At 38.4% G+C, this 103,030-nt stretch overlaps 2 protein-coding genes across 2 annotated transcripts; one reads left to right on the top strand and one right to left on the bottom strand.

Annotated features, from left to right (window-relative positions):
• Positions 1 to 448: 448 nt before the first annotated feature.
• On the top strand, positions 449 to 102,750 carry COL9A1 (collagen type IX alpha 1 chain). The gene is made up of 38 exons (XM_004605885.2): positions 449 to 565; positions 1,140 to 1,213; positions 1,994 to 2,071; positions 2,195 to 2,327; positions 11,692 to 12,088; positions 26,772 to 26,855; positions 27,588 to 27,608; positions 29,783 to 29,857; positions 30,160 to 30,195; positions 30,302 to 30,364; positions 38,743 to 38,796; positions 39,055 to 39,090; positions 41,990 to 42,013; positions 42,473 to 42,526; positions 44,234 to 44,287; positions 44,909 to 44,941; positions 45,881 to 45,937; positions 47,590 to 47,643; positions 49,471 to 49,524; positions 54,346 to 54,399; positions 58,982 to 59,035; positions 61,037 to 61,090; positions 61,228 to 61,281; positions 61,400 to 61,453; positions 61,857 to 61,910; positions 63,032 to 63,076; positions 64,441 to 64,494; positions 64,596 to 64,649; positions 74,827 to 74,880; positions 75,470 to 75,541; positions 76,114 to 76,149; positions 77,700 to 77,744; positions 79,808 to 79,840; positions 83,184 to 83,330; positions 83,562 to 83,616; positions 86,126 to 86,314; positions 95,749 to 95,826; positions 102,014 to 102,750. The coding sequence occupies exons 1-38, from the start codon at positions 552 to 554 to the stop codon at positions 102,196 to 102,198; spliced, it is 2,766 nt and encodes a 921-aa protein (XP_004605942.2). The 5' UTR covers positions 449 to 551; the 3' UTR covers positions 102,199 to 102,750.
• On the bottom strand, positions 94,671 to 95,612 carry LOC105942845 (ATP synthase membrane subunit f). The gene is made up of 3 exons (XM_055134939.1): positions 95,607 to 95,612; positions 95,175 to 95,253; positions 94,671 to 95,060 (listed from the first exon to the last, which is right to left on the bottom strand). Exons 1-3 carry the CDS (start codon positions 95,610 to 95,612, stop codon positions 94,753 to 94,755), a joined length of 393 nt encoding a protein of 130 aa, XP_054990914.1. The 3' UTR covers positions 94,671 to 94,752.
• Positions 102,751 to 103,030: the final 280 nt, after the last annotated feature.

Here is a 103,030-nt window from a genome sequence, read left to right as displayed (position 1 = left end):
TGGTTGGCAGGGCACCAAAGCTTCTGAGGTTCCCACATCTGTGCTTTCCAGTGAACCCCTATTAACTGGAACCTGGGTCCTCTAAAAGCTTCCACTGTATTCCTATAGCTGTTCTAAAAGCTTCCACTGTTTCCTATAGCAGCTTGCCTGTTCTTTTTTGTTGTTGTTTTAAATTTCTGGTGAATTTCTCTATTTCTGATTTTTTTCTTTCAGGCAAACTTTTCCCTGCTAAACCCTCCTTCAGTATAACTTATTAGCTTTGGGGACACACCCCTGGCTAAGCCTGGGCTAACAGGACTGCCTCTTTCCACCCCTTCCCACCACGTTGGTTTAAAGTCTCCCCAATGTCTCTATTTACTCCCTTTGCTTTTAGCCCTCACAGGGGCAGGAGGGACCAAGATTAGGCCTGGAACTCATCAGTCCTGCTGTGACATAGAGAAATCTTTGCGGGAGCACACTTCCCTACAATTCTTTGCTCATCGGGTCTGTTGGCAGCCACAGCAGCAGCAGCAGCAACAAAAACAAAAATAGCAATAATACGGAATGGGAAAATGAAGAACTCTTGGTAAGATCTTGCCGTCGAAAGAGTGGTGAGGAGTGTGGGCTGGGGGAGGAGGGGGGAGCGTCCTTGGAGTTGAGGGTCTTTAGAACTGAGGGTCCTTAGAACTGAGGGACTGTGTTGGCAGCAGAAATGGTTGGAATAAAGAAAGTGAGGGGAGAGGAAAAAGTGGAGACAGAGAGAGATTGGGAGAGGAGCAATGAGCAGAAAAGAGCAGATGCAAGTGATGAAAAGGAGAGAGAGAAAGAAGGAAAGAGACAACCCTCAACACAGAGAAGCAGAAAAATAGAGATAAAAGAAAACAGAAACAAGGAAATAGAAGTAGGAACAGTGGGACAGATAGAAAATGGAAAAGCGAGATAGAAAATAAGCAACATCATGATTGTTTAGAGTAGGAAGGGTTGAAAACCTGAAAATGTATTACACGTTTCAATAAGATTTCAAGGTCAAAATGAAAAAAAAAAACTATGTTGAGATCTAATCATCTACATTAACTAGGTCTAACAGACTGAAACTTATTGACATTGTCCCAATCTGAAGAAACTATTGTGATCATCGTTTTACCTTTTTTCTTTTTCAGGAAAATTCCAGTTTTCTTCTTTGTATTCAGTTTCCTGGGATCATGGGCCTCTGCAACAGTTAAGCGTCGACCAAGTAAGAACCACAGTTGCTAGATTTTAAAATACGCTTGTTCACAGAAATGATCAGACAGCGCTGCAGCTAAGTGATGACTTAAAGGCCCCTTTCCATTGAATAAGAAGCATCTAATTGCATCCTAAAAATTTTCATCAAGTTGAAGGACTCATTCTTCTAAAGAAATTTTTTTCTTCTGATTACTCTTCCTTAAACTAGGATGCTAGATGCTAGCAATGTTCTAGTCAGGGATGTATTATGTATTTATTCAGTGATATTAATTTCTGTATTTTATTTATGATTAGTGATTCCCAACATTCTTCTAACTCCCTCCTTTGTTTGACAAAGATTCCCAAGCATTGCACTCCTGAGCGGTGTCACTGAACTGGCTCAAGCTGGCTGTGGAATGTCTTAAGAATTCTAAACTGTGTGGTGCTTAAAGAATATTTTCTAGCACAAACCACCAGAAGTTCTCCAAGCAGTCTTCTCACTTGGCGCCACTCAGAATATTGTGCAGCTCTGTTTCTAAAAGGAAAGAAAGTTCCTAACTTTCCCCAAAGAAAAATTTTTCTATCACAAATTACAAAAGCAACTTGATGCAATGCCTCTCTTGCCCTCAGAAGGAGAATAATATATAATCATGGTGTCATAGAGTTAATGCTAAATGCATTACTTATCCACAAGCTCTTTTGTATACTTTTTCACCTTAAAGTATTGCTCAGGTCTTTTTATTATTTTTATATCTATATTCTTACAGTCCAATAGTGGATGAGGTTGGATGACACAATATTTCTTTTTCAGGGTTCCCTGTCAATTCAAATTCTAATGGCAGAAATGAACTTTGTCCAAAGATCAGGATAGGCCAAGATGACTTACCAGGTAAGTAGAAGTTTACTACTTTGAATTTTTTAAAAAATTATGTATATATTATTTTAGAAGGTTATGTAAAGGAATAAATCAAATCTCATGTTCATGTTTTTCCATTGTGTATCCTTTTTATAGGGTTTGATCTGATTTCTCAGTTCCAAGTAGATAAGGCAGCATCCAGAAGGGCAATCCAGAGGGTAGTTGGATCAACTGCATTACAAGTGGCTTATAAATTGGGAAACAATGTGGATTTCAGGATTCCAACCAGGTACTATAAAAAATGTTCTCTCTAATTATCTGCCTCAAGTGCATTGTAATATAGAAAAAAGTTTATAATATTAGAAAAAAATTTGCATGCTTGATGTTTCTTGGATCCATATTATATTTAAAAATGAAAAGGTTTATTTACTTATCTGTCTTCGTTGCCCGAATATGTAAATACTATTTTCCACTATGTAATTTATTGTCCATTTCAATTCAATATTAAAATAATTATACATTAATATTTGACATAGTCTAATTACTTACTCTCTGTTTTTCTATAACTTGCCTGGTTTTGAGTGAAAGACCTTTTTTGAGAAGTGCCAGAGGTTAAGAATGAATGTCACTAGGAACCTGGAAAACTTAGAAGACTTTCAATGGTGCTGTTTAAGTGTCTCGGTGCTGAAAAAGAGGCCCACATTTAGTATTGGCTAATGGAGGGAACAAAACAAAGGGAAAACTAAAATGGTACTGACAGGAACAATGGTAGTGATATACAAAATAATAAAATTCATTTCTCTTTTTATCTCAGATAAGCCATTTGCTCTTTAATTTATTTGCAACTAAGTCACTTTAGTGCACAAATGTGCTATCCTATGCCACTGTTCTGACTGAGTTACTGGGCTTAGTTTTCACATCAACTTTTACGCAGCTGTTATGATTATTGTGTACTTTAATTCACTTTAAAAGTAGAATTTTTTGTGGCTGAAAAGGAATAGAACTTAGATATACAAGTAAATCACGATTGATTAGAGCAGTAAAACTATACTAGGAAAAAAGATTAGAACAAATGAAATTTTTAAAAAAATATTTAAAAATTACATATGACAATGAAAAATTTGTCCAGGCTGAAATATTCTGGTAAAATACTAACTTGCAGATATAAAACTTATATTTTAACATGTTATGGTTTTTATAAATCAGTAGCACTGTAGCACTGTCATCTCGTTGTTCATTTATTTGCTTGAGCAGGCACCAGTAACGTCTTGGTGAGACTTGCTGTTGTTACTGTTTTTGGTGTATCAAATATGTCACAGGTAGCTTGCCAGGCTCTCTGAGATAAATCAATAATGCAACATAATATAAATTCTCTTCTATATTTATTAACATTATATCTCATCATCATCACAACACCATGGTGAGGACATCATTATCTGTATTTTATAGAGGAAGAAATGGAGGTCATAAAATTTTAGTTCATTACATAAAGTCACAGCTTTGAGAGGAAGTTGAAGGATTGAAAGCCAGACTTAATTGTTCCACAGACTGTTACCCTAACCTATGTCCCATAATATGACTCAGGAAACTCAGTCATATTTGAAACTTTCTTATGTTTTCTTTTCACCGTACATAGGTACTTATTGCATTAAAAAGATTATTTTCATTTCTTTAATAAAATAAATTAACATTACATGAAATAGCTCCATCAGCCTATAGTGGTGTAATTTTTGTCTTCTATAATTGGAAGTTTCAGTTATAAACTCTCATTTATTCTTAAATTCAGAATTGTCCACTTTCCTCCGGCTCATCCTTGTTTTTCTCTGTTTTGGAGTTCTCACAAATCCCCCAGTCTATATAGTCAAATGGTCCATATCCTCTAGCTCTTTGACTCCTTGTCCCTCAAAAGACTAAACGCTATTGTTTTGCTAGTAAGTTTTATTAAGAGATGGGAAAAGTAAGAAGGAATTGAGAGTAACTAATTGGAGAAAGATATAGAAAGAGAAGAGAAAAGCCAGAGAGCAGAGAGAGTCTTCAATTGGTAGTAAAGTATATTCTGGGGCATGTTACTTAAACTTTGCCAGCACCCTCCACTGAAAATTAGTAATAAGACCAAAAGATAGGCATGTATCTTTTGCAGTAGCAGTAGGTTGCTTGCCTTACATGAAGTTGACCTAAGTTTTATCCCAGACATCACATGTGTTTCCCTGAGCCTCATCAAGAGTGATTGCTGAAGGTAGAGCCAGGAGTATGTCTGAAGCACAATTGAGTCTGGCCCAAAGACCCAAAATAAAATAACTGTAGCACTGTTGTACCATTGTTCATTGATTTGCTGGAGTGGGCACCAGTAATGATGTCTCCATTGTGAGACTTGTTGTTACTGTTTTTGGCGTATCGAATATGCTACGGGTAGCTTGCCAGGCTCTGCCGTGCAGGCGGGATATTTTCGATAGCTTGCCGGGCTCTCTGAGAGGGATGGAGGAATCGAACCTGGGTAGGCCGCATGCAAGACAAACACCTTACCTGCTGTACTATTGCTTCAATTTGTAAAATATAATGAACCTGAAGTGCCAGAAGGTAAAAACTATAGTAATAGTAATAATTATTTCATAGAGTTATCATGAAGAGTCAGTGTTAAACAGTAGAGAAGTTTTGACTAAAGCCTGGGAAAGAGTGGTGTTCTCTACTGTAAGCAGTGGAGAACCAGAAGACTCTATACCCAAAGTCACCTTTTCTTCTGAGTGGATTCTTTCCTTTAAGTTGTTTTCCAGATCATACAATTCAAAAGACAGATGGCAAGAAAGTCAGGGACTGGAATTGCTCCCAGACTATTCTGAGAGTACGAGTCTTAGAATAAAGGGAATTTCTTTTGTTTATGTATTTATTTCATTGAATCACCATAAGATACACAGTTCCAAAGTGGTTCGTGATTGGATTTCAGTCATACAATGTTCCAATACCTGTGCCTCCACCAGTGTACATTTTCCACCACCAATGTCCCTTTTCTCTTGCTCTCTCTCTCTCTCCCTCTCTTTCTCTCTCTCCCCCGCCCTCTCTCTCTCTCTCTCTCTCTCTCTCTCTCTCTCTTTCTCTCTCTTTCTCTCTCTCTCTTTCTCTACCTCTATTTTAAAGAATTATTCTCTCTGGAGAAAAAAAGGCTTTGGGTTTCCATATTGTTAATTTCTGCTCTAAATTTTATTATTTCTTTCCTTCGTTCTGGCTTGGGTTCTTCTTGCTGGTCCTTTTCTAAGATCTTGAGCTGTGAAGTCAAGCTCTCTATGTAGGCCCTTTCTTCCCTCCTTAGGAATGAAAAAAAGGCTTTGAGAGAGAAAAGAAACTGTCAGTAGGTTCTCCTTCGGAGAAAAAGGTGATTATGGCATATAGAGCTAATGTGTTAGTCATAATTTTTTGTTATTTATGTATATATTTTAGAAAGATTGTGACACATTTTTGCTGGTTATTATTTATTTTATACAAAATATTTTCAACACAGACTTACAAACATGTGTATATGGCTATAACATATACGTTCTTAACTTTTCTTTGGGCTAAGGTCATGAAAACAAATGTTTCAAGGTCCAAAGACTTCTTATCTTTTATTCAAACCCTTATGGGTCTTTTTTAAAGGTACTTTGTGCAGATTGTAACATAATGAAATAAATCATTTATAGATCCAGCTTCTTTTAAATTATGTATGCTGTCAAGTTTACTTATCGCTATGCATACCGTATTTGCAAGAACAGAATCCTAGGTGTGCAGAAAAGAAAATGAGACTGACTATTATATAAATTAGACCTTTGAGGACTTTTAAATGATCTTAGATTTATATAAATACATAGCTATTTTCTTAATTTAAGTACATAAGTTAATTTTCTCCTTTTACCATATTGGTTTACTCTATTACCCAAGTTTTAAGACTGGTAGCATGATAACATTGATTTTATTTCAATATAAGCATATAATCTTTAAATATATATGGATAAATAGAGAGATATGAAAACCCTTGGTTTAACAGTGTTAAATTATGAATTGCTTTTTTAACACCCATGGCTTTCATCCTATACTTAAAGTTTCTGTCACTATATAGCCAAGTCAGAGGTGAATGGAACTTTATGTACTATTCTGTCTTTGACATAATGTATTCAGTAATTTACTTTGTGGTAAAGATAGGATGAAGCACAAATAAAAAATAGGGGTTTTTCCCTAAGGACTGATGATGAAATCCTTTAGCCTTGCTCAGTATAGCTATAAACCAATATACTAATAACTACAAGAGCTTATTTAAGTATCAGAAATACTGCATTAAGGAAGAGAAAAAGATAGGATTTAAGATTTATCTTCCTTCTATAATGTTCTCATATCTCAGTAATACTTATTTTGGACAGAAAGGAAAAAAAACCCTTTAAGCAGCTACATAAACCCAGATCATTAATCTAAAAGTGTTCCAGAGAACTTATTTTATTTATTTTTTAGCCACACCTGCAGTGCTAGGGCTTACACCTGGCTCAGAACTCAGGCATCACTCCTGCTGGAGCTCAGGGTGGTGCCAGGGATCAAACCCAAGTTCACCACATGCAAGGCAAGCACCTACCTGCTGTCTCTCTGGTCCCCAGTGTAAATATATATATTTTTTTCTTTTTGGGTCACACCCAGCGATGCTCAGGGGTTGCTCCTGGCTTTGCACTCAGGAATTACTCCTGGCGGTGCTTGGGAGACCATATGGGATGCCGGGGATCGAACCCGGGTTGGCAGCGTGCAAGGCAAACGCCCTACCCGCTGTGCTATCGCTCCGGCCCCTAGATATTTTTAATTGACATAAATACTTGTCAAGTTTCAACATTGAGTATAACATTTAAAAAATTTTTTGCCACATCTAGCAATGCTCAGGGATCACTCTTTTTTTAAAAAGAATATTTATTTATTTATTATTTTTTAATTAATTTTTTTCAATGAATCACCGTGGGATACAGTTACAGACTTACAAACTTTCGTGCTTATATTTCTGTCATACAATGATCAAGTACCCATCCCTTCACCAGTGCCCATTCTCCACCACCAATGATCTAGGTATCTCTCCCACCACTCCCACTCTTTACCCCCCTCACCCCACCCTGCCTCTGTGGCAGGGCATTCCCTTTTGCTGTTTCTTTCTCCTTTTAGGTGTTGCAGTTTGCAATAGAAGTATTGAATTGCCATCATTTGGTCTGTAGTTTACTTTCAGCAGGCATCACCCATCCTGAGCGGGCCCTACAAGCACTTGGTGTTACTTGGTGGTCCCTTCTTTTATCTGAGCTGCCTTTTCCTCCTGCATGTGAGTCTGGCTTCCAAGCCATGGAGCAATCTTCCTGATATTCATCTCTACTTTTCTTGGGTGTAAGTCTCCCATTCTGTTACTTTATATCCCACAAATGAGTGCAATATTTCTATGTCTGTCCCTCTCTTTCTGACTCATTTCATTTAACATGATACTCTCCATGTAGATCCACTTATGAGCAAATTTCATGACCGTCCTTTCTAACAGCTGCATAGTATTCCATTATGTAGATGTACCAAAGTTTCTTTAACCAGTCATCTGTTCTCAGGCATTTGGGTTTTTCCCAAATTCTGGCTATTGTAAACAGTGCTGCAATGAACATACAAGTGCAGATGCCATTTCGACTGTATATTTTTGCATCTCTGGGATGGCATTGCTGGGTTAAATGGGAGCTCAATTTCTAATTTTTTTTGGGTTGCCCATACTGTTTTCCAAAAGGGTTGGACCAGTTGGCATTCCCACCAGCAGCAGTGAAGGAGAGTCCCTTTTTCGCCACATCCACGCCAACACTGGTTGCTTTTGTTCTTTCGGATGTGGGCTAGTCTCAGTGGTGTGCGATGATATCTCATTATTGTTTTGATCTGCATCTGCATGATGATTAATGATGAAGAGCAGTTTTTCATGTGCCTTTTGGCCATTCGGATTCTTCTTTGAGAAAATTTCTGTTCATTTCATTGCCCCATTTTCTTATGGGTTGGGTGTTTTCTTCTTGTTGAGCTCAACCAATACCTTGTATATCCTTGATATCAATCCCTTATCAGATGGGTATTGGGTGAATATCCTTTTCCACTCTGTAGATTGTCTTTGTATTCTGGTCACTGTATCTTTTGAGGTGCAGAAGTCTTTTAGTTTAAGATAGTCCCATTTGTTTATTTCTGTTTCCACTTGCTTGGTCAGTAGGGTGTCATCATTGAAGATACTTTTAGCTTCAATGTCATGGAGGGTTTTGCCAACCTTGTCTTCAATGTACCTTAATGGATTCTGGTCTGATGTTAAGATCTTTAATCCATTTTGATCTGATTTTTGTGTATGGTGTTAGGTAGAGGTCTGAGCCCATTTTTTTTTTTTTTGCATGTAGCTGTCCAGTTTTACCAGCACCATTTGTTAAAGAGGCTTTCCTTGCTCCACTTCACATTTCTTGCTCCCTTATCAAAGATAGGATGACTGTATATTTGAGAGTGTGCGTAAGGATATTCCACCCTGTTCCATTGGTCTGTGGCTCTGCCAGTTTTCCAATACCATGCAGTTTTGATTATAACTGCTTCGTAGTAGAGTTTGAGGTTGGGGAAGGTGATGCCTCCCATCTTCTTTTTCCCAAGAATTGCTTTAGATATTCATGGGGGTTTGTTGTTCCATATGAATTTCAGGCGTGTGTGATCCATTTCTTTGAAGAATTTCATGGGTATTCTCATAGAGATCACATTGAATGTGTACAATGCATTTTGTATTGTACATTTTGTATTGCCAATTTGACAATGTTAATTCTCCCAATCCATGAGCAGGGGATATGTTTCCATTTCCTTGTGTACTCTTTTAGTACACAAGGGGAGCTGGATTGATACTCCTTTAGTACTCTTTAAGTACACGAGGGGGGCTGGAGCGATAGCACAGTGGGTATGGCATTTGTCTTGCATGCGGCTGACCTGAGTTCTATTCCTCCGCCCCTCTCGGAGAGCCTGGCAAGCTACCAAGAGCATCTTGCCTGCACAGCATAGCCTGGCAAGCCACCTGTGGCATATTTGATATGCCAAAAACAGTAACAACAAGTCTGACAATGGAGATGTTACTGGTGCCTGCTCGAGCAAATTGATGAGCAACAGGATGACAGTGATACAGTGATACTCTTTTATTTTGTGAAGTAGCGTTTTGTAATTTTCTTTGTACAGGTCCTTTACCTCCTTAGTTAAGCTGATTTAGAGGTACTTGATTTTCTGAGGCATGATTGTGAACGATTGCTTTTTTGCATGTCACTTTCCTCTTTCTCATTGTTTGCATATGAGGAACAATGAAAAGGAAAGAAAGGGAAGCTATGGACTTTTGGGTATTGATTTTATAGCCTGGGACTTTACTATACAAGTCTATAGTTTCTAGGAGTTTCTTGGTAGAGGCTTCAGGGCTCTCTAGATATAGTGTCATATTATCTACAAACAGTGATGAGAGCTTGATTTCTTCCTTTCCTATCTGGATGCCCTGAATATCTTTTTTTTTTTTGCCTAACTGCTATTGCAAGTACTTCCAGTACTATATTGAACAGAAGTGGTGAGTGTGGGCATCCTTGGCTAGTCCCTGGTCTTAGGGGGAAGGCTCTTAGTTTTTCCCTGTTGAGGATAATGCTTGCCATAGGCTTGTGGTAGATGGCTTTAACTATATTGAGGAAAGTTCCTTCAAACCCATTTTGGTGAGAGTTTTCAATTTTAAATTAATTGATTTCAGTTAAATGAGATACATAAACTTCCATAAAACTTTATAACTATAAAGTAGGCAATACACTATATTGCCACTGATGAACCTTAGTTTGATACATTCTGGAAAATCTAAAGTCAAAGGAAAGATGATAAAAAAGAATATTAAAAACAAATATTGAAATATGTGTTGTTCTCAACTCCATTATGAGAAAGTAATTCTTGTTCTTGTGTACATTTTTTCCTCTTTCATTCCAAATTTAATTCTTTAAATTTACAAGTTAAAACTGCCTAGATATTTGGGAGATAGAAAAGATATCTTAGTGAATTGAAAACTTTTCTGAAAGAATAGTTCATATCACCAGTATTCACAGGAGAGAGGAATTCACCCACTTATTTTAAATAAAATACAAAGTTATATTAGAAAATAAGTAATAATAAAAGCGTATACAGGAAAAGTTTTACATACATCCTTGTTATAAGGAATGATAGGACTTATGGTTCAGGTCAGAATATAGAAAATATTAGCAATTTAAGTAGTTTTGCTTATTGAAAAATGTTATAGGAGTTGAGAAAATTTTAGTTTAGAGATTTACATTTTCGTCTCAATGTATTTTAATGTAATTGACAATGTCAATGGAATAAATTTATGCTATTCAGTTTTGTTCATAGCCAATTCATTCAGCATCCATTTAGATATTTTTTCTTGCTTTTCTTTTCTTCTTCACATGAACAGAGATAAATAATAGAAATTTGACTTGGAGTAATCTTATTTGGCATATGGGGGCTGATCTACAATAGTTCACAGAAACATAAAGTGTTATTTAGCAAACAAAATTCATTGTCATCTAGTTTTGTTTTTCTATTTTATTCATCTTTAAAAATTTTTATTAAGATACCATGATTTACTAAGTGTTTCTAACAGAGTTATTTCAGGCATGCAATGTTCTAACACCAATTCTGCGACAAATGTCCCATTCTTACTTGATTAGGATTTTCACTGCAATTAGGCAAAGAAGTAAGATAATCCTTGAACTCCTGCAAGATGATTTTGCTAAATATGTCCTGATTTCCTTAGAGTTCAGTCTTCTGCTAAAAGCACCATGGATTCAGTGGACGTGGACTCAAGTAGTTGACACAATTCCGGATCATAGGCTCCACATACGCTGGAGATGACAGGAAAACTGGTCTCATGCTGTCATTTTTAGCAACAAAGGAAGTAGCAATGACACAGTTAGTAGGCTGCTAGAAAAACAAACTGGGTTGAAGAAGAAAGTAAGAAGTAGTTACCTCTCCCTTGTCAGACATCTAGTGAGGAGCAACCAGCTGCTTCTTTACCCGGTGTGATCATGATGCTTTCAAAGAGATAAACATCTGTGAAAGCTTCCACAACTTTGTAACTACTGATTCTGAAAATGTTTCTGTGGATTGGGTATAATTGTGAAGGTCAGAAACCAAGCAAATACAGAAACAACAGACCTAACAACATGTTATGTTTAAATCAAAAATTTTAAAGCAGTTTTAATTAAATAGTTAAGCTAGCAGAACTGATTTGGATTCCAAATCATCTTCTCTTTCATTTGTGGAGGAAATGTTGCCAAGAACTTTGCAAGAATGTGTTTTTTGGCTGGGATAAAATTACTGAACAGTAGCCTTTTGGGTAGCATGAATAGTAATACTGTTGGATTTAGGATTGCAAACCTTAACTGTCAACTATGGAAAGAGGTTTTTAAATTAGTGTGTATTAAGATGGATCATTAATGTACATGAATGATTAAACTGTGAAGGTCTTTACTAACAGTCATGAAAGGACAAATAGCACATAGTGTTCACACTGTAGCTTTTCTGTAGGTCTGAAACCAAAAACAACTTAATATGGGAACATGATAATAAACAAGGACACAGATTTATATTCACTTTTTAAATTTTTTACTTAGGCATTTATATCCCAGTGGACTTCCTGAAGAATACTCCTTTTTAACCACTTTTCGGATGACAGGAAGCACACTTGAAAAGAACTGGAACATTTGGCAGATTCAGGATTCCTTAGGGAAAGAGCAAGTTGGCGTGAAGATTAATGGCCAAACAAAATCTGTTGCATTTTCATACAAGGGATTGGATGGAAGTCTTCAAACTGCAGCCTTTTCAAATTTCCCGTCCTTGTTTGATTCTCAGTGGCATAAGATCATGATTGGTGTGGAAAGAAGTAGTGCTACTCTATTTATTGACTGCAAGAGAATTGAATCCTTACCTATAAAGCCAAGAGGCAAAATAGATATTGATGGCTTTGCTGTGCTTGGAAAACTTGTGGAAAATCCTCAAGTTTCTGTTCCGGTAAGTATAAAAGCATATCATGATCACGAAATCCCGTTAATCATTGATTTCTTGAGCAGGCTCAGTAACCTCTCCATTCATCCTTTCCCTGAGATCTTCGAAGTCTCTCTCGACTCGGCCCTCCCAATGATGTCCCATGGGAGGCTCTTTCAGGGTCAGGGGAATGGGATCCAGCTTGTTACTGGATTTAGCATGTGAATACACCATGGGAAGATTGCAAGGCTGTCCCATGTGGGCAGGAAACTCTCAGAAGCTTGCAAATTTCTTCCAGAGGCAGAAGTAGGCTACAAGATATCACGAGGCTGCGTGCTTCTGGGAGCTCGCTTTTAAGTCTCTGGGTGTTGGCCATTGATGGGATTACACACACCTGGGTTCCTCTGCTGCTACCTTCATGCGTGAGGCCTGTCCAAATATGTGGAGAGGGGCCTCGAGCATGGCTGTAGCTAGGTTCCGGTGGTCTTCGGCCGCCCGGAGCTCTGCTCGGGGTGGGGAGGGAAGCTGGAGCCCATCCCCTCCGAGGGGCCCCGGGGAAGAAAGCCAGGCATTAGGCAAGAGACTCTCTGCATGAAAGCATATATCATGGTTAATTAAGACAAAAATCAGATTACTAAAAATTAACACCTTAAATATCTTTCATTATCAGATAAATATCTTAAGCAATGAGAATAGTCATTCCTTTTTAGAAAATTATTCAACATTTTAATACATTAAAAAAATTCTTTTAGGGGGGCCAGATATTACAGGGCTTACGGCATTTGTCTTTAAACAATTGATCCCAATTTGATCCTCAGCTTCATACTTGGCCTCCCTAAGCAACACCAGGAGTGATATCTGAGTAAAAAGTCAGGACTAAGCCCTGGACATCACTGGGTATGACCCAAACAATAGCGATAATTATAGTTAATTTCAAAGCCTTGAGTGTCTAGTTTGGTCACTAGACCATTTACCAGATGAATGGGGAGTCAGAGGAGTTAAATAAATGACTTCTGACCTTGAAGAATGTACAAGCATGCTTGGGAGTTGCTCATGCCCACCTGGAGTACTTATAATTCTTTTGAGGCAACTTATAAAACTCTATACTGTGGTGTTGATATCGAGTATAAATAACTAATGAGAATATTTCAGAAGTTAGATTAAAGATTCAGTTAAGAATAGCATGTTAAGGGGGACTGGAGCAATAGCACAATGGGAAGGGCGTTTACCTTGCACGTGGTCGACGCGGATTCGATTCCCAGTATCCCATATGGTCCCCTGAGCACCGCCAGAAGTAATTCATGAGTGCATGAGCCAGGAATAACCCCTGTACTTTGCCGGATGTGACCCAAAAGAAAAAAAAATAGCATGTTATAGAATAGCATGTTAAGAATTCCATACTTCTTAGAAACAATGAACCTTGAAAAGGTAGGACTTAAATTGGCAAAAAAAGTGAGAATGTGTTAGTGTGCATGTGTGTGTGTGTGTGTGTGTGTGTGTGTGTGTGTCTTGAGGAACTTTTAAGCGGTGATGGTGGAGCTTGGAAGTCACTCCTACTGAAAATTGACCTATTTTATCAGAAGTTTCAGTGCTCAGATGGCTATGTGAGTGGGGAAGGGAGGGGTGCTATGGACCATTAAGGGCAACTTCAATGGTACTCATGGGCCTAGGGCCACACCCAACAGTGCCTAATGGGCCAATGGTGATGAACTTGGGTCATTAGGCACACAAGGCATGTGTTCCTGACCGTTGCATTGTCTTTCCAGTGAGACTAATTGATTTCTATCTGATTAAAAAACATTAAGGGAAAAACAAGTAGAAAATAAATGGGCTACATTCAAAAGCCTGGAGCCTGGTTGGTTAGGATGAAATGTGCATGTGACAATGTGTGTGTATGTGTATGTGTCTTGCATGTAAAAGATAAAGGATATTAGAGGTCTGTTCACAAATTTAAAAATAGCTGGGCACAGAGGTAGGACATTATATAATGACAATAATTGAATTAACCAATGTCATATAGTTCTCCTATTTTAAGGAGTTAAACCCTTATTGAACAATCCTTTAAAATACATTTTAAGTGCTATGACAGGAATTTTAAATATGTACCTTAGAAAGAATGTTCTTTGGTGGTGGTGGGGAAGCAAAAGAATTTAGAGCTCAATAAAAAAACTATTGATACAAATATATCTTCCTCTCCTGTATGGAGCTCTTAAATTCTAGTCACATACTCACATCATGGAGTGTAGCAGGGGGATACAATGATTTTGAATTGTTTCTATGCACTTTTCCAAAGGAAAAGAAAAGGTTATCCAACATTTCAGTAATGGAATTGTTCAAATAACTTGTTTTCAAGGGAAGAATTGTGATTAGTGTGAAGGGTAGTGTGAAATTTCTATATTCTGTGATGGACAGGAAGCAATTTGTAACTGCCACATTGCTTCTCTGGCTTGTAGACACTTGAGAAAGTATTTCTTCAACTAATGAGTTATCACACCTCAAGGGGCTGGGTTAGAAAGCCAATGGGACCACTGCTGTGCCATCTTAAAATTTTTTACAGCAATGGCACTGGGATGGTTTTCAGACAACATTGAGCATCAACAATATGATTGATATCATTTCTGGGCTATGGTTAAAGGGGAGAAAACCTTAATGGACTTTCTGCAATGTGATGAATATCAATCAAGTACTTGATTGAATTGAATATCAACTGAATATTAATCAATTACAAAATTATTTATTGATTAACCAGTTTTGTAAAATACTCCAAGTAATTATAATTCTAAATTCTAGGTACTAGGATGCTCTTAACTAGGTTACCAGAGTGTTCAACTCTTACCAACATTACTTTATTGTATTTTATATAATTCCATATTATACCAGATAATGCCATATTATGTCAGTAATGTAACTGACTGTAGATTAACTGTGAAGTGTAGTATTACCTCACCACAGAGACCAATTTGGACCAGTTATCTTCTACCCTCATTCAGAAATAAAGGACTCGCAGATGGTGCTACATTTTACCTCTAATTCCCCAAGGAACTTGGTAGCCATTACATCAATGTTTAAAGTTTTAAAATCAGGAATGAATATTTTTAAAAACAGGCATGAATATATATATATTTTTAAATTTTATTTTATTGAATCACCGTGATAAAAGTTACAAAGCTTTAAGGTTTGTCTCAGTCATATAATGATCAAACCCCCATCCCTTCACTAGTGCCCCTGTTCCCCCCACCAAGAACCCTAATATACCCCTCTTCCCCCCACAACTTAGTGGCCAATAATCTTGACTTTATTCTCTCTATGCTTTGGATACATTCAATATTTCAACAGAGAACTGACTATTATTATTTGGAATTTCCCCCCAACAATCAAACCTGCTGAAAAGGGATCATTTGATAGTTTGTTTTCCATGGCTGAGAATGAAGATTATAGGAGCTTGAGCGGCCGCTACAGTTGACAGTCTAGATGCAAGTCTCTGGGTGCCAAAATGGGTTAGTAGACCTCCTGGATCATAGTCTTTAAGGAGCTGAGGGGCCATGTCGTGCGTGGCTGCTCTGGATCTCATCTGGGCCAAGGGCGTGCCGGTAACACCCCCATCCCATGATCACTTGAGCGCCACATCACTACAAAGCAAGTACCTCTGGGTTGTGAGTTTTAGAAAATGGTGGACACCACATGGGCACTGGTGCTGCTGCTGCTGCCGCTGCTATCTTCCCTGTAGAAAGAAAGCGCTGGGAGAGAAAATCCTTCCACTTCGCTGGGCGGCATGGGGTCCTAGCTCAGCTCACAGTCTAGATGCATTTCTATAAGTCTCTGGGGGCCAAAATGGGTTAGTAGATCTCCTGGATCATAGTCGTTAAAGAGCAGAGGGGCCGTGTCGTGCGCGGCTGCTCCAGATCTCCCAAGCATGAATATTTTTATTCTTTGTGTAGAATTCTGACTTCCCCATGAAGAAATTTAAAAGAGAGATAAGCTTAAATTTTTATTAAGGCTCTACATTCGATAATATGTTGGTGGTGACATAACTAAATTGGATCAAATTCATAGATCCTGCTCTCCACCCAAATGCCACTTGCATTGAAAAATGACAGTGATAATGTCAAATTAAAACTTGTTATCAAAACGTAGTTCTCAATTTTCACGCTGTGTAAATAAAATAAAACCAACTTAAGTTTTTGTTTCAGCATCTACATATGCTTAATATGCCAACTTAAAGTTTCCAAGATGCTTTTATTCTCATTAACTTATTTGATCCTTGCAAGAATTTTCAAAGATAGTAGGATTCTCCAAAATGACCTCAAGGAAGTTTTTTGACTTGTAGAAAACTGTTAGGAATGCAATTTCTCAATTACCTTATTTTTCTTTCCCTCTGTGATGCTATTTATCTTTCCTTTGAGGACACACACAAAAGTTGTACTCACATAGCTTTCTTTAGAAGGCATTCCATCATTCAAATTCTGGAATACAGTTTTAGAACTTACTTTGTAGTACAGCAAAAAATTATTTTTAAGGATGGAAGGGGTATTGTATAGAACATGTCCCACTCCCAAACATTAATTCAAGATGTTTATTAATTTATTACTTTTCATTTTGTACCTGGATTTTAGATATGAAGAGTGAAATCACAAAGCTTATCTTCTTGAGTCTCTTGTGGGTCAAGAGTTTCAGTAAAGACACTAGACCATGACAAGGACCATGGCAGTGGCTGGAAACACATGGAGAAATCTCCTCCTCAGATCAGAGCAGTGAGATTTGAGAGCGGAGTTCAGGGGTGTTTCTAAAGGATATTATGTCTGTGAGGAATGTGTAAGGAGAATTAAGGACAAGTGTTCTAGACATAGGGGCCCCAATTTGGGCATTCTCATCTTTATCAACTATTTCCGTTTCAAGTTTTACTAGATATATATATGTATATATGTATTTATATATATGTATATATACAAAAGAATAGTCAAATTCTCATACAAGTATCCAGATAAAGCCCTAATAACCACAGTTGTCCCAATGTCCGTGTTTTCGTTTTATTGTCTGTCATCTCATCCATCTGGTTGAGATGTGAATTTGTGGGCAATGACTGAAGGTCTACAGTACCTGCCTATCTCTTAGAAATCCATGAGTTGTGGTCTTCAGTTAGGCTGGAAGGTAGAAGATACTTATAGAGCACCCTTCTATCAATTTGGAGACAGGAAATATTCACTATCACTGTATGAGAAATTTTAAATTAAAATAAAAGATGTCAATAATGTGAAAATAATCAAAACAATGTATCATTCTGTTTTTTAAAAATTAGATTAATTCTAATCTGAGGCATTTATATTAGTTAAATACTCATTCTTTGAGATCAACACTTGTTTATCGTGAGTAAATAAATAAAGTGCACATCCCGCTTAAGTTATAAAATGGTGGCCTGAGGAACTGTATGATTAAAAAAATGCATCTGCACACAGCATTTGATGGAACACTAATGTTGAAAGACTTATTTATATTGTACTTGTTTGTGCTTTTCCCCAATCTAGTCTATCTTTTTGTCTCCTTCCTTTTTCTAAATTGGAAAAGGAAAGCAATTTCAAGAGGTTTTCATAAGGCTTTCAATATAGCTTCTCACATGGTTTAGATTCAAACACCTTCTCATCATTCATGGTTATTTAGTGCGCAGAGTATTTTATATTTTTTCCCAATGTACTGCTATAATACATTGTTAGTTTGATTTTAAAGCAATAAATTCCATATTTTCTATTCTCCTTTGTGCCCATATTTTAGGATGGTGCCATTTATCCCCTGCAAAGCTTGGTTTCCTGGCAGCCTACCATAAAAACATGTTATTTTATGACAGGTTCTTTATTGTTTGTTGTCAGCATGATTGCCTAGGAGAGTTATTTGGTACAGCTCTATTAGAAAACAAAGTTACCCTTTCTCCCTTTTTAGATATACTCTGGGGGTTTGGGTTTGTTTGAGGGAGGATAAAAGTTTATATAGCTTTACAAACACATGATTTAAACCCTTTTTCTTTTCACAAATATATATTTCAAACAAACCAATGTGGAACATGATTATTCAGACAGCTATGATGCTTTAAGAAGTCTGCTTAAAGTGTCTGCTCTAAGATACGGAGACGGGAAAACCAGCACTGTAGCACTGTCGTCCTGTTTATTGATTTGCTCGAGCGGGCACTGGTAACGTTTCCATTGTGAGACTTGTTGCTACTGTTTTTGGCATATCAAATACGCCATGGGTATTGAGCTTGCCAGACTCTGCCGTGCAGACGGTATACTCTTTCCTGGGCTCTCAGAGAGGGATGGAGGAATTGAACTCTGGTTGGCCCTGTGCAAGGCAAACTCCCTACCTGCTGTGCTATTGCTCCAGTTAAGAAAAACTAAGTGAGTGCAAATCGAAAGAATGTCAGAACTATTGATGAGGAAACTCTCTGTCCCTTTCTCCACTCTATATTATTAAATCACACCAACTTTTAAATGTAAAATTTATGAAAGTTTCTTAAATGATATGGTGGAAAAATCGATGATGAGGCTGTGATTTATATTATATCATCTGGTTGAGAGATATTATAGGAATGTTATGGTTGTAGAGTTTAAGAAATACATACCATCTATTATGCATAATAAATCAACCTGGGTTTGGTCCCTAGGACCAAATGTGGTCTTCTGAGCCCTCCAGGAGTGATTCCTGAGTGCAGAGACAGGAGTAAACCCTGAGAACTGCCACATGTTACCCAAAAACCAAAACTTTTTTTTGCTTGATTATGAAACAATGAGAGAAAGATAACACCAGTAGTTTGGGCATATGCCGTTGAAAGTATGTATTGTTTACTGAAAAAAAGGACTAAGAAGAGCAGGTCTCAGTAAGAATATTATGAAGATGTTAAGCAAAGTCAAGAATATTCTGGAGACAAGCCAGCTGGGAATAGAAAATTCAGTGAGTTAACAACTCTATATCATAGGATTTTTATATCACTGCATCACTGTGTCACTGTCATCCCGTTGTTTGTCAATATACTCAAGCAGACACCTGTAATGTCTCTATTCTTCTCAGCCCTGAGATTTTAGCAGCCTCTCCATACTTGTCTTTCCCAATGATTGGAGTCTCTCTTAAGGTCAGGGGAATGATACCTATTGTTACTATTTTTGGAATATTGAATAAGCCACAGGCAGCTTGTCCGGCTCTGCTGGTGCAGGTGGAATACTCTTGGTAGCTTGCCAGGCTCTCCGAGAGTTTAATATATATGTATCACTGTATCACTGTCATCCCGTTGCTCATGGATTTGCTTGAGCGGGCACCAGTAACGTCTCCATTGTGAGACTTGTTGTTACTGTTTTTGGCATATCGAATACAGCACGGGTAGCTTGCCAGGCTCTGCCATGCAGACGGGATACTCTCGGTAGCTTACTGGGCTCTCCAAGAGGGGCGGTGGAATCGAACCCAGGTCAGCCACATGCAAGGCAAATGCCCTATCTGCTGTACTATCGCTACAGCCACATATACATATATCTACATATATGCAAATATATGTATATATTACTCTCTATGAATTTGAGTTAGTGATACAATATATACAATATAATACTACATATGATATTAAAGTGAAATAAGGTGAAACCACTGAGAAGTAAATATAATAGAAATAACTTAGAACTGAATCCTGAAACAACCACTATTTGAAGTTGTTGAGATGAGGACTTTTCAGATAAAGAGAATTAAAATACTTGGGATATAAGAGAAAAGTGGGGATTTATAGTCCCCTAAAAGTGAAGGGAAACAGTCTTTGAAGAAGACGGACTAGACATCTTACTTGAATGCTATAGATAGATCAGCAAGATGGGACTTAGATCTGATTATTGTAGTTATAAGAAATTGAGAGTTATCTTGAGAAGAGACTCATTGGAGTATTTGGAGTGAGAGCCAAGTTGGAAAGGGTTTGAGAGAAAAACAGATGACAACTTCTTGGAATTCTGTAGAGAGCAGAGAACAGATTGGTAGTGGAAGAGGGATGAAACAAAAGGCTAGAATTTTTTAAAGTTGGCATGTAGAGACTGAAGATATAGTTCAGAGGGCAACTGTTTGCTTTGGGGTTCAATCCCTGACACTCTTTAAGCACTACTAGAAGTGATCCCTGAGCCTGTCAGAGCTAGGAGTAAGCCTAGAGCACTGATGGGTGTGTCCCCCCATCAAGAAATTGTTCAGCATGTCTCATCACAGTTTAACATTTCTTGAAGCCCTACAACAGGGATTCCTAAAGGGATTCCTTCAAGGGATTCCTAAAATACCTTTTTACTTTATGCCCCCTTTCCTCATCTCTATCCCTATTGCATAAAAAGCTTTGATGATAATCCAATGATTAATATTTTAATATTAAAATCTCTTAGCTTGGAATTTATTTATTTATTTTTTGTTTTTTTGGGGTCACACCCGGCAATGCTCAGGGCTGACTCCTGGCTCTGCACTCAGGAATCACTCCTGGCGGTGCTTGGGGGACCATATAGGATGCTGGGAATAGAACCCGCTTCTGTCATGTGCAAGGCAAACGTCCTACCCGCTGTACTATTGCTCTAGCCCCTTAGCTTGGAATTATTTTACCACTGTGAATATGGTCTCTTCTTATAGCTCACTTCCCTCCCTCTTGTTCTATTTATTATTGTCACCTCCTCCCTTCAGAAGTCTAAACTTTACCTTCTTATCTCTACTAATACAAATTCTATTTGTTCTTGGGGTCTCACCTCATGTTACATGTTATATGACCTCCTGTTTGTGAGAAGGAATCCCTTTAGGAATCCCTGTTTGTGATCTTAAAACATCTCATCTCTACCGAGATAGAATTTCCTATATAATAAGCATTTTTGTACTCCCATAATATCTCATAATATCCATCTCAAAACACTTGAATGTGTTAAGTGTAGAAATGTTGAACCAAAAAAACATTTTAAAGTGAGAACATTCTAAATTTGCTAATTCCTGGTCTATTCTATTCCCCCTCTCTGTTCTGCTTCCACCTGGTTGATATGAATGAGTATCACCTATTCAAATGTAATTGTATTCTTTGTAGTGTGTATTCTACCCTCCCATGGAGCTGGGGAATTTCTGACTCTAAGGTAGTGTGGATCTTTTTCTCAATCTTTCTTCCAGTGGTAGAAACCAACATTTTATTATTGTTATTTTGTGTTTTAGCCATACTTGATGGTGCTCTCTTAGCTCCCTACTCATGCTTAGCTTCTGATGGCACTTGGGGGACCATAGAGTGCAGGGGATTGAATTCAGGCTTCCCACGTGCAAAGAATGTTTAACCTGTTGAGCTATCTCTTCAGTTTTTAGGAAACAATATTTTATCTTAGGTTAAAAAGAAAGATAATGTGTCAATTCAAGTATTTCTTTAAGCTTTTGTTGCCACTAAGTAGACAAAAAAAAATAAAGAAATATCTCTTGTTAAAAAGGTTTATTTTTGAAGAATTTGGTTTTTGGCATTTTATACTTATAGAAATTAATCACAGTTCAGCTTGCAAAAGGCCAACCTTGTGCCATTCTCATTTATACTAGATGAATTCCATAGTTTGTAATTAGAATTCTACCTCAGGAAGGAAGTAGTTGTCTGCTGCTAGTTCTATTTAGTTCTTATGAAAGACCTTGTTGATCTTTTTTCAATAACATAGCAAAATAAGTTAAAAATCACTAGCCTGAATTGAAGTAAAATTTCCATTTTAATTTGCTGTCAACTAGATACTCCTTTAATGTAGGTAATGGAATTATACCTTGATGCCCTAAAGAAAAGGATGGTATAATTCCAAATCTAGAAAGATGCACATTCACACAATGAGTTTTCCTTGACACAATGGAGAAGTAGTTATGCTGAGAAAAATGAATTGTGCTAAAGTTTCTTGTGTTCAGTTTAATAGGTTGACTTAAAAATAACTTTTTTTGGGGCTGGAGTGAAAGCACAGCGGGTAGGGATTTGCCTTGCACGCGGCCGACCCGGGTTCAAATCCCAGCATCCCATATGGTCCCCTCAGCACCGCCAGGGGTGATTCCTGAGTGCATGAGCCAGGAGTGACCCCTGTGCATTGCTGGGTGTGACCCAAAAAGCAAAAAATAAAAAACAACAAAAAAAAACACCTTTTTTTTTCTGGGTTGGGGGCCATACTTGATGATGCTCAGGGGCTACTCCTGACACTGCGCTGGGGTTATTGCTGGAAGTGTTTGGAGTGCATGGCTTGCACTCAGCCCGTTGAGTTATCCCACAGGCTTCCAAACTTATACTCTTAGTTAATCGACTGTATTTTTCTCAGTCTTATAAACTGTAAATTCATTGTGGGGAAGAGAATATCTTTGTTTTTCTTTAGAACGTTTCCTTAGTGCTTGCCCATATTGGAACAGTCAGAAATGTTCACTGAAGGACTAAATTAAAATACTTATCACATACATTTTGTCAGTAGATAGTCAAAGAGAAAGATGATTCCAGGTATGAAAATGAGAAACGTGTGAAAATCAGAATTTTAGATGTATAATGAAAGTGACTTTTACCAAGGAATTTTGCCAGTATTCCATCAAAATAATTAACATGCAAATTGAAATTCACATTGCACACCTAAAAACAGTTGTTGTATAGATAATTATTAGTGCATATGTGGTGTTTATGTGGATGCACAGATGTGTTCAGAAGCCTATGATCTATGTGGCACTCTGAACAACCCAGCCTGTATTCACAGATGAATTACATTTCACTCTCTCATTATCCTGTGCCACAATTGCATCTTGCATATTTAAACAGGTGTACCAATTTACCCAGAGAGAATTACATTTTTGAGAAAACAGCTTAATGAATTACTTCACATTTGCAATAAGTAACTTTAATGAATTATCACAACAAAGGATATAGGTTTCCTGGTTAGCCATATAATTAAAGTTTCTCAAGGTGATTAGATACCCATTATTTTTGAGAACTGAAATATCGCACACATATAATGCATACATAGTTTGAGTTACTAATTCACAAAGGAATTAGTGAATAAAATTAAATGAGTGGTTTCTTTTATATTAAGCATATGTAAGGGGAGTGATCTATTATTTTATTTTGGTAAATTTTCAATCTAGTCATTGAAGACACGAATTGTAATTTTATTTTCTACGTAATATTTTATTATATGCAAGAATACACAATGGAATATGAGTTATCATTCTGGAGAGGAAGATTAGAAATTTTGCTTCTGGATATATTTCCAAAAAAAGAAGAAAATAGGGTGAAGTTTGGATTATAATACTTTCTTAGTCTAGTTATGAAGTTTTCTAGTAGATATTGAAAACAAAGTTATACAATTTTCACTTTAGATTGCTCCAAAATTCTACTAATCTCAAATATAATGATCAATCACTAAATGCCTTGGATGTCTGCTTAGAAAATCATGATTTATTTTGCAAGATAAGGTGTATTATTTGGGGAGGCTGTGTGTAGTAATTCAGAAAGCCTTTATCTTAGAGTCAGGTGCATTTAGAGTGCCAGCTTTGTCATTTACTAGCCGTGTGATCTATGGGAAATGATTTAACCTCTCTGCTCTAATTTGTTTATGTGTGAACTTCAAAGAGTTGTTTGAAGCACTGGCATTTGATAGAAATTAAAGAAAGTGTTGTTCTATTTTCCTTTATCTTCTTTTAAAAATTGCCACTGCAGTTTGGAGAAAAACTAAAATAAAATCCCTCTCAAGCTAAGAAAGTTTACTCTGATAAAAATAAAATGTTTGATTAAAGTCTTCTCCTTGGGGCTGGAGCAATAGTACAGCGGGTAGGGTGTTTGTCTTGCACTCGGCCAATCTCGGTTCAATTCCCAGCATCCCATATGGTCCTCTGAGCACTGCCAGGGGTAATTCCTGAGTGCAGAGTCAGGAGTAACCCCTGTGCATCGTTGGGTCTGACCCAAAAAACAAAACAAAAAAAAGTCTTCTCCTTAACTGAAATATACTGGGTCATTTGTAAGTAGGATTTTTTTTTAATAGGAAGTAAGAGTACCAGAGTTAACTTATTTACATCATGAGTCTGTCACTGTCACTGTCATTCTGTTGCTCATTGATTTGCTCCAGTGGGCACCAGTAACATCTCCATTGTGAGACTTGTTGTTACTGTTTTTGGCATATCAAATACACCATGGGTAGCTTGCCAGGCTCTGCTGTGTGGGCGAGATACTCTCGGTAGCTTGCTGGGCTCTCTAAGAGGGGCAGAGGAATCGAACCTGTGTTGGCTGAGTGCAGGGAGGACGCCCTACCGACTGCACTATAGGTCCAGAATACACAGATAATTTATATTTTTAAATAATTTATAAGACTTCCATTCTAAAATATGTGTTGATTTAGCTGCTCACTTTATTTTTCTATCTTTATTTCATTTATTTAGATGTGGATATTTTGGGGAAAGGTTATGGTAGCATTGAGAAAAGCAAGAATAATAGCATTGGCCTGACCAATAGTACCACAAGAAGGGCATTTGCCTTGCACATAGCTGACCCGGTTTCTATCCTTGGTTTCCCATACGGTCCCCCGAGCACCACCAGGTGTAATTCCTCAGTGCAGAGCGAGGAGTAACCCCGAAGCACCACAGGATTTGGCTCCCAAACAAACAACAAAACAAAAATGAACAATAAGAGCTCCAGGACAGTTAGAATGTTGTGTGAAGGGACACTGATGTAGTAACATGAAAGCCTAATGTCTTATTTTCACCCCTTTATAATATGGACAACTTCTTTTTGCTTAAATTCCCTTCCTTAGTGGAAAGAAGGGAAAGACTTCATTTTCTCCAATTTTGATTTTCTCTCTGTTCATGACAATAATGAAGTTTAACTATGAGGAAAAAAGTTTTACAACTGAATTCTAGATTCAGCAGAAATAGAGAGACTACTTGGCAGATGGGATGCGTGCCAATGTTGGATAAAAGCGAAAGAGGTAATATTTAATTTTAGGACTTGGACACTTAACATTCCCATAATGCTAGGAAAATTAGTTGACTAGGAAATATATTTCTAATTTGAAATGTCTACCAAGGAAATTTCTCATTTTAAGAGGTAACAGCTTGGCATATGGTGGGGCACATAATATATTTTCTTCATACCTGTTGTCAAAAGTATTAAGATTTAGACTAAATAATTCTTTGACCTTATTGTTTTGGGGTACACTGGTGGTTCTTGGGGGCTACTCCCAGCTCAGGGGCTATTCCATGAGTGGTACTCAAGACATGTTGTCCTGGAGATTGAAACTGGGTTTCCCACAAGCAAAGCACATGATCCAACCTATCAAATCACCTCTTTGGTCCAACAGCTCTTCGTTTATTACATTTTTTCCCTGTTTCTCTCTTAATACCTAATAAGTTGTAGAAAGCGGTCAGTAAACATTTGGATATAAAGTTATTAGAAATTGTATATCTTTTCAACCAATGAGTAAAATCATATAAAATGTAAGTATTAATCAGCTGGTTAAGCCCCTATGAAAAACAATATGTTCACTCCTCAAAATACTAAGCATTGAGCTTTTATGCAATACAGCAATGCCACATTTTGGCATCTATCCCAAGGACCCCAAAACACTATTTTAAAAATTTGCTTTCTTTTGTTAATTGCAACCTTATTCCCCAAACCCAAGAACGGGAAACAAACCAAGTGTCTAAGAACAGATGAGTGGATAAGGAAAGTATGGATTACATACTGGAGTACTATTCAGCTGTAAGAAAAGATGAATTCATGCAATTGCCACTTGTGGATGGAACTAGAGTATCATGCTGCAAGAAGCCAGTCCTGAGGAGAGTAACAAATATAGTGTTACCTCTAATATATGCAGTATAAAGAAACATAGTATGAGAATAAACAATGATCAAAGGCAGCAAGACCTAAGAATTGGTTTATAGAACTGAACTTACTATAGCATGGTAGAGGTAAGGGGGTTAAATTGGGCCTTGGGACACTAGGGGAGGGAAGCAGACATTCTGGTGGAGAATGCATTAACCCTGACATTTCCAGTAATCTAAATCCCAGTGCCTCAGTGAAAATTAGGGGAGAAGTTCTTTTATTTTAATTTTCCTCGAGTCCTAGATTTTCCTTCTATTTCTCCTCTCCCACTTCCAGCTCTAAGTGCCTTATTAAGCGATGGCCAACCCCCAACATGTCTTCTCTAGCATGCACATTTGTTCCAGGTCCAGATTTTCTTTCTTACCTGCTGCCTCTTTGGCTGCCTCTGATTCTAATCTTCTCCCAGGTAAGCTAGCTTTCAGGACACGCGTTCTCTGTGGAGTTCAATAGGCCTAGTTCCAATCGAGACTGATATTATTAGCGGGTGTCTAGGATAGCTCTCTCTGAACCTTGTTTTAATAGATACTACCTCATGTGGTTGTGATAAGGACAGAAATAGAAATTCAGTGCTGTGAAGAGAAGGCCAGCAGTCAATTCAAGACATGTTTTAGAATCTTTTTCAATTGCATGACCATTATACAGCTTCTCAGGCTATGCTAAAGTAATGCGGAACAAGAAACACATCCAAGGAGCCACCCACTTCCCATGGGAAATCTGTTTCAAGTAACAGGAAATTTACTTCACTGAGACCAACCAGTTTGAGTTGGTCTCCAGTCACTTAGCTAATGGACCACACTTAAACAGTATCATCTCTCTCTCTCTTGAATGACCGGTTTCAGTCCTCTGAAAGAACAGAAACTGTCTGCTCTCTTTTTCTAGTTTGAACTTCAATGGATGCTGATTCATTGTGACCCACTGCGACCCAGGAGAGAAACTTGCCATGAACTGCCAATCAGGATAACAGTGAGTTTCCGGGATGACCTGTAACGGCCGCTTCCAGCCCTCTTAGTTCTGTGCATCTCTGCACACCCTGGGCTTCATGGGGTCTCTAGACAGCGCAGGTGCTACGCTATTCAGGATATTCAGGAAGCTCGGGTGCCACTAGTGCCCGGAGGTAGGAACCACTTCAGGTGTCTAGTTCAAAATTTGGTGGCTGAAGACCCTCCCTATTCCCCTTACAAATATCACCGAGGACGCTGGGTGTCCACCCGGAGCTCAGGGACACACAGGTATCCTGGGGAGGCGCCTGGAAAAGCGAGAGGCCACCTTTGCGGTGTGTGGCCAGGGAAAGGGTTAAGGGGGACTTGTCATTCTATCCGTCCTCCCAGCCCGCAGGTTCTCCTCCAATCCCCAGGACCCTCTCCAGGACCATTCATAAAGGGCCGCAGGGGAGGAAGCCTTGCAGTCAGGCACATTTTACCCAACGCACTGCCCCCAGGGCTCTGTATGCAGGGGAGAGGAGCCCCTTTATGCGTGGGGGAGGCAAGTGGGGGCGGCTGAGGCAGGGGCTAGGCGGGGCATTACTAGCCCGGGGTGGCCGGCATGGTCTGGTTGGCGCGGGCTGTCGGGGCGCTGGGGCTGCGGTTGCTGCTGTCGGGGCTCTGCGTGTGCGCGGCTCAAGTAAGTGGTGCGGGCGTTTGGGGGGCAGGGGAGGAGGTTTCTTCTCACTTTTCCTCCCCATCTGTTCTTCTCCAGCCCAGCCAGACCACAGACCAGGTAAGCGGAGGTGCAGAAATGTTTGCATTCCTCCCGCCTTCTCCCTGAAGCTCGCAGGAGAAAGGCGAGGGCGCAGCCGTCGGGGGTGGGGACCCCGGGGAAGGCGCGCGGCATCTTCAGGCCCGTGGGACCGTTTCCTCCAGGCCCGGGGCACCTGCCACGAGGACCTGGGCTGGGAGCACCTGCAGCGTGTGTCGGTGGGGGAAAGGGCGCCTGCTCTTTCCCAGGAGCACTCGCACCCTGCAGGCTCGGGCGCTGAGACTGGGATTCCAGGCTGGTTTCATTGTGAGCCCGGTTGCTTTGGACCTGCCTTCCCTGTCCCTGGGGCCTTCTGGAGCAGGCCTGGCCCGAGAGGGCGGTATCCGACCACAGCCCGCAGCCTTAACCGCGAGGCCGCCCGAGGTGCAAGACTCAGGGCTGGTACCCGCAAAACTGCACAAATGGCCTGATGCCTCCGTTGGGCCCCTTCTCCCCCAGACACGCCGTGCAGGGCTCGGAGACCAGCCAAGGTTTCAGGGTTTGAGGTTTCACTTACAAAGACCCCATTGTAACTTGTCTGGTCATTGGAGTTTAGAAAAACAGTTTTTTCTGGTGAAAGAGCACCCCCCCTCCCCATCTCTCTTTTCTTTCTCCTCCCTCCCTCCTTCCCTCCCTTCCCCCTCCTGTCTCTCCCTCCCTCCCCCTTCCTTTCCTCCCTTCCTCCCTTCCTTCCTCCCTCCCTCCCTCCCTCTCTCCCTCCCTTCCTTCCTCCCTCCCTCCCTCCCTCTCTCCCTCCCTCCCTTCTTTCTTTCTTTCTTTCTTTCTTTCTTTCTTTCTTTCTTTCTTTCTTTCTTTCTTTCTTTCTTTCTTTCTTTCTTTCTTTCTTTCTTTCTTTCTTCCTTCCTTCCTTCCTTCCTTCCTTCCTTCCTTCCTTCCTTCCTTCCTTCCTTCCTTCTTTCTTTCTTTCTTTCTTTCTTTCTTTCTTTCTTTCTTTCTTTCTTTCTTTCTTTCTTTCTTTCTTTCTTTCTTTTCTTCCTGTCTTTCTTCTTTTCTTCTCTTCCTTTCTTTCCTAAACAAGAAATGTATAGTCTTTCAGAGGCCAGCTTGCTTACAAGATTAAAGGGGCACACCATAGGATAAATTTGAAATGGGGTGTCATTTAGGTTTTTTTGTTTGTTTGTTTGTTCTTGTTTTGTTGGAGGCCACACCTGATGGTGCTCAGGGCTTACCCTGGCTCTGAATTACCCTGGCAAGGTTCACTCTTGCCAAGCTCAGGGTATCATATGGTGTGCACATGAAATTGAACCCAGGTCAGCTCCATGCAAGGCAAACGCTTAACCTGCTGTCCTATCTTTCTTTTGGAAGAGAGGTCCAAAGAGTCCAAGCGAGGGAGTGGGCTGCAGATAGAGCTGAAATGAGGCGAGACTACCCCCTTTTCTCAATCTTTATTTCTAGAGTGTTGCTCCCAGATTTGGGCTAGGCTTAGAATTATAAAGCACAAGCGGGTAGGGCATTTGCCTTGCACGTGGCCCACCCGGATTTAATTCCTCTGCCCCTCTCGGAGAGCCCAGCAAGCTACCGAGAGTATCCTGCCCGCACAGCAGAGCCTGGCAAGCTCCCCTGGGGTATTAGATATGCCAAAAACAGTAACAAGTCTCACAAAGGAGATGTTCCTGGTGCCTGCTTGAGCAAATTGATGAGCAAAGGGATGACAGTGATACAGTGATACAGTGATACAGTGATACTGTGACCAATCTGCTGTGGGGGCTCAGTGCCTAGCAGTTCCATTTTGAGACAAATAGTAGCCGCAGTTACTGATTAAATAGGGCATGTACCAAACATCATTTCCCTTTCTGAATCCCTTTCAAAGAGGCCTCAGCACCTCCCTTCTACTTCCCTTCTTCACAACTCTTCTTGGCTTTCCTGCAGGCTTTAGTGTTGGGCTCCTAGGAGCCCTCTTCCCACTAAGTAAGTTTGTATCGCCTCTCTGACCTGTTTTTAGCATCATTTAGAAGATGGCCCTGCTTAAGGAGCCCTCTTCACTTGAAAGTTTGAGCGACATTCATTATTCCCCAAACCTGGCGTTCATATGGAAATATCTGGGATACCTAGGAGTTGTGGTCCTCTGGTCTTCTGGCGTGGTTCTCAATGTAGCCCGACTTGCTCCACCTAACCTTATCTGCTGTTTTTGCCAGAGAGGTCCTCCAGGTGCACAAGGTCCTCCGGGGCCTCCAGGGCCCCCTGGAGTTCCAGGCATCGATGGCATAGACGTAAGTTTTTCTGTGCTACTTCCCTCCTGCAGCTCTGCCTTTTTCTTATTTTATTTTAATTTTTTTTTAAATCTAGCAGCTCTAATGGTTTCTTGGAACTGTGGGGCGACTCCTAGCAGGCTGGGGTTGGTTTGGGAGGAGGGAAGTAAACCGTCTTACTGTCCCTTTTGGTTAAGAACCTCTACCATTCAGCCCTCACCCTGCCCAGGCCCCCCATCTGTGTGACACACTTGGGATTCTTTGGGGAGGTCCCCAAATTGGCTACTCATGGACTATTTCTGCATTTTCTCCAACTCCTCCAGGGTGACCGAGGTCCAAAGGGTCCCCCAGGCGGCCTGGTAAGCGGATCAGCCCTCTTACTCTCCACTTGCTTTATTTCCTCTGGTTTGATTGAGTGTTATTTTGCACACTTTTCTTTGCCGGTGTCTCCTTCTCCCTCTTCAGGGTCCTGCTGGGGAACCAGGCAAGCCAGGAGCTCCGGGCAAGCCGGGTACACCTGGATCAGATGTGAGTTAATCCTGATATCGGGCATAAGGGGCATAAGGGGAAATGGGGGAGGGAGTAGGGGGGAGAGGGGAGGGCATTGGGGCATGGGTGAGGGGATGGAGCAGTATGAGAGGAGAGAGGCTGTTCGGGTTGGATGGGCTGGGTTGGGGGAAGATGAGTAGGAGAGGCAGAGAGATGTTTGATTCGAAGATTGCGCTACTGTCCAGTTGAAATACATCCGAGAGCTGGAATTCAGGCTCGTGCTCCAGCTTCTGGGTGGAGACACCTGCTGCTCCCTCTGGAGAGCGCGATAACTGGTGGTTCTGTCTCAGAAATCAGCAGGAGGTACCTGCTCCAGTCTGTGGCCTGTTCCTTGCCCACCGTGAGTGCTTTGAGAGGAAGAATCCTACTGTCTAGCTCGTCCTATTCATCCCTGTCCATTCATGGGCACTCGGGAGGATCATTTAGAAAAATAACCTTGGGAGGGCAGAAGAAGGTCCAGAGTACTCCTAACCACCAAGGAAGAGAGCAAACAAAGATGCTTTTGAGGGAGACAGCTGAAGTAAGTGGAGTGGGTGGGGCGGAACAGAAGAGAGATCCTACAGGAAATGTAAAACTAGCTTCCCCATATCAACCTTAGCCCTTTTTGTTTTGTCTTGTTTGTTGTTTTGTTTTCCTTCACTGAGCAATGTCTAAAGTTTCTTGATGATGGAGAACCGACTCTCCCCATGTCCACATGCCCCTCTGATAATATGAGGGATGCTCAGACATTGATTTGAATGGTAAATTTAGCACTAAGTAATTTTTTTTTCAGAGGGAAATAGCTTTAGGACCCTTAGCTTTTCTTCACTCCATGATTTCTCTGTTCCTGGTAGAGATCCCACCTCAGGCCAGCTTAACTTTGTCCCTGGTAAAGGCTGGGACAGACATGATACAAAGGCAAGTCAGGTATGATCCTTGACTTCTTCAACTTGCCCTTTGAGTTATGACTTTCTGTGGTTTTCAAAACACAATTCTAAATAAAAGAAAGCATGTGAAGGCTGGTGATTATAATTTCTAAGAACTTTTGACTAGAGTTTAAGGAGAAAATAAGAAACACACCCATGTCCTCAATTTAGGTCTTTCATAGAACTAAGCAAAAAAAAAAAAAACTGCTGATTTGCATTTGTATAGAACACTTTTTCTGGCTACAGATCCTTCATTTTGTGAGGGGAAAAAAAACAGCTGAATTTCAGTAGTTACTAAGACATAGTTGTGGTGTGTGTGTGTGTGTGTGTGTGTGTGTGTGTGTGTGTGTTTTAGAAACATGACCATAATGAGGGTTTTTGTGTCATCTAATGTATTAGGAAATAGACTTGCTTTGTTTGGGCTTTCTATGGATTCAAACGGACAGTGCCTGAGGCCCCTAAGAACTAATTTTTGGATGTTTCAAACTGATGCCAAGCACGGAAGAATAGGCTTTTATTTTACAAAACTTTGATCCTGAAAGGTCCTAAGGAAAAATGTGTAAGGACATTCAATCACTCTCTTGAGATTAAAAAAAGAAAATAAGGAGAGAAAAGGAAAAAAAAAAAACCCTCAACTCTTAGGCTTGTGCCTTGTTTTAGTTATTGCCTATAACCAAGCAATGATAATAATAATAACAACAACTTTACTAATTTGTATCTGTGTAGCACATTTTTCTCAAGCCAGGTTGTTATCAACATTATTTTCTTTAACCTCAAGCAACAGCCTGGAAGACAGGCTCGGCTCACTGTATTCTGCACAGATAAGGGAACTGAAAAATTAGGAGGAAAAGTGTTCTCCTCAGGGACCCAGAGGTATTTAGTAGATAAAATAGCAAATGAAGTCAGATTTCTTGATTTTTCAGATTGAGCATTTTTCAGATAATTTTGTCTCATAATGTGTATAAATGAATTTTTTGGGGGAGGGTCTCCCAAGCAGTACTCAGGAATCAGGATGGGGACCTCTAGGCAGACGACTGTTTAGTGCCTGGCTTCCCCTAGAGATTGGAGGCTCTCCTCCTCATCCTCCCCCACTTGCCCCAGGGCTGACTCCAGGACCTTACCCAACAATGCTCAGGACTGCTCTGTTGATGACTGGGCAAAGGGTCAGCAGTCCTAAATCCCTGAACTATGTCTCCTGAATTTTCTTTTCTTTTTGGGTCATACCCAGCAATGCACAGGGATTTCTCCTGGCTCATGCACTCAGGAATTACTCCTGGTGGTACTCGCAGGACCATATGGGATGCTGGGAATCGAACTCGGGTTGGCCGCATGCAAGGCAAATGCCCTACCCGCTGTGCTATCTATCGCTCCGTCCCTATCTCCTGAATTTTAAAAAAAGTTTCTTGGGAGGAGTGGGGGAGACATCTCCTGTGGTGCTCAGGGATTAATCCTGGCTCTGTGCTCAGGGTTTATTCTTGGAAGACATGGGGGTTCGTATGGGATGAGTGGGATTACATTTGGGTCAGCCATGCGCAGCAAAAGCACCCTGACTTACTGTAGTATTGCTCTGGCCCTTGAATTTCTTAAATAGATGTATAGGAAAAATTGGTGATAGTGAATTTTTATTGTTGGATAGTATAGTAAGAAAAATCATTGTATCAGTGTCATCCTGGTGCTCATCGATTTGCTTGAGTGGGCACCAGTAACGTCTCAATTGTGAGACTTGTTACTGTTTTTGGCATATTGAGTACAACTTGGGTAGCTTGCCAGGCTCTGCTGTGCAGGCAGGATACTCTTGGTAGCTTGCCAGGCTCTCTGAGAGGGGCAGAGGAATCGCACCCGGGTTGGCCATGTGCAAGGCAAACGCCTTACCCTCTGTGTTATCACTCTAGCCCGGTAAGAAAAATAATATGGACAATTCAATGGGGCAAAAATATATAGTTCATAATTGTAAATATTAAGTAAATATTAATATAGTTCATGGTCACCAAATTTTGTATTGGAGCCACATGGGATTTATGATCCTGAGCTGAAAATTTTTCTTATATCCCTTGGTTCACTTGATGTTTTGAACAAACTTCTTACACTGAATTGAGAATAGACATTGGAACATGAAACAGTAATGACTAGATCAGAGTTTACTGTTATTTGTTCCTGAACATAGGGAGTTAAGTAGGTAGGAAAGCTCCAATAATCTTTTTCTGACAGATGCTGCCGAATGGGGTAGTGGGACGTTAATCCCCTACCCTCTTGGTCTTCTGCTCCTAGGTTCATTGCAAAGCTGCATATTTTGGTAGTGAGTGGGGGAATTAATGTTAAGAAATGGTGCAGTAGATGATGTATGAAAGTATCTGAAAGGAAAGGTTTAGAAGAAATTATGCTAAATTGGTGGATTTTTGACAGAAATGATTTTAAAATTATGGCAACTATGCTTGTAGAAATATGACTTGAGTGGCGTGGTCTGTGCCCTTGACTGCTGAGAGGAAATGACAATTGAGGGCAGATATTGTCTGGCAAGCAGCAATGTGAGAAAGTTTCCAACACAGTCATCTTCAATAACCATCCATGTTGAATTTTATTTTTATAAGCATTTGTATGAATACTGTAATTTTTGTTACCGGCAATATTTTCCTCTGTCTTATTTTGGGGGGGTGCAGGAGGATTTTTCCAAGTTGTACTCAGGGGGACCCAGCAATACTTGGCCCATTGTCTCTCAGTTCAGCAGTGAAGAGCCTCCTAGTACGACTCTGGCATATTCTGGGGATCATGTGGTGCTTGAGATCAAACCTCGGATCAAACCCGGGGCCTCAGACCCTGGAACCAAAGGTCAGGAGTACATTCCTTTGAATTATCTCCCTGCTTCTATTTTTTTTCATTTTTTACATATAAGAACTATTGCAAATTGAAACTAAAACTAAAACTACTAAAACTTTTGGTAAAATAGACTTTCACTTTACAGGTGTAAAATTAAGACAGTCAATTTGGTTATAGCCTTATATCTAGAGAACAACTATTATCATGAATGGTATCGGTGAGATGGTCTTTATCTTCTTTTATAGGGTCTACCAGGTAGTATCTGGGGTCTGGAGGCAGGTTATTAGAGCTATACCAGGCATATGGTGTATGGACCAAACTAGACATATGCTCTACCATTTGAGTCATATCTTCGACCGTCAATAGATTTTGTTGTTGTTGTTGTTTGATCTTTGGACCACACACTATTGTGCTGGGGGTTACTCCTGGCTCTGCACCCAGGACTCACTCCTGGCAGGCTTAAGGGAGCATATGGGGTGCTGGGGATCCAACCTGGATTGGCTACATTCAAGGCAGGCTCCCTACCTGCTTTACTATCTCCCTGGTCCCTGATCATCAATAGAGATTTAAAAAAAATTACCTTTATTGGTTTGGAGAGAGAGTACAGGGGTTAAGATACTTGCCTTGTATTCCACTGACCCAGGTTGGATTCCTGGCACCTGCGTATGGTTCCCCAGGCATTCCTAGGGATGACTCCTGAGCACAGAGTCAGGAGTAAGCCAGAAAAAAGCACAGCCAGGTGTGACCCAACAAAAACACTTTTTTGGAAGTGGGACACTGCTTGTGGTCCTCAGAAGTTATTGCTGGCTCTCTGCTCAGCTGTGGACTGGCAAGGTGCTCAGGGTTCCACCTGAGCATTTTCAGGGGTCAAACCAGGGTTGGCCACTGTCGAGGCAAGCACCTTAGACTCTGCACTATGTCTCCTGCCTCCAAGTTGATATAATCTTAGGATTATTTTTTGTAGCATGGTCAGAAAGCTCTGTAAAATAGTATTTACTAATTTTTATAGTATTCATCTGAAATAGGCAGAGACGAATTAGCAGCAAATACAGCAATTACTGTTAGAACATACAATTTTCCCTGGCAGATGTTATGTGATTAGGATGGAGCATTAGAGAGACATTATTTTGAAAGGTCATGTAAATGAAAATAGTTAAGCATTGAGTAAGTGTAATAAAGTACAGACATCATGGTTAAGAACTAGATTTTTTTGTTTTCTCATTTCCAGAAACTTTTTCTAATGAGGTTTTAAATTCCTGGAGGAAACGAAACATATTTCATGGTTTATATGAACTCTTCACAGTATTTAGAATAATGCTGGCCATACAGTAATGATGATAAAGAGAACAATAAACATTTTATTTGGTACCCACACTGCTAGCCAGCTTGAAGTATTGTATATATTAGCCCATATAATCTACAAAATTACTACAGGGTGTAGATATTGATATTATACTAATTTAAATCAGCAAAGTAAGGCACTGTAGAGTTAAGCAACTTGTCTCTGACTATAAAGCTAATTAGTAGCATAATTGAGATTTAAACCAATTTTAAAGATGATATGGAAAAACAAGTGTAATATTGCACTCAGCTAAACTACCTAACCTGATCAATTTTATTTAGTGCCTATGTATTAAATGTGTTACATATAGGGGCAATAAACTACAATTATAATATAATCTAATCCTTATCTTTATGGACTTTATACTTGCTATATAGTTAGTACATAGAGTTGACTGTAACATCTGAAACTAGAATGTAATTTCAATTTGAAGAAGTTCCAGTGATATAATGTAATCCTTATCTTCATGGACTTTTTATACTTGTCTGTATAGTTCATTCATAAAGTTGACTGTGACATCTGAAATTGGAATGCAATTTCAATTTAAATGATAGACATAATTCATCACATCTAATGGAAGATACTTTAAGACATGACTGAGACCAGAGAAATACAGCCAGTAGGTGCAGGCCTTGCATGTGGCTGACCTGGGTTTGATCACCGACATCACTTATGTCCCCAGGGCACCGCCTTGAGTGATCCCTGAGCCCAGAGAAACAAGTAAACCTGAAGCACAGCTGGGTGAGCCCCTACAAACAAAATAAAGCAAAACAAAACAATAGAGAAATGTCCTGAAAGCAGCCTCCAGACCACCAGTTGTTTTGGGTTCCCTAGCTGAAATGTTGTCTAAATATAGAAGCAACTACCTCTAATCTTGTTATTCCAATCAAGATATGTAATGGGCTTTGTGTGCGGAATTTCCCAGGAATAATATTGGAGTGTATATGCATAAAGTGAGAGTTAGAAGCTCTATTAGTCAAATATGCCCTAAATGATGTAAAATCTGTGTACCTTTCAGTAACTCCCTGCATGTCTGGTTCGTTGAAGTACAAAGACCAATGTTCTCTTTCAATAGGTGCTCATGCCTGTAAAAAACTAAGGCACGCTGAGGGGCGTGCGCACTCGCGGGCTCTCCGGGCGGCTCTGTCTCACCGCCCGCGTTCGGTGCTCTGGAACCGGTGTGTGTGGGCTGGATCGGGACTGCCGTTGGCCAAGGACAGGCGAAGGAAGAACGAGGACCAAGCTGGTTGCTGATTAGTTACCATTTATTCAATCTTTCATCTTCCCCATCTCCCGAACTCCTAGCTCCGTCCTCTCTCTGGATCTGCTCCAGCCTCTCTGGCTTCTCTCATCTCTCCCCCTACTTGTCTCTCCCACCCTGCCCTCTACTAGGCTACACCCAGCCAGGTAGCAAAATCAACATAAGAAAGCCCTTCCTGAGGGCAGGGCATTCCAAAGCCCTTCCTGACTCTTAAGGTTTTTTTCCTTTCCTTAGTCCAAACACTTACTAACATCTTAATATTAGTTATTTTTGTATGGACATAGCAAGAGATACATTGAGGCTTGCAAGGCAGCTCTCCTGGCAACATCTTGCCACAGACTCAGACCACAGCACTCAGGCCAGATTAATCATTCCTCACCCTAGCAGGGTCCAAATCTAGTTATCACTGTTTGGATCATGACAACATTTGTCCATGACCAAGCTCTTAACTTATAGTTAAGCATTAGGCACTTTGGCCAGGCCCATCTCGATGCCAGGGTAGCACACAACTCACCGCTTGCTCTGGGTCTATCTCGTCCCTCGTTGGGACCCTGCTTTTGGGGGCGCTAGGAAGTAAGGGCAGCTGAGGCTTAGGTGGAGAGAACAGATGCCAAGGAGGAAAATATCATGTAGAGTCAAATGACTCCCAGGTTACAAAAGCATAACATTTGTTAAGTCTTCCTGTGTCCATACAAAAAGGACATGACTCTGAATAAACTATGCAAAGGACTCAAGGAGAAGAGAAAAACAATATTTACAAGTCAACAGAACACTAAGAAAGAAGTTACAAATAAACACAGAGGAATGGGAGCACTGTGACGGGAGTAACCCAATAAACCTAAACTACCTGAGGCTATGTTATAATGCGACTGGCGATACTGAAAATCAAAGTCTCACAAATCCTTGTGTGTGTGTTTAATAGTTTTCATCTAGAGTAAATTTCTAGCACTTAACATTTTTAACTCATGTTTTGTATTTCCTTTGACTCACTCTTAGGCATAATTAGGGAAATCAAGAACTGTGAATATGTACTAATAAGGAAAGTGAGAATGTTTAGAAAATATGTTTTCATAGTGCTTTCGCATCAAAATATATTTATAACTATGCTTACAGTAAAAGGTTTAAATCATGCACATTAAACGTTACACGTGAAAATATACACTTAATTTTAACTGCTTTTACTAAAGGCGATATGGAAATATGCACGTTTTCCAGCATTTAAACTCTGGAAGTTATTTTTTTCTGGCAGTGAAATAGCTCAGTGGTAAGAGCACATGCCTTGCAGTGCTTGGCTTTGATTCTTGGTATCACAAAAAATGTTAATACACACTGGTCAGCAATTGTCCTTGCTTGATGATGGTTAGAGGGCTCTAGGTATGTATAATGCAAAAAAATATTTCTACTGAACACATTTTATTACTCTCAAAACATTATAGCGACATGTAGTTTTTTTAAAATTAATGAAGTGAAGGAGATGCCTAATTATAGGTATATGAAAGACTCAAGAAATTTTGTTCCATCCCATCTTAGCTATTAGAACACTGTAATTATTGTAGCACTGTAGCACTGTCGTTCTATTGTTCATTGATTTGCTTGAAAGGGCACCAGTAACATCTCCATTGTGAGGCTTGTTGTTACTGTTTTTGGCATATCAAATACTCCACGGGTAGCTTGTCAGGCTCTGCCGTAAGGGCGGGATACTCTCGGTAGCTTGCTGGGCTCTCTGAGAGGGACAGAGAAATCAAACCTGGGTCGGCTGCGTGCAAGGCAAACGCCCTACCCACAGAGACAAATGTATTTAATTGCTGAATCTTGTGATAAACCAATAGATGTAGCAGGGACATAGGCATGATAAAATTTATCGACAGAAAGTAAGAAACAGGACTCATGTTAAATGTTATCTTCAAGAAAAATATATGCGAAGGCATTAATTTACAGATTTTGTGTAACTTTGTAATCAGTCTATTGATAATTAAGAAGATTAAATTATCCAGTTAGTGGTTCATCTAATGATGCTGTTATCTTGCTTTGTTAGGGACTAACAGGACCTGATGGAGCCCCTGGCTCAGTTGGACCAAGAGGACAGAAAGTAAGTTATTCTCCTGCTACTAATTGCTGGTAATTAAATGCTGAAGTCTAATTTTGTCATAGTGTTTGCAAATCTACTAATAGATTAAATTGAGAAGCAGCTGAAATATACTTGCTCACCTAAAATCATGCTTTAATCAAATTGAGTTAAATTAAAAATTAAAATGGAGTTTAAGTGATTTCAATGTTGATGCAGTTTGCATATTTACATATTCATTCTACTAAAAGCTAAGTACAATGAAGCTATTTTTATTTTCAGGGAGAACCTGGTGTACCTGGATCTCGTGGATTTCCAGTAAGTAAATGTCAAATGATGGAATTGAAAATCTCTCGTCTTTCAATAAAATTCTGTTGCTGGAATTTTTTTTTTTTTTTGATTTTTGGGTCATACCCGGCGATGCTCAGGGATTACTCCTGGCTCTGCACTCAGGAATTACTCCTGGCAGTGCTCGGGGGACCATATGGGATGCTGGGAATCGAACCCGGGTCAGCCGCGTGCAAGGCAAATGCCCTACCCGCTGTGCTATTGCTCCAGCCCCTGTTGCTGGTATTTTTTTAAACACAGATTCTGACACAATTCTTAGCACAAACTTTTAAATACATTTTAAAAATCACACAAGACTTTGTGAGTTACTTAGATAAGTCTTTTGACTATGAATAGAAAAATTTTAGAGAAATTTGAGGGTACATCATGAAATACAGATACCCATTTGCTGGCTGTGTTTCCCGAGACAACCCTCTTTCACCCTCTTTTTACTCCATGTTGTTGTTGTTGTTTGTTTTACTTTTGGGCCACATGTAGCTGTGCTCAGAGATTACTCCTGACTCTGTGCTCATTCTGTGCTCAAGGGTGACTCCTATTGGTGGTCTGGAGTGTGCATGTAAGGCAAATAAATGTGTCTTATCCTCTGTACTATCTCTCGGCCCTTCCTCTGTCTGCTCTTATTGATGGAAAATATTTCTGTGTAATAAGAGCAAATCTAAGCATTAAATAGCAATAGAGTCCTACCACTTAATTGCACAACTGGTGTTTAATCTCTAATAAAATAATAACCATCTAATATTATTACTTAGCTGCTCTGTTCCTACATGGCATAGGAAGGCAGGTTTGTGTTTTTTCTCCTCAGATTCTTGGCTGCTTTTTTCTTTGTGTATTGATTTTTAATCTTTTGTTCTTGTCATTAATCTATATATTTCCCCCCATGTTCTCTATTTATACTGTTTTTCTTGCCATGTTTCAGCATCTGTCAACTTTTCATTATAATCCTATTTTCAGGAGTGAATAGCTAGCTGGCCTTTCTACCATATTTTTCAACTCAGCTCAATAGTTTATAGATATGCCTCTTTAAAAATTTAGTGAAATTTATCAAACATCTAGGTCCCCGATAACAAAATAACTTATTGATTACATCACTTTTTTCAAATATATCCCTTCTTTCCTGAATCGATCTATATATTAAAATGTTAAAATTAAAGTAATTTTTCAAGGAATGTCTTGACAAAGCTCCAGTTATTATTGAGATATACTGCTCATGTAAAATTCTTGCTTGCTTTAACTGCCTAAAGATTAGAAATTATACTATAATTATCAGGAGTTATACAGTGACTCTCCTGGATGCTTCAGATAGGATACTTTAAGAAGTCTGCGCTAAAAAGCTAGTATGAATAGAGCATCACAGATAACTGTGAAAAAAAGCTATTTAAGCCTGCGTGGGAGAGAAAACAAAAAGAGAAATCCTGAGGGGGAGGTAAGTGAACCGAGAAAGCAAAGTGAGAAAAAGGGATTCTAAGCAGCTGATGTTCAGCTTCATGATGTTCAACAAGCATATTGTTAGGGTTAATTATACTCTGGATTCTGTGCTAGTTGAGGTAAGGCGTAAAATGCGGTCACAATTTTTTAATTATATATAGCTTATAATTTGTTACTAAAATAAACATAAAATTTAAATGAGATGGAGACAGAATGAAAAACTATAATACCACATTCAGCATAGTGAATTAAGATCCCTTTGTTTAGGGGCTGGAGTGATAGCAGAGTGTGGAGGGGTTTTGTCTTGCACGTGGCTGACCTGGGTTGGATTCCCAGCATTCCCTATGGTCCCCTGAGCACCGTCAGGAGTAATTCTTGAGTGCAGAGCCAGGAGTAATCCCTGAGCATCGCCAGGTGTGATGCAAAAAGCAAGAAGAAAAAAAAAAAGATCCCTTTGTTTAATTTTTTTTTCTTTTTGGGTCACACTTGGTAATGTACAGGGGTTATTCCTGGCTCTGCACTCAGAAATTACTCCTAGCGGTGCTCAGGGGACCATAGGGGATGCTGGGAATTGAACCCGGGTCAGCCGAGTGCAATGCAAACGCCCTACCCACTGTGCTATCGCTCCAGCCCCAAGATCCCTTTGTTTAGGGTATTTCAGGAGAATACCATTTTGTTTCCAGTATTTGTTAGATTTAACTTCAGAACATGACCTGTCCAAGGGGATGTGTTGCTGACCCTTTTACTCTCCTGTCTCTATGTCTGGAACATTTATTCTGAGAACTTGCAAACATCACATTTTGAACTGTAAAGCAGTGTGTTTTTACTGCTTGTAATGCAGGTATCTCTAAAAGATAGAAAACTGAAAAAAAAAATCAAACTACCAGTTGTTTGTGTGGCTCTTTGTTAGGAACGTTAAGTTCTCCTGAAGGTGAAAAAAACGAATGATATTATTTTAATTTTCATAAAACAAAAAGTTTGAGGATTGGGGAGATAGCACGAAAGCTGCAGAATGTGTCTGGCGTGAGCTAGGTCCTGAACATTTCCAGCACCACTTGCTCCCTACCTCCCATTGCTGCCTTTTTGGCTCTAGCACTGCACCCTCTGCTGCACTGCCAGACCTAGTACCAGAGCAGCCCTGTGTCCCCTGAACACCGCCTAGGAGCACATGCTTCCCTCCAAAAAGTTGGAAAAACCATTTCTGGTGGGTTTAGACTATAAGGAACTTTTATGAGAGGGAAATTTGCAAAACTGGAATCAGTTTCTGGTTCTTTCAGGATAAGAGACATCTTTGTCCATCTTCCTTCAGTGCTTTCTTTAATCTGAACATTGCTATATGATTTTCTAATGAAGTTCAGTTTATTTTTAAGCTGAGTTTTTTTTCTGTGTCTTAATTTATACTCTATGGTAATGATATATCATAATAATTCTTTTCCTATTTAAGGGACGTGGTTTACCTGGGCCTCCTGTAAGTATCATCTCAGTTTATTTTCACAAAACCTATAAACATGATCTATTTTTTTTCAATCCTACCCTTACTCCCCAACAACCCTCTATGCTAGTTATGATATAAATACAGTGGTGTTTATGGTATCCTACCTACATGGTTTAGGGAGCTACTATGACAGAATCCTTATATCCTAAATAATTAATTTAAGAAATTTCCATTCCATTTAAAGTAACTGCAATGTAGTCAAATAGTGTTATAGTCTATAATATAAACTACAGTATAGTACACAATATGTATGGTATAGTGTAGTAACACAGTATAGTATGGACTATAGTATAAAGTGCTATAGTCTCTTTAAAAACCAACACTACCCAAATGATAATTCTAAGTTGGTTACTCATTTTATTTGATAGAATTTGTGACCGATTTTAAAACCATCTGTAAATCTGTCATGTCTTTTTGTCTTGTTTCCTTCAGGGTCCTCCTGGGGCAGCAGGACTCCCTGGAGAGTTGGGTCGTGTAGGACCAATTGTAAGTACTATAGATCATTTTTATAGTCATTTGATGATTTAACAGAAGATGTTATAGGTAGAACAAATTATACTATCTTATCTCCCTTCAAACAAAGAAAAGGCAGATGACTAGAATGAACTGAGGTTCGTTATATTGGTGGGGACTAGGGATAGTAATACTACTCCCTTTTTTTAGGGGGTTAACACTCAGCAATGCTTAGGGATTACTACTGGCTTTGCAGTCAGGAATTACTCCTAGTGGTGCTTGGGGGACCATATGGGATGCCTCGGATTGAACCTGGGTTGGCTGCATGCAAGACAAATGCCCTACCTGCTGTATTATCACTCCGGCCCCACTACCCTCATTTTTTAAAAAAGAAAATTATGAACTAAAAACTATAAGAAGTTTTTAGCTAAACTTTTCTTCCTAACTTCCAGAGTAGGTGATGAGCGGGAATCTCGCCTTCATGTTACAGATTCTCATCCAGGACTAGGATTCAATATCTTTTGCATCAGACTACCTGAAATGAAAAAGAAACAGCTTAGAATTATAGTCATGTATATTTATAATTAAACCTATAAAATGTAACATTTGGCAACAGAGAGCTGAACTTTATAGAAGAAATGCCTGGTAAATGTTTGATGTTAATATTTAGCTATTTAAAAATGTTAAGGTGGTCTCATCATGTAAAGATAAATAACTGTAAAGTTATTGAGAGGAGTTATGTATTATAGACTATTCTTCTTTATATGTGCTTTCTATTTGGTAAATATATTGGACACATAATGTGAAATAATTATAAAGTTAAATTAATCACAAGATGCTTAAATATTAGGAATATGCCAAAATATTAAGAAGAAAAACATGAATCAGAAGTAATTTTTTTTTGTTTTTTACAGTTACAAAGCTTTCATGTTTCAGTTTCAGCCATACAATGATCAAAAACTCATCCCACCACCAGTGCACATTCTCCACCACCAGTGTCCCTAGTATACCTTATCTCCCTTTCCAACCCTCCCCCTGCCTCCATGGCACACAATTTCCCCCATACTCTCTCTACTTCTGGACATTATGGTTTGAAATATAGATACTGAGAGGTTATCACTTTTGGTCCTTTATTGATACTTTCAGCACACATCTCCCATCTTGAACAATTAAGACTAATTGGAATCCATTTCTATCTGAATGGCTTATTTGAATTTAGTCATTTTTTGATTTTCTCTATTTGCAAGAGTGCTGTGGCAGACCAAATGTTATACCTTGTGGGTTCAACAACAGTATGTAGAGTCAGGTTCTATAGGGACTAATTGGATTTAGTAGCTTCAGAATGGGTACAAGCTTTCTTTTGCTATGATTAGCTGGATGGCACTAACTGTGTTGGTTCTCCAAGTTTCTGTGTAAATCAGCTAGAAAAAATATGTAATATTTCTATCATGTTTTTAGGATGGAGAACATGATTATTTTACAGAGAAAAATTGACTTTGTGGTTGTTCTTTTCATTGTTCCATCTCTCTCTCTGCCTTCTTTTCTTATCTCGGTGAGAGTAAAAGTTCTTTTTTCTGGGTTTGTGCAGAACTAGTTATGGGCTTTTCATTGATATCAGTAGCAGGATTGTTCATAGTTGATATCTGTAGAAATTTCTAATATTATTCTCTTCTGCTTCATCAGCTTTGGGGCTGTGTTCTGGAAAGTGTATAATCATTTTGTTACAATTTAAAATATTAGGGTGACCCTGGAAGAAGAGGACAACCTGGCCCCCCTGGCCCTCCAGGACCCAGTGTAAGTGTTTTGCATTTCTCTTCATCTAAGAGTGGAAATTAAAGAAACCTAAGAACCAAAAGTGGAAGTACCTATTAATTTATTGTTCTTAAATTAAAAAAAATAGCTAACATGTTTTTCATCTAGTCATAGCAAGGGTCCTTCCTCATGGGAAAAAATACAGAAAACACAATAATTTATAAAGTTATTTTAATAAGCAAGGATTATTTATTATCTTTTAAGGACCTTTTTATGCTAGCAGTTTTACAAATTCTCAGAATTTGGACATTATAAAGAAATATTCTCATATGAACTAGTTTTCACAAAGAATTTATAGAGCAAGAGGTTTAAAAATAGGATCTTAAGTAGGAGGTAATCCATATTTTTAATTAATGGTTCACAGTTCCCTATATTTCTATTCTATCATTTTTTTTCAATCTCCTGAAAGATTTAGTCAATTGCAATTTAGGGTTCTCCTAAAAAAACATGCCCGTGTGTCACATTTTTAGAATATTAGCATATTATGTGATGTCTGCTCTTTATTGAATTTTTATTTATTGCATTTTTTTGTCCAATAAACCGTGGCTAGTAGTTCTGAATGGAATATTCAAATCTTAACTTTTAATCTTCTCTTTACTTTAGGGGACTATTGGATTTCATGATGGAGATCCACTGGTAAGTTGGTGTCCTTTCAAAATATGCTGGTTTAAGCCAAAAACCATAATCTTAATACAAATTCCTTAAAAAAATCTTGTTTAAATAAATACTGGAATCCCATATTTACTGCACTTTTACTCAGCAGAGCAGTCATTAGCCTAAGTAGACTGTGGCATATATTCACTCTAACTGTTAACATTTTTTTGGTCTATCTTCAAAGAAACATTATAAAAGAGTCTGCTTTTTTTCATACTCTTCATTGCTTATTACCAAGGAATGAAGTTTTTTACCAAGTTTTTTACCCATTTTAGAAGCTACAATTCAAATTATTCCCTCTGAGATTTGTTTTACTTATGGACCAATATTATAGAACAAAATGATGATAAGTACAGTTTGCTTATTTTGATTAGAGGTTGTGAACCTTAAAAGAGAGCTAACAGATCAGACATGGAATGCCTAGAAACATTTTATTTCTTTAGTAGTTTAAATCTGAAATAAATATTGCAGAATATTAAGATCTATTACATTTGTATGGTGGATATATAGAAGGTTTTTTAAAAAATTATTTGTACTTTTCTGTAAGCTATGAATATTTCATTAAAAATAAATTTAAAAAAGAAAAGGAGAATCTAGAGTTATTTAATAAATATAATCAAAATTAATTCTTTTGTAGCTGTCTTACCTAAGAAAGAAAGAAAGAAAGAAAAAAAACCCAAAATATTACTTTGATAAAAGTTTGAGGCTCCAGTTTATGTGGTCCCTTTTTTTTTGGGGGGGGGTCACACCTGGCAATGCACAGGAGTTACTCCTGGCTCTGCATTCAGGAATTACTTCTGGCATTGCTCAGGGGACCATATGGGATGCTGGGAATCGAGCCTGGGTCGGCCGCGTGCAAGGCAAATGCCCTACCCACAGTGCTATTGCTACAGCCTGTCCCTCTTTCTTTCTTCTTGGCAGTGTCCCAATTCCTGTCCACCAGGTCGCTCTGGATATCCAGGCCTACCAGGCATGCGGGTAAGAGAATCATTTCAGTTTATTATTTCCAATAGTATTAGCAATAGTCCAAATCAAGTCTTTATGTATTGACCTTCTTAGTGAGGAGATGCCAAATGTAGAGTTGGTTCTTGGATGAATTAGGCAAGTCTGTGTTTGCTAATTCTATTGCTTCGTCTGAGCTTCCTATTCAATTTTAGAAATTTCACTGGCAGGCCGATCAGTGTTTGTTGGATTACATAGTTTATCTGTTAGTCAGGGAAATTATAGCAATAAAATGCATTAAATGTAGAGACTCAAAATATCAAATCAAAGTTTAGAAAATTGTCTCCCATTTAGGAAAATGGGAAGATAGGGCAGATTGTACACCTAATAGCTTTGAAACACTTAAAAAAATAAAAATATGGAAAAGCAACAAAATAGGCAAGAAAAGGCACTTTGCAAAGTGTTTTTCTCTACTTCTGCCATCATAATCGCTGCAATATTCCACTTAAAAAATGAATGCCAATACTCTGGATAGAATGATTCTTTTTCTAGTCTATGAGTCTAAAGTCTTATTTATTTATTTATTGTCTAAAGTCTTTTTGAATAAAATAATATAGAGGGATAAAATTCTGCTATGAACTGGAAGGTCTCAAAACACTGATTTTCAGTGATGACTTTCTCTTAGATAATTTTTTTTTTGGTTTTTTGGGTCACACCCTCCGATGGTAAGGGGTTACTCCTGGTCTGCACTCAGGAATTACTCTTGAGTGTGCTTGGGGGCCATATGAGATGCCAGGAATCGAACCTGCATATCGACTGCATGCAAGGCAAATGCCCTACTCGCTGTGCTATCGCTCCAACCTCAGATAAGTTTTTTTAATGTAGGAGCACTGCTGTTTATTCAGCTGAATGATCAAGCTGATTGAATTGGGCATGAACTCCACCCACATTAGATAAGTTTTGATAGGTATCCACAGCTTTAAAAGATTTGATCCTGGATCTGTGTCTTATTTTTGGAAGTCTTGCACTAATTGACAAGAGAGGCACTGAGAGTAAAATTTTTGATAGATTTAATTTTGGAATATTCATTTCACATTTGCCTCATATTATTGCACAAGTCTCACATATATCAAGGGCAGAAAATGTCAACCTAACAAAAGAGATAAGGATTTTCTTTTCCTGCCTTCAGTTATTATCCTTTGTATCTTTTAAAGTTACTACATATCTAGAGAGGATAATTGTCTAGAGAGGAGCCTGTAAGGAGCAACAGGTAAGCCATTGAGCTAGTTCTTGGTATCTCTGGAAAGTAAGGTACTGATTTTAGAGAAGACTTAATCCTCTTCACTCAACTGGAGGGAAAATTAGAGAAAGAAGATATCCGGAATCAGCAGGCAAATGCCAATGAGTTGTGTGACTGAATTAGATGTTATTTTAGAACAGTTTTCTTCTATTAGCTAAACCTGACATCTATTAATATAGATACATATAGAATAATACATGTAGTATTATGAAAATTGATTAAAGTAGTAATTTTCTTTGTGACATTACCTTTTTCTTAGCGTATTGACACAGCTTTAAAGAAGCATGCTCACTTTATGAGCTTTGTGATGACTTTATGTGTCTTTGGCCACTTTCTTGTATAGCCAAATGCAATTATTAATTGAATTTATTTATGTTTGCACTCTTAGGGCCATAAAGGGGCTAAAGGAGAAATTGGTGAACCTGGAAGACAAGGTCATAAGGTAAGGGGAAATTAATGTTTAGTGGGTAAGATGTAGTTAGTCAATAGTGATCAGGTTTATTAAAAGGAATTTTAAGGCATCAGAAAGAATACTTAGGCTTTTCCTTTCAAATGATTATTGACAATTTTCATCTGTAGATGTATCAACATTCTGACTAAGCAGAATACTTACAAGAAACCATTCAATTACAAAAATGCAGAGTACTGTACAATTTCATTTTTTACTGTATTGCTACCCTTGCATTCCTTTTCAAATCAATCACACTCAGCATTTTTTTTCTTGATGCTTTTGATAGTCAAATGTTTTTGATAGTCAAATTCATCTGGTTTGTTCTACTCCACTAAACAAAATTTTATGACAAGTGTAAAATTTTATGACAAGTGTTGCTGAGACTAGCAAACAGAAAAGTTGGTAGTTGGATTATAGCTTCTCAAGTTCTGAACTAATTTATCTGTTTGCTTCTGGCCTTATTTCAATATAGTTTTTGAGTAATCTAGAAACTAGCAAGAGGACTTAGAATATTATGTATACAAAAAAAATGGAGTGCTCAGCAGAACTTGCAATAGGGCTGGCATGTCTTGTAACACCAAGTCTGAAATATAAAGTAAGATGATCTTTGCCCTTTTTCCATCCGCAGTGTTAAATAATTTTTCATCTCTTAATTTTATAATATTTTACAAAGTCAAAATATTCTTTTATATTAAAAAAGAACCCTATTGGGTTCTCTATACTTTGTTTATTATGTCTTACATTTTCATTGTGTAGTGAGAAAAGATTAGTCTTTTTCCTTTGGAAGTCAAGTATTAGATGATTTGCAAAAGTGTTTTCATTTCTGAAAGTATGAAAGTTAATTGGAAAGCAGAAGAAAAAGGAAAAGGAAATGCCCATTTGGGGAAAACATAGTGGAAGATTGCATCATCAATAGCAACAAAATAGTCAAAATGCCTTAGAACAAGCAAGTAATTAAAATCCTATATGAAGAAATGAGCATATAATTGATGAAAAGTATTCGACTACATAGGGATATACATTAAATATAATTAATTAATATTGTAAATATTCTATTTTTCATATTGATTTTAATACAAATATAAAACAACTAGTATTTTTGTGAAGACTTAGTCAAAAATTTTGAAGTTCATCTAGAAGTGTAACCATTTAGGAAAAATTTTAAAAAATTAATAAAGGATGAGTAACTATCAATAAAAAATGATGTTAAAGGAATTAACTAAAACTTTGGGAGAAATATAGATAAATATTGATTAACTTGGGGGTTGGAGAGCATTTTCTATGAGTGAAATCTAAATATAAGACAGAAAAGACATAAAAAGGCTAGCTATATTTTTAAATCTCATAAATGCAAAAATAATTATATAAGTTAAAAAATAAAAGTCACAATTGTAGTTACTGGACAAATAGTCATAATTTGATCACATTTTCTTATTAATGCACTCTTCCCACTGCAGACACATATGTGATACATGAAGTATCTCTCTCTCTCCTCCTCCTCCTCTTCCTCCATTCTCTCTCCTCTTCCTCCGTCCCTCTCTTTGCCTTACCCTGTTCTCTATAATAACTTGTATAAGATGGTATTTAACTTATTTATAATATAATGGTTAGATTTGAGTGACATTATTGGTAAACTTTTTTCTACTTTCTAAGAGTTCTATAATTAATATGGATTACTCAACTCATTTAAAACAGTGTTTTAAAGTGCACCACAATATTTTTGAGAATGCAAATGAGTTCACTGATTTATTCTGAATTTATTCCTATGTTTATTTTATTAGAATAACATTTGGAGTGCTTTTCTCTGTTGCTTTCTAGGGTGAAGAAGGTGACCAGGGAGAACCAGGAGAAGTTGGAGCTCAAGGACCTCCAGTAAAGTATTTTTAAAAAAATATTTAATCAGGATATACAGATTTTTTCCCATTTCTTTTGAAATATATTCTATTTAGCATTTAGATAAATAGTATTAATCTGTTTTTCTACCAAGTCATATTGGGAGATTGTTATCTTTTTTTTTTCTTTTCACAGTAAGAATAGGTCCACATCATGTCCACATTAAAGCATTATTTTTTTCCTCTTAGGGTCACACCCGGTGATACATAGGGTTTACTCCTTGCTCTGCACTCAGGAATTACTCCTGTGGTGCTCAGGGAGCTATATGGGATGCTTGGCATCGAACCCAGGTTGGCTGTGTGCAAAGCAAACACCCTACCTGCTGTGCTATATCGCTCCATCCCCCAAGCATTTTATTTTTCTAAACAAACAAGTTCTATCTAATTAACTATACCGGTTTACTAGATTTCAGGATCAGACACCCAGGAAGCAAAAATTTGGCATGAGAGGGTGATACATATATTTTAAGTTTTTTTCTTTGATAAATTTTCTCTTTATTTTTGTAATTTTTTTGGCAACATTGGTTTGCAAGAATATAATATTATCATACTAATCTCACCACCAAAGTACCAGTATCTGTCCACCACACTCCACTGAGTTTCAGCAGATCATACCTCTCCTTTCCTTTCTATGGTTGGAGTCCTGTGGGTTTGTTTTCACCACATGTTGTCTATACTCTCCATTGTTTCTTTACATAGCACAAATGAGTGAGATCATCTATTATTTGTCTTTCTCCTTTGGATTTATTTTACTTAGTTTGACAACTTGTAGTCTCATTTATGATGTTGAAAAAGAAGGATTTTATCTCTTCTTGGAATTTCATAGTATTTTATTGTGAATATATACTGAAACTGCAACTTCTTTTCACCTGTTCATCTGTTGTTGGCATTTGGATTGCTTCCAGATCATGGCTATTGTAGATAGACTGTACTGAACATAGGTGTATATGAATCTTTCTCTCAGGGTGTTTATGTCTTCCTGGAATAGAAACCTAGGACTGGAATTTCCAGTTTACATTTTTATTTTTAACATTTTGAAAAATCTCCATGCTATTTTTCACAGAATCTGAACCAGTTTAAATTTCCACCAAGAGTGAATAAGATTTCCGTTTTCCCCACATCCCTGCCAGAACATGTTTCTTTTGATTTTGGTCATTCTCACTGGGATGAGGTGAAATTTTGTTCTTCTGATTTGCATTTTCCTGATAATCTATTCTGATCATTCTGTCATATATACCTGTTGGCCATCTCTTTGTACTTTTGAAAAGAGTCTGCTCAGCTCTTAACCCTGTTTTTTATAGGGTTGTTCGCTTTTCTTTGGTTGAGTGTTTTTTGAGGAATGGCCTTTCAAGTAGTGCTCAGAGGACCAGGGGCCCCAGTAGTCATCGTTTCAGTAGTAGTACCCAAGGATGTGGCGCTTCAGTGGTACCTTGTGGGTCCTCCATAGCAACACCTGACTAAGCTTGGGATCTTGTGGTTGAACTTTGAGTTATTTATGTATATTTTATATTATTTTCTCTTTAGAAGATGTATGGCATGGATATATTTCCTCTCATTCTCTCTATTTTTTTTTCAGTGATAGTTTCTGTTTTCTCTTGACATGTAGAAGCGTTTAGTTTGATAATCTCATTTCTTTTTTGCTTTTAATATGCCAGTTGAGTTAAACTACCAAAACATCACTGAAGACAGTATCTTGTGTTTTTTTTCTTTGATGTATTTATGAAAGTTTGGGGTCTTACACCTAAGTCATTAACCCACGGTGAGTTAACTTTTGGACATGGTGTGAAATAGTGAATCAATCTAATTGTTTTTTATGAAGAATGGACTTAGCTATTAAGTCACACGGGAATTGTGAGGGAATCTGGAGTCCAGGGTATTTGTTTAAGAATCCTGACTTCCCTGAGCCTTTCATATGAGATATTAAGAAGCTAGACATTTCTCAGGTAGAGAATAGAGATAAGTTGTGTGAGAGATATATACTATTATAGCTTAGTAATGTAGCTTTAATGTAGCTTAAAGTTATTTTTTTTTTAAATCCCCAAAGTTCCTTGGATAGGATTTTGCAAGCATTATTTGAAAAAAGGTTTTTGACCTGGAGAAATAAAACAGAAATTAGGGAAAATGCCTATAGTAGCCAACTCAGGTTGGATCTCTAGCATGGCATCTGCCCCATGATCCAAGTGATCAATTGGTGGAATAATGTTAGTGCTTGTTGAACTTCGGGGCAGTAATGAATATGCCCCAAAAGTTTCTTTTTAAATACAAATGCGTCTGTAAAACTGGCAGGGCTAGAGAGTTAGTACTTTGGTTGGGTGCTTGCCTTGCATGTAGCAGATCTGTGTTTGATTCTCTGTACCCCATATGGCCCCAAAATCTATGAGGAGTGTTCCCTCAATGCAGAGCCAGGTGTAAGCCCTAGAACGACTGGGTATGGTCCAAAAATATTAAGCAAAAATTAATTATTGAAAAGTTTGGGGTTGGGGCTTAAACCAAGTATCCCATATTTCAGAGTTTGAACTCGGGCTTTTCCTTGGTCTATTTTCAAAACATTGATAAGTTCCTTTTGGTCAAACAAAGCTATATTGTATAAGCTTGCTAGTTAATTATTTTGTGAAGACTTTCATGATTCTTATACTCTGTCTGTGTTAAATATTTAATCTAGGCCAGTCAATAAAAAGGTTGAAAGCATAAGGAAAGAGTCATATAGTTCACTGTGATTTTATGGGTGAACAGAGCTTGCTAATTGTTAATAATACCAGATATTAGATTTTTTGATATTTTTACCTTAATTATTCTAATTTTACCAGCCCTATAAAAAGTATTTTAATGCTCTGCAGGCTTATTTCTGAATAATAAAATATATAATATTTACTCTAAAATTACAAAAGCTTTTTATAACTATATAATATATTTCCAGTAGGCATACAGTATAAAGAATGACTTTCTTTCTTTACCCTTTCCTTTCCTCTTTATTAAACTCCCAAATAGTAAGAGAATATAAAAGTGACCAAAATTCTTCCAAAAGTTTAAAATTTCTTACCATGTAATTATAATATATTTTTTAAAAGTAGAACATATTTGGGGGCTGGAGCAATAGCACAGCGGGTAGGGCGTTTGCCTTGCACGAAGCCGACCCGGGTTCGATTCCCAGCATCCCATATGGTCCCCTGAGCACTGCCAGGGGTAACTCCTGAGTGCAGAGCCAGGAGTAACCCCTGTGCATTGCCGGATATGACCCAAAAACCAAAAAAAAAAAGTAGAACATATTTTAGAATTATAATAGCAGAAATAAAACCTTGAACTTTATGCACAAGTTCTGTCCTTCAAAGTATTTTTCTTAAGAAAAAAATTTGGAATTCTCATGTCATTCATATATTTATTGAGTCAAAATACATATATTTGTATTTTAAGAATTATTTTTGTGGAATTATCTTCAGAAAGGGCAGCTTTTATTCTTTTCTTTTTTCTGAGAGATGTATTTTATTTATTTCTTAAAATTTTTTATTAGTGAATCACCGTGAGATAAAGTTACAGACTTACAAACTTTCATGCTTGTGTTTCAGTTATACAATGATCGAGTACCCATCCCTCCACAAGTGCCCGTTTTCCACCACCAATGGTCCCAGCATCCCTCCCACCACTCCCACCCTGTCCCCTCCACTCCACCTCACTCCTGTGACAGGGCATTCCCTTTTGCACTCTCTCTCTCTCCTTTTGGGTGTTGTAGTTTGCTATAGAGGTATTAAGTAGGCATCATGTTCAGTCTATAGTCTATTTTCAACCTGTATCTCCCATCCCTAGTGGGCCCACCTTGCACCCTTGAGCAGCTTTATTCTTAAGTGACTTCTCACATCACATATCCTAGGTAGCTATCCTCAACTGAATCATCCCATCCATTTGAACTTCATGTGATTCCTCACTTACCTAGACAGAACTTGACACAGATTGGGATGCAGGATTAGCCTTGGAATAGCCCCATTTTCTCCAAGGGAGGACAAAAAAGGAAAAACATGGCTAAATGTTCTATCTTTAGTTATTCTGAGAGTTACTTTGAAATTCTGTCAGAAGAAGCTATCCCTCTTTCCTGATGAGTCATCCACCCACTGCTGAACCCCAGGGAACCCCCAGGCTGGTGCTCAGCTCTCCATGAATGCTGTCCGTTTCTGGATTTCTACTGCTGTGGGACTAGAGAGACAGATTGGCAACTCTTGATGTGAAAGGATCCTAGAAACTTTACTCCACAACTTTATTGTGTAGAATTACCCACGTGCCTTTGAATTGTGAATTATGGTACAGGGTAGATAATCCTAAATCATGTTACCACTGCCCCGGATTGGAATTCAGAATGACCTTTATGAGATAAATAGTGCAATGAATAATTACTACAAGTGGTTTTGGAGATTTTATGTCTAGTTATGTTTCTGTGGGCGGGTCAAAAATTTTCACAGTTTTGAAAGGGTTTTTGACATTAGAAGAATTATCCTTGCATTTTTCTTTCTAAACTATAAAATTTTATTTATATACTATAACTATTTCTTTTTTAATTTCTGATTTCTCAGAATAGTGCAATATTATTATGTCCATCTCAAGAGGGCCAAGATCATGTGCCAGAATCATAGTTATGTTAACATTTATGGTTTTGAGTCACACAATTATTTGACCACCATCACCAAAGTTTAATGTTTTAATATTTAGTATTCTTTGGTTATAATAGCATCCTTCTTAATGATTAGCTTATGTGAAGCAATGAAAGAATGTACACTCCAACTAAGACCATTCACTTTTCCCTTTCTATTTCTAGGGATCTCAAGGATTGAGAGGCATCACTGGCATAGCTGGGGACAAAGGGGAAAAGGTAAGAGGATAATAGTGATAATGATAAATCAGAATTCAAATTTTAACCATTGTCTTATTTTCAGCAGACTGCTTTTATATTAGGGGGAGGTAATTTGTAGCTATTTGGTTAATTTCTCACATTCATGTTATAAATATAGATGATAGAAAAAAGTTACATATGTGATATGTAGGTTATATTTTAAATTATAATGAGTAAATAAGAGGAAATGGCTGTTTTATTTTCTTTTTATTGTTATTGACAGTTTAATAGCATGGTCACAGCACTCAGTTTGCAAGGCAAGGACAGGGTAGGATGGTGAGGAAGAAGTAAAGTGAGAAAAGAGGACAAAACCCAAGAAACCAGAGCCATTCTGGCTCTCTTGCCAAATCCTCATAAGAGTCAGACAGTTGGGACTAGAGTTCACCAACTATCCTGTCTTTAGCCTGGCCTCAGATGCCAGATTCTACTAGAATTTGCATGTCAAGCACTCTGGAAGATGCTTGGGGAATATCATAGAGAACTCCACTCTTCACTGAGTTTACTCTTTACTGGAAGAAACTAGCAGACATTATAATACAAACAAGAGGGACATAAATTTGAAGACAAGTGAGGGGAAGAAAGAAATACAAAACAATGTCTAATCTGTAGGGCACTTGAAAAGACACAGGAAAGAGATGGTGCTAGAAGGATGCAGAGCTTTAATGCTTTAATGAGCGGAGGGGAGAAGGCAGATGGAATAGAGGAGGGATCACTAAGAAAATTATGACTGTAGGAACCAGTTGGGATGGGAGATGCATGCCGAAAGTAGATAATGAACCAAACATGATGACCTCTCAGTGTCTGTGTTGCAAGCTATAATGCCCAAAAGTAGAGAATATGGGGAATATTGTCTGTCATAGAGGCAGGGGGAGGGTGGGAAAGGCGGCTATACCTGGGATTTTGGTGGTGGGGAATGTGCACTGGTGGAGGGATGAGTGTTTGATCATTTTGAGATTGTAACCCAAACATGAAAGCTTGTAACTGTCTCACGGTGATTCAGTAAAATAAAAAAAAAAAAAACCCTAATAAATATAAAAAAAAAGAAGGATGCAGGGCTTAGCAAGGCAGATGATCTAGAAGCATGAGGTGTTGCCATTGTTTTAGTGGAGCATGGAGGATGGACAATGCTTAACTGAAGAATATCACTGTCACTGTCATCCCGTTGCTCATTGATTTGTTCAAGCGGGCACCAGTAACATCATTTATATCATTTATTGTGAGACTTGTTACTATTTTTGGCATACCCAATATGCTACGGTTAGCTTGCCAGGCTCTGCTGTGTGGGCTCGATACTCTCAGTAGCTTGCCGGGCTCTCCAAGAGGGGCGGAGGAATCGAACACGGGTTGGCCACGTGAAAGGCGAACGCCCTCCCGCTGTGCTCTCGCTCCAGTCCAACGGGAGAATATATCAAAAGCAAAGCAAATCTGATTGGTCACTATGCATAACAGGAATATTTTTCTGTCTCTATATATTTGTATAGGGATGGATATAGCTTCTCTATTAGATTTTAAGAAAATGGCTACCAAGTACTAAAAAGTATGTGGAGCAAGTCAATTTGTAGGTTTTAGAAATTATTTTTTTAAGTATCTTTGCTCGCTAAAATGTTAAACTCTCACAGTATATACTCACAATAAAATACCATGCAATTCTAAGAAGAGATAAAATCTTTCTTTTTCAACATCATGAATGAAATTACAAGTTGTCGAACTAACTAAAATAAATCCAGAGGAGAAAGACAAATAATAGATGATCTCACTCATCTGTGCAATGTAAAGAAACAATGGAGAGAATAGACAACATCTGGTGAAAACAAACCCATAGGACTCTGACCATAGAAAGGAAAGGAGAGGTATGATCTGTTGAAACTCAATGGAGTGTGGTGAGAGTTTAAATGTTAAACTCATCTTTAGCACCTCTTTGACTAATTGGGCTAATACAGAAGGATGGAGTCATTTATTAACAACTAAATAAGAATAAATTGCATGTTGTATGTGTTCAGTAAATTAAATTAAAAAAATTGTAAAGTGCACTATTTTGTGAGTGAGAAATTCTTTTATAAATAATGCTTTTGTTTATTATTAATTTTTTTAGCAGTAAAGTAGTTTTGAGGGGAATACTAATTCTAAGGAGAATGTAGAGAGAGAGAGAAAGAGAGAGAGAGACAGACAGAGACAGAGTAAGAGAGGAGGAGGAAAGCCCCCTAACTATAGGAAATTTATGCCTAAAGAAGGTAATGGCAACCGTGGTTTGGAATGCTGTAAAGTAAAAGAGAGATTATGCATGGAGAATTGGGATGCGGGTGATCTAGTGGAGTTTGACCTGAAGGAAAGTTAGGCATCCCAAACTGAAGGAAGTGCTTTTATTTCAATTTTAAGCCACTTTATTTCTTCTATATAAAGGCTCTTTATTTTCATTCTGTTGCCTTTGCTCTTCCATTTCCTTTAAGAATATTTCTTTTTAAAAGCATGGTTTAAAAATTTTTATTTTTCTTAAACCACCATAATTTACAAAGTTCTTTATAGATGGATTTTAGACATATATATATTTTAAAACTTTTTATTGAAGCACTTTGAAATAGACCCTTACAAAGTTGTTCGTGATTGGATTTCAGTCCTACAGTATTCCATATATGTTTTAGCACCAATCCCACCACCAATGTCTTCTTTCCTCTACCAGGATTCTCAGGCTTCCATGCCCCCCACCCTGCCCTCCCAACCTGCAGGGCTGATAGGCACCTCTTAAAGCTTGGTTGTTGAAGTTTGAATCTCTTGTTTTCAGTGCTGTTGACTCTGTGGTTTGGGTATTAATGGTACCACTTCTTTACACCACTGATGTACTCAGATCTCCTTGACATCTGCCCTGGTTGCTTCCTGTCCAACTTTTCTTCCTCCCTCAATTTCTTTCCTATTTTGTCCTTCTCCCTATATAGTGGGGACAAGGGTGGTCTAGGCATTCCCCCTTTCAAACATTGTCGTTTCTTATCAAGCACCATATTTTTAAAAACACATTGCATTCTTTTGTATGTCTATATACTGGTTAAATGAAATAGTAATCTCTGTTATATCTTCTGCTATTAAAGAATAAAATCCATTAATTTTGTAGTTGCTGATACATAAGCCTGTGCATCTTCTGGATTTAAATAATCCCCCCAACTACGTGACTCTTTGGAACCAATTACTATTCTTGATATGTTCTTTATTTGAGGTATTTTTCTACTTGGTATTTTTCAAAATTTCTCATTTCCTCTTATTTCTGTCAAATTGCTTTCAATAGGAAGAAATGGCTTTTCTCATGAACTCAGACCCATGGAGTGGTTACCTAGTAACAGCAGTTTCGGTCTGAGCTCATGCTGAACTGCAGTCAGAGAGAAAGCATCAAAGCCACTTCTATAATGCAAAGGCCGCTCCCTGGCACAATGCAAGGTGAATGATGAATTCAAGGTCTTTTAAGGGTCTTCTAAACCGCTTCTTCCCTGTGAATGCCTTGCACCTTGTTCTGGTTTTAGAGATGAAAGAATTTCTAGGCTGTGTGGTACCTTTGCTTCAATTGTGTTCTTTCTTTGACTCTTCCTGTCTGAATCTTCTGTAAAAATTTTAAATAGTTTTTAATTCTTACTACAGACACAGTTAAGTGGGTTTTCTTGGCATGACAAATTACCCAATATTCTTTTGACTGTTTCCCTTTAATTTTATCATCTCTCCACTGCAGCCCTGTTCATTAGGACACAGCCTGTCCAGTTCTGTTTCTCTCTTCTGTCTTCTCATTTATTTAGTAGGTGAAAAAATAGTGTAAAGAGGGAAGTTGTACTTTTTCTATGTAGAATGCGCTAATAGAAATTGTCTTCATTGAAAAACACATTTTTATTCTAACAGTAAAACTTGGGAGGTAAAATGTGTAGAATATAACCAAGTCAGAGATAATTCCAAGATAATTCATTCTAAAAATTCTGCCATTCTTATGCAGCCATCACTTTGCAGGGTGGCTCTATTGATGAGCAAATAAATTGACTGCTTTACACAAAAGAGATTTAACATCTCCCCGGTACCAAGGAGAGGATGCTCACATCCTAATTACAGTTTTGAAGCACACAGTTGGACTTCTGATTCTAGATTGTGGTGGAAATCTAGAATTTCAGAAATCCTTCCTGTAGCAGCAGAGTTTGGCTGATGTTTGGGAAACTCCTAGGTCTTTACCAGTATTAAATTTCATGGGAACTGTGGAGTGGTTACCAAACTGCTTCCTGTAGGTTTGTCACATTCTTTCATAGGTACCAATGATTTTTATAGCAATTGAGAAAGGATACTGGGTTAACTTAAAATGTTCAAAATGGTGTTAAAGATTGAGTTTAGGTACCTGTGGTGTAGTAAAAAGACATCAACTAGTATTTTTCAGAACTGAGGCATCTGGTGACATATTCCTTGGGCTCATTGGTGAAGACTATGTAGTAAAAACACAAAATTATCATTTTATCTCATTACTAAACTTTTCTGGAAAGACTAATGCAGCCCATAGCACATGTGGTGTCTCACTTTTATTTTATGTCTTTTTCATTTTCTTCAGGGTGCTCGGGGCTTCGATGGGGAACCTGGGCCCCGAGGTCTTCCTGGTGCACCTGTGAGTAGTTTTCCTTCTAGAAGACTCAGTAACAGACTTTTTAAAAAGGAAATGGATTCTTTTACTACTATATGTAGTGTGCTATTTACATATGATAATAAAAGTGGAAAATTAATTATGTTTATTAAATAAGTTTAAATTCAGATGAACAATTCTTTCTTGAGTACAGAAAATGTTTTGTGATTTGCTATTATTATTTATTATTTATTTATTTATTATTATTTATTATTTCTCTCATAAGTGAAGCCAGATTATAGTTGTATGTTTCTTCTACTTTATTTGACAGGATGTGAAGTTACAATACCTGTCTCATTTCAAAGTGTTTAATATGTCTATCTGTTTCCTATATATGATTTCTGATTATTTTTTCCATATTTTAATTTTGTGTTAACCATGTTAATATTATAGACTGTCTCAAGCCTTTTTAGAAAACATTACAATGTGAAGTGCTAGATTGATCGCTTGTTGAGAGAGTTTGTGCAAAAGGATCTTAGAGAGGTTGGTCAGGAAAGTTGTTTTCGGTTGGGAAGGCTAGGCTGGTCACTGTTGGGGTGCTTGGGATGCTGTCTTAGGGGCTGTTACTACATGGAATTTGTATTGAGAAGATTTGAAATTGAGTAGGTTAGATTGAGCCACATTATAAACTGTTTAATGTCAATCTATATCATTTGAGCTGATTCAGTTGCAGCAGGAGTCATGTGAGGTTTTAGAGTAATTGAACAGTCCAACAAAAACTATCTTTTATGAAGACACATTCTCTCATCTGTTATTACCTGTACCATAGATCAACATTAGCTGGATAATTTGGGTAAAAACCATTAATTGGCTGAGGAATTAAGTCAGAAAATGAGAAGGTTGGCATAATTCAGACCTCAACTCACCATAATAGTGAATGAAGCTAGTTGATCTGTAGACATAATTATTTATTCATAGACAAAGCTACCTACTGTGGGAATCTTAATTTTATTACATGTACGTACCCAAAGAACATTAAAGGACCATGCATTTAAAATTAAAAGACACCTATGCCTCAAATATTTTTTTGGCAATGTCAATTTTGAAGCCAATGCATTTTTTAATTGAAAAAAGACAATTTTTATTGAATAAAATTTATGAGAAAGACATGAGGGATGAGAAAGAGGAATACATGTTCAAGAGAGAACATGGTCCTGGGCTAGAGAGGTAGTACAGTGGGTAGGGTGCTGGCCTTGCATATGGCCCACCAAGGGTTTGAACCATAGCATCCCATATGGTCCCCCAAACACCACCAGGAATATCACCAGGTATGGCCCCCAGACTAGAAAACAACCTCCCTCCAAAGAAACAATCTCACCAAATCCAAATAAAAGAGAGAAGGAAAGAGGGAGAGAGGGGCGTAAGGAGGGAGAGAGAGGGGGGGAGGAGAGAGAAAAACATGGGCTTAAAAAATTTAAAAAGTAATCAAGGAGCTATAGCTGTAGCACAGCGGGTAGGACATTTGCCTTGCACACAGCCAATCTGGGTTCGATTCCCAGAATTCCCCTAGCACTGCCAGGAGTAATTCCTGAATGCAGAGTCAGGAGTAACCCCTGTACATCGCTGAATGTGACCCAAAAAGTGGGGTGGGGGGTGGGGGGAGAGCAATCAAGCCAGAGCAAGAACTTGAAAGAGTAAGCTGAAGCCAATACAATTTTATACCAAGTTTTCTTGAGCTTGTGTGCACATGATAAAGTCAGTGGGACAAAGGAACATATGTGACATGAATTATTAGGTAACATAAGTGGGTATTTTATGAAATATTTTGTTTTGCTTTTGAGCCCCACACAGGGATGCTCAGGGACTACTCCTGGTTCTGTACTTAGAAACCTCTCCTGGCAGACCTTAACGGATGCCTGGGATTGAATTCAGGATAGCCATGTGCAAGGCAAACACTCTACTTTTTGGCCTAGGTATCTTATGATTTTAAAAAGGTTATAAATAAGTAAATTTTGCTTACATTAACAAAATTTCAATTTAATACAGGGTGATCAAGGTCAACGAGGACCTCCTGGAGAAGCAGGTCCGAAGGGAGATAAAGTGAGTTCACATTACCTTTCATCTACCCAAGTACCATTTTTTTTTTAATGGCATCTCTTGATTCTGCTAATCTCTTGGCAACGTCCTAAGTTTTGTGTTCATCTGAACCTGTCTTATCATTTCTGCTTGTCCTACAGGGACCCCAAGGTTCCAGAGGAATTCCAGGCCTTCCTGGGTCTAAAGGAGATACGGTGTGTCCTGAGTTGTAGTTACCTAACTCATTTTTCAAAATGAGTATTCATTTGTAAAAAAAAAAAAAAGAGCAGAATGTGATGGTGCTTGACAGTGTATTTCTTTGTGTGTCTTTAGGGCTTGCCAGGTGTGGACGGTCGTGATGGAATACCTGGAATGCCTGGAACAAAGGTAACTGTACAGTTTCATCTAAGAGTGAATGGGGCCTTCTTTGCCCTGGCCAACCAGTCACAGTATTTCCATTACTAAAGCCTTGCTGGTAGATTTATATAGCTGGTTGTGGGTTTTTTCCCCTTCTTAATTTTTCAAGTCAATGTCACTTCAAAATGCCTATTAGACGGCTTATATTTGCTTGGTTTCAGGACTTTAGGAAAATTGCCCCATTGGAGAATCTAAGCTGAAGGCAATTGCATACTTTGGATGAATGTATGACTTAAATCTTATCCCACCCTGCCTTGAAATGAGTCACATTATAAAAGTGCACCTGGGTGATTTTGAAGGCCTGTGTCTTTTTCTTCAAGGAACTGTAACCCTTTATGCTGGTTCAATGATACAATAAAACCTTGTTTTTCAGGGTGAGCCAGGGAAACCTGGGCTTCCTGGTGATGCAGGATCACAGGGGTTACCTGTAAGTATCTCATTTTTTAAATGTTTATTGGTTTGCATATGAATTTTGAAGATGGGGATTTTGTGGGACAAACGTTTAAGTGATTTAATAAATACTGGGGAAGATAAGATATTTAATTTCACCTTTTATGCAGTTTTTACATTGAGAGTTTTGAACTTCCCCCAAATAATTACTGAATTATTTCTGTAATAGCTATATAAACTATTTTCCGCCTTTCTTCACACTTTAGTTCACTCAATGTTCCTTCTCTCCCTCTCCCTCTCCTCTCTCTCATCCACTCTGTCGTCTCCCTCACTCTTTCTCTCTCTCACTCTTTCCCGACCGTTCCCCCACCCCCCACTGCCCCCTTGTAAATTTAACACTTCTGAGCTTTGAGCTAGAGAGTTCTTGTTAGCAGGGCTGAGCCATAAGAGTATGGAGAATATGCTTTAAAACAGTGCTAGATATAGCATGCTATTAAAAAAATAATATGGTGCTTTGAATTACCCAAGTTGCTGTTTTCTTGCATTCATGTCTCTGGAAGTTCATGTTGATTATACCTTGTGTATCCTTGGCTTTTTTGAGGCAAATGTTTCAAGTTAATAAGCATTCTTGATGGTAGGGGGACTGTCCTCCAATTGGTTATGCTATCTGATACTGAAAATAGTCGGGTAGGGAATACTAGGACTTTAATAGAACCAATTCTTAATTAGGCTCAGTTTGGGCCTACCATTCTGTTTTTTTCTTTTTTACTTAGAATTTAATATGTTTTCTAGGCTCTCATTTTGCTTTTCTGTGTACGACATCATGCTGGTAAATACACCAGTTGAGCTGAAAATGGGAGTAGATTCCACTTTGGAATTTCACCCTTGAAAAATTATTTTAGTTTGCAGATAATTTTGCTTTAAGAGTATTCAGACTTACAAGCCAACTGTAGAAAAGAAATGCCTTCTAAACTGTGTTTACTTCTATAACTGACAGTCCAGATGTACGGAAATGGGAAACTTGGAAGAATCATCCTTCCACTAAACGTCCTTCCTTTGAGGCTGTTGAGATCTGCTCAGACTCTCACCATGTGCAATAGAGTTGACTGGGATTCTCAGATGGGGTAACCTAAACCCACATTCTCTGCATTCTTTCAGGGGGTCCCTGGAATTCCTGGTGCGAAAGGTGTTGCTGGTGAAAAGGTACACAATGAGAACTTTTAAGTTGGCATTTTAATTATTTTATTGACATTTATTTATAATTTTTAATATTTCCAATGTGTTTTTATTTTATTTTCAACCTTATGGAGAAACTGAAAAGGACTTAAGGCCTCAAATATGATTCCCTTTCTAGGCAGCAGAAAGAACACTTTAGCACAGTGTTGCTTCTTTTTGAAAATCCGATCCTCTCATTATGTGCATGAGAAACCATTGTTCACAGTATTGTAAACCACAGAAGCTCAACCAATAAAATATTTTTTTAAAAAAAAGGATCTTATGCCAGCATAAAATGAAGAAAGCTTTGTTATTTGATTTCTTGACATAAGGAACATATTACTAAGCCACTGAAATTATTTCAATGCCTATTAAGATGATTTAGCTTAAACTAAAAAAATAATAGGCAAAGACAGTAATTTGCATAGTGATCAACGTATCCTTACAGTCTAGCAAGTTAAAGTGTATAAGTTAAAGAAATGAAAGATTTACAGTAAGTAAGTAATTCAAATAAAATGACTACAATGTGGATCTTGTGGAAAATGGTCCCTATCAGATTAACTGGCAACAGTCTTGAAATCCATGGTCCACAGTGCATTGGGCAGAGTTGGTCCCTAACAAGTCGGCTCTGAGAGATTGATGGTGCAGAGCGTCCCCTGGCTTGTGCTTTTCCTGGAGTCTTCTGACGGAAGTTTCTCAACAGCACATCCTCTGATAATTTCCTCAGGTTGACATGGTTCTTTATAATTTTAATAGTATCAGTGTCAGGTAAAATGTCTCAGAGAAGTGTTATTGGCAGTGAAAATGGTAAAGGAAAGACATATGCAATTAATATTGTTGAAGATAGAAAAACTCTTCTCATATTGTTGTCTAGCGAAAGCCCTTCATTTTTGACACGATGACACCTTTACTAGACATCTGTGTCTCCCAAAGCAGATTCCTGAATCTAAAGTTTTTTGATGTATACACCACAGGAGAAATTCTATATCTTTCCAGATTCTTGGTGTGAAATTGGAAGATTAATGCTATTTAAGTGTAAAAACTACTTGTCTAGGTGAGACAGGCTGATGAAAAGAAGCAATCCCAGCAACTCTACCTGCAGAGCTGTGGTTTCAGAAGGAACAAAGCTGAGCGTGTTATGGATGGTAGTGGAGGGATATTGATGTTTTGGTAGTGTTTGTAGTAGATTATACCTTGAAGGAGTGTGAAATCCACCCCTAAATACATATAATTGTGTGAACAATTGTTTTAATAAAAGAGAAAAAATGAATTAAATAAAAATGTGCATAAAAAAGAAAACTTGCTGATTATTGCCCTCTGACTTACTTTGAGTGTTGCTTTTTTATATTTAGGGTAACACAGGTGCTCCTGGGAAGCCTGGCCAGTTGGGGAATTCAGGCAAACCGGTAAGATGCTGTTTACCTTTAGGACATTATATACTGTTGTAATTGCTCATCAAGGAATTAAGAAGTGTTAACGTTTTCTCTCCTTGCTGTTCTCTTAATAGGGCCAACAGGGACCTCCTGGAGAGGTGGGCCCCCGAGGACCTCGGGGTCTTCCTGTGAGTACTCCTTTTCTCCAGAACCTTTCTCCAATGCCTTTTTCAGGGCTTTGCTGGGTGATCCTTCACTCCTTCTTCATCCTTGAATGTTTACTCACCTTTGTCCATGTGCCAATCTAGACAGATCATAAAATGGGAACTATATAGTTTCTCTTATTTTGCTTAATATTTCAAGGTTTCTATATGTTGTACCATATATAAGTACTTTATTTATTTTCTATTGCTAAATAATATACCATCGTATTGATCTATCACATTTTATTAATGCATTCATCAATTGACATATATTTTGGTTAATTTTACCTTTAGGTTATTATGTGCAATGCAATTATCATTTTTTCTATACAATTTTATGTGGACATATGTTTTAATTTCCCCTGTGTATTACCTGTGAGTGGAATTCCTGGATCATACAATAACTATGAAAAACTGCAAGATCTCTTTTAGAGTGAATTTGTAAGCATGTCTACTTTATAGCAAACAAAGCAATATATATTTCCACTAGACATGGGTTAACCCTTCAAGAGAAACAAGTAAGGAAATTAACCATTATGAAATTAAATTAAATTATAAAAGTCCCTCTGGCTCCAAGTTTAAGTTTTTGTTTCAAAAGCATCCTGGGTAAAAGAACTCCAAGTGATAACCAAACATTTTCAAATACTATTGAAATACAAAGAACTGTGGAATATTTTTTAAATATGTTGAATGAGGGTTTTCATGCATGAGCAAAACGTTTCCTGGTGTCTTATAGCAGGACAGTGGAGTTTTTCCCCACAGGTATTTTCCTGGTGTTTCTCTGCAGTTAAAGGAACTAGCTCCTATTCCTTATTATGCTACTTGATACTCCTCACTCTTCTTTCTTGTTTGAAGCATGTGAATTTTTAATCAAATCGATACAGCAATGAAAGGAGCTAGATCAATTTGTGTGTTTGTTTGTTTGTTCTTGGACCATACCAGGAGGTGCTCTGGGATTACTCTTGGTAGATTCTGGTAAACACATAGGGTGTGGAGATCGAATTTGGGTCTGCCACATGCAAGACAAGTGCCCTATTAAACTACTGTACTGTGTCTCTGAGAGCTTGTTTGGAGGTTCTAGCAGGGGAGCACAGCTACTCGTATACTCTCCGCCGAAGACCGGTCCGTCTCTACTGGGGGAAGGCCGTCCTCTTCGACCAGTGTGCAGCTTCGGGAGGGATGCACCTGGAGCGGTGAGGGAGGAAGGGGACACACGCCTAGCCAGTCAGATCAGCCGAATCAACACTGGCGCTCAGTGGGGTGACACATGTCTCACAGCAAAATTGGCTCGAGTGATAGCACAATGGGTAGGGCATTTGCCTTGCACGTGGCCCACCGGGGTTCGATTCCTCGGTCTGAAATGCCCGGCAAGCTACTGAGAGTATCCTCCCGCCCCCAGGGGCAGAGTCTGGCAAGCTACCCGTGGCTATCGTATTCGATATGCCAAAAACAATAACAACAAGTCTCACAATGATCACACCATATAACTGATCGAGAAGGATTTTATGGTATCAGGAAAGTGGGACTAGAACTTGGGTGAAGCAGGACTATTTTGCCAAGTATTTGTTTTTCCGATTGGAAGACTGAGTAGAATTGAAGGAGCATTGATTTAATAACTGATGTATACTAGATTCATGTACTCGACATGAAAATTGATACAGGTAGAGAGCTTGGCATATCCGCAGATATATGTCATCATGGAATATCTAAAGTAATGAACTTAGAGGGAACAATTGTGTGTGTATGCGTGTGTGTGTGTGTGTGTGTGTGTGAGATATATATTTAATTGCTTCAGGAGGAGAAGCACATCAGAAGAAGTAATGTCTGCAACATTTCATGTCTGGTTTAGATTTTTTTTTTTTTGTCAGAGTTCTAATTCTTTTTTCAACTGTAAGAGTTCAAATTCTTTCTGTTGTTCCTCTCAGTAATGTTGAACCCCTTGGTGTTGTTCCATCATCTTCAGTACAATCACTTGGTTCTGCTGCTTCCTTTTCTAGGTCTGATGTGTTGCTTTCTTTCTTTTCTCAGCCCTGCACCCAACACAATGGCTTAGATCATCCTTAACCACAGCTTGGATGAATACAATCATTTCGAATTTGATTTCCCAGTTCCAGTTCTTCCTTCTTCAGTGTCTCCCAACAGGGTGCTGCTGCTTTTTGGACTTGGAGAATTCGGCAAAATGTCAAATATAGTCCCCAGGGCCTGTAGACTGCACTGCCACTCTGCACCTTCTGTAGTATTGTTCTTTCCAAAGGATTGCTTCTCTCATCTCGTCTTAAAAATCTTCAGAGAAACTCCACTGACAATAAAAAAAGTTTGACATTTCAAACTGCTTATCCCCTTGATTTATTTTCCATTCCTATCTTGCTCAGAATCTGTCTTCAAGCCCAGCTGGGCTCCATGTAGTTTCCCAGATCCTCTCTTCTCCTCACACTTTTTACCCTTTCCTCTCCTCCCCTCCCCTCCTCTCTCCTCCTGTCTTCTCCTTTCCTCATTTACCTTTGGGCAGCATCCTGACCCATTTCCCTGGCCCAGCATTTTACATGGCCTCTTAGATGTAATTGAAATGTGAACTCTGCAATGAAGCCCTACGCCCTGATAGGAATGATCTTTTTGTAGTCTTATCTCGCCGGGTCTCTTTTTGTCCCATGTCATGAAACTGCAGGAGGCAGGGATACCTTTGATCTACTGCTGTGTCTCTGCATCCCTTTACATTGGACTTGCCATTAGATAGTGCTGAATAATTATTTGTTGAAAGGAATGGAATTGATGCTATAATATGCCTTGCTATGTTCTTAAGTGGGTAATACTTGACTTCTCACCTGCTCTACATTTTTTCAGAAAAATGTCACGAGCTGTTGTAAATATTATAGTTGTGGAGGAGAGTTTTAACAGTGAATCTGCTTATTGAAAGATATATTTGTTCTTTCATGTTATGCCATTAAATTCAGTTTTGCACAGAGGTTCACACATTTTCAACTATTCTTCATAATTTTCTGAAAATATCAAATAAAAAAGCTGAGTGAAAGGGATGAAAATGTATTTCTAATATGTCCTACTACCAGATAGGGCAAATTGTTATAATACTGAGTGTTATTTCCCTTTTCCTACCATTGATTCATCAACTTTTGTCTCTATCAGAAAAAAAAAAACCCAAAAAACCCTGCTATTTTTTATTATTTCCAGTACTATATAGAAACCTATATCTTGTCCATTTGGATTGTGCTTTTGGTTTTCTTTAAAAATTTTCTGTTAAAGCATTATAATTTACAAAGTTATTCATAGTTGAGCTTTAGATATACAACATTTCGAGAGCAATCTCACAACCAATGTCAACTTCCCTCCACCAGGGTCCCCAGGTTCCCACCCAGTCCTGTCTGGCTCTTCAGCAAGCACATATTTTAAGTTTGATTGTTGTAGTTTGCTAGCTTTCTTTATCTTATCCCATTTGCCTCATTCTTTGTTCTGGGTGGCCCTAGGCTTAGAGCACTCAAGTGACTGGGCCCTGTGATTTGGTCCGAGCAGGCATGGCTCTTGGCTCATTCCTCCCTTTCAGGTCTCAGAACTTCCCAGTGTTTCTTTGTTCTGTCTCTTGGTTTGCTTGCTCTCAGATTGCCAGGGCTCCACCCCTCGGTGCTGAGGAGTGAGAGTGGGGAATCAGTACCGAGGTTTGAACTCAGGGCCTTGTACATGCAAACCTGGCACTCTAGCATTTGCATTGTCTCCCTCATTTCTTTCCAGGGATTTTGCTTAGTGGGTTGTTTCTTCTATTCTTAGGCTTCTGGCTGTCAGTAGTTCCATACAGATCCCCCTCTGGTTTTCAGAATAAATATTCTCTGAGTACAGAAATATGTCTCATTTATCTTAAGATCCTTAGCTCATCACCAAAAATTTCAGGCTCAAAGATTGCCAAACTCTACTTTGTTGAATGATGTAAGCTACCTTCCCACCCCATCCAGGCCCTGGTATGCTTTCCTTCCCCATACTTTGTATAGCAGTAGTGATGATTATAGTTTGTTTCCCAAAATTGGTGATAACTGTATCTAGATGTGTTGGAAAGATGTAGGAAGGTTGTTGTAGACTTGGGTGCAGTTGGAAGTGCCATTAAAAAAAAATTTTTTTTTGAAAAAAAAAAAGTGGTATTTTTGTTTTCTGAAAAAGGTAGCCCAAGTATGTCTGGGAGCCTGTTTAGACAGATTTTGATACTGTTTAGACAGATTTTGATCTGCTTCTTTGTTATGTATCAGAGACCATTTGAGCCTATACTAGAGAGAAATAGCAAACTATATAATGCCACAAAATTAAATAGCTTTTAACAATGCCTGTGTGAAAAGTCTAAAAGTTATTATTGTAGCAGGATTAATATGATATTCCACTGTTAGTATGAAAAAAAGATTTGTGAAAGCAACAATCTGAGAAATCATGATTGATTTTCTGAGCTAATCAGCATCTCTTTTACCAGATTGTTATTCAGTTTATAATACGGACTAAGTATAATCATTTAAAATTTTCCACTTCTAAAATTGATAAGATACGAAGGATAATGTTCATTCTTCAGCTAGCTAGCATTTTGGATAATCAGGCAACTGCAACTATGATTATAATATATGTCAGTGTATCTCAACCCTTTTCTGGCCATGACCCTTTTCCTGCCACGTTTCCTTACTGTGGACCCCTTCTCCTATTATTTGGCCCTTTGGCCCTGTGCTGCAGCGTCCCACTTAGGGGAGAAATGCAGATCTAGTGTACAAGGAAATAAAACCCATTCAAGTGGAAAAAATAATCATGTTTTCCACAAACATAGTGAAATTGATGTTTTGTCATTAAAAAAAAAAGATTGGGGCTGGAGTGATACCACAGCAGGTTGGGCATTTGCCTTGCATGCGGTCAACCCGGGTTCGATTCCCAGCAAACCCTATGGTCCCCTGAACACCGCCAAGGGTAATTCCTGAGTGCAGAGCCAGGAGTAACCTCTGTGCATCACTGGGTGTGACCTAAAAAAAAAAGACTAATAGTTATAATTTAAAAGAGAAATTTCCAAAATTTCCGATTATCTGACAAGGGTTTTACAAAGTAGTTCCTGGGACTTCTTTGGGATGGTGGTACCTTCTTGGTGCTCAAGGTTGTAGATTCTTCAACTTGAGAAATGAATATAATGTTTGCTAAATACAAATCTTATGCTCTTGTGCTTTTATTGTATTTATTTATTTATTTTTATTTATTTAGCTTTTGTGCTTTTAAAGACTAGAGTGATTGAGGTGCTAGAGTGATAGATAGTTGGTAGGATGCATGCGGCAGACCCAGGTTCTATCTCAGGCACCACATATGGTCACTCTCAGCTCTGATCCCTGAGTAAAGAGCCAGAGGTAAGATCTGAGCACTGCTGGTTGTGGCTCCAGACCAAAAAGAAACAAAAGAATTGAGAGGTTGAAAGTTAAGAACAAAAACAAACACAAAAAACATTCAATTAAATGCTTGTTTTAAATTTTGATCTGTATCTTTTATCCTTAGACAAAGCCTTGGATAAAAAATATATCATGGGATCAGAGAGACAGCACAGCGGTTAGGATAAGTGCCTTAAATGCTACTGATATGGGTTCGATCCCTGGTACCTCATGTGTTTCCCTGAGCACCTCGAGGAGATATCCCTTGGTGCAGAAACAGGAGTAAGCCTGAGCACAGCAGGATGTGGACCTCAAACCAAAGCAACAACAACCAAACCCTCCCCAAATTATAATGTCTGTAGACTCCTTATATGCAAACTCTATTCTAGGAGCTTTGTTTCTTATTCATCACTTGTTAAAAAACTTATGAGATTATTTTTTTTTTTTGGTGGTGATTGGGATTTAACTTAGGTCCTCACACATACAGAGTAGGTGTCTGAGACTGAGCCAGACCCCTTGCTCTGAGTTAGTTACTGCTTTTAATATCCATTTTGGAGATAAGGAAGCTGAAGCAAAGGCATTAAGTTGCATTCCAGGAGTTACCAGCTGATTTTTTTTTAATTGCTATATGATTTTAATCTCTGTAAATAAGGAAAACAAAACATTTAATACAATATAACAAAATGCTTATTCTCATTTACATAAGTACTTAAAACTCTGGAATCTAAAATATAAGGTATATTGTACTAAATTTTGTTTTATATCATATAGCATATGATACCATATATGGTATAAGGGAGTATACCATATCCCTTTTCTTAGCAAAGTTCTTTTTTTTTTAAATTTTTTATTAATGAATCACTATGAGGTACAATTACAAACTTATGAACTTTCATGTTTGCATTTCATTTATATTCCTCCATCACTGCCCATTTTCCTCAATCAATGTTCCCAGTATCCCTCCCACCACCCCCACCCCAACCCCCACCAGTACACCCTGCCTCTGTGGCAGGGCATTCCCTTTTGTTCTCTCTCCTGTTGGATGTTGTAGTTTGCAATAGAGGTATTTATTGAGTGGCCATCATGTTCGGTCTATAGTCTACTTTAGGCACGCAGCTTTCAACCTGAGTGGGTCCTCCCAATAGTCTCTACTAGGTGTTCCCTTCTGATTACGCAGGTGCTGGCTCTCTGAGGTTTCTCTGACATTGTGCTGGTGCTGGCTCTCTGAGGTTACACAGGGCTGGCTCTCTGAGGTTACTCAGGTGCTGGCTCTCTGAGGTTACTCAGGTGAACCAGCTGATTTTTAAGAGCTATATGGCAGGACCAGATTTCAGACCTGGCAATGAAATTCAGGATATATATATTTTTTAAATTAACATCTCCACTCTGGCAGCTCAAGTCAATCTCTGTAGCATATTTTTCTATTTAAAGTTAACTCGCCAAATTCTAATGGCAACAACAAACAGTAGTTAGTTAAAAAAATTGTATTTGTGACTCCTTATAGCAACCATTTGGCAGAAGTCTAAAGAAAGTGATCCCAGTAAATCCTTAGTATTACCTTAGTTCAAAAGAAAAAAAATCTGAGTGAGAGGAGTAGAATAAGAATAGGATTGGGGATATGAATTGGGTTTTTTTTTTCTTTGCTTTTTGGGTCACACCTGGCAATGCACAGGGGTCACTCCTGGCTTTGCACTCAGGAATCACCCCTAGCGGTGCTCAGGGGACCATATGGGATACTGGGAATCGAACCTGGGTTGGCGGCATGCAAGGCAAACACACTACTCTCTGTGCTGTCGCTCCAGCCCCCCTGGGGATATGAATTGGTGAGAGACTGTGAAATATGTTTTTAAGAACTTGTAAAGGGCAGACCAGAGTGATGGTATGATGGATAAGGCACATGCTTGCACATGGCTGACTTGAGTCTGATACTGGGTATTTCATATTGTCCCTAAGCCCACCAAGAGTGATCTCTGAGTGCAGAGCCAGGAGTAAGTCCTGAACACTGCTGGGTGCAACCCCCAAACCAAAAAACAAAACGAATAAGCAAAAATTATTACTATCTGAAACACCATGAATCCTCACATTTTTTAAATGATAGGATTTTGGCATTTTCCTGACTCAGATTTTCCTGTTAAAAAACCATAACTTTTATCATGGTATTTGTAAATATTAGCTATTGGATTAAATATTCATTTCTCTATCAACATTCTTTGCCCATGTTTGAGAATATGGTTATCAGCATAGCTATTGAAGCATAAGATATTTATCATTTACCGGCATACTTGTGATTACCAAGCCACAATTATGACTTCCAGACAATTTGGAGATTACTATTTGTATATTGATTACTCATGTTCATCTTTGATAAAAATAAAGTACAGAACTTAGAGCAATAATATGCCTGCTTTAAAATTACATAGAAACCACAAGAAAGGCCACCAGAAAATCTTGTCCTAATTTTAGCTATTTGATCACAGTTGTAAATAGATGTGTTAGTTTTCTCTATAATGAGGTGATTTCTATAGAGACACCTTAAAGTGGCCAGTGAGAACCAGGATTGACATGAAATAAAAATGAGAAACCACATGCTATTTATTTGTAACCATAAATGCCCATAATTTTACAGTCCTTTCCCCAGACCTCTGTGTGAGATATTCCTGGGTTCACAAGCTCAGCTAGACAGACTTTCTTTTCTGAGACTCATACCCATAAATATATATTATGGACTTCCAGAGGTTGGAAGTACTGAAGAAATAAATAAATGCTCACAAAAGACAGAGAAAGTAATATTTCAGATAGGAAAATTTTGTTTTTGACTGAACATAATCTCCCCAGGGAGAAATGACAAGTTATACAATATTTTATTTGAAGTTAACCATTTGCTTTGTGAAAGAGAAAAAAAATGTAATAATCATTGTTAGTTTTGATAAGGTGATGAAGGGTTCACCTACTTAGAAATGAAAACTGAAGATTTTGTCAAGAACTATTTCCTTTTGATGTTTGTTATTTCCCCACAGAAACTATTAATTGTAAAGGAATTAGTCATTTTAACTCAATGACATTTAGCATTACAATCATGATGCAGTATTGATGTTATTGTCAACAGAGAAGATATAGTGAAGAACTTGTCCCTTGAACTTTGACGTGCTAGACAAAATTAGTGGTGTGGTACCCAATATATATACTCATAGATGAATACAGGAATCTATCACAGGGGCTTGTTTTCATGGAAATTTTTACCCTACTAGCATTTGTTTTTGAAGGTTACTGCCTCTGAGTTCTAAGGTGCTCACAGGGCTAAAGACCGATGTATTAGTCTCAAATTATATTCTAGAAAGATGATTTTCATTAAAAAATTATAAAATATTTAAGAACACTTTTTTAAAAAACAACTAAGCCAGATAAGATGACTGGTAAAAAATGTAGATCATAGTTAAATACTTATAATTTTGCAAATATTTCTTAATATTTTCTTAATTCTTTATATATGCTTTTAAATATATTTCTTAATCCTTTAGTGAAATTTAAAATTCAGGAGGTTCATGGATCTTTATATCTTATTCATCTTATCGAGGAATAAATAGCATAGGCATCAGAATAGAATAATTATATTAGGAGCATTTATAACTAATACGTATTAATGTAAGTTATTATGTCATTTTAAGAAAGACTAAGTCTCAGGACCAGGGAGATAGCTCAAGCAACAGAGCAATTGTACAGTATGTGTGAGTTCCTGTTTTTGATGCTCAGCACGAATACTCCTTGAAGCAATGCTGAGTATGGCCCTGGCCTTCCCAAAGCAGTGAAGGAATAATTCTGGGAGTGGCAGTCAAAGATTAGTTAGACCTGGAACCTGGTCCTCTTTGAGCATCACTGGGTGTCTCCATTAGAAGCAGGCAAGGAAGGAAAGACTCAGAAAACCCTTTTATACTTGTACAGATTGTTCAGAAGATGTGATTATTTATACAATAATCTCAGTCTTCAGTTTAATTGAGCATGAGTTAGACATAAAACAAGCTTTTGTTAGATTGCATGAAACTGAAGTTCTTGGGAAAAGAAGTTGAAGAGTTCATGCGTCTCATTTTCTCAAAAGGTTTAGAGTTTCAAAATGAAAAATTGAAATTGGCTCACAAAATGAAATTAGAGTGTTGCATTTGGTGTATTTTCATTATAATTTGTATTTCTGAAATCATGGTATCTTTAGACATATTGGTTTGAAAATTATAAAGACTTTATTTCAGAAACTTTTGCAGTTTTATTATCTGTATCTTTATGAAAGTGCAATAACAATTTAAAGGTAAACATTTCTATCCTGTGTCTCTTTTTTCATTCTTTTGAAATTCAAGATAATTTACCAGATAGCATAGTAAGAAATTAGTCTGTGTTTTCAGGCATTGTGTAGAATTTAAAATTAATATTCAACATCTCAAGGACACATAGTCTAAGAAAGAGGGGGGTAGAAGAAATAATCAGAATAAAATTAAATTGTGATTCAGACGTCAAAAGTTACACTTCACATAGAGATTTCAGATATGATTTCTATCTAATGATCTGTTATCCCAACAAAGAGTATTAAAACAGTAACTAAAGGATAAACCCTGAGGAAGCTTTAGGCATTTTATATTAAGGTCTTTACATTCTATTAAAGATGGGGAGAATCCTTTGATGAATTAACAGTTAAGCAAAGAGATTGGGTAGGTCATTTTACTGACATATTAATTAAGCCTTTGAATGTTGGCAGAAAATCCAGTTGATCATCATGCTTGTGTCTCTTCCAGGGCCACAGAGGAGAAACAGGACCAGTAGGACCTCCAGGCTTGCCAGGTAAACTGGTGAGTACCATGTCTGTTCTCCAGAAGTGGGCTATTTGCTTCACACCAAACACAACAAAACTTAAAAATAAGCATGGAAAGAAAAACCACATACAAAGAGTGATTTAATGATTCTTGATTTCAACTGTTTGGTGAGTACATGCAAGTGAAAGCATGACACTTCAAATTTTAATCAGTGTGGCACAGAGGGTTGCATTTGAAAGCTGACAGAGACATTAGAGTAGACTTAAAGTGCTACACGAGGTCTTGGTTTTTCTTGGAATCCTAGAGAGTTGGCCATGAATGCTGCCTTTTACTTTGGGAGCAAAGCTTGTTTACAGAGCAAGAGACGTTGGTGGGCTGCTGAAAAAGAGCTCATGGTGAGAAAAAAGTGCAAACCTCCATCCAGAGGCCCTCAGAGAGAGGGAGGGAAAGACTGGCCCCTTTTCTCCTCAGTGGTGGGAGAAAGGCAAGTTTTAAGGAGTAGAGTTCGATCATTGAGAGCACATTTGTCTAGACAGCATCCAACACACCCAAAGTTGAGAGTGGCCATGTGTGTGGTTCAGAATTGTGGTTATGCAGATTTCAAAGACCAGTGTTTGTTTTTCAGGGTGCTGTTGGGAGTCCTGGCCTCCCTGGCTTACCTGGTCCACCGGGACTTCCTGGAATGAAAGGTGACAGGGTAAGGTGATGCGCAGTGCTTCAGAATGGTCTTTATTTGGAAGGATGATTTCTACTGTGTAGAAAAATCAGGCATGTTTTCAGTCCAGTGGGGAATGCTCCTAGAATTTATTATAGACTATCATCAAGAAAAACATTTTAAAGTACTGAGAATTGAGTCTAAGAGCCAAAAAAGACAAGAAATCAATATTATAATTTATCAGACAAAAAAGCTGAGAAAAGTAAAAATTTTCAGTTTTAATATCGCTTCCTATTTGGTTTTCATTCTTCATTCCTGCTTGTCCAATTTTATGTGGATATGATCAAAGTTCTCTAAGTATAGTATCATATCAGTGTGGATATGGTCAGAGAACCCCCCAAGTTGCCAGAGATTTTTGAATAATTGTGAATTTCTTCAGGACCTAACTCTTTATCTGTGGTGAAGAAAGGAGGTAGTTCTCTTGTGTCACATTTTTCACTCTTCTGCTTATTCACCAGCCTAATGGGGGAACTGGTTCCTTTGAAATGAAATAGATCAACATCAATAAAATAGATCAACATCTCAAAATACTGAAAAAAATATTTTTATTACAGGGAGTTGCTGGTGAACCTGGCCCCAAGGGTGAACAGGTTGGTACTATCATTTGAATACTATCAAGAGATGGAAGTTAATTTTTTCCTGAAGTGCTTTATAGATGGTGAAACCTAGAATTTAGCTTAGCTTATAGTTGTATCTACTTTTGAAATAAACTGGTGTTAATGATATTTCTATCTTCTAGACTATACCTTGTTTTCTCCTTTAGTGTAGCTCTCTCTTTGCTTGTCATACTGATTGATTTGTCTCTGTTGGAGCCTTCCGTAGCCACACCATAATGTTTTAAGTTTGCTTTTTAAATTTTTTTTACATCAAAACTTCAGACTATGCAAATAAGTTCCCCATCCACTCCCACTGCTTTCTCTCTCTCTCTCTCTCTTTCTCTCTCTCTTCCCCCTCTCTCTCTTTATTCTTTATTTTGGCTGTAATATCCCCCCTGTACTACCTAATTATAAAATTTCTTGGTATAATCATTAATCCTAAATTTTAGTGAGATTTAGAAACTCAGCTTCACTTTTAGGCTTTTTTTCAATCTATTGATATCACTAGCCAGCAATAGCGATAATGAAAAGTCATTGAGAACACATTGTATTTCTTTTTCTTTTTTATTAGTGAATCATTGTGAGGTACATTTACAGATTTACAAACTTTTGTGCTTGCGTTTCAGTCATACAATGGTCAAGTACCCATCCCTCCACCAGTGCCCATTTTCCAACATCAATGGTCCAGTATCCCTCCCACTATCCCCACCCCCTCCCCTCCACCCCAGCCCACCTCTGGGGTAGGACATTCCCTTTTGCTCTCTTTCTCCTTTTGGATGTTGTGGTTTGTAGTCACTGTATCACTGTATCACTGTCATCCTGTTGTTCATCGATTTGCTTGAGCAGGCACCAGTAATGTCTCCATTGTGAGACTTGTTGTTACTGTTTTTGGCATATCAAATAGGTCATGGGGAGCTTGCCAGGCTCTGCCTTGTGGGCGATATACTCTTGGTAGCTTGCCAGGCTCTCTGAGAAAGACGGAGCAATCAAACCCGGGTTGGCCTCGTGCAAGGCAAACGCCCTACCCGCTGTGCTAAAAGGTATTAAGTGGCTATCATGTTCGGTCTATAGTCTACTTTCAGCCCGCATCTCCCATCCCGAGCAGGCCCTTCTAGCACCCTTTACTTGGTGGTCCCTTCTCTATCTGAGCTGCCTTTACCCCCAGCATGCGAGGTCGACTTCTAAGCTGTGGAGTAATCCTCCTGGTTTACTAGTAATATTTAATAGTAATATCTCTACTATTCTTGGGTGTTAGTCTCCCATTATGTTTCTTTATATTCCACAGAGTGCAATCTTTCTACGTCTGTCCCTCTCTTTCTGACTTAACATGATACTTCCCATGTTGGTCCACCTATATGCAAATTTCATGACTTCATCTTTTCTAACAGCTGCCTAGTTGGAGCTGTTGGAGAACACATTGTATTTCTATGTGATTCTGGGAGTACTGGGAGCACTTATGAATATTTATTAATGCAGATTGGTATTTGAGTTTGAATTACATTTGAATTAAGAATTCAAAAATGTCTTTCAACCTTAACTTTTAGGGTGCCTCTGGTGAAGAAGGTGAAACAGGAGAAAGGGGCGAATTTGTAAGACTTCTTTTTTCTGGTTGTTGAGAGTTAATGATTTTTTAAAAAATGTTATTTTAGTCACTATAGTTTATACAACTTTTAATGATAAGATCTATGTATACAGTGTATCAACATCACACCCTCCACCAGAGGGTCCACTTCCCACCATTATTAGGAAGCTCAGTGATTTTGAACTGTGTGAGAAACAAATTTCCTTTTCTCTGACACTGTTGTTCTTGTTACCTTCTTTAAAGATTAAGATATTTCTTATATAGGGGCTGGAGTGATAGCACAGCGGGTAGGGCATTTGCCTTGCATGTGGCCAACGCAGGTTTGATTCCCAGCATCCCTATGGTCCCCTGAGCACCGCCAGGAGTAATTCCTGAGTGCAGAGCCAGGAGTAACCCCTGAGCATCGCCAGGTGTGACCTGAAAAAAGCAAAAAAAAACAAAACACACAACGGATATTTCTTATATAAACTAACAAACAACCCCCTCCCTGAGATTCCAGTCAAGTAAACTAAAACAGAAGAAATTATCCAAAACGGATGATGTTGGCTATAAGCACTTGGAAGTCAGTGTTCCAGATGGTGAATTGTTTTGTGATTTTAAATGTAGACCTAATTCAGGATGATTCTACTACTACAGAAAGTTTATAAATCATGCCTGTCTTAAAAACAGAAATGAAGTGTCATTATAGTTAGAAAGCTGTGCACAGCTTGCAAGTCTGATTGAAGGACATCCTTGTCTAGTCCAGAGTCCTCAAAAGAGGTTGACTCCATCTCCAAAAGAGAGTACTGCCAACTCTTCAATAAGTCAGCATGAATGAGAGCATGTTACCTTTACTTCTGGAACTGCAGGCTCTGCCTACTTATCATTATGATATTTGACATGACCTCACATAGTCTTATTTGGAAACATATATTTGATCTTTTGGAGTAGGGTGATAGATTTCTGATAACAGTTTTGAAGAACTTACAGTGCAGGACGAATTCAGATAATCTCTTTATTCAGATTTCTAGGATCTAGAATTAACATTGATGTAACATCTGAATCAGGCAACACTTCTTAAAGTAAATTTTAAGAAGGGGTTATTTAAATTTTATCTTCTATTAAAGATTTTTATTTTTTAGGCTATGAGGGTGTTTTCAATCCTTCGGTTTCAATGTAAGCTTATATCTTTGGCGAAGTTCAAATGTAGAATTAGTGGTAGAAGAGTTTCACTTTGTAAACAAAGCATAAACATGCAGTTTTGGTCTGGTAGACTTTAAAGGGGGAAGACTTTAGGATATTGCTGTAAATTTAAAAACAAAGTCATTAGGTTTTTCTTGGGCCCAAGTTACAGCCTAGTGAACTGGCGTGCTTGCTTTGCTTGCAGGCAACCTTGGTTAACTCCCTGGCACCACAGAGCTCCCCCAAGCACTGTTTAGTAATGACCCCTGACCACCAAGTCAGCAACAGCTCCTGAGCACTGCCAGGTGTATTGTAAAAACAAGACAAAATAAAACACAAAACAAAACAACAACTTTATTGTGGATTTTACTTTGTTTTATTTTTGAGCCACACCTGGTGGTGCTTAGGGATCACTCCTGACTCAGCTCAGGGATCATTCCTGGTAGTGCTCAGAACTATATACAGTGTTGGGAATCTAACCAGGCTCTGTTACATGCAAGGCAAACACCTTAACCATTGTTCGATCTTTCTAGCACACATTTTTTTCTGTTTTATAACAGATTCCCAGCTTAACATGTTTGGCAGACATTTCAATTCTCAGTGTGTTGAATCTGGATAGGATTCAACATATTGAATCTGGATAGGACCTTGAAGAATTTTGACGTAATTGTGTTGTGTAAAAGTTAGAACAAAGGTTGGGAGATTCCACAGATCATACAGGGTCACCAACTAGCAAAACTGGGACTAGAATGGGAAATTTCAGTCTAGTTTTTTTTAATTTTTTGTGATGTCAGGTTAGTCTCCTCATGGTTTTTTATAGATTTCAATAATATAATATTCTTTTATATGTTCTTAGGAAACTATGAAATATGAATATGTTCTAATAACATTTTTGTCTTATTGATTTAGGGAGATGTAGGACTACCTGGCTCAAAGGGATCTGTAAGTATAACAGCAATAGTGAAAAAATCAATAAAGCTGAAGAAAATGCGTTACTTCATTTCATGAAATAATTCTATAAAATTAAAATCATAAAGAATTAACTTAAAGGAAACAAATGCGTTAACTTAGTTTTTAAAGCAAAGAATTAATAAAAATAATGATACAAACAGTCAGTTTCATCAAGGCTTCTTCCTTTTGAACTAACAACTCTAATAGAACTTTTTCTTTCCATTTTATATATAGCTCAATGGGAATTGCAAGCTAATTTTCTCTACATATGGGTAATTTTTTTGAAAATATGACATTCTTCTTGGCAATCAGGGTCTAATTTAATTTGGTAGTAGTTATACCATTGCAAATATTTCAGCAATTTTCTTAATCTCTTGTGTGTTCTTCTTATGGAAATACATAGAGGCATTATGTGTAAGAAAATATAATAGAGGCTTATTAGAATCAGAAAATGTTTATTATGTTTTTTATTTCTTAGAAGTGAAATTGGTGTCCTTAGAGATCAGATGTATTAGGAATTATAAATCTAATTAGCAAACCAGGGAAGATTTATAATTTGAAAGGAGTATCTGTCTAATACAAAAAGAAATAGGGGATAATTAAGGGAGCAAAGATCAAACAGAAAAGATCAAGCTCGGACCTCTGTGTCTAATGACACTATTCTCACATTTCAGTTCATCTCTAAGTCCTTCCTTGTCTGGACTCTTTCCTACTTCTTTCTGTCTCTGTCCAAAACTGTATACTCATGAAAACTAAAAGAGAAATCCCATTATTTGTCCCTCTTTTGCTTAAAATCCTTCAAGCATAATGCTTCAGAGAATAAAATCAGACCCCTTGCAAAGTATAAAAAGTCTTTCAGGAAGTGTGGTTTCTGTCTTGTCTTGCAACCTCACCTTGTCAACCTCATATCTAGAATTTCATTTGTTCACTGTTCTTTCATGACATGATGTTTAATGCCATGTACTGTTCTATTACTCTGGAATACTCTTCTTCTCCTTACATCTGTTGCCTTCTCCAATATTTAAGTATTTAGATCCATCCTCAACCTTACTTTTTTTATAGAAGAGCCTACCCAGCTGTGGTTATAAGTCCCAACCCTGAGGTCTTAACATAACCGAGATGGAGAGGTTGAGACTATCAATGGGCACTCTATGGCCATCTCATGACTCAAGAAACATCTTTATGCCTAATAATCTTTGACAGAAATGGCTTAAGATTGAGAAAAATACAAATAACAAACTAGAATAAATTTGGGAATAGAAATCTCATTTCACTATCTAGTAATAGGTAATATTTGAGAGTAAGAATTCAAGATGTAAATTTAAAAAGTGAATAAACACTGTAATGGCCAAGATGAGTTAATTTCAATTAAATATGGATGTTTGGCATCAATTCATTTTTTTATTACCTCCCATACTATCCCAATTTTCTCTGACGTTACCTGGGTGATACTAATGTATTATATTTTCCCATCTTTAGTGAAAATGAGAAAGACTCATTTTCTTTTCTTTTTCATGGGGGTGGGGAGGTTGGGTGGGAGCCCCAATCAGCAGTGCTTGGGGCCTACCCCTCCTGGTCCTGGACTCAGGGATCACTCCTGCTAGGGCTCAAGGGGCCATTTGTGGTGCCAGGGATTGCATCTGGCACATGCAAGGCAAGCACCCTACCCACTGTACTATCTCTTAAGTTCCAATGTTCCCATTTTCTGCCATGAGTTTAGCAAAGGCAGACTTGATAAGTAGGTGAAGTCTGTATCTGGTTTCTATATCAAAATTCCTAACTGAGGGATGGTTTCCCAAAGGCCCAGGGCCTATATCAACTCTTGATTCTTGATTGCTTCATTAAAAAAAGCCTTGTTTTTGGCTCCAGCAATTTTTCAAACTCTAGCAATATTGCCAGTAAGAAATTGTACTTTGATTTTGTCTCCTTTGTTTTCTGCCAGTTCTTAAGACTATTTCTAAATTCATTTTGACTTCTTTTTTGGATCATTTTAAAAATTGTTCCAGGTTTGGGCTGGGGGGTATCTCAGCAGTGGAGCTCATACCTTGCATATCTGAGGTGTCTGGGTCTGATTCCAGCAATGCAATGCAAAAGAAAATTAAATTTTTCTTTTTATAGTTTTATATGCTAGATTCCTGACAATTCTGAATTTTCTGTTGCAAATCCTTACCTCTCCCATTACTCTGTCTTTCAGGAAGTCTGTTAAGCCAGAATTTCCTCATAGAAGCAACTTTGACAAGTGACTTAGATGAAAATCTTTTATTTTTTGCATAAAGAGAAATTGAAAAAAGCCCATGTGCTGATCATTTTTTAGATATGTCTGGTGAAAGCATTGCTTCATCACCTTTCTTTCATTTAAAAGACTTGAATGTTTGAAAGAGTTAGGCCTTTCTAGATAAATGTTGCATATAAAAAAAAAGCAAATTAGGTTGCCTTATGAACATTCATATCTTGAACATTAGCATTCCCTTGCTGCTTCTTGTTCTTTTATCTTCTCATTGTTATTCTATAAACAACAGCATACTGTACTACTATGTCAAATTCCAAGAGAGGTAGTTTAACAAAAAGTGAATCAATTTAGTCTCTTTTTTAAAGTCATTATTGTACATAATTATTTTTAAAAATGCGTTTAGAGATTATGCTATAAAAAATCTAAGTGGTATATGTTTTTATGCTAAGGAAACAGTTTATTATTTATGTTTTTCAGCATTTATATTTTTTAACTCTCCTAAAACATAGATTATTAATTAATTTTGTTCCAGAACTTTAAATGCATGAACTTAAATGAATTACTGTACACATGGCATTTTAAGTGTGTTATTTAATTTATGTTAAATACATTTCACCTTCAATCCTCAAAAAAATATTATAACAACAAAATAATTTACTTGAGACATTGTAGTATCATGCTTTCTTCTACTGGTGACATATACATTCTATGTGAACTCATGACTTGTTTGTGATCAGAAAAGTTAACAAGCTTTATTAACTTTTTAATAACAAACTCACGAGCAGTTTGTTTAAACTGTTAGCAAGTGGCTTAAAGTATGAAGACTGATTTCAAAATATATTATTCCAGTTGATATTTTGAATTCATTCTTATACAAAAAGAAACTTTTTAAAAGTTTACTTGAAGAGACAAGTTAAGACCTTGGTGAGTTGGTGGAGGACATTATGTGTCTTTAGTTTGACAGTTTATAATCGCAGAATGAACACTTCATAGCAGATCAAAATGTAATAAATCCCCAAACTCCTGTATAGAGCGTGGATTCATGTTAAACAGAAGCATTCTTTGTTTTGAGCCCTGGTTTAACTGTGTGCTGTTTTGTTTTAGGTGGGAAACCCAGGGGAGCCTGGCCTGCGGGGGCCGGAAGGTGTTCGGGGGCTTCCTGGAGTAGAAGGACTCCGGGGACCGCCTGGACCTCGAGGCGTGCAGGGAGAACAGGGTGCTACTGGCCTTCCTGGCATCCAGGGTCCTCCAGTGAGTTTGGACAGTGCTTGCGTGCTCCCTCTGGAATCTTCATCCCACAACACCAGAGCTGGCATGGGGTAGGATGGGGTGGGGGTGGGGGCTGACGGTAACCTCAGCTCCTCACCAGTGTGTGCCACACAGTCTCTTGGAAAGTCTCTTGGTTCCTTGCCCAGTCTGCTCGTTTGCTGTTTCACAAAGGCCTCTTTATGGTATAAATTCGCTTTTTCTATTTTATCTCAGGGTCGAGCACCGACAGATCAGCACATTAAGCAGGTTTGCCTGAGAGTCATGCAAGGTAAATAAATCATAAGGGCTGGACTCTGTCTGCTTCAAAGTTAGAAGGTTTTGAGTAATAATAATAGCAATTCTGCTGCTGCTATCTACAAGAAAGAATAACACAGGCAGGGTGGGGGGCTGGGGAGGTGGGGGGAAGGTATACTGTGATTCTTGGTGGTGGGATATGTGCACTGGTGAAGGGATGGGTGTTTGAGCATTGTATAACTGAGACTTAAACCTGAAAGCTTTGTAACTTTCCCCATGGTGATTCAATAAAAGAATAAATTTAAAAAATATATCTACAAAAAAGCATAGGCTGAGAGAAAAATAGTTCCTTTTTCCTTTCTGAGTTAGCCTGGTTCCTCTCACCCCATAGGGTTAATTTTCAAGAAAGCTCAGTGATCCCTCTCTCTCTGTCTCTCTCTGTCTCTGTCTCTCTGTCTCTGTCTCTGTTTCTGTCTCTCTCTCTCTGCTCCCCTCTCATGCACACACACAGACACATACTTTTTTCCCTCTTGGATATCTTAAGCATTTCTTACCCCTCTTAACCTCTTAACACTGTCACTTAGTGTATACCTAGCACTGATCTAGGCTCCCACTATAGATTATTTTCCTCCTCTTCCGCCTCATCGTCCTTCTCCTCCTCATCGTCCTTCTCCTCCTTCTCCTCCTCCTCCTCCTCATTGTCCTTCTCCTCCTCCTCCTCCTCCTCCTCCTCCTCCTCCTCCTCCTCCTCCTCCTTCTTCTTCTTCTTCTTCTTCTTCTTCTTCTTCTTCTTCTTCTTCTTCTTCTTCTTCTTCTTCTTCTTCTCCTTCTCCTTCTCCTTCTCCTTCTCCTCCTCCTCCTCCTCCTCCTCCTCCTCCTCCTCCTCCTCCTCCTCCTCCTCCTCCTCCTTCTTCTTCTTCTTCTTCTTCTTCTTCTTCTTCTTCTTCTTCTTCTTCTTCTTCTTCTTCTTCTTCTTCTTCCTTCTTCTTCCTTCTTTCTCCTCCTCCTCCTCCTCCTCATTTTTCATTTTTTTGTTTTTTGTTTTTATGAATCACACTTAGTGATACTCAGGGGTTACTTCTGGCTCTGGACTCAGGAATTTCCCTTGGTAATGTTCCAGGGACAATACAGGATGCTAGGGGTCGAACTGGGTTAGGTGTGTGCAAGGCAAATGCCCTACCTTTAGTACTACTGCTCCAGCCCCTCCTCTAATTTTATCAGTAGCTCTACAGTTGTTATTTATCATCACTGTTTCAGAATTGTCTCTATTTAAAACTACTCAGAAAATGAAGCTTTAAAGAAATACATGATACACTGTAATGTTGGGTCTTCTGACAAATAATTATCTTATTCTTGTTGGAACCAACTCGATTATGAACAAATTCATTTGAAAGCTAATCTTGTGTCCTGAAAGATATTTGAATTTTAAGCATACATATTTAGAAAATTATTGTTTCTATGCTAATTCCTACTTACCTAAGGCAAATGTATACTTGTATTTAAACAGGTTTACAATGTTAGTTTGAAATCTTCCTTCACACCCTATGACATTAAAAAAAACTACATTTGAACATTTCCCTTAGAGTGTTTTAATAGGGAATTTTTCTTTATCTCCGTGGTTTTGGTGGATGTTTCTTAATCAATTAAATGTTTTAGAAAATGTCCACAGTTATTCATTTTTAAGACAGACTGTGATCATTCTCAGGAAGCAGGATATTTTTAATGTCTGCTATTATAAGCTCTAAAAGAACTTTTAAGAGGAAGAATTTATAAGAAGTCATGAATTCTCAGGATATTTCAGCTTGCTTAATATCTTCAAACTAAAATGGGAAGCTGGTTCTCAAGTGGCATCTCAAAAATAATTCTGGATATTGTCCTTGGATTTAAAAAGCTTCTGGACCTACTTCTCCATTGTGAAGAAGCTCATTTTCTTCCTATCCTGGGTTTTCAGACACCCGAATAGGATTCAGGTGATACACTCATCTTTTTAGGACACCATTCACTGTAAAGCTCTGTAGTTGAAGGGATTTTTCGTTTTTTGTTTGATCCTTCTCCCTTTGTCTTAAAACTGGCAGGGCCAAATATATCTAAGGAGAGTGAAATAAAACAGCAGTATTTGCTGGCATTGAAAAAAAAGAAGAAACGAAAAAAAGAATTTGGGATTGGGGATGGGGAGGCAGAAGATAATGGGATTTCTTCATTTCCCCTCATCAATTTTAAAGTTCTCATGACATGCTAAAAATTAAAACCAAAAAGCACCTGAAAAACTTCTCTTTGAGGGGATGGAGCAATAGCATGCACAAAGGGTAGGGTGTTGGCCTTGCACGCGGCTGACCCAGGTTCGATTCTCAGCATCCTATATGGTCCCCTGAGCACCGGCAGGAGTTCAGGAATTATCCTGAGTGCATGAGCCAGGAGTAACCCTTGTGCATCACCGGGTGTGACCCAAAAAGAAAAACAACAACAACAACAACAACAACAACTTCTCTTTGAATCAGTTTCATGTCTCTGACAGTTTTGGGTTTTTTTTTTTATTTCTTTAGAGCATCTTGCTGAGATGGCTGCGAGCCTCAAGCGTCCTGACTCTGGAGCTTCTGGCCTCCCTGGCAAGCCTGGGCCCCCTGGCCCTCCCGGCCCCCCAGGAGAGAATGGTTTCCCTGGCCAGATGGGCCTTCGGGGCCTACCAGGCATTAAAGGCCCACCTGGTGCTCTTGGTTTGAGGGGGCCTAAAGGTAAGCCTTTTTGTACAGATGGCAATAAAGGAACTCACTCTGTCCTTTTCAGATGTAGGTGTGTATCTTACAAGCACTATTGCATGATACTCTCTTGACCTGGGTGTATAATAGCAGTTATGTTAAAAGTTCTGCCAGAATGATGTTTTCATTCTATTATACTTCATCCCAGTCAATCATCAAATAAACATCACAGGATCTGGTGAAAGTCCATTCAGCTATATATTATTTTGAGATGCTAAGGTCACATTAGAACCCTTTCAGTGATGATAACCATCCTTAGAATGCTTGTTACTTAAACTAACAGAATTTTGTTAGCAGGGCTTAAGAAAAAAGATACATGAGTTGGAGCAACCTCAAATTTCTTGTACAAAGTGACACTGTTGGGACTAGAGAGGCCCATGTCCTTTGTATCTGGCAGACCCTGGTTTGATCCCCAGTACCACAAATGGTACCTTAAGGAACCTTAAGCACGTCCAGGAGTGATCCCTGAACACAGAACTGGGAGTAAATCCACTGGGTGTGCCCCAAATGTAAATAAATATACATAAAAGTGGCATTCACTCTATAGTTTTTGTAGATTTCTTTTTCAGTTTTGAAATGCAATCTTTATTCCTTCTTTAAGCTATGAGAGTGTGAATTGATGGTTTCCTCTTTTTTAAAGACAGAAGCTGTTCTAGGCAGCGTTGTTCAGAGAAGCAGGGTTGTGAGTGTAATGTTAGGTAATCAGCAGGCCTTGTTTCCTCTGGTGGTGTTTTCTAGTTAAGATAAGTATAGGAACATGGGGTGTATGTGTTCATTGGAAATTGACAGAAAGGACCAAAGAAAGGAGAGTTTCTACATCTTGACAAGATCTGGTTCAGAGATCTTTGAGAACTTCAGAAAGCTGTGGCATCAGACACGAATGAGGTACTTTTTCTTTCAAAACAGTGTGCTTCTCTGTGGGGTAAATATTATGGTAGGAATAGTCAGAGGGCAAGCAAGCTGCCTTTTTGGATCTATAAATGAATTGCTGATGCATTTGGCTCACAACACTCTCAGCTGGAACAATTTTGTTAATTACATTTGATTTTTTTTTTTTGGCATGTGCAGTGCTGCATGTAAAGAAATGAGGCTTAATTGGGGTCTCATGTAAACCTGGCACAATTTCAGAGTTTTTAGAGATGGACAAAATCAAATAGAGAACTAGATATTGTTTCTAGAAGAATCATAGAGCTAGTCATCTTTGTTCTACTTTTAGCTAGGGTTCAGGGACTCATGTTGGAGATACTCTCTGAATAGTTAGTACCTAGTAAGTCTGTAAATCACTTTAAAAAAAAAACCTGCTCACACTGAGACAATGGTGGAGCAAAGTGCCCACTCAGGCAGAGGGTGTGGTAGAATGTTGTATACATGAAGCCTTATTATCAGCTGTATTGTAAATCATGGCAAGTTAAATAAAATTGAAAATTACAAAAAAACACAATAAAACATCTCCCCTCCCTCCAGTCTGGTGTATTGTTGATCACAACAGTTTGCTTGTGCCAGAGCCCATGGATGACTGCTCACTCTTTTCAGAGTTCACTCTAGAACAAGGTCCTCGACCTTTTCTATTTTTTTTTTACACAGGTGGTTATTGAGGATATTAAAATTTCTCTGCATCACTTTTCATGACAAAAATGCAAGTCAAAATAGCAATTAGGTATCTTTTATACCAGTGAGACCTACACACATCAAAAAGAACAAAACTAACCAGTGTTCACACGGATATAGGGGAAAAAATCCTCATTCACATCTCATTGAAATATCAATTGGTTCAGCCTTTTGAGAAAACAATATAGACACTTCCCTAAAAACTAAGAATTGAACTTCCATATGACCCAGCAATTCCTGGCATCTATCCCAAGGACCCAAAAACTCTTTTCTAAAAAGACATCTGTGATTCCATGTTCACTGCAACATTATCCACAATTGTCAAAATCTAGAAAGAAGATGAGTTTCCAAGAACAGATGACTGAATAAAGAAACTGTGGTATATTACACAATACAATATTCTTCATCCCGTTGTTCATCAATTTGCTCGAGTGGGCACCAGCAACGTCTCCATTGTGAGACTTGTTACTGTTTGTGGCATATCGAATACACCACAGGGACGCCACAACACCTTGGACCAACATCTGCTGGCATTCTGGTCCATGGACCTGCATTTATAACCACTGTGACAGAACACTGGTCTCCTTTCTACACCTGCAGACTCGCTCCCATCCCTGGGCTGGCAGGTGAAGAGAAGACCTTTGTACTAGAGCAGTGGTTCTGAAAGAGTGGTCCCCGGAGTGTCAGTATCACCTGGAGTCTTTTGAGGAATGCACATTCTCCAGTCAGCCCTAGACTCACCGGATCATAAACTCCGGAGGCGGGACCCAGCTGTCTGTGCTACTAGCAGCCAGGTGCTTCCGATGGAGCTCGATACACGTGTGAATAACTCTTTCTTTTTCCTACTGCAAATGGAAAGGAATGTTTTCGAGGGGCTCTAGAAATCACAGCTTTCTTTGGCTAAAAAGAAGTCTTCATATTTGGAGGCAGTGCTTAACTCTGAGTTAGTACCAGAACTCTCTGGACGTCCATCTATTCTCTTAAGAAATAAAACCATCCCTGTGATTTGCTGAGCTAGCATAGTCAGCCTAAAGCTGTGTGTCTTCAGCTGGGCTGTGCACTGGGATCGTCAAGGGAACTTTAAAATCTCTCCAGTTCTGTGTCTCCCTCACAGAGATTCTGACTTAATTGGGCTGGACATGAGGATTTAAAGATATTTTATAGGTGATTTTAATGAGCAACCAGGGATGAGAACCATGGGACATGGAAAATGTTCTGGGAAACTTTGACCATTATTGAATTGTGGCTAGGTAGGAAGGGCACAGTCCTCTGTCACAGAGGAAACTTATTTTTGTTACTTTATTTTATTTATTTAACTTTTTTATTGAATCACTGTGAGATAGACCCTTACAAAACTGTTCATGATTGGATTTCAGTCACACAGATTTCCAACATCCATCCCACACCAGTGTACATAGGAAACTTATTTTTAAGAAAGGGCATATATTTCTATATTTAGGAAATGTTTCTAGCACTAAGTTCATTTATAAGAATAGTTTTACTTTATGAAGGACTTCCCCCTAACTTTTCCAACCTAGTATTTATTATGTCGTCTATTAGCTAAATGGCATGTAGTCCTTTTCTTTTTATATGAAACAATTTCTTTCCCCACTTTCTCTGTTCTTTTATTTATTTATTTTTTTTGTCATTGATTTTTCTCAAGGACCATTTTCACTATTTTCTTCACTCAACTAAAGCCTTGGGGGAAAGGCTTTTCTTTTTCTTTCTTTCTTTCTTTCTTTCTTTCTTTCTTTCTTTCTTTCTTTCTTTCTTTCTTTCTTTCTTTCTTTCTTTCTTTCTTTCTTTCTTTCTTTCTTTTTTTTTTTGCTTTTTTGGTCACACCCATCGATGCTCAGGGGTTACTCCTGGCTCTGCACTCAGGAATTAATCCTGGCAGTGCTTGGGGGACCATATGGGATGCTGGGAATTGAACCCAGGTTGGCTGTGTGTAAGGCAAATGCCCTACCTGCTGTGCTTTTGCTCTAGTGCTTAATTATATTTTCTTAATCAGTCACACTACTATGGAACATGATTCTAGATAGCTGTACATGACTCTCTTGTCCTAACATATACATTAACAGTATTTTATAGAGACATGTAATATTATACCAACCAGAGATTATAAATCAAATTTACTGATCTTACATGTACTCTATTATTTGAAAGTTAAATATTCATCTAGAAAGGAGTTTTATTATTACCTATTTCTTTTTCTCCATGCTTAATGAAGAAGGGATGGTACAAATGTCACTTAGCCATATAAAATCTTTGTGAACCTTTTCCCAGAAAAAATTGCTACCTAGTTAACTAAAAAGCAAAAAAATTTAAAATTTCCACAAAGTTATGTCTTACTCAAGTTACTGCTTTTCTCATTTAAAAATTATTATGGAGTTGGAGATGATAGACTACATATCTTGCAGCTAGTGAGGCTCTGGGTTCAATCCCAGGTTCACATGGTCCCTGAGCAGTGCCAAGTGTGTTCATCCACAACAGCAACAGTGACACAGAATTCCTCTGAAAAACAGTGGAGCATTTTCAATGGGCCAGTAGAAAAATGTCTCAATAACTACTCAGTGCTTTAATCATATTTATAACATTCCCTTACTTCTCACCTGGGAGTCTTCTCCAGTATTACATGAATATGTCAGAGCCCAGGCGGGCGTTGCACCTACATCTTATGTGAGTACTTAAGCAGAGTCCCATTCCACACCTACTGGCCCTGTGTTCTGTTGAGTGTCGCATAGCAAATGGACTATTTTTAAATATTTCTGCTTTGGACTAATTTTGAGTGGGACTGTCTATTTTTTAAGCTCTTTTAGTGTGAGTCAAACAGATGTGTCAATATGCAAATGAAGCTTGAGAAAATAACCGCCATAATTGTGACTAACACTTTTTTTTAGTATTAATTTGCTTGCTTGGAGATGAAGCATCAATTATAACTTTCAAACAAGCAAAATAGATAACAAGTATGGAGGGGATTAGACAATGTTTCTGTTTAGTTACTCATGTTCATGATGAGCTTTTTTCTACTCCAATTGCATTGGAAGCTTATTTTGTAAGCTCTTTGTGTGTATTTTCTCACACAGTGGGATAACAATGGGAGGACTTTAGTTCCTTTAGCTGGTTTTCTAGCAGCTCAGAGGAAGATATGCCCAGGGGTTGGAGAAGGAGATTTAACATTGGTGATAAGCAGAACCAATGTGCTCACACAGTTGGTTGCAGACCAACAATTTACAATGTGGCTGTGTCTTGGAGTTCATCGAAAATCTGTTTTTCTATGCCACCCCCCTCCCCCAAATTAAGATAGTATTGCAACGAAGACAGCAGTGTTATTCCTTGCAAGTAATATTTTAAAGTTAGTCTGGATTCACACCAGAATGTGTTTAATTTTCACTAACAGTGTGAAAGTTGCATTTTAATTTATAATCTTCATCTCCTATCTTCACAAAATATGGCACATTTAAAGATACTCTCAATGCCAGCCACCAGAATTACTGTGATGTGACATTTAAATTGCCATGTTAGCAAGACTGCGTAAGCTTTTAGTCTTTAAAGTGCTAGTAGTCACATTTTCCTTATATAGTAAGGCCCTATTGATTATGCAGTGTGGAAAAAAAACAAAAACAACTAGTTTATCCGAATATAAGTTCAACCTGAGCTCCCTGTATTTAAATAGTAGTTTAAAAAGTTAAAATTGTTATACAGATGCCGTTGATTCAACACTTAAATATTCATCCAAGGACCATTCACAGCTAAAATTAACGGGATGAATCCTTCACTTAATTAGGGGTTTCTGACTATTTCACTATCTGCAGAGCTTCTTCCTTGTCCTATTGTGCATATGCCTTTGTTTGTAAAATTCTTTTAAAATGATTAACGTATTTGATTCAATATTGAATGAGGTTGGGTTTGAAGAAATGGTTTGGAAAAAAATAATGGTAGAATTTGTTGCATAAGGTGTCTTCTGAAAGCATGGTAGGATAATAATATAATGCTGTACTAATGAGATAGCAGAACAATGCTTTCTACTACGAGCAGTAGAAGTCATTCTGGACCTGTTAACTAAGGTACAGGGCACTTGGTTAATGAGGCCTCGTTTCTAGGTTTGGTCTCTGCAGGGCCCAGAATAATTAATGCAGTTTTCTTCTGTGACTGCTGAATCCCCACATTCAATCAACTGTCTTGCAAATGCATATGGTTGGCTGCAATCCAAAGAATATTCCCTATAAATAATGAGTGAAATGAAGGCACTTGTGACAGCACACTTTATAAGTTTTGAAAATTCTTTATATTTTTGGCAATACTAAATTTGCATTGTTCATGACTTTAAAAAATGTATAAAAAGATATTTAGTGAAGAGTTTTTACCACACTCTCCTATCTGCCAGATATCCTTTATCCTACCCATCAGGTAAATACTATTATTAGTTGCTTATATATTCTGACCATCTATGATATATAAAGATAGTTACATATATATATTTTCTTTCTTTTTTTTGCTTTTTGGGTCACACCTGGTGATGCACAGGGGTCACTCCTGGCTCTGCACTCAGGAATTACCCCTGGCAGTGCTCAGGGGACTATATGGGATGCTGGGAATCGAACCCGGGTAGACCACGTGCAAGGCAAACGCTCTACCTGCTGTGCTATTGCTCCAGCCTTTATATTTCCCTTTATACTTTAAAAATTACACTGCCTTCTCATAAGTGATCTGTGTCTTCATTTTTTTTCTTTTGATACTACTTACTGGAGATCGCTTCAAAAGTTTTCATTACTGTTGCATAGTATTCCATTTGGTGGAGGTACCATAGTCTATTTTCCTCTTTGGTGGACATTTAAGTGTTTCTAATCTGCTGCTACAGTAAAGTTGTAATGAAAGGTGCTATGCACACACACATATGTGTATATCTGTATCTATCTATCTATATATTTTTTATATTCTTCTTCCATCTTTCCTTCCTTCTGCTAATTTCCTGCATTTTCTCTTGTCTTTGTTACTGAAGTTGTGATGACCGGGGATCAAACACATGCCTGGTTGGGTGCTCACATATTTAGTTTTGGGTTGCATAGGGGTCATGCCTTTTAGTTGAGGTGCTTCATCAATTTGGCTGCAGTGTAGACAAAAATAACTTGCAGTGTTGGGGATCTCAGGTAGCCAACCTGAAACAACAGAATTGTTAGGATCATGCTTGGTGTGTGAAGTAGCAAAGGAATTAAAGTCATAGGCTCACACTTGCAAGTCAGGTGTCCACAACACTGAGTCCTCTTGGAGTTCTTGCACTTTCTACTCTAATCAGTGGTATCTGATAGTATATTTTCCCAGACTGGCTAGCATATGTTTAGTTATTCTTTGAATTTTTGCTGATCTTACTGATTAATGCAGACTCTTTGCTATTTTTTTATGTATGAGTCTACCAAATAGTGGTCAGGGGACCCAAGGCTACTTCCAATGACATTTGGCTCCTCTTTGTGGACAAGAAGGTTTATGTTGAGACATGGTGATCTGTTGCTCCTTGGGTTTGAGGATGCTTGAGGACCACCAGGGTTCTACCACCATGGTGTTTGCAGTGCTAGGAATGAAATTTGGGGTCTCTGCATGCCAGAGATCTATTTCAGTCATTTAAGCTACTACTCTATCATTAATTTTGCTATGAGAGTAAAGTCATGGTATTTTTCATTTATCTTAGGACCAATTTTATTTTATTCATTTGGGTGTAAGGCTTGAGCTTTATCTGGTGGTGCTGAGGACTTACTCCTGGCTCTGTGCTCAGGATTCACTCCTGTGGTTAGAGCGGACCGTACGTAGTACTGAGGATCAAAGCTGGGTTTGCCTCTTGTAAGGCAATTACCAGTTATGCTATCTCTCTAGACCACTGTCTTTTTATCTTTTAGTGAATGTATTCTGCTTTGTGTGTGTGTGTGTGTGTGTGTGTGTGTGTGTGTGTGAACGTGCCTGTGCATGTGTGTGCTCTCTATGTGTGTTTTTGACCTTTTTTGTTGATATTTAGAAACTCTTCATACTTTGAATCATAATATAAATGTTCACTCAAACCTAAAAGTAAAAAATAATTATCTCTTGTTTTTTTTCTGGTTATTTAATTTAAATATTTGATATTTGTAATTTATCATGAGGAATAGATCGGGTTTTTTGTTTTTTCTTTTTGGTCCACGTCTGGTTGTGCTCAGGGAATATTCCTGACTGTGTGCTCAGGCAGCATTCATTCCTGGCAGATCTGGAAAGTGGATGGAAACATGGGGATCTGGGAGTTGAACCTGGGTCAGCTATGTAAAAAGCAAGTACCCAGTGCACTGCATTATCTCTCCATTCCAGAATTTTTTTCTTTTTGGGTTACACCCGGTGATGCACAGGGTTACTCCTGGCTTTACACTCAGGAATTACTCCTGGCGGTGCTCAGGGGACCATATCAGATGCTGGGAATCGAACCCGGGTCGGCCGCATGCAAGGCAAATGTCCTATGCACTGTACTGTCGCTCCAGTCCCTCCAGGATTATGTATTTTTTAAATGTTATAAACCACTCTTAAATTAATTAAATTATTTTGAATTTCTCCACTTTAAGATGTCACCTTTATTATAAATCAAATTCCCACAAAAATTGAGACCTGTTTTTAAAATTTCTCCCTGTTTCACTGGTCTGTCTATTTATGTTAGCACAATACTATTTTATTTTATTTATTTATTTATTTATTTATTTTTTTCCTGGAACTGGTCATTTATTGGGTGGTACTGGGTATGAGGAATTGGGGTGTAGAGCAGAGTCGGAAATGCAGGGCATCCTCCTCAGCCTTCAGTGGTACTTGCGATGCCGTCTGTGTTTGAGTTCATGGTAGGAGCGGCAATAGTTGAAAGGCACGTAGGCGGCCAGCACCATGGACACGCCAGCCACACTGCCCTTCTTCACGTTGATGTACTTGTCGTAGTACCGCTGACAACCTCTCTGAAAGGCTCCACCGATGCCTCTCGGGGTGAAGTCCCACATCATTACCCAGCTTGTCAGCTCCCCGAGTTTGACATCCAGGAGTCGCTTGTCCTTCAGAGATGCGCCGACGCCGTGCTGGAGTCCTGGGTGTCCGCTGTGCGGGCGCGCGAGGGCTGCTGGGAAAGGAGGACCACAATACTATTTTAGTTGGTTTAATAGCTTGCATTCCTTTCATGTGTTTTTTTCTTTTGAGAATTTTGTTTTGCTTTGTTTTTTGTTTTGGGCCATACCTAAAAGTTCACGCAAGTAGCCATGTGATAGATCTACTCTACAAATTGCATGCTGCTCCCAGTTATTCTTCCTGTTATTCTGTGAGGACAGGCAGAGAAGGCAAAGAGCACCTATAGCTAACCCCTCACCACCTTCCCAAACCTCGAGCACAAAAGAACACTAGAAAAACAAAGGGAAAACACATAGAAAACCACCAAGTTCAATCAGCGAAAATAGTATCACAGGAGACATAAACACCTATAAATCCTCAGACAGTGTCTCCAGTGACGCTAGATGGGGATGTTCAATGGGTCCAAAGAAACAATAGCACAGGCAGTCAGCAAAGCACAAGAAAGTATGGGGATTGAAATGGAAAATATGATGATTATCGTATTTTCACTTTTACATTGATTAATAAAATTAATGCAGGTTTTGCCTCACTACATATATACTACCATTTAGTTTGTGGTAACTTAGTGATAATTTTGGCCTCTGAATTTTTAGTTGCTTAAAAGTTAAGTAATGTGTAACTTAAGTTTTATAGATATAAAGTAAAGCTGTGTAGAAAATTAACATCTCTCTTATGAAATGCAGGTGATACAGGAGAAAGAGGGGACCGTGGTCCTCCAGGAAGAGGTCCAAAAGGTTTGCCAGGAGCTATGGGTCTCCCAGGTAAGTGTGGTGTAGTCAAGCAATAATTGGTAGCAAATGAGTAGTCTTAATTGGGTAAGAGTTTAAAGAATTGCTCTTTGGTTATTTAAGTATGTCAAGTGAAAGTCAGTAATGACTGGCATTGATTTTTCAAGACCAATTTTAATGAAGAGTCAACTGTATAGCACTGTATAGCACTGTCATCCTGTCCTGCTGTTCATTGATTTGCTTGAGCGGGCACCAGTAACATCTCCATTGTGAGATTTGCTGTTACTGTCTTTGGCATGTCGAATATGCCCCGGGGAGCTTGCCAGGCACTGCCGTGCAGCTGGGATACTCTCGTAGCTTGCCGGGCTCTCTGAGAGAGACAGAGGAATCCATCCTGGGTTAACCGCATGCAAGGCAAACGCCCTATCTGCTAGCTATGGCTCTAGTCCATGAAGAGTCAAATGATCTGTAAATCATGACTGTAGTCATGGTGAGAAAATTAGTGTCAGGGCTTGAAATACTAATTTCTTCAGTAGATCCTTCAAAAAAATTCCATCAAGGTTCAACCACAATGCACTTCTTACAAAACTCTTGAATGCATTGAGTTCTATTTCCAACTCCCTTGGTAGTTTCTTAGTTTTAAACTAAAAAGTCAGGACAACGAGGAAATTAATCCAAGGTTTCAGTTATTTATGTTTTATAGGTTGTGGTAATATTTAAAAAAATCCCTTCTTTCAACTGTCCAGATCTTGTAGAAATTCACGCTTTCAAAATAAATAAACCTGGACGTTCCTATACATAGCCACAAAGAGCCAGCCACAGCCATATATCACAGTTGTGTGGATTGGGACACAACAAAGTGGCTTCTGTGTGAAGAACCTGCATTTTCTCCCTTGGAGGCTGTTTTCTCTTTACTCACTGGTTACTCTGTCACCAAGTCCAGTCCAGGCTGTAACACACTCATTCACTGGCAGAGTCGCATAAGCCCAACCTCAGGCACAGGGCTGGAAGCCAGTTCAATTTAAGAGTATGAATGATGCTTAGTGTGCAGCAAACCTCTTCAACTGTTGAACTCAGGGCTCAGAGAAGCTCCCCTCCCTTGTAAGACTAAGGAGAGTCAAGGGGACAGGGCGGGAGGTGGGGGGCACAGAAATAAAGGGGAGTCACGTCTTTCCATAATGGATATGGAAAACTTGGTTAAGGGAAATTTGGAAAAAGAAATGATCATTTTCTAATTCTGCCAGAGGCTTACATATTCAATCATAGCTATAATTGCAGCCAGAAACATCATTGCTTTCTAATTATCCATTTCATTGCTCCTGGGGATTGCTTTCTCATTAAGAAATTTAAAAAATATGAATACATTTGGAGATAGTTCAAACAGTGCCTTTCAGGAGTATGATTCGTGTGCACATCAAGATGTTTCACAAATTGATAAATTTGTGTGTGTGTGTGAGAGAGACAGACAGACAGAGACAGAGACAGAGAGACAGAGAGATTTTAAAAGAAAGCATTTTATAATTTGAAATTTGGTTTCCACTACTCAGATCATCTTATGTTCAAATTTTCACTTTGTCACTAATTAATTAATAACTTAATTGCGCTGATTCGGTTTTCCCATTTGAAAAATAGTGATGATGTATATTCCTCTAGCATATAAGTCTGTGGATTAAAGAAAATCAATCCATGTGAAAGTCCTTAGGGTAGGTTTTGGTTATAGCTGGTTCTTGGAAATGTTGGCTATTCATACTATTATTAATAAAACAAACCCACATTTACTTTTATGAAGCAGATGAAACACTAAGGATAGAGCTGTGCCCTTGGAAAGCCCTGCCATCCTTATTCTCCTGCCTTTGATTGAAGTAGCATGCCTCTCCTGTGGTCAGCATACCTTGGACCACCTTCTACCAAATTCTACTCCAAATCACAAAGTACTGGGTCCCGGTAAATCATTCCACTGTTCTCTCCCCTTTGGGAGGCAAGACTATATTTTATTTCCCTGGTAAAACTTACAGTATGATAAGGACCGTGATTTTTTATATCTTATAATTAAATGAATAAGAAATCTTTTGGGTTTGGGGCAATCTTCAATAGTATTCTGTGCAGGAATATGTCTGGAACCTCCAAGATAAATATATACCTTATGTATGACCTGGAAGGAAAATCCTGAGAACAAAATGTGGTGTAAACTTTGTTCCTGTTGTTAAATTCGGGACTTAAATACCCCTTAGTAAAAAGAAAATTCAATAATTTCCCTTTGTTGTGTTAATATATCATATGTATTTGAGGGAAAATGCAACCAATGTCCTCATTATCATTTTTTCCTTTGCTATTTGGACAGTTTCAGTTCTCTATCACATATCTATATCTTACTATGTTTGATGTTCAGTGTTATATTTTTTTTGTGGAAGCTTGGGTCATTATGATCACTTTGGTTCTAGTTTTCTATTGTTCAAATAGTACATATGAATTGTCCAGTTGTTTCTTTTAGCCAGTGGTAAGTAGGGTAGATATTTAAGAAGTCTGAGATCTGGAGTCAGGCTGCAAGGGTATACACTCTGTTTCCTCGTTTACTTAAAACTACTCTAACTCTTAGTGATTCAGTTTCTTTCTCTGCATAACAATAATAAGCAGCTCTGCCCTCTGGAGTTGTTTAAGAGGGACTGTACACGTGAGAATATACAAAAGTCCTTGGAAGGTGCTTAGCAGATGGCAAACATTCTGCAGCTTCACCTGTGGATGGTTATTATTCCCCCTCTTTATAGTTGAGGAAATACAAAAACAGAAAAGTCACCTGTGCTGAAAAGGCCTCTTAGGTAATAAGTGATAGTGGCAGATATTTATGCTTTCTGTGTCCAGGTTCAATGATGGATGGGTTGTCCAATGATATGATTACTCTGCCATTGCCTGTCAACCTATCTGACACTGGCATACCCCTTAAGTTCCATTCTGCTTTTCTCTGAGAGCATCTGGATTCCATTAAACATCCCTGGGACTTTACCCCCCGCACCCCCCCATCCCCTTCAGTTTCTTTCCAGAGGCCTTTAGTGGTACCACTTATCTGGGTAGTTTTATTGACAGAACTCTCCATGCCTCTGCCACCCAAATTGTCCATTTGAAACCAGCTTCTTGTCATTCTAAAGATTTTATGGAAAACCATTTAATGGTGGATCCTGGTTTCCTCTTTCCTCTGTGCATTCAAGTTCACTTACAAGTTCACAATGACAAGTCATGGTTGTTACCAGCAATGTGACTTATGAGCTGGGCTTATCAGCTGAGATGCTTTTCTCTTCTTGGATATGAAAGGCAAAGCTGGCCTTGTGCAGTTCCACACTGCATGCAGAGTATTCAGGCTTCCTCTGCAAAGCTGGCAAATTGGTGAGCTTTGCTTATGAATATGGAGTAGAAAACAAAACACCCCGAAACAAAAGACACATTCAGTTAAAGCTTAAGTTTAGCTGTAGTCATTTATCCTGTTTACACTACTGTGGGAATTTTATTTCTTTGTGTGCATCTTATATAAATAAACCACCTTACCAGTCCCTTAAACATATACACTTTGACAAATACCACAAAAATAAATTAGTATAAAGGAGGAAATTATATTCCCTGGCACATGCAAAAGAAATTTATATAACCAGTGGTTTTATCATCAATAAATTACTTCATGCTGAAAAGTATTTTTAGGTTTTTAAAATATTTTGGTTTTGTTTTTTAAAATCTGTGTATACACATTCTCTAATATCTATTAGGTCTTTATAGTTCCTCTAGCAATTGGCCTCTATTAATGTAACATCACTGCCCTCTTGTGTTCATACAGAAAATGACAGACATGTGTTTTTTTTTTTCAAAATGAAGAAGTTTGGCAATAACATTTTTATAGGTTCTCGAGTTTCAGATAATTGTGTAATCAGTTCGTACTTCACATAGATAATCCAGTCATGGGACAAACAGAATTAAACCACTTGAGATTTATGCTTTCACTTCTTAATAGTAAAAATGTAGTTATTTGTATTTGTTAAGGTTGCTGCTGGATTTCATGAATGATTTAGTGTTATCCAATAATTAGGTTCCCACATAATAAAAACTTACATTTATTTACAGTGCCACTGAGAATAATTTCCCAAGGCCAGTGGTCATAAAAAAATCTGTTATGTAAAGTTTGTTCCCCATCCTTACCCCAACCTGTCCCCCCCGCCATACCCTCTTCAGACATTTCTACTGGACAGTATCTCAGAAAAATATATTTAGTTTCTTTTTTTTTTAATAACACCTGGCGATACACAGGGGTTCCTCCTGGCTCTGCACTCAGGAATTACTCCTGGTGGTGCTCAGGGGACCATATGCGATGCTGGGATTCGAACTCGGGTCGGCCACGTGCAAGGCAAACGCCCTACCCGCTGTGCTATCGCTCCAGCCCCAATATATTTAGTTTCTTATAAAAATAATTTGAGGCGTTTCAGAGCTAGTAAAGCTGGTAGAGTGCTTGTCTTCCAGGCTGCTGTCCTGGATTTGCTCTCTGGCATCTTTTATGGTCCTCGTGAATCCTGCAAGGTGTGATCCCTGAGTACAGACCCAGCAGCAGTAAGCCCTAAGCACAATCAGCAAGGCCAAAATATAAAAAAAATATTTAAAGTGAAATAATTAAATGTCTGAATTAACAGAAACTTAAAAAAATAAAGTATTCGAGAAGAACCATTACTAACTTTTGGTTCTTGTGCTTCTCTTCCTACTTCCCTGAGTTGTGGCAGTTCAGATGCAAAGAATTCAACCAGAGACATACTTCAAATGAAAAAATGTCTCCCAAATGTGCTTAAATGGAGAACTAAACATGAATATCTGTAGCACTGTAGCACTGTTCATCGATTTGCTCAAGCGGTCACCAGTAACATCTCCATTGTGAGACTTGTTATTGTTTTTGGCATATCAAATATGCCACGGGGAGCTTGCCAGGCTCTGCCATGAGGGCGGGATACTCACTGTATCTTGCCGGGACGGAGGGACAGATGACTCAAACCTGGGTCGGCTGCGTGCAAGACAAACAGCCTTACCTACTGTTTCAGACAAGCCGGAGCATTTGTGAGATCCCGGGTTAAATCCTGCCCCTTTGGTGACCCAAGGATGTGACCCTGGACCATCTAGTATAGGTGTGGATCCTATACAAAATAAATAAAAGCTATTTTTTTCTTGATTCTGAATATCCATCTATTAGAGAAGGAATTTCTTTACAATTCAGGCTTGAGGCAGAAAGGCTTTTTTTTTTTGTTGTTTTTTAAAGTTGAATCACTTGTTAGTGTTGGAAAATTGAGAGAAATCACAGTCCAGGCTCTGGGAGCACGGGCCCTTTCCCCTGTGGCAGCTATCAGCTGGAGCAGCGCTGCTGCTGACAGTCACTCTCCACTTCACTACAGGCCTCAGTGGTCCCTATTGTCTCCCCAACACTGATGTGGAATATCAGTGGCCAATTTTCATCTCACTTTACTGTCAGTTTTTTTCTAGTAAAGATACAAGTAACATTTTAGGTGCCAGGGGCCATTTCCTTATTACTTAGGAAGGTCAACAAACTTTAGTGAGAACTTAAAGCCATCGGACTGTCTCCGAAACCTTTCAACCCACCGAGCTGTACATACCCGTCTAGATATGTCTCACCCTTCAGAAAAAAAGGGCTTCTGCTAGTAGAACACAATTTGAATGACATATAGTCTGATCCCCAAATCCAAGTTGTATTGCATAATTTGAAATCTTCTAACAGCCCCATTAAAAAGTGTAAAACCAGTCTGGTAAAATTTATCTTAGTAATATAATTTATTTAATTCCTCCATAATTCCCCCCAAATTATCACTTCCCCCGGGATGAAATACAGAAATTATTTATATATTGCTTTTCATTTTTTTCACACTGCCTACGAAGTTCAGTTCTGTTTGACACTTCCTTCAGGGCAATTGATTTTAGCTCCTTTCAGGGCTCAGTAGAAATAGGTTCTAGCTCTATCATTTTGGACATTGGTGACTCTGGTGATGGAAATGTGAGTTAGAGACGCTGGGGTCTCTTTCCGCACTTAATTTTCAAGAAATCGATGGCCAGTGCATTTCACCATCATCACTATTTCTGTAGGTACTTATTAAACTCCTGTGGACGGAAGGCTGAGCCCCTGGGCTCCTGTGCCTTCTGCCACTTGGCAGTCACATCCTGCTCATCTCTGCCATCTTTTGTGTTTCAGGTGACCCAGGTCCTGCCAGCTATGGAAGAAATGGTCGAGATGGGGAGAGGGGGCCAGCGGGGGTGGCAGGAATTCCTGGTGTGCCTGGTCCTCCGGGTCCGCCTGGCCCTCCTGGTTTCTGTGAGCCAGCCTCTTGCACCATGCAAGCTGGTCAGCGAGCATTCAGCAAAGGGCCGGATCAGTGACCAGCCAGTGAAGGTGCTACGCCGTCTGGCTGCTGCCCTAACCCCAGCCCGGCAGCTGGGGAGAGAGGAGAAACGGCCCCTGAAGCTGGGGCTGAAGATGATATGATGAATCCTACTTGACAATCAGATTGAAAGCAATGGTGCTAAGCAGTAAATCCTCTTTCCTTTCCCTGGGAGGGAAGATGGCAGTAGACTAGTGGGTGAATCAAACTACCCCTTCCCCCCAACACACCCCTTTCAATAAATGCTGAATCCTATTCCCAGGATCTTGAACTTTTATGTGCTACACATCCATGATCCATTGTGGACCACCTTGCCAATAAACAAAAACAACTGTTTGGTTACCTCAGTGGTGGTAGTTATTTCCATTTTTTTAATTTAGATGTTGTTTTCAAATCCATTTTTCAGCTGTATATAGGATTTTCAGACTCATGATGAGGAAACCCAACTACAGTCAATAGAATTGGTGCTTAAAAATCCCATTGTTGTGCTCTATTGGGCATGGTGAATGCTGTGCCACATGGGAATGCTTTTCTTACAGCCCATGTTAGTTTTTATGGTTGGCCTGATTTTTATTGCTGAACTGCACTCTATCCTAAATCTATTAATGTTTTGAACTACTCTGTTAAAGCAAAGAAGGAATTTTACTATCCTGCATTCATGAGTTTTACTGGTGAGATTGTTTTGAAGGTTTGAGGTAATACTCTCTGGTTGTACCAAAGAAAAAATAAATATGGTTTCTTAATCTTTTGCATGTTTTTTTGTAAATTTTTTCTGTGCTCAATGGAAAGAAGTTCTTGAGATTTTAAAAGTGTATCAAAATATTTTAATT

The sequence above is a fragment of the Sorex araneus genome, chromosome 4, assembly GCF_027595985.1.
Source record: "Sorex araneus isolate mSorAra2 chromosome 4, mSorAra2.pri, whole genome shotgun sequence".
NCBI classification, from domain to species: domain Eukaryota; kingdom Metazoa; phylum Chordata; class Mammalia; order Eulipotyphla; family Soricidae; genus Sorex; species Sorex araneus.
The sequence above is the reverse complement of the archived record's forward strand: the minus strand, read 5'-3'. Positions and strand labels throughout refer to the sequence as shown.

Excerpts from the sequence above, each read along its gene's own strand:
- COL9A1 (XM_004605885.2), top strand. Across the intron at positions 39,091-41,989 it reads CTGGATCTCGTGGATTTCCA|GGACGTGGTTTACCTGGGCC; the intron begins GTAAGTAAATGT and ends TTCCTATTTAAG. Across the intron at positions 49,525-54,345 it reads TTGGAGCTCAAGGACCTCCA|GGATCTCAAGGATTGAGAGG; the intron begins GTAAAGTATTTT and ends TTCTATTTCTAG.
- LOC105942845 (XM_055134939.1), bottom strand. Across the intron at positions 95,061-95,174 it reads CTACTTGCGTGAACTTTTAG|CAGCCCTCGCGCGCCCGCAC; the intron begins GTATGGCCCAAA and ends CTCCTTTCCCAG.